Source organism: Nilaparvata lugens, chromosome 2 (assembly GCF_014356525.2).
Source record: "Nilaparvata lugens isolate BPH chromosome 2, ASM1435652v1, whole genome shotgun sequence".
Lineage (NCBI taxonomy): Eukaryota > Metazoa > Arthropoda > Insecta > Hemiptera > Delphacidae > Nilaparvata > Nilaparvata lugens.
Genome location: NC_052505.1, coordinates 10,043,540 through 10,187,718, shown reverse-complemented (window position 1 = coordinate 10,187,718; position 144,179 = coordinate 10,043,540). Strand labels below are relative to the sequence as shown.

Here is a 144,179-nt window from a genome sequence, read left to right as displayed (position 1 = left end):
ATAGACTGGCTTCTCCACACATCTGTGTAATCACTTGTCAGCTGATTTGAAATGCAAAATTTCCAAAAACCTTGTATATACGTCGACGCGCAATTAAAAAAGGATCATACCTGTCAAATTTCATGAAAATCTATTACCATGCTTCGCCGTAAATGCCCAACACATAAACATATAAACATATAAACATGTAAACATGTAAACATGTAAACATGTAAACATATAAACATATAAACATAAACATATAAACATATAAACATATAAACAATAAACATATAAACATATAAACATATAAACATATAAAATATAAACATATAAACATATAACATATAAACATATAAACATATAAACATATAAACATATAAAATATAAACATATAAATATATAAACATTTAGACATTCAAACATTTAAACATTAAGAGAAATGCCAAACCGTCGACTTGAATCTTAGACCTCACTTCGCTCGGTCAATTAATTTCTACATTGTCATATAAACAATCTGGCAAGAGCTGGAAAAAGATAGCTCAATCTGTTATCAAAATAGCCACTGGTGGCTCTAAGCCAGTGTCTAGACCACTAGACCACGGCTCCTCCACAGAAAAAAAACTGTATAAATCGAAGGACCCCCCCCTCTCAGGTCGTTCAGTGGAGGCTTTTCACATTTCTTAGCAGTTCAGACTACCAGGGCCGCAGAACACACTACTTGCTGTGGTGAAGTCCTAGTTAGTAGTAGAGAAAGATAGGAGAAAAGTGTTGCCGATTTTCTGCCATGTCTCTGTCTTCTCTAGAATGTAGCTGATACCTGTACATCTGATGTTACTAGTAGCTGATATTACTAGTAGTTATGTGAACAGTAGACCTCGCGCAGTGAAAAACCACAGCCTCCTCTTATATTGTCCATCAGAGTAAATCCTGTCTGTATGTCATGTCGGCGAGATATCGGTGTGAAAACGGCTAATGGTTGTTGGGGTTGGTGTATCAAAAATGCTAGCATCAAAAGCTAATCTCCCTCAAGACATACTGGCAACAGGACAGCCCGAGTTCAAAGCAGAGAAAGGTCGAGAGACAATACTATGTTATTTTAGTTATAAATTGCACGCAATCAATAGTTCATTCAATAGTGCATAAAAATTGCATTCAATAAGGCATGCAATTAATAGTCCACACAGCAGCTGATTTTCCACCAAGTTACATTGAGATATTGAATTGCATGCGTCATGGCATGCAATTTATAATCCACTCGATAGCTGATTTATGATGAATAATTCTATAGTCTGATTTTTACTTTCCTTGCCCTATTACCATAGGTAAGGAAAGTATTGTTTTCCGAAAAAAATAAGGTACCCCAATTTCCAAATTTCTATACATTTCAAGGTCCCCTGAGTCCAAAAAAAGTGGTTTTTGGGTATTGGTCTGTATGTATGTGTGTGTGTGTGTGTGTGTGTGTGTGTGTGTGTGTGTGTGTTGTGTGTGTGTGTGTGTGTGTGTGTGTGTGTGTGTGTGTGTGTGTGTGTGTGTGTGTGTGTGTGTGTGTATGAGTGTATGTGCGTCTGTGTACACGATATCTCATCTCTCAATAAACGGAATGACTTGAAATTTGGAACTTAAGGCCCTTACACTATAAGGATCCGACACGAACAATTTTGATCTAATGCAATTTAAGATGGCGGATAAAATGGCGAAAATGTTGACAAAAACAGGGTTTTCCGCGATTTTCTCGAAAACGGCTTCAATGATTTTGATCAAATTTATACATAAAATAGTCATTGATAAGCTCTATCAACTGCCACAAGTCCCATATCTGTAATAATTTCAGGAGCTCCGCTCCATCTATGCAAAGTTTGATTTCGGATTCCCAATTATCAGGCTTCAGATACAGAAAATTTCGAGTGGAAAAGATTGAGCATTAGAATCTCTACAATTAATGTTCAGTAACATTTCCACCTAAAATTAAAAATAAGCTCGAAATTCGAGAAAATGTGATTATCCAATTGCAAAGTGTTGGCAACTGTTGATTCTATTAAATGATCCACTATGAAGAGATAACAGACCTCGTGTGTCTCCAGCGTTATTGCCCTGTCACCAGCTGGCTCAAATCTTTGAATAGTAGACTTGAGATGCGCGGAAATACTAGCGTCAGGTGATCAATTTTCATAACGGCAAGGAAAGTTGTGTGATTGCGCCACACCAGATTTTTACTCTAATATTGGCGTATGAAGGAGGCTCTTTTTCCTTTTATATTATCCTTGAAATTCAAAATTTCCAAAAACCTTGTTGTCGACACGCAATTTAAAAAGAAACATACCTGTCAAATTTCATGAAGATCTATTTCTGCGTTTATAAACATTCAAACATAAAAATAGAAATGTAAAACCGTCGACTTGAATCACCGTCTCACTTCGCTCGGTCAATTAACATTTTATTCTTGTTAAAAATGATTAATTATAATGTATCTGTCAAGAAAATGCATTTTTCATTGAATGAGTAATAAGTTTCCATAATTGACATTGAATATTTTGTTGATAAATTAAATTTCAACATTGTCAAATAACAATCTGGCAATGTTGCAGAGCTAGAGAAAAGCTCTCTACCTGCTTCATTGAATGATAGACAAGGATAGCAACATCAATGTTATATAAATTACCTATATTTCATTATTATTAAATGAGAATCCAAATTAAATGCTGTAGTTCACCCCGAAGACTTCTGCTGACCTATCAAGAAAAGTGCGTGTGGTCTACTGTTCACAGAACTACTAGTATAAGATTAATGTATTTCAAATGAATTACTGGAAGAAAGATAGCATACAACTGGAATAGGTTATGATTTAGCTGAAGTAATAGGTTATATTTTTGGCAAACAGTATTCAATTATCATTAATTCAGCATCTGAAATATATGTAGTAACTAGCCGTAAGGCTCGCTTCGCTCGCCATATCCGTCTAGCCAGGGGGCTCCGCCCCCTGGACCCCCGACTGGATCGTCCAAGAATGAGATCAGCAGGCTCGCTTCGCTCGCCTGCATTTTTCATTTGAGCATTTTTATCATATGTTAGGACGATCCAGTCAGGGTCTAGACTAAACGTTTGGCTAAACGGATATGGCGAGCGAAGCGAGCCTGACGGCTAGTAATATAATAAGGTATTCCCAGGAATAGCTCTGATTGAAGTAGCAGTGCCCAATCAATTTTTCCGCGATAAATGCATTTCAATCTTCAACTTGGTGCCAACCTAACAAAGTCAACTCAACTTAATGCCAACCTGACAAAATTATTAATTTAGTTACCAGTTAACAACTGTTTCGAAGAGGTACTCTCTCTAGATTATAGTTCTATATTAACATATGGTATGGACATTTTTCAATTATAATTAAGAGAATAAGGAGAATATACATGCTAAAAGACGAACTTTAAACCCTTAAAAACCACCCTTAGAGTTAAAATATTGCCAAAAGATTTCTTAGTGCGCCTCTAAAGGGCAAACTGAACATACCTACCAAATTTGAACGTTTTTGGTCCGGTAGATTTTTATTTCTGCGAGTGAGTGAGTGAGTCAGTCAGTCAGTCAGTCAGTCAGTGAATGAGTGCCATTTCGCTTTTATATATATAGATACAATAGTTTCTGAAATGAAAATTCATAATAAATCAGCTTTATTCCGGCTCCAAATACAATATTATTGTAGCAGTGACTAGTGCACAACACAAAAAAGTTCATTCTTGATTATTTAAGATTTAAGTGATAACTTACTGGGGTGTCAATTTTTGAAGGATTTAGGTGCTAAATTAGATTTTGAAGATGTTTTCATGATGAAAGATTTTCAAGTCAAGAATGATACTGCTAGAGATATTGGCCTACTAATATTTAATCAGATTTACATGTCTCAGCTATCCTCTATAGAAGGAAGTGGCAAAGCAGAGAATTGGCAACGCTGTTTTCCTATCTTTCTCCACTTTCATCATAAGGAAGGCCACACCACAGGAAAATAGCAATGTCACAAATTTCAGTCAGGAGAGAACTATAATATTATAAGTAGGTCAAAAGTGATGAGAACTACTAACAGTGAACTACCATCAAAAATATCTGATTCTGCTGAGAATCGAACTCGGGGCACTGGTGGCACTAAGCCAGTGTCTAGACCACTACTAGACCACGGCTCCTCCACAGAAAAAACTGTATAAATCGAAGGCTCTCTAGGGGGTAAGTTTATTTTTCATTCAATTGACTGAGTTGATTGGTTTTAAGCACTATTTTTCGTTTAAATCTTAATCTTTCTCATATAATAAATATTAATATTAAAATTCTAATCAAGGAAATAAATAAGAAGAAAAAAAAGGTTTGTTTCCCTCACAGGTCGTTCAGTCATGGCTTTTCAGTTTTCACATTTCTTAGCTGTTCAGACTACCAGGGCCGCAGAACACACTAGTACTTGCCGCTAGCACTAGCACCTCGTTATAATAGTTGTAGAACAGAGTTGCCGATTTTCTGCCTTGTCACAGTCTTCTCTAGAATGTAGCTAATGCCTGTACATCTGATGTATTATCAACTCTTTATTCTTGTTAATGATGATCAATATCATAATGAATATGTCAAGAAAATGTATTTTTCATTGAATGAGTAATGGATTTCCATAATTGAGAGGATAGCTGATACTAGTATTTCCAATGTTATATTAACTGTTCATTCTTGTATATTTATAAACAATTATTATATTTTATTTGTAAAAAAAAATTTGCGGAAAACTATCGAAACATTCATATCTGTTCTTCAAAAGTCAACTTGGAAGATCTGAGAAAATGCTTTAGAAAAGCAGAGAAAAACTGATGAAAAGAAACTCACTTGACTTTCAGCCCTAGCTGAAACTTTCCAGCTGAAACTGAGTATTGATCGAGTTTGAACTTTTTTAATTCAGTCGTTCTTGCAATGAATGAATAACCTTTTTATAGCATTCTTATTATTGTATAGGTACACTTGACAGGAAATTTATATAGCAGTCACTGAATTAGTATTCCATGCTTCCAAAAACAAGAAGCTGTCTGATTGGTCAATGAGTTGATTCGTCGCCATTTTACTTACTCAGCTTACTACCAATAGGAAGCGAGCAGCTTGAGAACATCACATGCGAGTCATTTCCCAATGAGACTGCTTGTTGAATTTGGAGCGTGGCTAACGTACAGATACACGCCGCGAATATGAGCAATTCACTTTTAATTAGCTGATGCCAAGCTTTTTATATCTATATCTTACCGTTTCTGTAAAAATACAGATATAATCAGCTGATTAAAAGTGAATTGCTCATGTTCGTGGCGCGTAAATCTGTACGCACCTTTAGCATCTCCACTGCCATATTTTTAATGTCTTCATTACCTTGTTCAGCTTTTTCCCGCTATAATTATTTTTCTCTAAAACCGTGAACGAACCACTATATTATTTTAAAAAATTCAAATCAATGAAATTATCAATACAAGTTGAATTGTGAAATGTTTTTTAAGTAATGCAAATAATTGGTCGGCAAAAGTTTTAAATTATGATTTTAGGAGGGTAGTTCTAAGTAGAATCGGGGCGGAAAACCCGGTCTTTGGAAACAGAACATCCTGAAGGAATGATACATTCATTTTTCCTATAGTACGGTTGAATTAAGTTGCAAATGTTAAAAGACTCAATGAAGGTTTCGAGATGCAGGCATTTAGTGGGCTACAATAAATAATGTTAGTGGATTTCAAGGAAGAAGTGTGATGTAAGTATTTCATATACGGTAATCTATTTGATCCAACTTGGTGATTCCACATTTTCTTTCAAATACCTTTCTCAATAAATATTCATAGTGGCTCTCCAGCTAGACTGATCGAATCCGATGAAGCCATAAAATTGAAAATATCGTAACAAATCAATTGGGGAAGAAGAAGTTTTAATTATTTTACTTTTGAACTGAATAAGATACTTTACAATAGATAGAGTGCGTATTGTTTCTGAAGCAATTCTTGATGAATGTATTATAAATTCCGAAACAATCAGTTTTCACGTAAACAAAGAATGCAAAACATATTGCTGTTTTTGATTCTTGATATTTCGATTCGAAATTCAACATTTCTATCATCCCAATTGATTATATCTGGTATTTTAATCCAACGAAAACTTGTAGTCGAGTAGAATTCGCGATTAAAAACAATGATTACTTTCACACTTCATTACTTCGAATATAAATAATATGAACGCTCGAAAATTTAATAGAATATCCTGTAAATATTAAAATCCCTATATCAAAACCTGGTCAAAATGAAGTGCATAATAGTTATTCGTTAATTCTATGATATCTGTATGATTTCTTCTGAAAGCTATAGAAATACTGATGAATTCAGAGAGGATAGCAGCCCCATTCAAACGGCGGAAGGAAAAAAAGAACTTCCAATTCCACAGCTAGGTAAACAAATTGAATTATCTCTAGGTTCAGCAAAATACTAATTTCAAAAGTTTGTATTAAATAATATTAACAACTCAGTACTCCAATTCTGCAACTAAAATATTCATGTTATGAGTACAATGCGTATTCTTTCACTAGCTTCATTCCCAATGAATTTCACAACATTGAAGTTGAAAAAATACTCAACATACTGTGTTGAAGAGACTAAACCATAGAGATGGAGTAGAGAGTGAGGGATAGAATCGTTTTTCCTTCAAACCAGCATTGAGATAAACATTCATCTTCAAAGTTGTAAATCAGTGAAGAGATTAATCTCAAAGATGATGGTTTCTTGATCCATTCCGAGCTGCGATGTATTAACATTAACAAACTTTTTTCTATGTATTTCACACGACATGCAATCAAATATTTAAGTAAATAGTCAAATTCTTTTACTTACTGACTGTACTTTCGACTGTTGAAAGTAGGTTACTACAGTCAGTAAGTAGAAGAATTTGATTATTTACTTAAATATTTGACTGCATGTCGTGTGAAATACATAGAAAAAAGTGTGAGAATAATATTCTTACCTGCTAATTGTTTGAATGATGAAACAAGTTGATAATTGGAAAATTGGCCAATTAAATCGTACGAAATTTCAATATTTCAATGACTGAATACATTCAATTTGACAAAACATTCAATGCGGGGTTGTCAATTTGAATTTATCTAGTCATATCATAGGCTTGCATGAAAAGCTTGAAATTTCAACACTGATATTATGTCTCAAGATTTCTTGTTTCATTCAGATTACAGATATGAAACACATTTCTGTGTATTGGAGGATACGATTGAACAGAGAAAACAGAAATTTGTATTGAACTAATTGTGATTTATTGATTCAATAAACCATAAAACAGAACAAACAGGAAATGGTAGCTGGTAGGGGGTTGTTGTGGAGATGTCCACTTCAGAAGGTAATGAGAGATATTGTCAGTCGATTGTTGATGTGATCCGAAGTGAGATGCTTATCTGTAGTAGTAGGGGTAGGCAGAGTAGGGGTAGGCTCCATAGGGGTAAGCTCCATAGGCTGATGCGTAGGGGTATGCAGAGTAGGCGTAGGGGTATGCTCCGTAAGCGGCGGCGGCGTAGGGGTAAGCTCCGTAGTAGGCTGTGGATTCGCCCTTCAGTGTCTCCTTCTGTTCAGCGGCCTGAGCAATGGCGAACAGGGCCACTACAAGGAGGACAAAAGCTGCCTGTCAACAAACAAACACAAAACTATCATTTACTTTTCTTTTTAGGGCTACTGATATTATTGAACCACACAATAAAAAATATTATCAAGTACAGTACCCTTTATTTTATTTCAACACAACTAGTTTCAACTCTTGAAGAGCCATTTTCAAGTGTAAAATCATTTTTATATGGAAAGAAACTGGTTGTGTTTCAGTTGAAATGTGTGTGAGAGAGTTGTGTTTCAACTCTTCAAGCGTAAAATCATTTGAAAATGACTCTTAAAGAGTTGAAACTGGTTGTTTCAGTTGAGATGTGTGTGAAAGAGTTATGTTTCAACTAGTTTCAACTCTTCAAAAGTCATTTTTAAGAGTAAAATGATTTAAAAATGACTCTGGTTGAAACTGATTGTGTTTGAGTTGAAATGTGTGTGGAAGAGTTGTGTTTCAACTTTAGTTTCAACTCTTCATGAGTCATTTTTAAGTATAAAATCATTTGAAAATGGCTCTTAAAGAGTTGAAACTGATTATGTTTCAGTTGAAATGTGTGTGGAAGAGTTGTGTTTCAACTAGTTTCAACTCTTCAAGAGTCATTTTTGAGTGTAAAACCATTTAAAAATGGCTCTTGAAGAGAGCTAGATACTACCTAATTGTGTGAAATAAATTACATATAAGGGGACTTGATAATAATTCTATTGTGTTACAAAACTATTAATTCAATGCAAGAGCACACTGAATTTTGGGAATACCACTATCAAAATAGTGTCAGTTGTAAACGAATGAGTTTTATTTCAAAATAGTGTAAATCAATGTACCTAGAATACCTAGAATGTATTCTAGGTACCTTGAGTGTAAATATCCAATACTTCTATTGAAATCAAATAGCATAAAATCAAATTAACAAAATTACCAATTAAATTATTCTTCAAACACCACTAAGTAACTCTATATTGGTTTAGCAGGATATCAAATTGTTTCTGAAAGTTATCAATATGATTGTACTGATTCTTTCAACATCAGCAGAATTAAGGTGGTTTCCCACATAATACATTGGGGAAAATTTGGCATCAAAAGGGGTGTTCACTTTTTAATATACATGTTATCAGAGTCGGTGACTAGTACAGTGAAAATAATATAATAATTCCTATAAGCTGTAATAGGATTAGGTTCCAACTCAGCCTGACAAAGCAAGCATGAATAGTCTCATCACAACTATATGAATCACTGTATCTGATAAGTTCAATGATACTGATATCTGGAAATCCGCCTTTAAATTTCGCACTTTCGAATAGCAAGCAAGTAGCCTGGTATTCGAACTTTTGTGTCTATGAAATCATGCAATCTACAAGCATTTATATAATAGAAAACTGTTATCAAATTTTGCCCTTTTTAATCAATAGTAAGTGAATACTGTCAATCATAACATTATCATTCCACAATGCATATGAAAGTGATTCTCGATACTCGAGTTAGAGGAGTGATCCAGAAAATTATGCACAACATTAAAAATTATGATCTGGAGTCGCATTTTGATAGATTCAAATATATAAATAAATAACTTAATTATAGTAAGATATACTCTACAGAATCGAAAATCAGGATGACCGAATTTAACAAATTGAATCACTGTAAATCATGAAAACTCTAATTCACAGAGGGAGAATAATTGAGAGTGAGTATTGCAGAGAGAGTGAGCATTGGAAGTTGCGTTGGGTGATTATTCAAGTTTATGGGATGAAAACTTGAGGAATCATTATTTGAATAAGCATCTTCCACTCTAAGACTAATAATGAGAGCATCTCTTATAATAATGGTCTAGTAAAGAAAAAAAATGAAAACAGTTATTATAATAGGGTAATAACCTACTTGACCAATATGCACTGTTTTAGATTTCAATCGTTTTGTAATCTGATGGGAGAGTGAATTATCATAAATAGGCATTCATGATAATCTTACTAAATTGTGTAATGGAGTTTCAAACTAAGGGTAAATTATTAAAGTAATTCATAATAATAACTATATATTGTTTACTTTTTTGTATTTTATATTATTATATTTTTGTGTAATGGAGCTTCAAGCTAAGGGTAGATTATTAGAATAATTCATATTTGTATAATCAATAATTCATTAATGATATTTCAGATTAATGAAGTATAGTCCTTGCAAGTAAGAATTTTGTACAAGTGGATTTTCGTCAATTTGTACTAGTGCTTTTTGATAATGTAAAAATGATAATGATGATTATATGGATGGAGTTAGTTTGAAGTGCGTGTACTTACGACGGCCTTCATGGTGCTGGTTGGTTTGTTGGTTGTGTGCTGGTCGAGAAGCAATAAACGACTTATGCCTCTCGTCGAGGGATGAGCCATTTTATAGCCGAATCAGGCCGCTGGCCATCATGTGTTCAATGAAGCAAAAAAGAAGTCGTCGAAGAAGAAGTAAAAAGAGTGTCCTTGGCATCTGAAGAGTAGGAAGCGGTGGAGGAGGCCAGGACTACGCCCTGGACCACGGACCTGCATCAATGATTCGGCCAGCGCAGTGACCGAAACAAAAACCAACAACCTGTTTTGTTTGCCGCTAATCGTCAATCGTCGTTCCTTCTTTACCAATGAATCAACTTAATCGAGTACTGAATCTCTACTTTTGTTCTCTTAACACGTCTGCTTGAACTGAAACAATAAATTTTCATTCAGGTCTCTCCTCTTTTGTTAACCACAATGTACAATGCCAACAAAAAAGTGATTTTATTTGAAATGGATATCTACTACAATATCATACATACAAAGAACAGTAAAAAGTATTGGAGGCACACAAAAGTGAATGACGTATGAGTATAGTTCCAGTGGAGCTTGAACGACTAAAAGTTAGTATGAGTTAAGCTTTCCACCTACAGTGTTTCTAGATGAAATTATTCAATAATTTATAGAAGTTAGTCTATTCTATTTTCTTATAGTTAGCAAATGGTTATCTTTGCAAATCCATTGTCTATGAAGCCAGGTTAGCCGAGACGACCAAGGCTTTGCCGTTGTACCCGTCAGTCTGCTAGCGCTACCTGCTCGTGGGTTCGAATCCCGGCAATAGGCATGGATGTTTGATCATCTCATCACATTATCTAAAGTGAAAGCTTATGTTGACATCATGGGCAACAACAAAAAAATTGACAAGAAACGAAAATCGTTAATTGACCGAGCGAAGTGAGGTGTAAGATTTAAGTCGACGGTTTGGCATTTCTCTTAATGTTTAAATGTTTATATGTTTATATGTTGCGAATTTACGGCGAAACGCGGTAATAGATTTTCATGAAATTTGACAGGTACGTTCCTTTTTTAATTGCGCGTCGACGTATACAAGGTTTTTGGAAATTTTGCATTTCAAGGATAATATAAAAGGAAAAAGGAGCCTCCTTCATATGCCAATATTAAGCTGCGTTTACACCAAAGTTATTAACAAAATGTTAATAACTTAATCCTTATAGATTCTATTACATTGAACGGAGCTTGTCAAACACATATGTTCATCATGTGTATGATAAGTTATGTTCAATCTAATAGAATCTATAAGGATTAAGTTATAAACATTTAGTTAATAACTTTGGTGTAAACACAGCTTTAGAGTAAGAATCAGACTATAGAATTATTCATCATAAATCAGCTGACAAGTGATTACACAGATGTGTGCCAGTCTATTGCTGTATTTCCATAAGGTCTATAGTTTCAATCAGGTACTTGATGATGAAAATACTGCCTGAGGTCTACTGTTCACAGAACTACTAGTAGTGATTTGGAACATTTGAGAGCTTGACACTACTTGTAAAGCGGTAATTATCAACTTTCAACTTCACTGAAATAAGATCTGAAATGAGTCTTATGAAAGAAACAGGTACCTACATTCCGAATTATGGTTGCGAAAATGTTTGTAGTAACTACCGTACTGGTATCTAGTTTTGTGATTTGCTAGATATAATCTGTCTCTTCACAATTAAAAGAATACAAACTTTTAAACTGTAGCAGTCGTTTTGACTAATTTCGCTTCAGTTCCTAAAACATAGTTTTCAAAGTATTCAGATGAACTTTCAGCGTCACTGTTATCACCAATTTAAAGCTTTGTGATCATGAAAGCTTGTTCATTAACGCTTGCCCATTGTTAAAGCAACACATTGCCTATCGTTGCCCATGACATTGAGCGACTCATACCTTACAACCTGAATAAATCGTTCCACTTGAAAGATTGATGCTATATTTTTATGATTAAAAACTCCAAGAAAAGTCTAAGTAACTTCAAGTCCAACTCCAAGAAAATGTTTGCTGAAGGATTAATTCGATTAGAATTATCACGGTCAATGCAATAGTTATAACTTCATCAAAAATATCATTCAGGCGCTCATCTTTTATAATTGTATCTTGTGATATAACATCGATTACGCTCTCCGCTTAGTCGCTCATTTGTATGGTCGTAACCTGTATTACAATCTTGCGATTCAAGCACTGGAGCATAATTATTACAATGAAAGTTCAAGTCCTGAAATCAAGTCCAAGGTCTTGAGAGCCTCAAGAGACCTCAGTTCAAGAACCTTTGGAATAAATAAATACAATCTCAAAAGGTGGAGAAAGCTTCTTATAACCAAAATGATGAATAAAAGGTGCTCAATTTTTTCACGTTTAGATACTATCACAGAATATGGATAAAACAGCAATTATAGAAGTTTTCTCTGATACTACTTAGGCCTGTTCTAGACTAAGTAAGATTCTAGAGCTTGGCAAGAATCAACTAAATCATGGGCGCTGAAAAAGTAATCATTCATTGTTAATGTTAGTAGGCTATTTCAATTTTGTAACGAAATTTCAATTTCGTTTTGGGTATAAAAAATTGTTTTTATTCAACTCTTACCACAATGACACCTCTCCATACGCCCCCTCAGCAAATGAGATGGTGATTCGATTTCTTCAAGGGATCTTTGAAAAAGGTTTAGAAATGTAGGTGAAATATAAGTTCTGAGTTTCAAGTAAGAATGAATGAAAATTAATGTAATTTAGTCTAAAATTGCATAATTCCTCATACAAGAGCAGCTTCTAATTCACTTTAGTATAACGTTTTTATATTATACTCTGAGAAGTTTAGCTAGTTGAGCTAGTTTAAATATTAGTTGTGTTTGAAAGTCTATCTTCAAAACGTACAAAATTTTCTCGCCTTAGGAATCGATATTTAGAACAGGTTCAATGTTATTTGAGTTCTTTAATCACAATATAAGGTTTTAGGTAATTGGATGAATAAATTAAAAAAAAAATTACTGTGCCTTACACGTTTGTATACACAAATAATAATGCGGTTCTTTTTCTTCTTCTTCTTTTCTGACTTCCACGGTATAGGAATGATTACCTGTTCCGGTCTATAAAATAGCCTGGAAATTAATTTATCAAAATTCAACTTTATTCATGTCTAGTTTTGAGACTGGGTAAATTTTCCTTGGTCTTCCAACGTCTCTTTTACCTGCTGGTAATGCTTGTAGTAATGCGGCTCTTGAAAGCTATATTGTTGAGTCTTTCATCTCAACAAACCTGCCGAAGAAGAGTGATTTTCTTAAAATACTCCCAAGAGTTTTGTAAATTGAGAGGTTTTGCGGCACTGTCCATTTCCATAGCAATAACAGTTTTCGCTGAATGGCAAGTAATAATTTATTACATTCATTTTGATTTGCAGTCTTGACAATAAGGGTGGATGATTTGCTCGGAACTGGTTGAAATGATCTGGTGTTGTCCAAGTGAAGGTCAAGTGCAAGCGAGGAGGTGCGAGAGGTAAAGGCTGCTGTGAATCAGCCACACCCAGGATCTACCTACATTAAGTAATGGCAAGCGTCTCGGATTATGTTTATGTTCTGACATGAGCAAAACTTTTTCTGAAAAAATATCATCCACAAAAACTGGCTATGCCGGACACAGTCAGCGAGCATCCGAGTTTTTCTTGCTATGTCTTGATTCTCAACCCAATCTTCCTCATGAAAGTACCTATAATGAAAAACAGAGTAGTTATATCAGCTATCTTCTAAAGAATTAGGTAGTAACCTTTCACTTGTATGGCTGGAAAATGTAGTGTTCATAAAGGTAGAATATAAGTAGGCCTAATATAAGTAGAAGAGTACTACCTAGTTAGTTCATTAAAAAATATACTATGTAGAATAATAGTTAGAATACAGAAGATAGAAGTCACGTATCATGAAAATACGAATCTTTTATAGACATTTCCAAATAAAAATAATACATAGATTATACCGTATGTGAATGTATTATGAGATTTATATATGTTAACAGAACACAAAGAAATACTGTAACTTACGGTATCATAAAAATACATAAATCTGCTATGGATATTTCCAATTCCAAATAACACCAATTAAGAACAGTATTGGGCAAGGATAAAGCTAAATTCCCACTTATGTTCAGTCTATCAGTGATCCTGTCCCGTACAGTAAAAATATGATTTCCATAACTTATAATAAGACTATTTCCATTTTGCCGGGCCAAATGAGAATGAATGAAAATTAATGTAATTAAGTCTAAAATTGCATAATTCCTCATACAAGAGCAGCTTCTAATTCACTTTAGTATAACGTTTTTATATTATACTCTGAGAAGTTTAGCTAGTTGAGCTAGTTTAAATATTAGTTGTGTTTGAAAGTCTATCTTCAAAACGTACAAAATTTTCTCGCCTTAGGAATCGATATTTAGAACAGGTTCAATGTTATTTGAGTTCTTTAATCACAATATAAGGTTTTAGGTAATTGAATGAATAAATTAAAAAAAAATTACTGTGCCTTACACGTTTGTATACACAAATAATAATGCGGCTCTTTTTCTTCTTCTTCTTTTCTGACTTCCACGGTATAGGCATGATTACCTGTTCCGGTCTATAAAATAGCCTGGAAATTAATTTATCAAAATTCAACTTTATTCATGTCTAGTTTTGAGACTGGGTAAATTTTCCTTGGTCTTCCAACGTCTCTTTTACCTGCTGGTAATGCTTGTAGTAATGCGGCTCTTGAAAGCTATATTGTTGAGTCTTTCATCTCAACAAACCTGCCGAAGAAGAGTGATTTTCTTAAAATACTCCCAAGAGTTTTGTAAATTGAGAGGTTTTGCGGCACTGTCCATTTCCATAGCAATAACAGTTTTCGCTGAATGGCAGTAATAATTTATTACATTCATTTTGATTTGCAGTCTTGACAATAAGGGTGGATGATTTGCTCAGAACTGGTTGAAATGATCTGGTGTTGTCCAAGTGAAGGTCAAGTGCAAGCGAGGAGGTGCGAGAGGTATAGGCTGCTGTGAATCAGCCACACCCAGGATCTACCTACATTAAGTAATGGCAAGCGTCTCGGATTATGTTTATGTTCCGACATGAGCAAAACTTTTTCTGAAAAAATATCATCCACAAAAACAGGCTATGCCGGACACAGTCAGCGAGCATCCGAGTTTTTCTTGCTATGTCTTGATTCTCAACCCAATCTTCCTCATGAAAGTACCTATAATGAAAAACAGAGTAGTTATATCTGCTATCTTCTAAAGAATTAGGTAGTAACCTTTCACTTGTATGGCTGGAAAATGTAGTGTTCATAAAGGTAGAATATAAGTAGGCCTAATATAAGTAGAAGAGTACTACCTAGTTAGTTCATTAAAAAATATACTATGTAGAATAATAATTAGAATACAGAAGATAGAAGTCACGTATCATGAAAATACGAATCTTTTATAGACATTTCCAAATAAAAATAATACATAGATTATACCGTATGTGAATGTATTATGAGATTTATATATGTTAACAGAACACAAAGAAATACTGTAACGTACGGTATCATAAAAATACATAAATCTGCTATGGATATTTCCAATTCCAAATAACACCAATTAAGAACAGTATTGGGCAAGGATAAAGCTAAATTCCCACTTATGTTCAGTCTATCAGTGATCCTGTCCCGTACAGTAAAAATATGATTTCCATAACTTATAATAAGACTATTTCCATTTTGCCGGGCCAAATGAGAATGAATATTATTATTATTAGATGTTATGGAAATTATATTTTCACTGTACGGGGCACGTTCACTGATACTGATATATTGGGAATCCAGCTTTATTATTAGGCCTATTATTGGTATCTTATCGTGGAGATTATCGGAAGTGAATGAATACTTGAATAGAAAAGATTTTTTTGCATTGAACATTAATAATGAGAAAGGATTTTAATAACTCTCTCTTTAAAGAAAATGAATTGATTGAATCTATTGATCAACTGATCTGAATTTAAACCAGCATGTCAATTTGTCTTCTAGATGCTTTCTAGGGCAGAAGCGTCTAAGAAACATTTTAAACATTTTCTCAGGAGTCACAAGAATTCAAAGTTTTTCTAGTTTCTATTGTGCTCCAATGGAGTTTTCCAGAGAGTGGGTAGTAAAATTGAGTATTGCTACTAAGCTCTTGTAAAACGTATAATATTTGAAATTGAATAATGGCATAGCCATAGGTGATACTTGAGATCAATAATTTGGCATATTCCTGCGAATAGAGCTAACAACTGGATACTGTATTCAGATATATTGTAGAGTTCAGTTGAAAGCTTCAAAATCACTTCACGGTGAATAAATTGAGACGACTCTCGAAGAATATCTCATTTTAGTGAAATAATAACGAAGACAGGCCAAAAAGTGTTAAGTCAACCTCATTCATCATGGTTTTATTAATCAAGTCCGAGAGAAATTAATACGCAGTAACTTTGAAGAAAAAGCATGATTCATTTTTTCACAAGTTGCAAGCCAAAAAGATCAATGAAGTGGAAAACATTGTAAAAAAAATAACTAGGAAATTCAATGATTAAAACTAGAAGCTCGAAGACAAGAGTATGATCTTGAACTTTTCAAAGAGCCGATAACACACGGCGGAAGAAACATGACTGGTCCGAAACTTTGAGCCCGATATAGGCTTAACTCTCTGAATAATAAATGAATCACTAGTTACAATACCAAATCTTTAGCAGTCCATTAAAATTAGATTTGTTTTTCTTAGTCGTGATGAGCAACCAGGAAGAGTGTCCAAATATCACTATTGTAGACGTTTCGTAGATTTATGTTAATCAACAACCAGCATAGACGTAGGCCTATCTGTTATATGCTGACGTGATTGTCGGATAATCTCGAAACCATTCACATGCAACAGCTTGAAGATTTATTATTCTATCGAACCTATTGAAGAATAATTGAAAGTAGGTACCGCAATTAAAGATTAACCATAATACCGTAATACAGACTCCAATATTATAACCTGGAGCTTGTTGCCTAGATTTCCTTCTAGATGGCAAACTCCACAATGTTGAGGTATTCTGTGAGGTATTTTTGATGAAATCATCTCAGAAAATATCATTTTCCTGATATCAAAGGATCACATACCTCCCGCAATCATGTCAACAAATATGCTCGTATATACTCAAGATAGGTAGGAGAATTAATCCTCTAGAGTTTTTTTATTATTAATATTTTTGTGATTACCAACGAAGAATACAGTAGCATTCCGATCTTCCTGGGTTCAGAGTCAGCCTATCAATAATATTCTCGAGATTAATATTCTCTCGAAAAATGTCAACCCTGGCAGAGGATAAGAAAAATTAACTAGTTCGATTCTACGGTGAGTTTTTGAACAAAATATAGGCTGCAACTCCTGGCATATTTCGCTACCCAGAAAAGTACCTTAGATTAAAAATATTTGACCTTTCAATTATGACCAGCCTATTAGTCCATTCCAGAATGATGATAAATATTCGCCAAATGAGTCTCAACATACATAATAGATGGATACATTATTTTTGAAAATATCAGTTTAAAACTCAATACCATTTATCTTGAAGCTCAGGAACGCGATAATAAATGGCAGCATGAAATCATTCTAGATTAGAAAATCTGTCATTCTATAGCATTTTCCATCCTAATGGAATTCAGTCTCCTACTGGACAAAATCCAGTTTTTGACAACATTATTAGTCATATAGTTCTCCTTTAGCAATCTCTCACTACTTGACAATCAAATAGTTCTAAAGCTCAATTTTTTCAAGCTAACCTTCAAAATATCAACCACCTTGCCGACATACCGTCATCATAAGTATAAAAATACACACAGCATAACGTATTGCAATCCTCCATTTAAATATATTTTCAATAATATGAGCAATCATGGGATCAGGAATGTTATTAATTTTTGCTACAAATATAAAAATTTATTACGCTTCTTCTACAAGCCTCTCTCATGCGGCTAGAAACGACCTTCAAACAAATTACATCCTCTTCAATGTATAATACTGTTTTTATAATTTGTATTCTTTGCGGTTTGCAAATTGGCTTCAGTGGTTTCATAGTTAACTAGAATAATAGAGTCCCGAGCCAGAGTCAGTGATAATACGCCATAGATATGCTCAGCCGAATCTTTGAACGAGATCTAATAATATGAACAGGATCTTTGGGTCCATTGATCTGCTCCTTTTTCGTATTGTTTGTGAGTACCATATTCGTTTTCCTTTGAAGGTCAGATGGAGAAGAAAAGATTGTAATGTGTTGTGTGCCCATATGGGCGTTCCCGCCGCAGGGATGGGTGTTTGAGTGTACCACCATAAATAAAAAAGTAGGAAAAATATATAGAGCTTTGAAATAACCGCTGAAGGTTTAAAACGAGCTAAATATGTGCGAGAAATGCTCTCACTTCTCTTCGCTTATATATTCAACTTTTGCATATACTGTTTTTCATGATAGAATTTTTCAATCTCCTTTGAAAGGTCTTTGATTGCTCCAATAGAATATTAATCCCCACATGCATTAAAAATTACACTCAAGGGTCAAACATTCAATCCAAATATTACGCATGCCATCTTGAAATCATGCGTTTGAAATTAAAATTGACACTGGATACTCATAAATGAATACGTGATTCTCACGTAATACTTGACTTATATTGGAAAATATAACAATTATAATTCATCGATTTACTACTCTATTCATCTACATATTACTCTATTTATACTCATAAATAGATATGTGATTCTCACTTAATACTTGACTTATGAAAAATATAACAATAATTTATCGATTTACTACTCTATTCAAACCCAACTCTTGTTTGAATGCTCATCATCCAACCATCAAGGAGTCCAAGACAATGTATTGTGCTATACCTGTTATTAATCCATTACGGATATTATTAATATTATTTACATCTCTTTTTCTGACAACAATGCTGAGTAGAATGTGAGTAGGCCTAATCCTATAAAAATAGAAAAGGTTGATTGGTGTTAAAGAATGAACTTAGATAATTCTATTCATTATGAGTTTATTGTACAATCAAAATTTATTCAGATTGGATTTTTGAGACTGGAGAAATTCATTATATGTTCAATTTTTTTTTCTTGAGATAATATTCATATAACAGTACCTACTGTAGACTTATTAGAATGAAGATAGTTCTATGCATTGTTATGAATATTGGAGTAAGTTCCTAGACCACATAACTGACGGTTCATCTTTCAAGTTTCAAGTTTCAAGTTTATATTGGGCCAGTTGAACATAGAAGTTATATATAGCCATGTCACAATTCACATTGAAGAAACATAGAATAAATAGCACAGGTACAACAAATACAATAGACAATAATAAATAAAATAGATAAGTTACATTGGAATCAAAGCAAATTTACAATTAGATCAGATAATTTAGTGGTATCCTGTACTTGGGTATTATTTAAAATATACAAATAATCACATTAAATTGACTAAGGTGTTGTGATCAGCAGTAATGAATTCCTCCACTGAATAAAATGGATTCACAATCAACCAGGATCTAAGTACTTGTAGAAAACGTTTATTTGGCAATGATCTAACTTGAGTTGGTAGCAAGTTATGGAATTTGTAGTCTACCACAGGGTAGCTCGACTTAGACCTTTCAAGTCTGCATCTTGGAATATTTATATACTCTCACGGTTTCTTGTGAAGTGACTATAAATGCCAATATTTTTTGGTAGCTTATCTTATTTGATGTATATATTTCAAACAATGGTAGATGAATTCATTAAAAACTGAGAGAATGCCATTTTTAGAAAGAAGTGGCATCTTATCCGCTGTAGTAATAAGGGTAGTACCGGTAAGGATGCAGATAGTAGGGGTAGCGATAATAGTGAGAGTAGGGTGTGTAATACGAGTGATATGATTCGGCTCCTTTCAACAGCTCCTTGGGTGCAGCCGCAGGGCCAGAAGAGGCAGGAGCTGCCAGAGTAACTGCCAACATCGTTTACACAAAAACGAGCAAAGCGATCTGAAATCACAATAATGATTGCACTTAGGAGCGATGCACACTGGAGAAATGCATATTTTATCATGAAACATGAAATTCTTTTTCAGTGAAACCGACGAAACTTGAGGTTAACCAAGTAGAGCATACACACTATGAGTCAATATAATAAAACTATAAATCTGAGTACCCTTTATAGTGTCTTTTTTCTTTAGGGCTAGTTTTTAATATAAATTTGTGTACCATTTTTTAATTATGTCGTCACGACATTCGGCTACTATCAAGTGATTCGGCTCATTATCAAGTGATAATCACTTGATATGTGAATCACTTGATAAATTATCACTTGATATGTGAATCACTTGATAATGGCATTAGTAGCCGAAACATGTTCCCACATAGCACACAAAGTATCGGATACATATCAAATACGTATCAATTAAACCTTTATAGTATGTATTACAAAATATGTTCCTCAAACGTATCTGATACATATTATTTGAGACAGAATTGATACGTATCTCCTATGTGTATCAGATATGAATCAGATACATACCCGCTAAATATTCCCACATTATTTCGTCACAATTGTGACGAAATAATTTTAAAGGGTACGCAGATTTATATTTTTATTTGTATTCAAAAGTAGCCCTAAAGAAAAAAAGACTATGAGTCACCTTGAAAGTTGGGTTTCGCTGGAACATGAAGTTTCATGGATCGCTCTTCTTGACAGCATCCCTTCAGATGTGATTATCACGTAATAATTGCTGTAATTATTGTTTGACAAATTAATCAAGTATTTTGAGTATTACTTGCAGCAGATGTCATTAGCATCATCCAAAATTCTATTTAAAACTGATCAAACTGTTTACAATTGAAGAATTGTACAGCAAATGAAGAATTGCTGTATTAATTTTTCATATAAAATGGTAATGATTTCTTATTCACATTCAGTGCTAACTGTCATTCATTTCAATATCGTTAAACTTTCAACTTAACCTTTCAATAATGTTAACTTTTCAATTTCAATGTCGATTTGGCAATTTTGTTTTTCATTTTTCTGATAAACAATGCTATGCTTCTTCAATGTTGTTTTCCATCACGAACTGCTTATTATTAAATCACTTTTTGCTATTAGAAAAAAAAACGACTAGCAGTCAGATATTTTACAATAAATGAATTAATCACTCACTGTGACAACGAGATCTTTCGGCAGGTTCACCATCTTCTTGGTTGTGGTATGCTATTCTATGCTATTGTACCGTGATTGGATAAGGTAACTAAGTTGGTCTAAATTGTACAATTCCATATAACTCCAAAGGTACGTACAGACATACGCGCCGCGAACATGAGCAATTCACTTTTAATCAGCTGATGCCAAGCTTTTTATATCTGTATCTTACCGTTTCTGTAAAAATACAGATATAGTCAGCTGATTAAAAGTGAATTGCTCATGTTCGCGGCGCGTATGTCTGTACGCACCTTTAGTTTCTCTATACACTCAAAGATAGCCTGTAGCTCGTGCACGTTTTTGTTACTAGTGGAACAACTAATTCCAAAATAGAATCAATAAGTGGCATCAAGATTCAGTAAAAGTTATAGTCTGATGAACTGTGCTATTGTAGGCCTACCGTGATTAGATTAGTGACTTTGCTTGTCTTAATTGTACGATTCCATATAACTCCTATACACTCAAAGCTATCCCTAAGTTTTTTTAGCTCGTGTACGTTTTTGTTACTTGTGGAACAACCTATTTCAACTAAGAATCAATAAATAGTGGCTTCAAGACTCTATAAAAATTCTCAAATTTATCGTGTCACCTGATGCTACAGACAAGGCTTGTATCTGTGCTTATATGAATACAGAATTGTGCTGCCGATCCCTGATCAAGGGATGAATTCAGTACTGTTCTTTCGTTTCTCACTCTTCTTTTTAACCGCCCCAACAAAATCACATTAAACAAAATTAGATGTGTTTCTTCGGTGTGCATGTCTAGGTTTCCATGAAACATTCCAGAAGAATTTCTCAACCTTATCTAACAACAATCAACTGTATTGCTTCCAATATGAATCAAATTCCCTCAAAAGTTTAACTCAATTTTAAAAAATTGTTTTAACAAATTCATACTCACAGTCAACTTCTTCATGTTGAGAGAAGAAAAAAACGAGGGTAACGTGCAGTGACACAAGTGCATCTAGTTTTCTCTTAGTCCTCCATTGGGCTATATATAGTTTAATTGAAGGTAATGTTTGCCAATTCCAGTCACCGCAGTGATGATAGGTGTGTGTGGAATTACCCTTCTGTACTTGTCTTTTTGCACAACATAAATTGTAAAAATAAAAATGTAACTGTGCTGATCCTTCGTTCGAAGTTATCATGTATGATCATATATAATTTTATCGTATAAAACAGCCTTCCACCTCTCCCATCCCTGTACAAAGCAATAAAATGTCTGTTATGCAGCGTATCGATTATTAATTAAAAGATCTATATTATTAATAATCAACTCAATTTTTTTCTAGTGGGATAGCTACTTAATGAGAGTGAAACTAGTTTAGAATAAGACCAGTACCTATTCCCCATAATAAACTAGTATGTCTATAGTTTATTCATCTATACGGTTCTCAACTAATAAAGTACCCGTATGGTAAAACTCTGCCAATAAATAGACTAGGTAGCCTACCTCTTATTTCTTTTCAATTTGCGTGACGGCATGACTCTCTCTCTCTCTCTCTCTCTCTCCATCTATCTATCGTCTCATGATCTCTTTGTTCTATTGTATTTTTGTTTGTAAAGGGTTGTGTAGCAGACATTTTTTTTGTAAAGGGTTGTGTGGCAGAGAGGACCTGGAGTCCTAATTCCGCCGTAATAAAGGCAAATAATCAATCAATCTCTTTCTCTTCCAATAGAGCTTAGTTACAACTACAATGTAAATGATCAAAACTAGAAGACAGACAGTAGCAAAGCATTATCCTAATAATTATGGTATTTTAGGAAGCCTACACATCAAAAGTGAAAAAAGTTTTTTTAGTTTGATCAAATTAGCTACCGTACCGGTATATGTATAGGCTATAGCCATAGATTAGAGTATGGCATGTATTAGAGGTGGCTATGCTATAGCTTATATAACAATATACTGTGTAGCCTACTATATTATATTATATACGGTATACTGTATATATATAAATCATGCGAATTTATCAATTTAGCATTCATTGTTCATGAAAATCCTTTGTTTAATCATGTGACTCTTATTATAACAAGCTAGAGAAATATAACATATTTACTAAGCTTTATCACGAAGCATAGTAGGCCTAAATACTATAGATAGTTTCTCAACTTATCCACCAAGTAAAGAGAAGAGCTAATACAGTAAAGCAAACTTGACAAGCTGTTGTGAGATCTTTTTCATGTTTCTCATATATGATACACTACCGGTAATTCCTTTGGTTTGATTCGATTTGGTTATGAATCTTATTGCTGGACAAAGAAGAATCAGCAATGACCTTCAACAGAAAGATACGGAAAAATTAAGTAAGCATTGCATGCCTCCTACATGAATTAGAGTAGAATGCGAGGACTACCTACCATCAGAGCTACCTCGAGTAAGAGAAGCCTGTGCTACCATACAATAAAAGAAATAATAAAGGAACACATCTATTCGAAACTTGCTTCTAATATATTCCTTTGTTATACTACAAGATTTCAAGCCGAATAACTCAACATTATCGTTTAATGGTCACCAGTGAGCAGTGATTGAAGTTTACACCTTCTCCTCAACAATATTATTATTATTATCACTAATAGACAACTTAAAAAAGCTGTATTTTTCTATATCTCAATTCAAATTGAAATGAAATCCAATTCAAATATGGTATGATAACAAGGAAGAGTAGTATTAATCAGTAAGAGAAATGATGATTCACTCATTTCTGCTCACTCTGTTCTTTGTTTTTACAGTCAAAAATGAGTATTTATGTAAGGTATTATACCGTCAGAATCTTGCATTTTGTGAAACAATTACTGCTCAAAATTGAGAATTTATGCTTCACTTCTTTTTTGCACGCTTCTGGGAATGTGAATGAATTGTTATTTTGATGAGTGATAGTAGCTTAACCTGAATTTTGATTTGGACTGTAGTATAAATTTGAAAAGGGACAGTTTTGGGCATAAGCCTGTTGTTCCTCCTCATATAACTACAAAAATAATTGTATCACTGAGAAAAATGATAAATAAAAATATAAACTATAAATTCAATCCTTTGTTACAAGTTTTCTACTCCAAAGCAAAGCTCAGTCCCCCGATATCATAGTATGATAATCATCATGATTCATCATAGTAGATGAGAGGAGTATAAATCAGAAAGAGACCCACTCACTCACTTTCAACACATGGTTCATTCACTTTTCTCTATTCCATTCCCAATTTCACTTCTAAGCTGATTGAAATGGAAATTAGAGTTAGAAGTACGGTACTTTTAATCAATTCATACATTCCCAGAAGTGAGCAGAAAAGAAGTGGAGCATAGTGTCAATTTTCAGCAGTAATTTCTCTACAAAATGGAAGATACTGTATACCTTAAATAACTAGGTACTCATTTATTGCTGTAAAACAAAATTTGAGTGCAAGATAAAATGGAAAATTATATAAATACTGTTCTCTCTTCTTTTCAGGGCTACTGATAATTGAAACACAATAAAAAAATATCCAAAGTATCATTTACTTATTTATACACTACTAGTTTCAACCCCTCAAGAGACATTTTGAAGAAAACTTGAAGCATTTTGGACACTTTGAAGGAAATGACTGTTGAAGAGTTGAAGAGTGTTGAATTAAAATAAAGGGTACTGTTGATAATTTTTTACATAGATGGTTGTATCATAGAGAAATAATAGCTTTAGCTTAATAATAGCTAATATTAGCTTACGCTATTGTTTCTCTATGGTTGTATGCAGCCAGACTTTTCTATCAACTGTAAATAGTATACAAGAATTCAATTGAATTCTAATGTGAAATTTCCAGATATAATCTTTCCTCAATTCAGATAATTGCTGGAATCATTACGTTCATATCATTTTTGGTGAAGCTAAGAGACCTTGAACACATGGGGTGTGGCCATTGAAAAACTGGTCCGCCACCAACCATGATAATATCATCCTTATAACCAGTTCCTGATAATCTAAATCTCTATAATTTTCAAACTTTGGTTCCAATCTGTCTTATTTCCTTTCAAATATAAGCTGAGTAAGTTAAATAGTTGAAGGATAATGTCGAGAAAGTTAACTAAATCTGAAATTCGAATAATTGGAAAAGGGTAGAACCATATAGTGGAGCGGGAAGGTGGAGTTTAGCAGAGATCAGAGAAGGTAGCTGAGTGTTTAAATAATGCATCCCGTTTCCGTACACCTTCTATACTAACTACGCCATAATAATTATGTTCTGACACATTTGAAGACATGCATTACTTTTCAAAACCATCTGCTATATTTTATGATACGCTGAACGCTCTAGCTTTGATAATTCATTGTGAGCTAAGAATGAATTAAACTAGTTTTTCCTACAGTTACCTTGAAAAGTGACCATTCAAGCACTGATTACAGAACGCTAAGAATCACTTTTCCGCACTAGTGCGCAAAGTATTACAAGTGCTGACAGATGGAAGTGGGAATAGTTATTTGTGCAACTAGTGCGCAAAGTGTCAGTTTGCTGCACCGAAAGAAACGTTTACGCCCGAGCCGTAGGCGAGGGCGGAATGGTTTCTTGAGTGCAGCAGAGGAACTTTGCGCACGTATTTCACATTAAGTTTTTCCTACAGTTACCATTGAATATGAAAAGTGGGTAATTATGGGTAAAATTGCCTGAAATCCATCAAATGTTTTTCTGTGTAATTTTATTATTGATAAAAACCTTAATCCTAAAATCCTAAGGTCCTCGTTGTCCTTGGTTATAATATATAATGAATAATAATTAGCGCGTTGTGCTTGGTTGCACCTCTGCTCACTATAGCAGCCACAGCAGTCACTGTTACCAACTTCATTTTGATTTTGCTGCACTGTTGCTCCATATAACCTACTAAGTATTTTGCGTTGCCATGTTGCAAATCTGGAGTGCAGAAAAGTTTTTCCCGCACTAGAGCGGAAAAGTGATTCTTTGCGTTCTGTAATCAGTGCAGCAATGGCCACTTTTCAACGTAACTGTAGGAAAAAATAATAATCACCTATCGCCCAAACAGATTGTCAAATGATTTGAACTTTTCTCGAACATTTTTTAGAGAGGCGGAGAGCTCTAGTTTCTCATGTTTTTCGTATGACTCGACTTTGATTTTTATCGATTATGAATTTGCAATTGGATTATCAATTTTAAAATAAATTCAAGTTGTTATTAATAACAAAATTACACAGACAAACATTTGATGGATTTCAGCCATCTTTTTACTCATAATCACTCACTTTTCATATTCAATGGTAACTGTAGGAAAATTTAATGTGAAATACGTGCACAAAGTTCCTCTGCTGCACTCAAAAAACCATTCCGCACTCGCCTTCGGCTCGTGCGTAAACGTTTCTTTCGGTGCAGAAAACTGTCACTTTGCGCACTAGTTGCACAAATAACTATTTCGCTTTTGTGACATGTTTTGTTCCTCTGACATTTTTTTTCTAATGGAACTCCAATCTTTCATTAGAGTTTCATAGAAGCCATGAATAAGAATCATTTCAATAAACCTATTTCAGATGTAATGATTATGGAATATATGGGGATAACCCAGTAGAAGTAAATCACTGCAGAATAAATTAAAAATCGATATTTATTAAAAATAGTAATCAACATATAATCTGTAAACAATACAACATAACGTTTGACCTAGAGGCCTTACAATAGCTAACAGAATAAACTAAAAACAAACAATCTATTTCATTAAAATCCAACAGTCTTCCATTGATAGTTCAAATCAAGGTACCTAGAATACATGTATTCTAGGTACATTGGTTCAAATTATTTTTTCCACACCATCATTATCAAAACTTCAAGAAATCATTAAGTTATACAATTTAACTTGTAACATCTGAATCATATCCTACGAGAGTTCATGACATACATGCTAATATATTGAAAAGTTACAATTTGTACGTTTACTCTTCACAAGTTTTTTATAAGCATAAATTGTAAATTTGTATTTTAGGCACTCTCAGATTATTGTTAAGTGCACTTCAATGAGCCAGTAAACAATGAATTCATGTACCATAGTTGAGAAGTAATTTACATCAGAAGACACTTTGATAAATCTTTATTATATTAAAGCTGCAAATGACAAAAAAATCATAGCCAATACGGCTTACCTATTAGAATTAGTAATAGGTTTGCTGAGATAATTTATAAGCCAATGCCCCTCTACTGTTATTCATTTAAAAAGTAATATAAAAGTTGTGAACAGGATTAGATCGAATTAATTTTCCAATTTATCAATTGCTGAGGTAATATTTATAAGCTAATGCCTCTCTACTTTTATTGATATAAAAATGTTTATGAAAGTTTTAAACAGCAGTAGATATTTTATTAAAAAATAGTAGAATAGAATGCATTTCATAGTATTGAATTGTGACTACTTCGATAGAATAAGAAAAACTGTAGGGTAAATAATAAATACAATAATTAGGGCTAGAAAATTAGATTTGCATACGGTAATATGCACAATTCTACTGAGAAATACAATACCATTAAAAAATTAGACCATAGATTAACTAAAACAAAATAGGGAATACAGTTTCATATTTCATAAGGAATAAAGCAGAAGATTTCATATTAAAACAATAGATACATTGTGAATGTGTGTCAAAAAGAGGTATGACATACATTGGAATAGAAGATATTTAAAATCTTAACAAGGAGCATGTAAATATTGTAATAACTCTAAATTCTTAATCTTGACTAGTGATCTGGAATAACAGCTATTAGTCTACAAAAATTCATGAAAAAAAAACAAGAATTGAGGGACAGGTTATCAAGTATTCAGTATGTTTCAATAAAATTGTATATGTATGGTGACTAGAAGAAAAATTGCATTACAAATTGTGAAGGAAAAGAGAGCAAGTCTAGAGAATAAACTAATACAGTAAAAAAAATTCAGTTACACTATTGAAGGCATATTGTTACAGTTTTGTATTGTCAAAAGGTATGCAAATCTACAAAATATTAAATTTACTTCTTAATGTACACAATAACGAATTTGAACGGTTTGTTCAATGTACTAAACAATTTCTCTCTTGCTATTAGGTAATATATTTCTCTCTATTTTCTAGGCAATATACCAATACCCAAGAATACTAAATATGTTGTATTCATCAATCTACCAAGTCTAAGTCTATTAAAAAGATGTAAAGTTCTTGCTACAATGTAGAAATAGTACCTGAGTTTCTGTTACAACAATATCACTTATTATCAAAGTTAATTAATTTAGGAACAGAAGTTATGGATTAGTGCCTGTTTTTGTTCCATTCCATTATTGTAGTTTTTTTGAGATTCAATAAATGAATAAACATAGCAATTAATGCGCTGATTATTACGAATCATCAAGAGCAATAAATTGAATCGACAACAAGGAGAGAAAAAAGTATATTTACTCTACTACTGGACTACTGAAATACTGTTGAAGGTTGAAGCTCAATTACAATTTTCAATAAAGGGAATATCTTAGATACGGTACGTGAAATCAGTTACGTGATAGCAGATCAACTGATACAAGTTGTATCTTGAACAGTAGTATCTTTACTCTATGGTGATAGGTACAGTACTTCAAAAACATAATCATTCACAATCTCAAGTAATGACATTAACTTATAAGAAGTATCTGATTTTCAAATGCATAGACAAAAGTTAGCATCATCTATAGAAATTTGCGGAATGTATAATAGGAATGTATCATTTCTTAGAATAAGCAATTTGGTTTCTTTGTGGTTGCGATTTATCAATAAATTATAATTAACAGATAAGATCAATAGTTGTTTTTATGAATAACAAAAATTAACGTCTAAGGAATACCTTGAGTACTGAACATGATATTCATAAAAAACGTTTCTTTTTATCACGTTTACAGCACTGGGATATCGATAGAAACTTCATCAAATACATAAGAGGTAAACTTCACTCTAAATCAATTTTAAATGAGGCGATTTTCTATTTTAATTTGTATAACAAAATGATAAAAGTCCAGTTGACCGTTTACCTAGATTAATTGCATTTCAGGAAACTGCCATAACCAAATTATTTTTGCATCACAATGAATCATTCTCCACTAAATATTTTCATCAATCATGGTATCTTAATGTTTCAATTACCAATAGGTTTTCATAAAATAATCTTATGAACGTGAAAGATGTATATTTTATCATACATGTTGAAATTAACATGCATATATTATCAAAAATAGAATAACTTGAATGATAACCTTTGTTAATAGTTGCAATATTAATCTAATATTGTCAAAAACTATTACATAATATTACAGCTCATTCAATAATAAATTGTTAAAAATACACATCTTACATGAATTGAACATTACATAAATCCTATTGAAATGCATTTCACACATTTTGTATACTGTAATACATAATAGTTACAGTAGTATAGTGGCTTCTGGCTTTAGAACAATACTAATTTGCATTAGTACTAGAATAAATTGTAGAATAACAGATAAACGTTTCTAGCTTTACTACACAATTTTGCAAAAACGTCAATACTATGCAAATTATGAAAGAATGCATAAATCTTAATTCATATACAATTTAGAGTTAGTCAATCACTGAACGTTGCATTCCGTAATTTAATTTTGAAAGTTAATGGTCTTTCGAAGGAACAAGTCTATAGTATAAGAAATTGAATTTCTTCAGCACCTAGAGAATTAAGTTCCACCTACAAGTTGTGAAATTAGGTGAAAAGTAAACTTTGCGACTAATAAACACAGAATAAAATGTATGTAATGCTATGGGTCACCGGTTCAAGTACAACATTCCAAAGTGACCTTTGTGAAGAGTTCATAGATACGGACCGAAAATTCATTTAGTTCTGATACAATGGAACAGTTTCCATCAAAAATTAATATCTCAATAACAATATCATTGAAAAAGTTTCATCTGATTTTCTTATGACTTTACAGTATACGAGATTGAAAAATCAAGTTACAATACCCCCTAGCCTCCTAGCCTCTATTCAAAGAATCATTATAAAATATTGAGATAATCCAACACCGTTCTATTATATCGACAGGTGTCAAAATACAGTTTCTGCTAAATATACATTAAACATCAATACATCTAGGAACATGTAATAATTAATAAACATCTAGACATCTATAACATAATATAAAATAAACTTAATTCATATAACAGTCACAATAAACTATAAGGAAATATAAAGGCTTATAACAACAATATTTTAACTGCAATTAGAGAAAATAATATCATTGAAAAGTGATATCTACCATACACAAATAACACTGGACAGAAGACAATACGAATCACAGACGTACAATACTAAAACACTTATATCGTAGCAGACAATAAGGCTAATCTAATTCTACTAAATGTATCTTCTTTAATTCTGCAAAGATTTTCAAGGTACGATGAGCCTGAAAATGATAAAAACAGATAAATTACTAAAAAATGAAATGAAAATTACCTGCAACTCGCAAAAATTGATGATTAAGAATAATAACTATTTTAAAAATGCAGTAGCAACTATTGATCAAGATGAACAATATTGTTTAAAATTTAATAACAGAAATCCAAAAGATGATTCATGTAGCAGAGAACTTTCAGTTTTCAGCTAAATTTTCAATAATGAAAAATTGAAAAGTTATGAGTTGTGCTGCAGCAAAACAATTCAAATGCAACGGAATAGAATAGTGTTAAAATCTCACCTATCTATCGTTTGATTCCCAATTTGAGATAATCTTCAAGAATAGAAGGCATTGTACATGAGAGACACTCCTCGTCACCATCAACCTGTAATAAAACAAATACATATTATATTAATACAAACAATATGGATTCTCTTCATTGAGAATTAATATGCGAATATTTCCTATTTTAGTGATAATGATGTGAAATATTTCTTTTATGCATCTAAATTTGAAAATCTACTTCGTGAAAATAATTAAGAATTGAAAATTTTGTGAAGTGAACAACAACAACAACAACACTTAACCTATTTCAGACTATGTGTAACCTAATCTAAATTTGGGAGAGGAATAGCACAAGGTTACCTTATTTTTTCTCACCCTATCATTTTAATGATGTACTTATTGTATGATTCAATAAAGAATGATTAATGATTTATTTGTAAATTTCAGTTTGTACTCACATCTTGTATTGCATTATTTTTTTCTGTGTGGGAATACATTTGAATTTGATTTGATATTAGAAAATCTCAAGTTTGAATTTTAACTATCATGAAATGAGTGAAATTTATCTTTATGGTAGTAAAAAATCATCACATAAAACAAAAATTTCATTTATCAGATTTAGATCAAAACAGAAAGGACTTGAAAGATCTAGATACAGTTGACACAGGGGACGGGCTCAACTAAATTCAACAAAGTATATTTTATGTGATTCAATTAACAATACATGTGAAATGCTAAGATAAATTACTACCTTTAGAGCTACCTATACTACTTATACTACCTGTAATTACAACTGGATTTTCAAGTCGAGCAACTTTATTAGTTCAAAGTAAAATGCATACACTAACGATGGAGAAAATAGATAATATGCTCAACAGAATGTAACAACTCATAAAAAAGTCGACTATAACCTGTAAAGTGCACCCTTTCTCATTTGATTAACTTTGAAAAACTTGTCTCAATAATTTTAAGCAGCTTCATAGTTTGTGCGCACGAGTGAAAAATATCCGTTGCTGAGAATCGACGGTATTGCAAAGTACATAAAATTGGTACCTAATGCATAATACAGGAAATTGAATTGGTAATGCATAGTACAAGAAATTAGTAATGCTTGATACAAGAAATTTATTATTTAGAGAAAAGTGAAGATTAATCCAGCAAACATTCTACTGAAGAGAACTCATTATCCAATCACTTTGCCAGTTGCACTTACCACCAATCAATCATTCATAAAACTCCTGTAAACGATAACAACTCATATATTTCACAGCAAACTCCTTAAAATTATATTTATTTTCTTGGTTCATATTTGGAATAATAATCGAAGTGTTCTTCAAAACATAACACGTTATACAACTATTATCAGAAGCTATTTTGATGAAAAAATCATTTTAATGCACACCAGCTTTCAATAATCTATTTGTTTTGAAAGTGTTGATAAAGAGTTGAGTTTAAATTTGTTAATAAATGACCAAAAATAAGCTATGTATTGAATAGTTTATTAAATTGTCCCAGGGAAATAATATTTGATTTGGAAAGTTTAAGCATAATCTGAAACAAAAATCCTAATATGCAATCAGGAAGATCCATTCAAGCATGCTGACGAGAAAGATAGTGGAACTATAGTGGAGATTCAGGAGCATCTGGAAAGTCAACTAGAACCTAGTTGAGTAATATTTAGAATATTTCTCGAATATTCTTAAATTTTACTTTCCAACTATATCATAGAGTAGTGTTAGAGAGTTTGTTTATCAGTTGTGAATGTCCTTTCAACTCAAGTTAGCATATCAGTCTCAAAAAAAAGCTTGTATAATAAAATATCATTTGGAATAATTCTTGAAGAATGAGAATTATTCTTAAATTTCACTTTCCAACAACAGCATAGAATGTTGTAGTGTCAGTTGTGAATGTCCTTTCAACACAAGTAAGTGTCAACAAAAGCAAGTAGAAGTTAGATAACAACACAAGTCAATCTCAAAAAGCAAGTAGCAAAGCAAAGTAGAAAGTCTCAAATCTAAAAACAAAGTTGCAAGTCTCAAAAAACGATTGTATAATTTATGGCCAAACATTGCCGCTTTCCAAACGACCGAATTGGATCAATTGAATTCTGAATATACAATTCCTATCAATGATAACGAGAGATGATAAATGATGATTACCTGCAGAAAAGAGTGCTGAATGAGGTCCATGGTGGTTGCCCTCTCTTTGGGATCGTGACGCAGACAGAGCGAGGCGAAGTGCGCCCCTTCGTCGCTGAGGGTTGATGGGATTTCGGGAGTCTCGCCCATGCCCACTTTGAACATTATCTGATAATTGGAGTCAAACTCGGCCCATGGTCTCTGAAAAATGCAATTAGCGCACATTAATATCAATCTATTACGAAATATTATGCAATTTGTTTGGAAGTTATTCCCAATTTTTCCTCTATCAATATAATTCCAAACTTTCTAAAACAACACAATTATAGTTGTAATTTCAATTATCGTTTCATTTTCAATTTAAGTAAAATACACTTGTTCTTAGTCCAGGGGATATCCAATATAAGTTGTTCCCTGTTTTTCCTATATCAATATAATTCCAAACTTTCTAAAACAACACAATTATCGTTGTAATTTCAATTATCGTTTCATTTTCAATTCAAGTAAAATACACTAGTTCTTCTTAGAATAAATCAAGGAGATATCCTACCTGATAATGATAAGTGATTTTGTACAAATGGATAAATAAATAAAATAAATGGATGAATAAACATTTTGTTGTATATGTGTTGAATGTTGTGTTCAATGTATGCGTGGTTTACTTGGATGCGAGGTTTCATATTTAACCAACGAGAAAATTTAACCCGAAAAAGGCACTAGTAGATCTATAGAGAAGAACGGCAACCAAAAGGAAGTAATTGGTTTAAGGAATTCCTAAAATGGACATTAAAACAAAAGAGGACTAATAACATTACAGATGTAGCATAACATTCACTATTTTCAGAAATATGGTGAACACATAATGAAATTTAAAATTGAGAACGCCCGAATAACATGATAAAAATATAATCTATTATAGTCTATGCAAACCTTAGATTGCAACATTGCTCTTCTTAAGGTGCGTACAGATAAACGCGCCGCGAACATGAGCAATTCACTTTTAATCAGCTGACTATATCTGTATTTTTACAGAAACGGTAAGATACTGATATAAAAAGCTTGGCATCAGCTGATGAAAAGTGAATTGCTCATGTTCGCGGCGCGTAAATCTGTACGCACCTTTATGGAGTACAGAGCTGCCAAATTTCACAGAATAGTAATGGATTATGAATAATGAATTCTATTTCCACTACAAAAAACAAAGAAAATTCACAAACACTTTTCGGGAATTAACTCACCATTACATCAAGTAAGCGTGGCCAGTGTGTCCAGACAGCCTGTGAGCTAATTGTGTGAGAGAAAGAGCGGAGACGAGAGCGTAGGCCTTTTTTATAGAATCAGGATAAAGAAGGCAAAGGTGTGCTTCTATTGTAATATTTAAATAACATTGAACATAAAGCCCCGAGCTGCAAACTAAGGTTTGTACGGACTATAGGAATATAAAGAATAGTTCAGAGACAATGTTTGAGCAAACTAGTAAAGTTTGACTGAAAAAAGAATCAATAATAATTCATGATCATTAGATAATATACCTTTCCAGAAGCCATTTCCACAAGGACACAGCCAAGAGACCAGATATCCACAGCCCTTCCATGTCCTTCAGTATTAGTTTTCATGAATACTTCTGGAGCCATGTAAGCTGTAAATCAAAAATTGAAAATCAAAGAGCTGATACCAAAATTCAAGTATCTAGTAGCTAATAAAATATCTTTAAAAATATGTGATAAAGGTGCTTGGATAATTTATTATAAGTAAATATTACAATGAATATACTGTAATAAGGATGGGACTAAATAGGAAAAAGAGTTGAAAATTGAATTGAGATCGATTCATCTGTTGTTAATTAGACGCTTTTAATATTGAAAAGAACCCGTATAATCAGTTCTACATAAACTAATAAGTTGTAACTCGTATAATCAACATCAATTGATCCAGGAGTGTCAAATTATTAAAATAAGGAATTTTAAATTTACTCCACAAAGTAGAAGTAATTCTACTACTTTGATCAACATATACAGAGAATGAACTCTTTCATTCTCTGTTATTTACTCTTAATTCTTAATTATTATCTAATATTCTACGACAATAAATTGTTCAACAATCATTAAGGATACAGACGTTGTATTTATTGATTCTTAATATCAAAGTTCAAATTTTTAAGAAAACCAATTCAGAGGAATTCACTTTGGAAATAAATACATTTCTTTGAACTTCACGAAAATAAGGATACAGTAAGAATAATATTGAACTAGAAACCTGGTAGCCTAATAAGTAAATCATGAGCACATACCTTGTGTTCCAACAAAGCCTTGCACTTCTCCTGGTACTGTTGTATGAGATTTTATTTTAACAGCTGAACCAAAATCTCCAACTTTCAAGCAATTTCCTTCAGCTGTCAAAAATATATTTGCACCTAGAAAACATGAACCAATTATTAGAATGAACAAAGATATTGATTACATGAAGTATGAAGGACGTATTTTAGAAATGAGGTGTCACAAAAAATGATTTATTAATTCTAAATTTTAACAAATAACAGTCGACAAGATAATCATGGTTAACCTTCTCTATTAATTCTATGAATCGGTGTTCACACCAGAGTTGTCAACTGTTTTTTCAACAAATAGCGGCAATTTGTTGCCAATTTCTCAAAAATCACAGCAAAATTTTGTTGTCGACTTGTGGAAATCCTTGTTTTCAACAAAAGTTTTGTTTCCTACTTAGTGTGGGAAACACTGATAAGTTGCCAACAAAATTTTCCTCTTCTACAAGTCAACGCCGACTACGCTCTCTGAGCTTGATGCAGCTGAATTAGACAGTAGTGAAAACAGAGAATGTTTTCAACATTTAGTTGACAACTTTCTTTCATTTTTATTGACACTTAGTGGGAAACAAAACTTTTGTTAAAGATTAGGTTTTCCACAAGTTGACAACTGTTGCTGTGCTTTTCAATAGATTGACAATAAATTGCTGCAATTAGTTGAAAAAGCAACAAATCTGGTGTCAACGCGACTTCATAGAGCTTTCTTCAAGACAACTATTTGTGAACATTTTGTTGTCTGTATTATCATAGAAAAAATATATAATAGCATGAGAAAATATAACATGGAATAGGTCGTTTATTTTTCAAATTTTAATGTTATGTTAACTCAACCCAATTACTGTCAGCTAATGTCGATTATTACGGTTTTGGCCGTGTGAAAGTGTAAGAACTGCATAATATGTAAGACTACCAGTGCCACATAGCTCCACCAACAAAAACTACTTAGACTATGGGCTACAGTCAACGGTCACATTTAAAACATAAACGCCCTATACCATTGATATCTATCTATCTTCTCATGTTATCTTTTCTCTATGGTATTATTCACTTATTCTGCTTTTTCTGTGGGGTTGCATGTTTTCTTCTTGTATTTATTACTTTTTCTGTAGGGTTACTAGCGTTTGTCTCATTTTTTGACAATGAAGTGAATTGAGTTTGAATTCGACTCACTCTTGATATCGCGATGAACGATGGCGTGCTGATGGAGCACGCTGATGGCCCTGACCAGCTGATTGGTGTATCTGCGAATCAGCGCCTCGGGCAGCGCTGACTCAGTGGCTGCCACCAGACTCTCCAGGGTCCCTTCTGTGCACAACTCCATGAAAAGCAACATCTCATCCTACAAACAACACAACAATACACACGTACTGAATGAATACTAAATTGATATCACAGATACTGTGGAACGATTTCAATCTAATAACGCAAGAATTCCATTTTTTGGTAGGATCATAGAGAGAAGACAGCTCACGAATATATCCCATGGTATAGGGCGTTTATGTTCCAATGCTCAATGTTAACTCAAGACGATAATTCAAGTAAATCTTTTTCGTGAAGCTATGTGACACTGGTAGTGTATCATACTGTGCTGTTCTAACACAATGACCCGGCCAAAACAATAATAATATACAGTAGTCAACAGTAATCGGTTAGACTTAACCGAAAATCGGCTTGAATTTTGGAACATAAACGACCTAAACCATATCTTCTTCTGCTTTTTTCTCTACGGTAGGAAAAACAAATAATGAAGTAATGAACTTGGAATTAAATTCAGGATAATTTGAATGAATATGAAATTCATATCAGAGATACAGAAGAACAGACTTCATTCCCATGATGCAATAATGCACTTTTTTAGTAGGATATATAAGTAATGAAGTAATAAACTTAAAATTTAATTGAAGTAGGATGAATTCCAATATTGTTGTCTGTGTTTGATAGTGAATTTTATACTTGAGTGTATAATCTGAGTCAAGATAATCTGGGTAAGGTAATCTGAGTCAAGTCTGGACTCTGGACACAGAAAGTGGTGAGTTTAAAAGTCACTAACGATCATTTATTGCAATTCCAACAATTAACTTAAGGTGTAAATTATCTACAAGTGTCAATATTGTAAGGCACATGATACAGAATAATGTCAATAAAAATTATTAAATGGCAACAATTCTAAAATAAACATTTTGTACCAACCATTTCGGTACGTAACTTGAAGGGAATACGAATTCCCTGACGAATATTGAAAAAATATTAATTATGAAGCATTCGTTGAGCCGTAGAATAATTGTATAGCATAATAAAAACAAACTCACCCGATGAATTTCTACACCATAATAACGAACTAGATTCTCATGTTTAATTCCTTCGAAAATCTTTATTTCTTGTGCGACATTTTTTATTGTGCATCTATCGTTTGGCTGCAGGGCGATCTCTTTCATGGCCATCAACTCTCCAGTTTCATTGTTGACTGCTGTATAAACCTTGCCGAACCTTCCTTGACCTGTAAAAACGAGTAATTTTTTATTAAACTTCAATGAAAAAAGTGTCCAAATCTGAGCAAAGATCATTATATGCAATGAATTCTTCAGCTGACTAAATCACAACACATTTTTTCCTTATCCACTTTCAAAGTTATTTTTATATCCTGAGAAAGGACGGAGGAGTGAGTAAATTTTGTTGACCAACGAACTTGGACGGTTTCCGAGCTCGGGATTCAGCTAAGTTCTAAACTTTAAACAGCTGGAGTCAGAAAATTGGTTTTCCAAAACGGGGCGTAGTCGTGGTTTTCTAACTCCACCTGTTCATAGTCTAGAACTTAGCTAAATCCCGAGCTCGGAAACCGGCACTACGTGTTCAAAATTTGAAGCTGATTGATCAATTCTTTCTAAATTATTGTAGAACATACAGACAGACGGACGACTTTGGCCTTCAGTAAGTCAAAAGTAAGAACCCGCTAACGCTCGGCTCGTTCAATAATGGAATCTCATAATCTCAGATCTCACATATCAAATCATTGCAAGAGAAAGAATAATTTATTAAGCTAATAAATTTTACAATTGACGATTTCTCAAGAAAACCTTAAAAAGGTAAATAAATTGAACTAACCAATTTTGATTCCTCTCTGCCATTTGAAGTTGACTGGTCTGGGATAGTTGAAGTTTCTCACTCTAGTTGGCTCGGTTGCGACCACATTTCCTATCAGATTATTTGTGCGCAGATTGGTTTCCAGCATTTCATCAAGATTGTGCACAGATTGCTGAACTCTTTCTGTCCTCGAGATTCCTGTTTACATATAATCAAAATATTTTCACACATCTGAGCTGAAACAAGGACTATCAATCAACTCTACTAAAAGGATTAGTTTGTTTAGTAAGCACAAATCTGAAATTGATTAAAACATTGAGTTCAATATTTATAATAAAGTATTGAAATAATAAATTGAAGAATAAATATTAAACAGAAGAAACATTACGGATCTTCAAAACATTGGATACTATCCATAATATAAAACATAATTCATAATGTAATATACATATAATAAGTCAATAATTATTATTGTAGTGATGAAGATAATCTAAATATTGAAGTGGAATCGACTGAAATTTCTCAGCCTCAATTTATTAGAATATACATGCACAATCAACAAATTTGTGATTGCCTGTTTCTTCTATAAATTGCCTTCTAATGTATTTAAAGAGACAAGCATTAGACAGAAGGATTTATCATTCAATAAATAGACAGATTACTACTTCATTAAATAGAAAATTTGATGTTAATCTAGTTTTCAAAATGATTCTATTGAAAGAATATTCTAGATTGAGATTAAAAACAGCCAGAATATGATTTTGAATCAAGCTTCATATTTCTAAGTACTTATTGACTTATAATTAGAGAGATACATACAATGACCTCCAAAACAATGATATTAAGATTAATTATTATAAAATCTCCAGCACAATGAAATTGGGACGAAAATAATTTACAGAAGCAATTAAGGTGTAATGAAAATGTATCCACTTACTTCGAGATCTATGTGTGGTGCTAGGAAACCAGTTTGGTTCCTTATTGGGATCACCAAGTCTGTCGGGGCTGCAAAATAACAAAATGAGTTATAGATACGTTATGTCATTTATTAGTAGTATCAACCATTATACTAACCATTATATTAGTAGTATTTGTAGAATATTGGTGAATCAAATTGATAGTATTTAAAGGAAATCTGAACAAAATTCAAATACAATAGCGTGCCAAAAGAAATAGCTGGATGCAACCTGATATCTGATCTGGTATGATAAATGATATTGAATTGAATAAGTAACAAAATATTCAAAATCCATTTGCATTTTGCAGCCTATTTGTTCGTTAACTACAGCTGTAAAAAATCAACTTCTTTTCAAGTATTGTTTGTAATGACTCCAACTTCAAACACGGACTTGCATTGTTCCATATTAGAAGAGAAATTTTTCAGGGGAATGTATAGTAATGTATACTTATTGAAAATCACATTAATTTTAATTAAAAAATCATGTACGTTAGAATATTAAATAAAAAAATAAAAATACTAAGAAATAGTCAAAACCCACAGATTTATTGATACTTAGAAAGACTGGTTTCTTTAGTATTTTTATTTAATATGAATAATTACCACAATATCAACTTCTCAACTACACAAAAAGTACGTTAGAATAATTTAATAATATAATTTTATTAATAATTCATTTTTATTTATGAAGATGTAAGTAATTATGTATGTAGTTTGATAGTGTACCATTTATCACCAGCCTCTACACTCGACTGGGAGTTGATGGATCGCCGATGACCGCCCCTTGGAGAGGTGGCAGAAGGACAAGGAGACGGACCCCTCGACCTGGATGCCACATAACATGGCGGCGTTGTGTTGATCGGCGGTGTGGCCGTTCCAATTACATGTGAGATGCAGTCATCCATACTCGTCTTCAAATCCTGGTGAATATGAAAACGTCAAATAATATGTTGAGAAGTTGAGCATCATATTTTCATAGTTAGACGTTAAGAAATAGATCTAACTAAAGGAAAAATCTGATAAATAAATGTAATTTCATTAGTTTTACACATTTATTGGTGGGGATGACAATATTTCAAAATGTATCATATCCTTGTCCCATCCATAACAGGATGTGAACGCCAAATGTGAGCGCATCTTTCTGATGCCATTTCTAAAAGAAAAGAGGAACTTTTGGGACCTTTGACTGTAGGAACATAACTGGCGGAATGGATACATGCTACTTAAATTACAATAGCTGAAGTACACTGGCCACGCTTACTTCATGTAGTGGTCAGTTAATTTCCAAAAAGTGTTTGTGAAATTTCTTTGTTTTTTATGGTGGAAATGAAATTCATTATGCATTATTCCATTAGTAATCTACTTACTCTTATCATTTTTCTGTGTAAAAGACATCTATTACTGTATTAATTAAAATTTTATCGTTTGCCGCCTGCGTCAACCTGTAAATCCTGTAAATCTATATCCAAGATATGCTATCTCAGAGGATTACAGATCGCTCTCTGTATGGCCAGCTCCTATAGCTTGTGTTTTTATTTCAAGTTTATAACATTCTCCAATCATCATCCAATTGTTTGTGATTTCATAAGCGGCGAGTGAAGTGGAAAAGATCGCAATCGCCAGAGGTCAGAATCGCTTGAAATTTATTCGACCCTAATTGTACACGTATATGAATAAGAATAACATTTATTCAATTGTTTATGATTACACAATTTAATTGGTAATAGAATAGAATCGCTGCCTTTATTTTTTACCTAGGAGGGCGGAGTTAGGGCGCAGCCGGCCGTCTCTTACACTCAACCCTCAACATAGAGATACCCTCTAATACATAGAGATACGGAATTTCGTGAGAAAAGTTCCTGGGTAGAGTCTGACTTTTGACGACTTCCTATACTCGTCAATAACCACCAGGTAGAACAAACAAATTTATTTATTTGAATAAATAAACTAACCTCAAATTCTTCATCGGTGAGGTGACTGGTGAGCCTCGGATCGCAGATCATCATGAGGAACTCGAGACCCTGGTGTGCCCACCTGGGCCGCAGACCCCTCCCCCGCTCGCACCGCTCCTTCACGAACTGCATCCAGTGGTGAGCAAACAGGATACTCGCTCGACACAGCTGCGACTTGGAGTTGCCTGTCACCAGGCGACACACTTCTTTCAAGTACTGCAAAACACGATAAATATCATGTTCATAATTGCCATGCTACATTTTCATTCACAAAATTGTAAGAAAGCCATGTTCATTTGCCATGCTACATTGTCATTCACAAAATTGTAAGAACCCAAAATTCTAAATCCAGCAGTATAGTGGCAAGCAGAAAACGCGCTGCTTGCACTCTGTTCGCGAGCACCGTACATTTCTGTACCCACCGCATTTCTCTGTCCACTTCAATTGAAAGTTTATGTTTCAGGTTCAATTTTTTAGGTCTTCACCGCAGTCAATAGACCGGGGAATTGTCAAAATGTAATTGTCAAATATTAATAATCTGACTCCGCAAATGTTGAAAAGTATGTTCCTCTGTGTATTCAGAGACTGTATAGCACGGACTTACAATCAAATATTTTTTGGCCATCATTCGAGACAATGTGACCATCATTCTATACACTATAACAAAATTCACTCCAAATAGCATATCACATATTTTCAAGCAAATTTCATCTATGTAACGTGTTTCATATATGATTCGTTTTCGAAGACTCACCTCAAATCCGAATTTGAAGAACTGGTGCAAAACTTCTCTGAATCTTACTTGGAGAGAATTCTTTTCACTTTCATCTAGATCCTGAGGTACTTGTAATGATCCTTCAATCCTTTTTATGACAACTGTCAAATCTCCGCAAAAACTAACCACATCTCGCTGAAAATTAAAAGATACACTTAGATAAAACTATTTGCAATATAAATATAACGTCAAACAAAATTCACAAAATAATACAGAATAAGAAAAGATCAACACACAGATGTGATTTGGACAGGAGACATGAGGAGGATTAGGGTAACCGTCTACTGGAAACGTATTCAACCGATCCGTTCGGCCGTTGGAACGGACGAATCTGCCGGCCGTTAATTCGGCCGAATATGGTTGTCCATTGGAACCGTTTACGTCAGTCTAGTTGCCAATTATTGAATAACTACTATCATAGCCACCAAAATTTTTCTTAAACAATGATTATATTGAGATTTTGAAAATTGAATAAACGTATACACTAAATTAGTTATTCATAGACTGTGAAACAACTTTGTTGTCTCAGCTCGATTATTTAGTTCGGCCGGATAGAGCCGGAAAATCTAATTCAATTCGGATCGAAGAATTGTTCGGCCGGAGACGGCCGTATGAGCCTGTTGCAATGAACGAGCATCTATTCCTTTCTTTGTTGGGGGATCGTTCGGACTAGTGGACGGCCCCACCTTATGTGGGACGGAGGGTGCAGGATTTGGATCTGGGTGGCAGGAGAGGGCGAGGAAGGCCAAGGATGAGGTGGAGAGACAGAGTGGAGGCTGATCTGTAGGAGAGGGGTTGGAGACACGTGGAGGAGATGGACAGGATTTTGTGGAGGAGATGGCTGAAGGAGGGAAATGCCGTCCCCAAATGATTGGGATAAGGCTTATCCAAAGAAGAAGATAAGATCAACACATGGTCTATGTATTGATTAAAAGGTTCAACATTGGATGGCAAATTGAACACAGACTACAATCATAACTGATTGATTACCTTGAGCTGTGAGAGAGAATCAGCAATGATGTTGCAATGAAGCGACTTGGGCTTGCTGTCCTGGTCATTCTCCAAGTCTTTCCGCAGCGTTTTCGATAGAGCAACAACGTGTAATGCCTTCTCTCTTGTTTCTATGCATATTTGCTGCAGTCCACGACCTATTTCTAATAAAGCAAATCTGGAAGAAACACAATAATAGAAATTTAAGCATTTTCATGAAAAAATGGAAATTTATAAATATTTCATCAACCATCCTCGTCGCATACACAACAATCAAATTCATTTTAAATCAGACACTTTTTGCAACACTATCGCCTTTATTCATGAAAACTTTTCCATCAAAAAAGTTCTCCTCTCCTCTTCCCGCTTTGGAGCATCAGGATCCTATGAGAACAAATACGTTTACATAAAGCTGCCATACCTCTAGACCAAATAGTACTTTTTCTCTAATAGCTGCATTCTCTGAAGGTGACATCTTTCAAGTGTAGAGCCCGGTTGCTAATAGTACTTCTTCCATAGATGCATTCTCTGCAGAGGAGATATTTCAAGTGTAGAGCCCGGTTGCAAAAAGCCGGTTAAATTGTAATCGATTAATTTCACGAGATCCAATCGGAGAAGGCTTTTTCGAAAAGAAGGCTTCTCTGATTGGTTCTCGTGACATTAATCACGATTAAAATTTAATAGGTTTTTGTGTAACCGGCACTAATGTGTGTAGATTTTGAGATCTATCTCCACTACCTAGTCCCATAATATCTCAATATTCACAATTTAATTATATCATACTACCAGTTGCATTTTGGCTATTAAATGTAACCTCATAAACGGAACTGATAAATGCATCAAACAGTGAGTAGAGCTCATTTAGTCGCTGTTGAATTTAATGCACGTAAGTACTAACGGGCAATAGTGGTTCAAGTATAGTTGATCATGTACGGTTTATTAAAACTATAACTTAAAACTACGGTTATTGGGTGTACACTGTACATGAATGTGATGAATGTGAAGGGGTTTACATAATCCATTCTCTTTTTACAGTGGTTTTTGAGCGTGGTTCAATAAAGTTACAGTAATAATGTGCTTCTCTTGAAAAAAATACATTTGCCGCTTTAAGATTGTATTGCTTGTATATGTTCTTCTATTGTTATTTTCCTTTGTAAAATTGGTGGTGTACCGTTGGAAGTTGAATAAATAAATGAAAGAGAAGCTGAATCATCACTTTTCAAACGCACAGTTGGAAAATTATTCAACATTTTAAAATGGTTTGTCCCCTGAGTTCCTCAAAAATATATTTGTTTAACTTAAATTAAGAGATCCTGAACACTAAATTAAAAGTGGACCTCAATGTAGATTGGCGTGATGGACTCGGAAAATGGTAATTGAAACGTATAAAAACATTTTGTCTTACTTGTTGTATTCACACTCAATATTGATGATCTGAATCTGATCCTGACTCTTCGATTGCATTGTGTGGCTGATGCATTTCATCATTGAACTCGCCATTCGGCTAAAAAAAATAAAAGATCAAGACATGACTTAAAAGGGTACCGTTATATTATTATACCACAGTTAAACATTTGAGTTGCAGTTAGTTATCTATTGTATAATCTATACGTGTTTTTATTTATAATAATAATCTATAATGTGTAACCTTTTCTAAATTTGGGAGAGGAATAGCACAAAATTACCTTATTTTTTCTCTCCCTATCATTTTGATGATGTACTTATTGTATGAATGAATAAAGAACAAATAAAAAAAATTGAATTCTGAGACTATACATAGATATAATAGAGATTAGTTGATAATTGTTTATTAAAACTCACCAAAAAACAGTGGAGTTTAATTTTTAAAATGCGAAGACTTGATGAAAACACATAATGTAGATTAATAGATGATTGATTAAATTGATTTATTAGAGCTCACCAAAAACTACTCCCAACAAGAGCATGGCCTCCAGGTATGTGGTTGCAGCTTTGCATGGCGAAGCCCCATTCTTCTTCCAAAATATTTTTTTGCACTCGTTCTTCTTGTACAAACTGTACCCATTGTTGCAGGTAATCCAGATAAAGCTGTTCAAAGAGCGAAGACATGCAAGTTATTGAGTAGATACAGCCATATACAGTAGCTATTAACACCATAAATTATTGCACCTACAATCTACAATATACTGTATTTTTCTGAATTCAATGAAGACCATCGCTGATAGGACTAGACGTACACAGTACGCAAAATCCTATAATTTGAAAAATATATAGAATTTGCGCCATAGCTATAATTTTTGTATTATTTTCAAAACCCTCGACCTAAATGTTATTTACACAAAGTAGATACTCATCTCCGGTACTCATTTTTTATCAATCAATACAATAATATAGAGTTATAGAGGAAGAAGAAAATAGCCATGAACATCTTCATTTCGTACATTATTATGCATTTTCTAAAGTAAGGTTATGAATAACCTACAGATGTTAACCGATCACATGTTAACCGATCACATCATAAATTATCACTAGCTAGAACATAACTAAATAAATTTTCCCCACATGAGCTCTAGATTTCATTATAAAATGACTTACAAATTTACAGGAATTTAATCAATTTTGTAGGAATTTGCAGTCAAAACAATTTTTTAAAAACCACTCGAATTTTATTCCTTGTGTCGATTGAACTTTGAAAATGGAAATTATATTCAAAAAATGTTTCTGCTATTCAAGAGATTCTTGTACAAATGACTGAAATGAGCCGCAAATGAATATAATTTCCCAACAATTCCTGAAAACTGTAAAGAATTATAGGAATGAGTTCCGCAGAATGTACAATTTTTTGATAATCTTATTCAATACATATTGCACTCATAAAATTGTGAGTAATGTGTACATACCTCTAATACATTCTGCACAGTGGCATCAAAACTATCGATGTGCTCCTTCATATAATCTTCGGCCATATCACTGGGCTCCGAGAGAGCAGCGTAAATATGGTATTGATATCTCTGTCTATGAAGAACGGCAAGACGTAGGCCCTCTTTCAATTCTTTTATAAGCTGTAAAATAAATATATACACTTTTTCATTAGGTAATATTTTTCCATTAAAATTTGGAAAACTATCGCCGAAACGCATTCTAAAGTACCAGAGAACTCCAACTGATATCATCACCAGACTGTTAGGCAGGAATATAAAATTAAATTCATCACTTCTATAAATTGAATTATTTTAACGTTCTGTGTTTTTGGCGAAGCTGTAGTCGATATCCAGACTCAATGAAAACGATATGAGATTGTCAAAGCCACTGATCTATTAAAACAATTTTGAGATACTAGTTCCTGTTGTTACATAAATATTAATCTCTAGTAAACTGAAAACTCAAATATAGAGAAGCAGAATATGTAGTGTGGGTGAAGCCCTACGATTAGCCGTTAGCTGTTGACCAATGAAGATTGAGCTGGACTGTCATTGGCCGAGACTAGACACTACTTGAGCGTGTCTAGTCTCGGCCAATGACAGTCCAGCTCAACCACCATTTTTCATTTTGGGAGAAGCCCTACGGATGTCAGTTAACAGTTGACCAATCAAGGTCGAGTTCTGTCATTGGCCAAATTTTCAACTTTTTCATAATTGAATATCATTCTTTATGTATCAATTGCACTTTGAGAATATGAATTATTGAAATAATGTTTCTCCTTCTGGTGAGCAATCATTTTTAATATTATTAATATTTTATTGATTACCTTGGTGAATATCAAGATTTCATTTGGTATAAGATGGTTTCTATGTTGAAATAATAGGAATCTGATCTACTTCTAACCTAAGAAACTAAATATTTTAATTTATATTTCCAGGAATACTTGATAGATCTATTAAATGGGATCACTACTGCCCTTCTATTTTCTTTGATGGGCTCGGATAATAGCGCGATTGCCGAAACCAATCGTGTCATCAAAGAGGGTACTAGTGATTCTATATAATATGAATATATTATTGAATTCAAAGATGAATGAATGATTTATGAAATGAAAAATAGATATTTGAGTATGCGTACCTGCCGAATTGACATAGGCGACGGCTTTTCAGGTTTTGTTTCCAATCTCAACGAGAGAAACTCATGAATGACATCTAATGGGACCCGTGATACAAACAGGAAGGCTGACCGATAGGAGGGGAGATTCAGAGCCAACGCCTCCTCACTCCAACATCCAAACTGTTTCAACTCTCTCACTTCCTCTTCATCCATGTCTACCAAATCTGCGTCTCCAGAAAATATCTGTTCAATCAGTAATTTCTATTATTGATATTGATTTTCTTCAGAAACATATCTTTAGCACTATCCAAAACCCTAAAAACAATACTAATCGCATTTCATGATTTATCAGTAACAAGGTCAAGAACAAATCAATCATACCAATTATTTATATTGAAAAAATCATTTCTCATTTATTTCCATCTGTAGACTAGCTGGCCGCTATGGCTTCGTATAAAATTAGCGCTGATTTATATTGAGAAAATCATTTCTCATTTATTTCCATCTGTAGACTAGCTGGCCACTATGTTTTCGTATAAAATTAGCGCTGATATCCAGAAATTGTCAGTTTGGTGTAAGGGTGAGCATACCTGACTAGCAATTAGGAGGTACCGGGTTCGATTCCCGGGCTGGCAAATAATTTTTGGATAGTAACTCTTATCGAATTTTCATCTAGCTATTAACTAGCTATTATTGTCAATATTTGCAGTAGCAGAAGTCTACGGGGAGATTTACAGCATTGAATTTGGATTTTCGTTTAATAATAATTATAAATTTACACTTTATATTTAATTAAGTGGAGCATTACATGTTTCAACTCATGAGAGCAATTTCAGATGAAAATAAAATAAACTATTGAGGGAAGATGAATCATACATTTTTCAATATGGCTGAAATTGAAACACATGGAAAAGTAGTACTTTTTTACTCACTTCTTCATCGGCTGGTTTCTGGAGAGTAAATTTTGCTTTCCGCAGCACAGATAGATGAAGTTTCTCAAGAAAGTGCAACGCTTTACGTAATCCACGAACTTTCAATACGTCTTCTATATATTTCCTAAAAAAACAACAAACAAATAATTGATTCAAATGAGAAATTTCTAACTATGTCTAAGTTATTCTCAAGCTTACCTCAGAGAGCTAAGCTTTGAACTTTACTTATTTCTTTGTTGGGAAATTCTTCCAAAATAGTAAACAATATAAGTATATGAATTTATGATAGTTTACTCAGAATTACTATGATATAGACCCTGTATTAGACTAGGTAACGGGCTGCGTCACCGCTAGCGTAATCCGACTAGTTGCTAGGCACTAGTTCTTATAACGCTTATTACATTACATTACAGTAACCGGCTGCGAGCCCCCTGTGGGTTGGGGGAGCTTTGAGTCGATCATCGTACTCAAGAATGTGTTGAAAACCAGAATTCACCCACAGTATCCATGCTTGTCGTAGGAGGCGACTAAAATGGACCTCAAGGCAACTCAAGAAGCTGCCTTGCCTTCAAACCCACGGGATCTGCCCCATCAGGGCAGTTTCGGAGGTGAAAAAAGAAAAACCCAAGAGACCAGAGATGGGTGAAACTCCAGGCACAAATATAGGTCAAGAGACTAAGTCGTGGGTGGTCAGATGCCCTAGAGGCAATTTGGCGACCCCTCCTTCAGCGGAAGGACCTAAAAAGAAGCCAGGAGTGGAACTCACGTTGGTCACGAGTTTGTGGGTGGAGAGACCAAAACTCTCTACTTCTCAGAGAAGGGCGGCCATTCAGGCAAAACTTCTTGGGAGAGGTGAGGCTTCTGACCCTGCAGAGTTTCGGTGGTGCAAAAAGAAAGACCCAAGAGTCCAGAGATGGGTGAAACTCCAGGCACAAATGTGGGTCAAGAGGCTGAGTCGAGGGTGGCCGGGCACCGGGCGCCCTAGAGGCAGTTTGGCGTCCCCTCTCTCAGCGGAAGGACCTAAAAAAAGACCAGGAGTGGAACTCACGTAGGTCACGAGGACTAATTAGTCTGAAGAGACTGCCAAGCATATCACATTGGATTGCAACAACAACCGGGTGATGAATGGGATGTTAGTATTGGGAAAACTCCTGGTTCTTGTAAAGAACACAGGTATTGGTTTGCCTAACTAACATACTACTTGGGAACACAATAAGCTTCGGTTGAAGTGTGGGGTTCTTTGAACCTTGGATCCTTTGGTTCCTTGAATCCGTCCCTTCAAAAACAATAAACAAACCGGCTGCGTATCCAGCGTTTGTTGACTGACTGGCTACTCTGCCCCGTAACCAGACGAATCACCGCTGGGTGACCAAGATTATTGCTGGGTATTGAATCGAATGGCACCTATTACACACAGTCACAACTTTTGCGTCATCACGACTGTATTTTTGTGTTCTGCGAGTTCACATTGTTTGATACTAGTGTAGTAAGCGGTTGTAATGTCTGAAAATGAAAAAATACGCTGCTTCTTTTGTCAAAGAAAAGCAAGAGACGGGCAAGGAAAATGCACGTGAATTCGATATCATCCCTAAAGGTGCGTACAGATTTACGCGCCGCGAACATGAGCAATTCACTTTTAATCAGCTGATGCCAAGCTTTTTATATCTGTATCTTACCGTTTCTGTAAAAATACAGATATAGTCGGCTGATGAAAAGTGAATTGCTCATGTTCGCGGCGCGTATATCTGTACGCACCTTTAGAGAAACAAAAGGACTGTTTATACACTTTTTGACAAACTTTGTAATGATGTAAACAAGTTTTTCAATTACATACATGAGAATGTCAAAATCCTCCTTTTGTGAACTGCTTTCACTAATAAAGATAGACATAACTGGAACAAACACCAGAATGAGGAAATGTATTTCGCCAGAAGAGAAACTTGACATTACTTAAGGTAAGTAAAAAAATTACTTCAAGTAAGTAAAGCAGTAGGTTTACTGGTGATAACTCACTCATGGCGACGTGGCTGGCTGCCTGTACAGTAACCGGTGACGCCTTCTGGTTGCCTAGTCTAATACGAGCCATAGACCTTGAAGTATAATCATGTCGTTTCAGAAGTAACGTAGATTCTTCACTCTATTCAGTATTTATCATAATCTCACATATCCAATAAACAGACGTCTAAATTTTCGATGAACGATCATTTCAATACCAACTTGACTATGAAAATGGTTTAACAAGCAAGGCCCAATGTAACCATTTTTTTCATTCAAAGTGGAAAAAATTGAAAATTTATAAAATATTGAAAATACAATTGATAGTTTAGGAAAATTCAAATACCTGATGTAAACTCGAGAGAAATTGCCATCGATCTGCTGCGCATAACGACAAAATTTTCCGACCGGTTCAATGTTGTAAAGATTGGTATCCAGCCACGACTTCCATTCATCCACGTCATCGTTATCATAGTTGATGAATTTGAAATCGTTTTCTTCAAGTTGACTGTAAACAAAAAAGGAAAGAAGCAATATTAAATCTGATATTTTGATAGAAACTGAGTTAATCATTCATCATCAGTTCCAGTAAGATTACTTAACGACGGTTTAGTAAACAAAAGGTTTAAGAAGCATTATTAAAACTGATATAATGATAGAAAGGTTTATTATAGAAGGTAAAGGAGGTTTAGTGAAAAAAATGAGAGAAGTATTAAAACTGATATAATGATAGAAACTGAGTTGATCATTCATCATCAGTTTCAGTATATTTCTAAACGAAGGTTTCACATCATTTACTCAAGTTGAATCTATAGAGTAAAATTATTATAATCGAAAATTCATTAAGAATTACAACGAATCATGTAGTACCGGTATGTTATGATGTTAATATGTTTATATCTTGATTCAAATTGATTGAATCAACTCATAGACTGAGAATTATCAACAGTAGATTTTCAAAGAGAACAGAAGCCTCACATAATAGAGAACACAGCTCAGGTGCCTTTAAAAATGCATAGATTCACGAACCTGCGAGGGTACAAGGGAGGTTCATAAAATCAGACAACACGTCCAAGTAGCCAAAACTGAAAAAAATGAGAAAAAAATTCCTTCGGCTGTGAGAGCCTAGTACACTTTACAAACCTGCCTCGTATTAGACTATTGTTTAATTCACAAACGACTTGACAGCCAATGATGTCATAATATTGTATAAATTTCAACCTTGATAAATCGACAGTCAGAGTTACTTTGATACTATAGTGAGGTCCTCAATTATACATTGTTAAAAGACGATCTGGCAACAGAGCAAAGCGAGAAAGAGATAGCGCTATTCGCTTTGTTGAATGATAGACAAGGATAGCAATACCATTGCTAATCAAACACTGCCATTATAACGTGGACCTCACTATATACATGAAATCAGAGCAGCAAAGCTAAGTTTGCTTGAGATACCAGCTTTGATACCGCTATTCCAGATATGGTTTGAGCATTCAGCTTGGGTAATGTTACCACTTTCTTCCTCCTATCAACAATGAAACTATCATGAGATAAACTGAAAACTGATTCGAGTAAGTTTTAATACAGAATATTCTATCTTCGTCTGATGAATATACTCACCCTTCTTCTGAAGGAGTTTTTGAATCTGCCCTGAAATTCTTCCTGGCCGCATGACTGAGTAAATGTCGTACTAGAATAAGAAGTTTCAAGCGATGATGTTTAGTCATGTTGTACCATAAGCACATAGCCTATAACAAAAATGGAAAATAATGGAATCAAAGAGTCATTTCTACTGGTAAATAATAGCATTTTACAGAACTTTATATTTAAAAGTCTGGATTGAATAATCTACCAACTATTTGAATCGTGCCTCTCAGCGTCGAGGTAGCGTCAGACCACCGCCTCCAGTTGTCCCGATCCACGACAAGCCTGCGCATTTTCCCTACAGTCTTCCCTCTCTCCTCTCCTCTTCTTATGTGCTCATCATTTGAGTACCTGGAACTTCCTTCTACCACGCACAACCATATTTGCATACTGCTTGACTTTTCTTTCATCATCCATCCTCTGTAGATTACCCCACCATCCTAATTGTTTGTAATCTATAACTTCTTTTATATCTGTTTTTTGCTGTGATATGAAATAGTTTTTTCTTGTCACCAACTTGATTTTGTATTGTGTTAATGTTAGTTTTTTTTTTGAATCGGAATTTTTGCGACGACGACTCCCACCAGTGGTCAAAGACTTTTCTTTTGCTGGTGGTGCCTGAAACAATATTTTTTAGTTTTTTAGTTCTTGATAGTTAATTTTATTTCATTTTCTTGTGATAAGTGTTTGATTTATTAACATTTGAATTGTTACGTTGTTAAATTTTGGCAATAAATAATTGAATTGAATCTTTCATTCCAATTTCCTCCCTGATCCGGTCGCTTCTTATCCTTCTGTCAATGTTCTTCCAGCCGTCCTTCTAGGGCACTTCATTGCAACTACCCCTACTCCACTCATATGTTGTGATTTCAAGGGCCAACATTCCACTCCATACAAGACTCTATTTTATTTCTTATTTCATTATCCATATAAAATTTCGAGATGTTTAAATAAGTTATTGATATTAGTATAGAATGAACGATAATGTTTCTTCAAACAGAACAAATGTCTGTTTTTATTGACGACTTGATAGTTGAGGATTTTACACAGACACTTGAATTCATTTGAACACTTGATAATGGGATGAATACCCGAGACCAGTCGTGCCATCGAATACAATAAGATGGTTTTAGTGAATCTATATAACTTAATAAGTTCAGCTTATTTATAGTGAGGAGTCTAGTGATTCTATATGAGTTAAGTCAGTGTTAAGTCAAGTACCTCCACTCTTGCAGTGAATTTGTCACTCAGGTAGAGAGGATGCAGAGTGGTGAACGATTTACTAGTAGGATAGAGCGCCTCATCACAGAGAATAAAAGGTTCTAGTGATTCTATAATGAGTTTAGTAATTGTTGAATACCTTCACTCTTGCAGTGAATTTGTCACTCAAGTAGAGAGGATGCTGAGTGGCGAACGATTTGCTGGAAGGATAAAGCGCCTCAGCCGCTTCGAGGCGCGTGAGCATCGCCTCGACGTCTCGCAGGGCGCAGTTCTGGTCTTCGAAGCACGTGGGACATGACATGCTCAGACACAGGCCGGTGCATGGGTTGCCACCATTCGGCAGCACCGCATCTGCAACAAACCATCCAGCTCCTCAATTCATACAAAACCTGAGTTCGATTTACGTCAATTTGTTGAATGGATTTAACCAAACTAGCCAATGGATTTCAATGGATGGTCACGCAGATTTCAATTTGACAGTCACCATGAATAATGGTTGAATACAGAGTAATTTTATGAAATGTCTTGCTATGAATACGATATTTCTTGCATATTTTGACGATATGGTTTGAGTTAAATCATTCTATTGACGATACCTCATTCTATAATATTGATAAATTATTATTCAAATTGAACCTGTTAGAAATAGTATATTTAAATTGAAGCAGCTCCTCCATGCGTACAGGGAAGCTTCCCTTGCATGCAAGTATTTATTGTCATAGAAATAAAAGGTATATAATATTCATGAGTATTATTAATTATTATTATTAGTTTATACTCTAGATTATTAATTATTCTTTTGTATGAGTATATTGTTTTTTGGTAATAACAAGTTTATTATTGTAAGTTATATCTGATAGAATGATTTGTTGATGTAGTGTATTTTGATCTATTATGCTAATATAAACAATAAAGCTTGATTTGATTTGATTATTGTGTGGGCCAGAAAATATAACAACCGACACCAATATTTTTGCTAAGACTGTACCCCAGTCAGTCAGTCTTGAGTCAGTAGAAAGTGAGTCTAATTTTAGATGCATGCATTACTGATAGTCTAGGCATTTAGAAAAATATTAATAATACTGTTAATAATGATAGATTCAAGTCGTTTTAAGTATGTTTAATTTTAGATGAATTACTGAAAGCCAATATATTTGGTAATACGAATATCTTGCTGATAGCTGCTAATGATAAATACAATCACAGGTATGCCGCATTTACATGTTGGCCCAATGAAGGCCAATGTCGACCAGCGCCAGTGTGTGTATTATGTGGTTTGCCAGCGCTGGCCTAGATGTGAACTAGGCATTACCTATATCTAACATTGGAACATATTCATGTGTTTTATCCAATTACAGATTATCGTCAAAGAGGAAATTTTTTGCACATAAATCGGAATCAGGAGGGGGAATAAATTTCAAAAACATTTAGGGCGGTTTCCGAGCTCGGGATTTAGCTAAGTTCTAGACTTTCACTGGCTTTAAACTCTGGAGTCAGAAAATTGGCTTTCCGAGTCAGAGCGTTAACGTAGTTGAGGACTTGAATAGACTCTGGAGTTAAGAGATCACATTAGACCCTGGAGTTTATAATTTCGCTTCTGAGTGGAGGGCTTATAAGTCCAGGACTTGAATTAGATTCTCGCCTCTTTCCGAGTCGAGGATTTACCAAAAATCGTTAAGTCCAGAACTTAAAACGTAATTTTAAACCCTCGACTGTGGTAGGGTTTAAATTTAAGTTCTAGAGTTAACTGAGCAAACACAATTCAGTTATTGTTTTGGAGTAGATGGAAAGCCAAATAGATGTCATGGAATACCTAAATTATTTGGATTAGCCCATCTAAATTCATAATTTATAGTTTGCAAGTTTATTTTGCAATAAAATGGTATCAGGATTATGCGTAAAAAACTAACCTTATTTTACGAATGTGACATAAACTAAAAATGTTCAAGAAAAATAATACAAGGATTGCCTTGGAATTTATATTTCAATCTGAATGTTAGTAATCAATAATAATAAATTATTATTCCAGTTTCAAAAAAAAAAAAAAAAAAACGTTTTCAAACTCAATAGCCTAATGACATTCTTATTCCAAAATCACTGGTTAGGATCAATGATCAATAATAGCATTAAGTAGAATGAAATGTTTATTCATTCATCTTTCAAAGGTTTTGCTTTGAATAGGCCTACAAAGAAATCGAAACGTATTTTTACAAAATAGTTTGGAGCATGCACATATGAAATATACCGCTGCAATCAGCTGTTTTCATTTTGCTATAATGCCAACAATACAACAGCAAAATATTGTGAATTTCCCTCATGTTTACTGCGTTGAAGTCCTGGACTCAAATAAGTCGAGAACTCAATAGACCCGGAGTTTAGAAGATAAAATCGTGACTCAGAAAGTCAATTTAGACCCGAGAGCTTATTATTTAGTCCTGGACTCTGTAAATCCAGAACTTATAGATCCCGAGCTCGGAAACCGGCCCTTAGAGTTTAGTAGCATATAGCTAGCACCTCGAGAAAATATGGATATTTGATACTGTTTTCCAATTTATTTTCAAAATACTCACCTTCTTAAAAATTAATATAATATAAGCAAATGATAAGCATTAATTAATATGAGTCAAGTTCAACATGAATCATTTTGAACTCAATATTGAAGAAACTTAAATTCATAAAAATATAACAATGATTATTATAATAATTGTTGACAATGAAAGAGCACATTACGCTTATTAGGTATTTACCGCAATTTCTTCTTGTACAGTATCAATAAGAAGTGGAATTGTTTATTTGCCATTAAACAAAATCAATAATTGCAATAGGGTTCGTCAACAATTAAATTTGAAAATGTAATGAATTATTAACGTTTATCTTCGTGAACTAAAATTTAGGAACAAAAATCAAGTAAGAAGAGGTATCTGCGAATAGCTCACCAGAAATATCCTGTTCGTCATTGGGAAAATGAATTCCACTATCTGCACTGCTTGCTGACAATTGATCCGCTCGTTTCTTGAACCTTGCAGAAAAAATTTCAACACATAAGTTTCGCTGTTATTAATCCAAAGAGTTGACAATCAACATCTCCCAAAAGTCAATTCAAAACTTGATAAAATTCTAATCAAAATCTCAAACTAGTAAATTCAAAACCAGAGGAAAGTAATGACAATCAAAGTCAGAAACGTATACTACTTTATTAATGTCAGTTATTTACAAAACACAACTCTTCCACGTTATGAGACTTAGGCCCAGTTGCACAAAATCCTGTTAAATTTTAATCATGAACAAATGCCACGAGAACCAATCAGAGAAGGCTTTGATCGAGTAGCCCTATAAAAATGAATCACTTTTTATTACATTTTTAATTTCATTTTAGTATCTAATAGAAGTTAGTATCTAATATCTAAATATACTATCTGATAGAAGTTAGTATCTAATTTCTAGATATACTATCTAATATAAGTTAGTATGTAATTTCTAAATATACTATCTGACAGAAGTTAGTATCTAATTTGTAGACATTAGCATAGAGAAAATATAGCATGAGAAGATATCCTATGGTATAGGTCGTTTATGTTCCAAATTTCAAGCTGATTTGAATGAAAAAGACTACACCATAATAAAATATTACACCATAGTCAATCTCTGATAAACTGGTTATCAGAGATTGACAATGGTGTAAAACCGAAATCGGTCATTCTAAGTATCAATAAATCTGTGGTTTTTGACAATTTCTTAGTCTTTTTCATTCAATATGAATAATTACCACAATATCAACTTCTCAACTACACAAAAAGTCAAGCTGATTTTTTGTCTACTCAAGCCGATTACTGTCGACTACAGTCTATTATTTATTGTTTTGACCTGGTGAGAGTGTAAGAACGGCACAGCAGTATGAGAGAGTATCAGCTTCACTTAGCTTCACGAAAGATAACTATGAGGACAATCGGCTTCAGTTAACAGTGAACTTTGCAACATAAACGCCCTATACCATCTTCTAATGTTATCTTTTCTTTGTGATATTAAGAAAGGAGATGATGAACTCACTTATAGCTCATGATTTCATGTAGCAGATTCTGAATGTCCTCTCTGGCCTGACAGAGAAAGTGATCTTGTTCCTGCAGAGAGCGGTCCGCGTGCCAGGCCTGCAGCTCAAGCCAAATCAGATCATTCAACTCGTTCTGCCAAATGTGATCTTCCTGGCTAATCGCAGCTATCTATTTATTTCCACCATCAAACAGAAAATTCATTCAAAAACATTTCAACGATATTCAACAAAGTAGAATATGAAAAGTTATTCCATGGAAAATCTATTACAACGTTTCAACGAAATTTGAAAAAATAAAATATTATTCTATAAAAGAACTATTACATAACCCTTTAAGAACAGATCAATCTATTATATTTTATTATCTAAATGATTTATTATCATAGTTCACATATTTGAACAACAACCATCTGAAATAGGTGTACTATTTCAAGTATTGTGATGAATTTTTGAGTCTAAATTATTGATAAGTTATACCATAAAAATTTACTGAATTCAGAACATCCAACTCGAGAATACATTCGTTTTTTTTCAAAAGTGGGCAAAAGAAATGATATGAAACTCGTTTGATTCACATCTCAATAAATTCTAAAAGAATTATCGTTAACAATAATTGAGTTATTTGGAGTTATAAACAAAAAATATTGCTTCGACTGCTGAGATTGATAGATAGTTTACAATTTTTCATAACATTAATTGGTTATTTATTATAGCATTAAACGCTTGTAATGAGAAAATGAAACTGGAATTTTTAATGGGCAAGGCCATTACTCATAATTAATTAATCAAACGGATTTTTCCAATACCTTATTTTCTCAATAGTTTCATTCAAGTAATTTAGATTATATTCTAGAATGAATGAATCGCATCGATTGATGTATAAAATGTATTCCCGATTACAAATACAAAATAGTGTTTGTCGAATAGTAATAGTCATAGAGTCAAATCTAATTAATTATTATCTAAAAATATTAATTTAATTAATAATAACTTAATTGAATCAAGTATTTCAATCATTTTATTAGTATGTATTGTTAACCACAACACAAATATTTATAGCTTTATCAGAGACTACAGGATTTTTTGAAATGATTCTCTCCTTATGTGAATAACTAATCATGAGTTAGTCATTGAGAGATGCATTTCATTTCTCGATAATTGCAAGTTCAATGCCGTGATAATTTGAAGAATTGAGCTCACCTGTCGCTTGATAGTGTCACAATTTCCCATCTGTATCAACTTGGAAAAAGTCTCATAGAACTCGACTCGATTCTGAACGCATTCTTCCTGAGGAAGCAGCGACCGGCCGTCCGCTATGCCCAAGTTTCTAGACACAACCAGTTTTGACGTTAAACTCAAGAACCTGTTGCACGTTTCAACCTGCAATCAAAAAACAACACGTGAGATTTCTAATATGTGATTCACCGGATCAATCAAAATTAATTCAGATTTAGAAAACTGAACAAACACTAATAGTTTGAACAAATTAAAATAAAATATTATAAAAAAGCAGGCTATTGTAATTATTATTATTTTTGTATGGTACTTGATAAACACCTGGAAAACCACACTGTTACTGATTATACACTAACATTTACTACATTTCAAAGCACCAAACATCATCATGATTTTAAATATTCGTCGACCGAATAGTAACCATTCTGTTTTAAAATCAAACTAACTGCATTTTTAAATCTATTAACAGGCAGGGTTTTAACATTTACTGGCAACTTATTAAACAAAGCGAATTGTAAAAACATGTGACTTTTCAAACTCTTGGTCAGTCTTATTTTAGGGGTAACAATGTTTTCTTTATTCCTTGTATTATAGGTATGGTAATCACTGTGTCTGGGAAAGTTCTGTAATCTTTTTTTCACATGCATAACATTATATAGAATATATAAAGATGGCAAGGTCAGAATACCATGTTTAATGAAGTGTGGCTTACATGATTCTCTCTGGGGAAGGTCTAGGATAGCCCTAATAGCTTTTTTTTGCCATATGAAGACTCTCTTGTGTGTTGTCGAGTTCCCCCACATTCTAACACCATAAGCCAAATGAGAGTGAAAAAGACCATAATATGTCATCATTACTGTATCAGAGCTTACAGAATTTTTCAGTCGCCTCAGAAGATATACTACTCTGGCTAAGCGTTTACATAGACCATCAACATGCTCCTCCCAATTGAGTTTAGCATCCAAGATTATACCCAAAAGTTTCACTGGTTTCAAAACTTCTTTGTCAAGACCTGCTGAGTGTCCCAATTGAAATATTATTTTCTCCGTTTTCTCTTCATTTATCTTAAGCTTATTGGTTGAATACCATGTTTTAGCTTGTACCAAAGATCCATCAAGCTTCTTATTGATATTTTCTATGCTCACATCTGACTGAATTAAGGTGGTGTCATCAGCATACATCACGGAAAGACCCGATACATTGAAGCTAAAATCGTTTACAAATACCAAAAAGAGAAACGGTCCAAGTACCGATCCTTGTGGAACACCAGCATATATATTCAAGAAATTGGAACATTTACCATCTATGATAACCCTTTGCTTCCTACCCTGAAGATAACTTCTTAGGAGACTTAGCTCCTTGCCTACAATACCATAATATTCAAGTTTTTTACATAATATCTCATGCGAAACCAAATCAAAGGCCTTGCTCAGGTCTATTAGACTGGATCCTACCATACATTTCTCCTCAAAGCATTGCAAGATTAGGTCCACAATTTTTTCAACCGCATCAATTGTGGAGTGATTAGGTCGGAAACCATACTGGTAGGGATACAATAAGCTGTTATTCATGAAATATTCATATAATTGTATAAGCAGGCAAAATTCTATAATTTTACTGATAATAGGTATGAGAGAAATCGGTCTGTAGTTCGAAGGGTCATTATGATCTCCTTTCTTTAGAACAGGTGTGACTTTGGACAACTTCAGACAATCAGGGAAGCATCCCATGACAATAATCAGGTTTATAATAAACGTGAGGGGAAGCAGAATAACGTCAGTTATCTCTTTAATTAAATAATTAGAAACTCCATAGAAATCTTCACTACGGGAGTTACTCATTCTATTCACAATTGCTTTAACAGAAATCATATCCACTGTCTTCAATTTAAAGTTATATTTCGATTTAGGAGCTTTGATCAAAAATTCTAAAAATGATGCTTCACTTTGTTCCTGAACCTCATTTTGCATTGTATTCGATATATTAGAAAAATGCTCATTCAAAACGTCAGGAGGGATTGTAATTGGCTTCTTGAAGGTTTCAGTATAAGTTTCTTTTTTTACAATCGACCATGCAGCTTTACATTTATTGTTTGCTTTTTCGATAAATTTACTATTATTTATTATTTTGGCTTCTATCAACTTTTTTCGGTAAAGCTTTCTTACATTCTTATAAATTTTTCTATCATCTTCATTTAAAGTATTTTTAAATTTACTGTAGGATGTCAACAGTAAAATGTGTAATTTTCCAAGTTCAGGTGTGTACCAGTTTGTCACAGATTTTTTCTTGCTTCTACTTTCGAATGACAATCTAGGACAGCTGCTATTCAAACACTCCACTACAATACTTAAAAGAGCTTCAGCTGCCTCATTTACATTATTATTGGATTTGTAAACTTTTTTCCAACAAACATTCACAAGAGACTGTTTCAAATTATCCAACTTTTTCTCCGAAAATAACCTGATAGAAATTGTTTTTCCAGGGCTTTCATCAATTTCATTGCACTTATTTGGAGATGATAGCTTATTTTCTAGATTAAAAGATACACAAACACCCGCATGGTCCGATATCAAACCCTGTTCTAATTGAGAGACTTGAACGTATGCAGCAGAAACATTACTAATTACATTATCCAGACATGATTTGAACCTAGTTGGAGAAGAGTTTGCACAATATAAATCGAATGATCTCAACAAATTCAAGAAATGTTGAGTACTAGGTTCTAGGGTTTTTATTATATCAACATTGAAATCGCCTGCCAGTATTAGGTATTTGAAGCCTTTAATCCTATTGGTAACAAATGTTAATAGCCGCTCTAAATTAGTGATAAACTCTTCAAAATTAGAGCTTGGAGTACGATAAAGACTTATTACTAGGGCATTCCATTTGTTAAGCCTAATAGCTGACGCCTCACAACTAGTCTCACAACAATAAGATGATATGTCAATGTGTTTAAAATCTAGCCCTTCTCTAACTAAGATCGAAGAACCCCCATAAGGAGAACGTCGACAATAGAAGCTAGCCAAAACAAAATTTTGAGGAACATAGAAGCAAATTTCCTCCTCTCTTAGCCAGTGCTCACTCAGGCAGATTACCTCAACTTCCCTTTTATTTATAATAGCCTCCAGTTCAAAAAGCTTCATTCTTAAGGATTGAATATTCAGTGACCATACTATTAAATTTCTCTGAAGGTCCTGTTTTTTGCATTTAGAAATTGGTAGATCGCGAAAGATTTCAACAGGACCAACAATTAGTTTTCCGAGTAGCATTCTCCATACCCTAGTTCAATTACTCTTCTATTATCAACTGAACACTTCATTAATTTGTCAATCTTATCAGCCAGTGCCATCTTCCCTTTCCTATTTAGGTGAAGGCCATGCCTGGTAAACATATCTCTTTGCAGGTCTGAGATATCAATAACCCTCACATTACTAAATTTCCCACACAATTTTTTTATTTTACCATTTATTTTTCTAATTTCAACATTAACACAAGACCAGTCAGGCAGGTCATGTCTGACTGGAATTGTAGATACTAAAACATTAGTGAATACCAACAACTGCAGAACAGTGAGCAGACCTCTCAAAAATTTGGCAGACTGGTTGCAATATACATCATTGGCCCCTCCCATTAGCACAACATGGTCATCACTGGTCATATCAGCACTATCACTTTCAACATTACGGGCAATCGGGCTTAATTTTGCACCCGGCATAATAACCCACTGACTGAATTAGATTTGCCTGAATCCACACTGTTGAGATAGTGAACCAGGTCACGACCGTGACTGTCACTGAAAATTTTAATCTTATTTTTGTTCCGCTTACCAAGATCAGTATTTGTTAATTTCTTCTCAACAGAACTATTTTTAGTTTTAGAAGTTCTTACCTGTCTAGAAACTGAGAAATTATTATGAATGTCATTACAAATTTGTGCCGTACCCTGAACAGTATTTTCTGAATTTCTACATTCTAGTAATCCTAACGACTTGCTAGACATTGTTTTTGGTTTCAGTATCTGACATAAATTACAAAGAATCCTCCATCTATAATTGGCCGCATTAAAATTAGAATCAAAAGAGAGACCCTCTGTTAAATTAGTTATACTGTTTTTTTCACGAAACTTGAACACTTCCTCAAGGAAAAACAGGGCGAATACTCCACAATCATAGTTGTTGTTCTGGCGAGGACAAGGTATATAAGCCAACCTATCTGAATCAAAAATCGAACTTACTCTCCCTATCAGAGCCTCCGCATATTTATCATTGAGTTCACCCATTGAGTCCAGCTTAAAAAACACCTTACCAATTTTATCAAACAGCACAATGCTCCAATGTGAACCACACCAACCATCCCTAGTACTGGAAGGCTGATTATCATTCACCACAAAAGCAATTATATCATTTTTATAGACAATTTCCTTAAGGAAGGATAAATCTGCGTTTTTATCATTAATTATCATGCTAGTTATCGCTGGTAGAACAACATAATTTTTACCTGAAAAAGAATCAATCAAATAGTTACAAAAACAGTCCATATCCGTATCAGTCAGAAGTTCATTTTTAAGAAAATGACTAATCCGATCCATAAGTGTAGCCTCACGAGAAGACGTCTCCTCACTCTCAACTCCCGCAGCCCGCACTCGCGATTCACTCGCCGACACCTCCATCAGTCGAAAGTCGAGCTCCATCGAACGATTGATCGCCGCACTCCATTGCTCCTCGAGAACTTTTATCCTATCTCTCAACTGTAGATTCTCAAGCTCCAAGGCAGATTCATGGGTTGTTTGAGACTTATCACAAATATTAGAATCATTGAAATTGATCTCTTTGCCAACATTAGACGGAGATAATAGCAGCGACTCCTCGTCGGTTTCAATAGATGATATAGCCAGACTATCATGTGTATGCGACCCATTAATTTCTCGAATAATAGATGCACTGCTATTTGTCTTTATCGATACAGAACAGTTTTTGACAAGGCAACGCCAGGTAATATCACCTTTACTTGTGCAAGATCCTTTTCTAAATTTAACATTATTATATAAAATAGCAGGGTTGCCCTTTGACGTTTTGCTCTTTTCTATTGTCGATTTCATATTAATCTTACTCGATTTCACATTCATTGACTGTTTATTTGTTTCAATCGTATAGAGCTAATTCGCATACAAGGAAAAACAATAGAATTTTGATTATGCTTATCAAAAGAGTCAAAGGAAGAGTGAGTCAAAGGAGATTAACAGCGCCAAGAGGGCCTTCAAGGCAGGAAACAATTTGGAAGCCCGTGGAAGGAAAGAGTTGGAAAAGACCAAGGATAGTAGCAGACAATCACACGCAAAGATAAGCAAAATTGAAATTCTTTTCCGATTAAGTAAATTAATACGAAGAGAAAGTGACCCGGTGCGTATATTTAAGTATTGGCGCGGCCGGTTTACCGTAGTTATCGTTGGCGTAGGTCAGTTCAGATCAGCTGTTTCGGAATCAAAAGTTACTAACATTCCGTTGTCAAAATAACCAAAAACTCCGGCTACCAAGTATACAATTTACGCCAGTCTATATCTATAGATAGAAACAGAAAGGCCGCTCATCAAATTACCAGCCAGATAAGAGCAAAAGCCTAGTCTCTAGCAAAAACAAGCAGTATTCTCAGTCGCTTGTCAATCAATCTATCACTCTCTCTATTCAATTTATTTTCAACAATAATACTCCACCTACCCCCTCTAACATTAGTAGATATTCATCGGGAAGAAACAATATGAACGGTCAATAATTGTTCCCAACAATCACTGAATTAAGTTTTTGACGGCTATTTTGGTTACTTTAAATGATAAATAATTGTTCCTCACATGTTTCTTGACTAGTTTTAGACAGCTATTTTTGTTTTTATCATATACCAATATTCTAGCATCTCTTCATACCATTTTACAAGATAGAAAAAATAAATAGGCAGCTACCTTCTTTGCTATACCTAGCCTAACCTATACCTAACCTAAACCTAACCTAACCCACCTTCTTTGCTACCTTTTTCGTTTTATACTAAACCAATATTCTAGCATCTCTTCATCCAATTTCACAAGTTTAAAAAAAGTAACTAGGCAGCTACCTTCTTAGCTATTTGTGGCAGGCTTTCAACGCGTTCATCCCTGGGTAGATGCGAAACAGAGGAGGGGAGACGTGACCTGGCCTCACTCAAATCCAACTTCAGATCTCTCTCTGAGCAACGCAGCATTTTGATGCTTCGTTTACTGGTGTACGAGCTTCGTTTCGATTCACACTGATTACTTTCTTCTGAAACAAGAGTAAAGAAAAACTTCATGAACTTTGCGTTAGAAATCATTCAATTAGAACTAAGTTTTAGACGAACTTCTATCAAAATTCGGAAAGGGAACAGTTTTGGGCTGAGCCTGTTGGTCCTTTTTTGATCATGTATTTGATTTGTGTATTATGAAATGTCAATAGATTAAAAATGAATAAACTAGTATGAAAATTATACTTTCAATTACTGCATCTATATAGTTCGATAATTTGTGTTAACTTATAAAGTCATTAGAAATGATAGAGACTCAATGTTGCCACTATTCCTCTTCCACCACCTTCTATAGAATATAGTTATGGTTCAAGTTACCCAAGTATATTTGATCTTGAATTGATTTAATATAGAATATAGTTGTGATTCAAGTTATACCCGTTTAATATCTATTTGTATTGTATACTATTGTTAAAAATGTATTGTTCATCAACAATGTATTAATTAGTTAATAATGTAAAAATGTATTATTTATTGTACAAATATGTATTTGTAATTTTTGACAATAAATTCAATTCAATATCTGTTCTTAAATTGGTTGTTCATCTTGTTAATAATGATATCTCAAATATATTATATTCACCAAGAAAATATTTCATTCCTGTTATAAATTATGTTAAGTTGCCACAACTGTGTAGTTGGCGGCAGAGGTAGAAAGATGGAGGAGGCTTGACTAGGTTTTTTAATGAGACTGAGAATGTGTTTTAGAGTCTATATTTGAAGATGTGTATTTTATCTTTATAACAAATAATAAACATTGCATTATGTGTGAATCAAATCAATTATTTTTATTTAGAACGAACAATTCCATGATTTAATAATTAATTTTCATGATTGATGTTAAAAATTCTGGTAATTAATTGTATTATTTATTTGTAGTCTATGTATTTTATCTTCATAACAAGTAATAAACATTATATTATTATGTGTGTGCATCAATCAATGAGTTTTATTTAGACCGAACAATTCCACGATTTAATCAAGAATTTTCATAATTGATATTGAATATTCTGGTAATTAATTATATTTCTTTGTAGTCTCTGAACCAATTGGCAATGATGCGAAGGTAGGGAATGAAAGAGCTACCTGCTTTGACCAATGACAGACAAGGACCTATACAATGTTACCCCTGTTAATCAAGTGCTGACTTTATAAAGTGAATCTCACTTTGGAGTAATAAGATTGTAAATAGTTTGAAAATTACCTACAAAATTACCATCAAGTACAGAATTACCTGCAGTTGGAAAGTATCGTCATTTTCTACAAAAATAAGAAGACTTAGCACTAATGTACATACAGAGTGGGAGTTGAAGAACAGAGATTCAGCAGAAGTGAAGCCTTCTGCGACCACAATGAAGAGTAGAATGACCCAGGGCATTCATTTGGGGAGAATGAATGGAATTTCATCGATATTTGACTACCCGAAATAGAAATAGATTTTCAAAGTGTGGGAAGAACAATTAGCATAGGAGACCATTGCTTGATTGCAAGGGCTGAATGAATAATTGATCAGAAGTTTTAATTTCCATAATTCCAGCTATTCGTGATACAAGAGAACTGTAAATTACATACCAGAGAGGATATTTTGAGCATATTCAATACTCTTATTGTAATGATGAATGAATCTATTAATAAACACTAGATTAAACTCAACACCTATACCTACTGTATTACATTATAATTAGCTCATTATCCAAAAATACAATTCAGAAAGGTAGGACTTGGCAGAAAATACTTTTTACAAGATATTTTTTCTGATGTGAAAATACGATTAGCTTAGAAGAGGAGACCGAGTTCAAATTTGATCATCTTTTTGGAGTATTCAAATTCAAAATAATTACTGTCCTAATATATTATTAACTAATTTATATCAATTAAGTGAAAATCAAATAAAAGATAATCAATATCTTTAAAAAGAGTTGAGAACAATAAAAATCTAATGGAAAGTAGTCTTCAGCAAAGATATAATTCAAAATAAGAAGAATGGGAAAACATTTCCAACCGACATATAAATAAACGTAGCGGTAAATAAAAAATTAAAAATATTTGATGTCTTATAACCGTATAAACATATCATATCCATCAATTTAGCATGTTATTATTTCTGTATCAACGAGATTTCAACAAACGGCGAGTCCATTATCACCTTGAAAATATACCACTAGTTTCATCTTTAGAAATAAAATACTGCGATTTTTAACAATGGTGGAAGCAAGGAAAATCTTTTAGGACCTACAAAAATTAGAGGTGATGTCACACCAAGCCAGACACGAACGGACATAATGACCGCTCCGACCGAGTTGAAGGCTTTAGCAGTAGATGAGAGTAGTGGTATCTTTAGATAGTATCTTAGCAGTATCTTAGTATCTCATGTAGTATCTTTAGAATAGATGAGACCATGTCACATCAGACGCTTCCCCACATTTTGTTTATGCTAAGTAGATTTTTTGGTTCAATTGTGTCCTGCAGATTTCTGCCTGTTGTGACATCACCCTAAATCATTCAACACAATCCAATTCATCACTAATGCAATAGCCTTACTGGACAATATTGACAATCAAGTCAAAACAAGTCAAATCAACTTTACTCCATTAAATAAACTGCATTTTTTCAATACTATGTATTGATATATTCTAAATAATATGTACACATATTCACAATGATAACATGAAAATATGTGGAATCAGCGAACATAGACACTGATGTAAAGTAGGCCTACATAACACTAATTAATATGATCCATAGTTCAACTTTGAAAATATGATTGTGATAAGAATATTGAATTATAATGAATGCATTATGGAATCTTAGATAGATCGAATATCATTACAAAACTTTCATGAATTAACTCGTGTAGCCTATACTCCAGGTTATACATCTAAAAGTATTCTACTAGAAGAAAATTGAAATTATTTTCACAAGTGTAATATTTATTGGTGGTGAAGGTAAATCAAAAAAGTAGAATGATATTCGTCAGGACTATTGTTCAAATTTATCATTATTGAGATATTTATTGAAGAAAAGGCACTCACCCTCATCAGATTCACAAATTGCGTCTATGCAATCATCAGTAAATGTTGGCTGTCTGACAGAGGAAGAGCGTTGCGCTGATTTACCTCTGCAAAATGACATGAAAATAAAAATTATAGTAGTATAAGGTATCAACATTATTAAACTGATACAGTCATAAGGTCATAACTAGTTAATCAACATATCCAACTAATGACGTTATAATCAACATTATTCAACTAGTAACGTTATTGCTAGTTTCATTAGCATTATCCAGATAGTAACGTTAACTAGTTGAATCAACATTATCCAACTAAGTAGTAGAGCTACAAAGATCAACTAGTATAACTCATAGTACAATACTATGATCATTACGAGTAGTAAAATAAAATTCATTACAAAGAACTATTACAGAATAGAAAATTATCCTCGCATTTATTAGTCAAAATTAGTATGACATTCTCACCACTAGACTAATCAATGTGTATAATAGACTAATGTGTATAGAATGTTAAGTCAAAGAAACTATTTTTTCAGACTAATTAATCAACAAGATACGGCTTAGTAATCATAAGTGATCGGCTTGTAATTGAACATCTAAAATTACATAAATTCAAAACGTCCAAGAAATCTTCATCATATAATTTCCAATTATTTATTGGATAACAAACAAATAGGAATAAGAGATCATCTAAATCATAACGAGATTTACTTGATCAAAAATGAGAGATGAATTCCAAAATTTGTGAATAGAATAGTTTTGGGCTAAGCCTGTTGTTCTGACCCAATCATATTCATATGATCAGTAATTATTGTATTCACAAATGAATAAGAATAATTATTACATTGCTTGAATTCTTTAGTTTTCAACGCTTGGTGAGTTTTACTATTTTGAGATTTTCATCGAGAGTTTACCTATTTTGAGATGTACATTTTCATCGACAATCAGACCGATTATTCATTCATTAACTGGAAGATTTATTATAGAACAAAAATATAACTTCACTAGACTCCTCAAAAGGCATTTCATCTATTTATAACATGTTAGCTGTCACATGAAGATGTAAAATACGACTGTTGTACCGAACTCAGCAAGAGTTTCACAGTACGGTTAATTATGGGCATATTGTTTTGGTATCATGTAATACAGAAGAACTAAAAATAATCCATAATCCGTATCCTACAGAACCAGGAACATGTTAGATAAGGAAAAACGACAGATTATCGGAATCGGAAGTACTCTTTCAATAACATAGAGAATAGAAACATACTAAGACTGTGTAATCACCTAAATTTGGAATAAAATTGCACAAGGATTAGCTTATTATTTTATCTACCAATGTTATTACATGAGTGTAATTTGTATCGTATCGTAATAAATACTAGAATTGCATTTCAAACACAAATATATTATCCAGTATTGTAAAAGTTTGATAACCTGCTGCTTACTATAGGAACCATAGTAGTGCCTGAATAATTATTGAAATAGTTGAACAATCACTGAATTCGATATGAGGTCGGAGCAAGTGATAAGGTAGCCTTGCCGGAGACCAGGTTTAGAGGAATTCACTATACGACAATATTCACTATACGATTTTTGACTAACCAGCCGGAGCGTGGGCCATTACGTTGGATCTTTCACCACTCACGCACCGGCTGGTTAGTCAAAAATCCCCTCTCACGTTTCAAATCCAACCTGACTAGGCGGCTGACCTTGCGAGGTCGGACAAGTCAGGTGAAGCGGGCCATTCACTATTAGATATTTTGTCCAACTTGAGGTCCATTAATTCGACGTCGGACCGTGAATGGGGTTGTTGGGGGCGGGGCGAATGCTGCCAAACGAGTCTGGAGAATTTAAATTTATTTATTTACAATGCAAATGACACTAATGTAATAACATTGGTTGATAAAATAATAAGGTAGTCCTTGTGCTATTTTCCTCCAAATTTATAGATAACAAAGTCCAAGATAAGGTTAGAATTTCCCGTCTACAATTTTTATAAAATTTTAGTCCAAATTAAACATGAAAACTATAAATTTTGAATTTAGATGGCTTGAATTAATAAATTTATTAGAAATATTCCACTCAATTACCAATTGTAATGAATAATATTGAGTTATTCAAGAAAGTTTGGAACCATTGAAGAAACACAAACCTACCATTCTTCACCTGACTTGTTCGACCTCAATGTAAACATCCTAGTCAGGTTCAATTTGGAACGTGAGTGGAGATTTTGGACTGACCAGCCGGAGCGTGAGTGGTGAAAGATCCAACGTGGTGGCCCAACGTAGTTGAACCAAATTGTCGGGTGGTTCACTAGACTTGTCCGGCAGCATTAGCCCAGCCTAGAATAACCCCATTCATGGTCCGACGTCGAATTGATTGACCTCGAGTCGGACAAAATATTGGGTAGTGAATGACCCGCTCAATTTTGAGCGCATACTAGTACGACTAGACCAAGACCAGTACTGCCCTGACATAGCACAACTATATAATGTTAGTGCACGGTTACTCTACGCGAGTTGTGTCGGATTAGCGAGGTTCTACTGTAATCTACATTAAAAATAATAAAAACCAAGTTTTCCTTACATGAGAAGTTGTTCTTTCTCTCTCCTACTTCGGTTTCTCCTGGTCATCCGTGTTCGTGGAGGTGTGCTTCCATATTTATGATCATAGTCCCAGACAGAGTCCAAATACTCTTGTTCTTCCGCATAAGTGGGACTATTTTCTCCATTTTGGTTTCTGTAAACAAAAATCTTCTTGTCAATAACTCTGAAAAACTTTGCTGGAAAATATGATTATTCATAGAAAGAGCCTACGAATTTCAACAAGAGTGACTGCAGTGTTTTCTAGAAGTCATGTATATGAATATGGACCGCGGAATACAGCATAATTTATTTATTCATAAGGCTTTTATCGGCAGAGAGATCCTCTTGGATGTTTACTTTGCCATATTACCCAATGAGGCATACCATGGCCTCTTCCTCAGCCATATAATTATGATATTGAGCTTTGGGGTCATGCAGGCGGCTGCAGAAAAATCCTGCTCCTACAAAAGAAGGTTCTCCAGACCGTCACCTCGTCTCATCGGCTGGAACACTGTATGCCAATCTTTAGGAGACTGAAAATTATAACGGTCTACAGTCAGTACCGCTGAGTGTTTCAGCTGTTCAGTTCGCTGTTACTGTTGAGGAGCCAACATACCTTTCAACAGAGAGGACATGTACACAGCCACAACACATGGAGGGGGAAATGATATTTGCCTCATGCCAGACTGACTCGATCACATAATAGCTTCCCTGTCCGAGCTCTCAAGATCTTCAATATGATGCCCGTGTATTACCGTGAGCAGGAGGAGAAGGTCTTTGAGAATTTTGATGACTATTTACTGGTTAGTTCATTCAGTCGAATCACCCATATACATGGAGGAGTAGCAATCTTTGTATCCAAGGATGTACTTGGCCAAAATAAAGCAAGAAATGTAGATTTGAATATCTATCACCATTGTAAGGAGCTTGATTTTGAGTTTGCTTGTATTACATTGTTGGAGCCCAAGATAATAATTGTAAATGTGTACCGTTCACCCAATGGTGACCCAAATTATTTCATAGAACATCTGGAACAGGTTATTCTCCAACTAGTGAAGAAAATGCCAAATCATCATATTGTTATAGGTGGTGACTTTAATTTCAATTTTCTTGATGTTGCATCCACAAATACTGCACTTTTGTTAATCTGATGAGGTCCCTGAATTTGTACTGCACTGTGAGACAACCCACAAGAAAGGAAGCCTGTCTAGATAATGTGGTAACGAACTTGCCACAGTGTTTGTACAGAGTGGCAGTGATGAGTTATGCTTTGAGTGACCATGAATCTATCTGTTTCTCTGTGGATGAAAGGAGCTCTGATCTTTTTGTGAATGATCCTCCTGAGGAAATTATGGTGCGCCCAATAGCTAAGAGTCAGTTGAACCACTTCTCACACCTCCTGTCACTGGTGAACTGGAATGAAATAGTAACACCTGGCCCTGCAGAGGAAAATTTCAACAAATTCTTCAGTCGATTTAAGTATCTCTTCGACAACGTTTTCCCTGTCAAAATACAAAAACGAGATCAAAAACCCAACCATAGAAATAAGCCCTGCTGGATGAACCAAGAATTGGTTGTACTCAAGAACTGGGTCATTGTGGCCTATGATCGGTACAGAAATCTCAAGACAAATGATGCCAAGCAAATGTACTTAATGCTCAAGAAAGATTACAAAGAAGAACTTCTAAGAGCTAAACAAAATGCAAATGCACAGCATATAAACTCTTCACAAAATAAGTGCTCAGCTGCATGGAGAGTCATAAGAAGAGAAATAGGGACTCCAGGAAGAACCACGAGGATCAAGCCAGACGTTTTCAACTCCTACTTTGTGGACTCAGTTAAGGCAGTTCGTGATTCTATAGGCACTCCAGAAGTATCAGCCCTGCAGTTTCTGAATGCTGTGCCCAAGCCTGAGGCAGCTTTCTCACTTCGACCAGTTTCATGTGAGGAGGTGTTGGAAATTGTAGGTGAATTGAAGAGTTCAAATAGTAGAGACTTTTTTGGCATGTCAGTTAATCTGATCAAGAGTGTCATTATGCAAATCCTTATACCCCTGACCTCCTGCCTGAATGCATGCATCACAGAGGGTGTCTTCCCTACTGTTCTGAAGATCGCTAAGACCATTCCAGTGCATAAGAAGGGATCATTCGATATGCCTGGTAATTTTAGGCCTATCTCTATCCTGCCAGTCTTCTCAAAAATTCTAGAATCCATCATTAAGAAGCAGTTATGCTGGTACTTCGAGAGCACTGGTTTGTTTGTAGATGCTCAGTTTGGTTTTAGAGTTGGCAGAACTACAGCCCAGGCAGTTGGAAGGCTGATAAGCACCATTCTAGAGGGTTTTGAGAGCCATGTTTTCACCGGATTGACATTGTGTGATCTGAGCCGTGCTTTCGACACTGTCGACCACCAAACTCTTCTGTTCAAGCTGGATTATTATGGAGTCACAGAGGGGACATTGAAGCTCATCAAGTCTTATCTGTCGGATCGTAGCCAGGCAGTTCAGGTGAATGGAAGGTTATCTGGATTGGAAGCGATTCTTCATGGGGTTCCCCAAGGATCCATATTGGGCCCCCTACTTTTCATTATCATGATGAATGATCTTCCATCAGTGTTGGGTAACAGGTTGGTTGCATATGCAGATGACACCACATTGTATGATGTCAATAAATCAGTGGACAATCTGAACGTAGAGATGGGTCAGTCTCTGAGTGCCGTCTCAGCTTGGTTTGAGTCCAACTATCTCAAACTAAATGAGGAAAAGACTCAACGGATAATATTTGGCTTGAGAAATGTCACAGATCAGGCAAGGAGTGTTGGACTTCTGGGTTTTCATCTGGATTCAAAGTTGACATGGAACCCTCATATTGACTACATGTGTACAAAGCTCTCCAGAGTAATCTACCTACTTAGGCAGCTGATGCTGTGTGTACCTAAAAGCTATGTGAGGACTCATATATCTCATTCTTCCAAGGAATAGTGATGTATGGATTGGAACACTGGGGTGCAGCCAGCGGCATTGATAGAGTTCTCCTACTGCAGAAGAGGGCCATCAGGATCATCACAGGCTCTGGCATAATTGATCATTGTCGCCCACTTTTTTGTGCAGAATCGGTCATGACTGTCATCTGCCTTTACATCTTCATATCCCTTAAACAAATCAAGGGCACCCTGGAATGTTTGAGTCTGAGGAGTGACTTTTATGACCACAACACAAGAGGCAGAAGCCAACTCAACCTGCCTTTCACAAGGCTGAGTAGGATACAAAATAGCCCAGGTAGCCTCAGCATGAGGCTTTTCAACCGGCTGCCAGCATCAGCGAGGACTCTTACAACACGGCAGTTTAACAAATGCACCCATGCATTCCTCGTGAAAACCCCTCTGTATTCAATAAGAGAGTTTTTCAATATTCCGGATGTTACCATCAAAGAATTTTATACATGAACTTTATGGGATACTGTTTTTCTTCATGTGAAATTGTGTTTTTTGCACCTAAGACTTAATTTGCTCATTAATTTAATAAGCTTTATCAATTTCTCCTGTTGTTGATATATATGTTTTGTGTGCTTGTTTTTCTGACGAACCAATTGCTACTTATAGCTTACAAGGTAATAAAGATCATTTATTCATTTATTCATGGATGAAGATTACTGAATTACTGAGTGTCATTTCCTATTTACACTCAAGTTTATAGGTTATATATTGGGTTATATTTAAGTTTTATCAATAAAAGTTAACATTTTCACTTTCTGCGTTTTTATTTTATATAATTTCAAATTAAGAAAACTTATTAGGCCTAGGACAAGACGAGTTTAACCATGTATGACATTGTAGTCAATTTTTAAGTATTCATCTTGAACTCCTCTATCGATATAATTATGTAGGTCTCAATGCAGCCCACATACTAAAGTGCAGGCAAAGTGCCGATTACTAACTTTAACAAAACATTTAATAGGCTTGATTTAGGTTGTTCAGTTTTTTAACACTAGACTAAGTTCTTTTTGTTGGAAATTATCATTTTGGATTCAAATTAAAAATTAAATATTATAAGTTTGAATCAATATTTTTTTCCAAGCAGTTTGGTATCAGTACTGTAGAAGAAAATTGGCCTTCATACAATCACAGAGTAAGCATACCGGTTTAATCTAGATTATTTTTGTCCCTGGTACAATCTACTCAAGTTACAAACCTAACCTTACAATGGATTACACTGCTATCTAAGCCAATGTAACAGGTGGTTAAACAAATAAACTATAAATAGTGACATTGATACTTGATTGATTAATATTGGCTAATTAGAGCAGAATATAGTCATAGCAAATAAATTGAATGAGGAATAAAACTAGCAACCAGTCTATATAGACTACTGGTTTCCATATAATTTTAAATGAAGAAACTATTTAAAACGACAATAATGTTCTTAGGTTAATTGAATTTATTTGTATAACAAAGGTACTACTATACCTTTTTTATTTTCTTTACAAGAATTTTAAGTTACAATACAAATCGAATTTATTTAATATTGTTTTTGACCAACAATAATTTATTAGTCTAGTTAAACAAAAATATTAGGCTGGTTATATATTCATACAATACAATATCAATTTTACAATGGCAAATATGCCCAAATTGTTAAAATCATATCAAAGAAAACAATGAATTGTTTAACAAGTAGTGTAACTTTAATAGGTTGTATGATACTGAATTTTCCTGTTTTCAATACGGTAGGTAAGTTTGTTACATCATTGTATCTGGTGCGAGCTTTTCAAAAAAAATTCTCACATCTATGTAAGTTAGATAGCATAATCTGAGTAAATGCCGGCTTCAAACATAGCAATAGACAAAAACAAACTACTGTAACTTACCTTTCATCATCATCGGAGCTGTAATTAATCTCAATTCCCAACCTTTTTTTCCAGTCAGACATAATTAGTTTGTTAAAACTCAAGAAGGTTTCAAGCAAAGACTCATTACAAGATCAACTATTATAATAAGAGCTGTCAGGCAGAAACACTGATATCAATTTTAGTTTATTCTGCACTAACATCACATTTATTATCAAGAATCAAGATCTCCAATTCCCTTTCTCTTAAATAAATTTATCAAATCTAGGAATAGGAGATACATGCATGAGTGACGGAAGACGGGATGACGATATCAAAAGCAAACACATACCAGACGACAAAACGACTTGACTATCGATTTTATCACTGTTGATTCACTTCCATCGACAGTAGAGAAGATGGTGAGAATGGGACGATGACAATGTGGAATACTTTTCAAAAAGTCGAAATTGCTTGGATAGAGAATTGCCAAACATCCTTTATTTGAAAATAGTAATTCGTGAATATAAAATCTATTTTTTTAATGAATAAAAATGAAAATTCTATTTGCTATCAACTACCCCGAGAGCTACGAAAAAAATATTGAGATTTGGAGAATAGCTAGAAGGAACTTCGATCAGAGCTATAGTGAGATTCATGTTGTAAAATCGGTGGAAATGATAGGATATACAACTAAAAAAAAATAATTCGCTCCATACATGGGCCCGGTTGCACAAGAGTCGGTTACATTTAACCGTGATCAAATTAAATGCTACAAGAGCCGATCAGTGAGAACTTCTTTTCAAAAAAGCCTTCTCTGATTGGTTCTCGTGACATTTAATCATGATTAAAATTTACCAGCCTTTTGTACAGCCGGGCCTATGTATAGAGCAAATTATTTTTTAATAAAATGGTATAAAAATACAATATTGAAATATTCTTGTTAATAATGATCAGTTTGTTATACCTCAAATCCAGGTCCACGTTATAGTCTGGACTAAGGCTAGGCGCACACCAGTTAGTCAAGACAAAACATGATCAGACATGTTTAGTCACAATACTTTACATTGTTGTTTATGACGCAACTCACACTGATTAGTCATTGCAATTAGACATGTCTTCATAAGCAACTATGTGAAGTATTGTGACTAAACGTGTCTGATCATGCACGCCGTGGGATGTTTTGTAAACCATTGCTATAGAATTATTCATAATCAATCAGCTGACAAGTGGATTATCATTATACAGATGTCTAGAGAAGTCTAGCACTGGTTAACAAAACATCCCACAGCGTGGGTTGCTTTTCGTGGATTATCGGGTCTACTTTGCGGCGGGCCTAAATGATAGCACTATCCTTTTCTATTATAGCTCCGCTATGTTGCCAGATTTTGTTTTTCTTTTTTTGGATAATGTAGAAATATAATAATTGCCAAAATATTTAACCTCAATTATGAAAATGTATTATTAGATCATTGGAAAGTATACGGTAATATTATTTTCTTGATAATTGAAATATGATTGGTTATTACTAACAAGAATGATAAGATAATTACATCTTATATACTGGAGTAAGCAATCTACTATAGAAAGGAGTAGCGCAGATAATTGGCAACGCTGATGTCCTATCTTTTCCAGATATAACGTTGACCTCAGTTAGAAAAAAAATGATATCCTTTCTATTGTGGAATATAATTATCCAAGTACCTACCGTATGGTTTTCAATCTGGACCTCCTATATAAACCGGACCGGAGCCCACAATAGTATATTTCGCACCTAGGGTCGAAAATGAGACTTTTCCGGCTCGAAATCGGTTTTCAAGTCCGAGGCCGTAGGCCGAGGACTAGAAAAGATTGAGAGCCGGAAAAACATTTTTGCCCATGGTGAGAACGTTATTTTTCGCCACACAGAAAAATCTACAATATAAATATGAGAATAATTTGTTTTGTAGTTTCTAGTTGTCATTAAACTTGTCCTAATACCATTGTTCATTTGTTAAATCTAAGATTGTTATGGATGATAACACGAATATTTTTGGAGTATTGAAGTATCAAAATGATAATAATTGAGGTTAAGAGGAGACATTTTAAAACATAAATCATTTCAAATGTAGTGAAAATGGTATTAACGAGACTTCAATTCATGTTTAAGTACTTTCAATTCTATTCAAATTAAAAAAGGACATAGATTAAGAATACAACATATAATAAAATATATAATAGATATTAAATAAAATATTTCACCAATTTTCAATGCGTTTAAAAGCAATGCCACTAATGTATATGCATACTGAATTCTGCAAAAAAATATAAGAATATTCTCTCAACTGTAAAGTGCTTTTTACATAGGTATAGGATACAGGCTGGAGTAAAAAACTACATTTCAAATTTAGCAATGTTACAAATAGTATAATGTACATTTTCGATTAAGGAACTTTTAAGGCATTCGTGGATAGTGATTGAGAAATAAAAAGTTATTGCTGCAGAATTTTGAAAAGAATAATCATATACCTCCCTATCAACCTTCCTAATAAAATCAATTCATTATATGCCAAATACACAATTGGTTGTTCATAATAATTTACATTGGAAAGTTTTCTCTTAGGATGTTAACGCTTGGAGATTTATTAAGAGATGCAGTAACTATTCTAAGTCCATTCTCTACTTTACAAAGGCTACTCTACAAGTTTTTCCCAGTCTTGTAAGGGGAATTTTCATAACTTACTGTTGAAGGCCACATTTTTCTTTCAATTGAGATATGTTTAAAGCTATACTGTCAATAATACAGCAAGCAAACGGAACCAAGTAGAAGTACTCAGAACTGAAATGAAATGAATCATGATTAATCCTAATTTATATATAAATATAATAGATTACTCTTAAAGTAAAGTGATCAGCACTGTTTGAGCCATACAAAGTAACAATAAACGTGACTCAACAGCTGGAAGCTCCGTTGGGGCGTAACGAACAACTTGCCCCTCCCCCCCTCTACATACATCCCACCCACCCAACCAACAACTAAACACAACCATCGCGTCTCCCAGGAATGTAGAAACCACACTCAATCATGATGGTTTCGAGAACAAAAATGGAGAAATTATTTTAAAATAGTGAATGAGACAGAGACAACAACTATTGAAATAATACATCTAATGATGTTCCATCTAAATGCAAAATATGAATACTGATTCATAAAATTTATTCATATGAAACCAAACACTCTCAAATAACATAAGACTGAGAATTTTAAACATATAAATATACCGTGTATATTAAAATAAAATAAATTTGTAACTATTATTCCCCTCTACACATGGCAGTCTCAATATATTCAACTGAGGCCAATAAGTCTGTTGGAGAAAACATAAATATTTAAATGCCCCCTTATTATCATTTTTTCAAGCCTGATTTGTCAAGCACAGTGTTTTAATAATAATAATTGATTATATTATATTTCTATGAGATAACATTTCACATGACGAAAATGTTTTTCTCCACCAGACTTGGAAGCATAAGGGCACCACTTCTACATTCCATCACAACATACCATACTTTGCAAAGTTAATTTCACAAATAAGTATGCCAGAAACATTGGAATAATATTGCTAGTTGTTTTATTGTTGAAAAACAATGCATTTGAAACAATCCCATAGAATGCGAATACGAAAAAGATTTTCATTTTGGAGGCACTGGGTAAACCTTTCGATCGAAATCATATATTTAGGCTATTGCACTGAGGCTTGCACTTAAAACTATGAAAGTATCATGATTGCTTATCCAACACAAATGTGTATCTAAATTCAACTAGTCAAAGTTTCTGCCTTTACCAACAGTTTAGCCTACTTGTGAAAGGCAGTGGCACAATATGGGATTGTACAAGAAGAACTTCACGTGAATTGCATGTTTACATATTTTCGAACTGATCAACTCGTCGCTTGGTGTTGCCTTTGCGAATTTCCCGTAGAGTTTTGTATTTGTCACGGCCTTGACGCACGTTCTCTCTGTGGATCTTATCCATGGCTGTTTCCTTGGTTTCATCACGCGATTGGGCCAAGTCTTGCTTCAGCATCTGCAAACAAAATTAATAGCTGTTATTGAAGAGTTGTAGGCTGTTGAATTGATATTAGTATATAATTTAATATTCATAATTAATGCTCAGTAATTTATAAGGAAATAATGTTTAATAAATGCCCGGGCTGACAAATAATTTTCGCTCATCTAGCTGAATTTCCATCTAGCTGTTTACCCTGTTGTCAATATTTGCAGTCGCAGAAGTCTTCGGGGTGATTTGCAGCATTTAATTGGGATTTTCGTTTGATAATAATAATATATCATTGTTTAATAATTTAACCAATAATTTGTACAACCAGTTGACATAAGAATGATGGGGAGTATTATTAGAGATTGTCTGAGTTTTATAAACAAGCTTCTAGTCTAGAAGACGTACAGAAAACATTCTGTCAATCCCAACAACTGATCAAGAACCCATTTGTGAGACTAAAAATCTTAGGCCTCACCAAAGCCCTCAAAACCTGGATCTGCCACTGAATATAAACCGGCAATGCTATTTCTATTATTCAAAGAATACGCGCTAACAGGAATGCTACGGTTCATACAGTAGATTATCCAGATTAAGAATTCAGTTGTGAAATAATTATTCAATGGAAATCGAATATCACTTGCACTGACACATTGATACTTATGTGAAACAACTTATGGATTGAAATCAGCAAACAGAACAGCCGTCAAAGCGATCAGCCAATACAGAGTGAGTCAAAAATCACTTGGAGGCAAGACTCGAGTCAATACAAGATTGATTAAGACAAGATTCGAGACAAGTCAAGAAAAGATTGGTCACACTGTCTTTTCTACTCACTGTAAAACGGACGAGCCTATGCTGTCAATCCGAAACATGAAATAGACCCAAGAAAGATATTTTAATGAGACGTAGGACCAGGAACCTGAGACCACTGGTTGATAAAACCAGCGAAATCCCACTCGATATCGAACTACATTACCCATTCTCAACTCGAGTAATAAGTATACGGAGGTTTCTTCAAACACACAGCTTTTATTTTAAGCTAGTCACCTTCAATATTGATTGATTGAACTAGTGATAAACCCACTCAATCGAAGTAGAGGCGACGAGATATAACATGAGTCTCAACCCCTCAAACGGCGGTGAAAGATTGGCTGGCGTGGTAGCCTCTTTCTGAGGGGGTGGGAATGTCTCTCACACATCTTCCTCTCTCACTCTGCATTCATAAGGCCAGTGTGGAGAATGATCGAAGTGAGGTTACCGGCTACTGAGAACAAACTCACCAAAACTCTTACCCCCACCCAAAAAATAACAGTTGATTCTCATGTGGTGGGAGTCGAAGGTTCATGTTATAACTAGTCGCCTATACGTTACCCTTTTCTAATTCCAATAACAACAAATGGAGGTTTTGGAATACACAGCTTTTAATTATAACATCATTTGTTGTCACCTTGAGTTGATCGTGCAGACGCTCGTTCTTCTCGGCGAGAGTGCGTCTCTCCTCGACCGGGTCGACAATGTGTTCGTCGGTGATGAGGTCACGTGACACGTCTCCGTTGACCAGCTCGTCGTTCTCATCATGCTCGTTCTCCTCGACGTGGTGGTGCTGGGGGGTGATCTGCGTCTGCAGGAGGGCGTTCGCCTCCGCCTGCTTCTGTCTCGCTGCTTCCACTTCCTCCTGTAACCACAATAATTCAAAAGTCAAAAAGGTTTCATTTATTAAGCACAAGAGATAGAAGGGGTATTAACGTGTCTTAACTAGCTAAACTTTTATTTGCTAACTTGGTATCGTAAGCTCCTCAGCTTAAATTATGCTGAATACAACACGTTTTCATGAATACCACTATTGAAATTTCATGGAAAGTAAAACAGGGACAAGCTTACGCGCAAATACGTTCCAAATCTGTGGTCCATTCATGGAAAGGAGAAACAGCAAAAATTAGAGTTGACTCTTGTGTACATATTAAGCTGTGTACAGTCTTACGCGCCACAAACACGCGGATTTCACTTTTCATCAGCTGATGCTATGCTTATATTTGTATCTCAACGTCTTTACGCACTTAGCTACGCTACGCTGATGTGAACGGGACAGATTCGTATCTTGGATTTAACATTGGGAGATAGGACGGATAGAGTTGAGCTGACCAAGAACTGAACTATGAATCACTAATAACACCAAAACACCAAAACCGTACAAGTTTTTAACTTTCAAATAGCTGACATTTACAAAAGAAGAAAGACCCGAATTAAGATTTCTCAAAAACATTTCAATTCACAGTGTACAATATCGAATGGAACATCGAGAAACCCAATTTTTTTTAAATTAAGATAAGTGTCGGTATAAGTAAATAAATATATTAATTCATTAAGGTTTAATTCATCATTTATAACAAGAGGTTATCAATGAATGATTATTAAATTTTAAACTTGAGAATATAATACTTCTTTCAATATTATTATTATATTCGTAATATTCAATGAGTAGAAGAATGGTAGCAATGAATTCCAGATGAAACTAACTAATCTAAGTTACAAAAAAAGAATGAAGGTTACAGAAAAGTGTGAAGTCTAGGATCAATTTTTCTCTAACCTGTATAAGAATAGCGAGTTGGTTTTCATTTTCATGCTTCGTGGCCTAAATTGGCCAAAATACTGAGAAAAATGACTGAAAGTACTTCAAAATTAGTTCCAATATCCAATAAGTGTCCATTCTCCAGGGCTCAGCAATCTTTGGAAGTTGGTATATTTCAATATCAGAGGGATGTATAATGTATAATACGAGAGAGAGAGAACATTTGAATTTTGTAATTCAATAAATTGAAAAGGAAGATATTTCTTCAAAAGTAATAAATCATCAGTTTAGGATACATAATTTGATAGAACTAACTTATTATGGCATGAGCCGATAGAAATCATTGTTCAAACACCGAAAACATTTCTTCAATATGATAATTAACTCGAGAAAAGTGACATTGAACACAAGAAACTGATTGATCGAGATCTTCTACAGTTCTATTCAAGTGCATATTCGAATAATTTCTACAAAAGTGAAGATTTGAGAGACAGACGACAATAGGGTAGCAATATTTTAAATCAGTAATCAAATCGTAAATCATATGCTCGAGTCTTTCTGTATTGTTGTGGTAGATTAAAATGTAGGTAGGGATATTAAATTAAAATAATTACAATATAATATTATGGCCATATGTTAATATTACGTTTAACGCTGAACCACGTTTATTTGTAGATACGGTTGCATTTATCATAATGTATTTCATACGGGGTTCAAACGAACAGCTGAAATTTTTCCGTTTAGACCGAGTATCTGCGTACGGATCAAATTCATTCAACTAAGTAGCTGCGAATATACTATTTCAAATTTTCAATGCAAATATAAATAGATTCAGATGTTGATGCAGCAAATCTTACGATTTTCTTTTTGAGTAATGTTCTAACTCAGCTCAAAATCATCAGGATAACTGATTGGCCAAAGAAACTGTGCTATTTTATACGAAGGTCATTCAATACGTAACGAGACAAATTACCAATTTCCAAGAACGGCTAAATTGATCCATATGAAACTTTCAGGACATGTAATTGGCAACTTCATGACCTGAAAGTTTCATATGGATCAATTTAGACGTTTTTGAAAATTAGTAATTTGTCTCGTTACTTATTGAATGAGCCTCATAAAACCATAAACTACGAACCTGAAGTCGTCTTGTTTCCTCATCTTTCATGTCGACCTCGGACTGGATGCGCTGAACCTCGTCTTGCTTCTGTTTGATTTCATCTTCTAGCTTCTGCCTCTCAGCGGCTTCCAGATTCTTGGACTCTTCGAGCCTCTCCATCATGGCCTGCAGCTCGTTCTGCCTGGCCTCCAGTTCTTCCTTGGCAGCCTGTAGCTGTCTCAGTTGCTCTTCTAAACGTCTGATCATATCCTGAAACAAATAAAATAGACCCAATTGTAACAATTGAAATACAACGATCAAATTAATCAATTATTATAATAGCGGAGTCATCACTCAGGCCACGGAATTGGAATTTTGGACGGGTGAGCTGAGAGTGTGATTACCGTGTAGAGTTTCAATTAAGGGAAAGAACGTTTTGAGGTGCGCTAGAGGAAGGTTGTGTGAGAGAATTGGTATTAGAAATGTGATTTAAGTATGATCAGGAGAGAGAGAGTAGTTGTGACTGTAATGAGATTAATTAACAGTGTTCGAATTCGCAAAGTTTGTGTTCTATTTCTTAAATAATCTTATACAAAGTAAGCAGGGCCCTGGACCCTAAAAATCTGGTGGTGGCAGCGCTACTGGAGAGCATTGTCATGCTCGACACGCACGCCCCAAAATGAAATTACGATTTTTTGTCTAGTACTGTGTTTTATTGTCCACGTTCCACGTGTCTTCAATTGATAAAGCAAATGCTCAGGCTCTTCTTGACACTAGAGCTACAGGAAATTTTATGATTTTACAAAAAATTATGCAAGAAAACTGAATTTGAAGAAATCAACTAGTAAAGGAAGTGTTGAATGCAGTGTCAAATACAGTCCAAGTCATATGAAATATTTAAGTCATATGCACGAGTAGTAGGCCTATTATAGTAGCATGTAACAAAGTTATGACAGTAGTATTTAGTGGATATAGTGTGACAGAGTGTATTAGATATAATAGTAAGACTTTGATTATCTCATCAGTCAACTAATGTAGTCGAAAGTGTTCTAGTCAAAGTTGAAGTGATGAGTTCGTGGTTTTATTCCAGGTTATGTTTGAGTTGTTAAGGTTCAGTTGTGTTATATCCATATATAACCTGACTTTTTGTGGGATTCCATTCAACAGATAGTAAAGCTGGTTTGTAGAAGACGTACCTGTGCTTCAGCAAGATCCTGTTGACGTTTCTCCATCTCGTCTTGCATAGCTTTCAATCTATCCTCGTACTCCTGCTGTTTTCGTTCAGCCTTTTCTCTTGCAGCGATTTCCAGTTGCAATTTCTCTCTGCCACAAAAATGCAAAATGAAATTATTGAAATGTTAGCGGTCAATACAGAAAGAACTCACAAAAAAAATCAAATTTAGATGTGTGAGGAGAAATATAAGAGACTTCCAACCAAATTCACCTCTAAACCGGCTTTCAAAAACTTCTCAAATGCTTCAAAAATGCTAAGTAAATAAATGTTAAAACTATTTCAAGGTGGATAATCTGTTAAATGCTCAGTAAGAAGATATTTTGAGCTGGATAAACTGTTTCAAAGAAGTGATAAAATTCTTTCTATATAATTACTCATTAATTTATTGCTGACGAGCAGGTCTATCTATCCCGTGCTTCGCAACCCCCCGCGGAACACAAATATATAGCATGATCAGCAATGCTTTCAAGTTACAAAATGCAAATTATTTAGGATAAGGGGACCTAAAATAAATTAGTGAGTTACTGGAAATTAACACTGTTATTGTATCAATTTAATTAAAAATCAACAAAAATGGTCTATTAAACAATTTTTTATTCATATTTTTTTTAAATCGCATAGCTTTCATTAAATTTTAAATTCTCAAATTTAGCGAATTAAACATACAACCTAAGTCTAGCGCTGAGTCTAGCCTGAGTTCCACAGTCAAGCGCGATACCACTACGCCACTATGTCAAGCAGTTGATGGGAGGATTCTATTTCATTTATTCATGTAATAATAATAATTGATACTGATGCGAAAAATTTGTAGATAAAATACTAACGCAATCCTTGAGTTATTTTTTCTTCCAAATGTAGGTGATGACACATCCTACAGGTAGGTTAGACTATGTTTCCTCCACTTGTTCATTTTCATTCAATTTTATATTCTATTGACTAATTCGAAATGGACTTATATTGTTTGAGCATCATTAAAATAAGCAAATAACCTTCCTCGGTAACAGCAGAATCCTTGTGCGATACTTCAAGTTAATCAGTTTGATAGTTGTGGCGTGAAGATGCGTCAAACAGATCACCCGAAGCTCAAGCTGATTACTGTCGACTACTGTATATTATTACTGTTTTGGCCGGGTGAGGATGTAAGACGGCACAATAGGTATGAGAGACTACCATCGTCACAAAGCTTCACGAAAAGAACTACTAGGACTATCGGCTTGAGTAAAGTGAAATTTGGAACATAAAAGGCCCCCTATACCATGGGATATCTTCTTCTGCTATATTTTTTCTATGGTGAAACTTGTCAAAATTTGGAGAGGGATAGCACCAGGTTACCTTATTTTTATTCTCCCCATTATTTCAATAGAATAGAATTTTATTAGGTAGTCATTCAATATTTACAAAAAATACATCGACTTCGTCAAAATACATCTTTTTTAAATCACTATTATTTATTAGTCAGTATTAAAAATACAAAAATAAAATTAACAAGTCATGTAAAACATAGATCACAAGTTACTCATTATATCATAAGTGAAATGGTACCCAGTTTATAGAAAAGAAATCATTTACTGTGTACAAACATTCATTAACTAATACATATTTAATTTTATTTTTAAATTGAGTGAATGTTTGTAACTTTAATTTGTCTGGTGTGGAGTTATATAATTTTATTGACATGACGTGCCAGTTTCTCTGAGATTTGTAATGGCTATATTGTGGAATTTTAAGTCTATGTCTATTACGTGTAAGTATTTAAATTATGGTGTTGGTTTGTATAATATTTATCCATTTTTTTTGTACATAACATAAAATATTTAAAACATACAGTGATGGCAATGTTAGCAATCCAAGTTCTATGAAATGTGGTCTACAATGAGCATTGAAAGGCAAATTACACATGATTCTAATAGCTTTCTTCTGAAGGACAAAGATTGAATTTGCTTTAACACTATTAGCCCAAAGCATAATTCCATATGATAGACTCTGAATGTTTGCGTAATAGATATTCATTAGCACAGGCCTATCAACTGTTACACATAGTCTGCTATAGCCAATGATGTACTTATTGTAAGAATAATACTAATTCGGACTATGTGTAACCTTATCTAAATTTGGGAGAGAAATAGCATAAGGTTACCTTATTTTTCCTCTCCCTATCATTTTGATGAATACTTAAAATAAAGATAGAAGATATGACTGACCTCTGTTGTTGTTTGGCGAGTTTCTCCTCCCTGGCTTGCGCCTTCATCTGCTGCACATCAATGGTGTCCGGCTTGCGTCTGCGCATGTACAGTTCGTGGTTTCCCATGCAGAGTGCCAGAATTCGCTTATTAATCCTCACTCTGGGCGCAAAGAACACAAAGTCGGGCGCCTTCTTATCGATTGGTTTTATAATAAATTTACGGTCGTTGAAGGAAATATTCCTAATTTCCGACCAGGGGAACCCGATTTTCGGAGTGAGCCTGCAAAAGAAATTCAGTGATTAGTGAAAAAAGTCGACTGGAGAATAGTGTAATGGAAAATAGAGCAGAATCAAAATTAATTTTATTCAAATGACTCAGTTTATAGTAACTAAGTTTATATTAATGAGAAATAGAACAGAATCAACATTAATTTTATTCTATAGTAACTAAGTTTTGTCGATAGGGGATTCTCAGCTTCAAGTTTTCTTAAAGTCAATTCCAAAAATTTGGAAAGAAATAAATTGATACTTGTATGTTTTCAAACTAATACGAGATTGAGAGTGGTTCGTGAGCTATGTTAATACTGAAATAATTCTGAAGCTTATACAGAACAGACCATTTGCTTAAACAATATAAAATCTATCATGATGATAATATTGGTTTGGCTTTAAACCTAAACCCACAAAACTAGAACCAGTGGCGTTGTATTTTGGTTTCATTTCCGAGTTTTAGTAGCAAAATGTTGAAGATTTCAGTTTTAAGAAAGTTGCACATTCAGTGAAGAGCTTTAATATTGAGTTTTTAATTCTAAGTTACCATTTGTGAATTATCGTTACATACTTCTGATACTATAGTGAGGTTATAATGACATTGGAGAAAGATAAGAGAAAACGTTGCCGATCCTCTGTCTTGTCAATGCCTTCTATAGAAGGGTAGCTGATACAGGTTTATTGATCTAATATTAGCTGTTCATTCTTTTAAATAAACAATTATATTTTATTAAGCAAGAAATTATATTTTTTAATAATTTCGTAGTGAATTTTAATAATAAAGATGAAATATTTCCTTGATTAATTATTAATTCTACATTGTTAAAAGACAATTTGGCAACAGAGCAACGCGAGAAAGAGATAGTGCTATCCGCTTTGTTGAATAATTGATTGATGATTGATTGATTAGCCTTTATTAAAAACCTAGGAGGGCGAAGTTAGGGCGCAGCCGGCCCTCTCTTACACTTAACCCTCCAACATGACAATAGACATGGATAGCTATACCATTGCCAATCAAACACTGCCATTATTAACGTGGACCTCACTATAGCAAAACATCAAAGTCTTTCTCCTCAGAACCTAGCTGAAGAGAAAATTTGAATTTAGAAATACATAATTTTAAAAGTACAACGTTGGAATATAATACTTACTTATCATCTTTTTCATAGATATTCAATCCTAGAGCATCAACTCCTAGCCACAGTTCGGTGCCTTTCTTGTTTCTGATTTCGAAGTAGTTGACACCGTACATTTCAAGATCTTGGGCGATTTTCAGATATTCCATCATGGCGTCTTCCCTGAGCATTCCTCTGTGCTCGTTCCACCACGTGGTGATGCTCTGCTCCCACTCGTCACGTGACATTTTGTGTTGGTCCATCACTCTGCCAAGTATCAACAAACATTAGATTTCCAACAATCAAACATAACAAAAGCGATTGTACACAGCAATTGAGTAAATGTAATTTATTAATTTATCCCATTCAAGTTGCACAAGCACAAAATCAAAGCAATGACTGAAAGAGAAACAGCTGAATTAATCTAAAAGTGTTTCTTGATTATATGATTCTCGCATTATAATATGCTCCCGAATTCATACAGTAAATAAGCCAGTCTCAATGAGATTGAAATAGGAAGAAATATGTAATAGCTCATTTAATATTCTCACTACTTCCATTTGAAGTATAACTGCTTGCTCCACTAACTGTCAGCTTCAAAATCACTTACCGGTAGTTTCAAAACCAGCTAAATCTTTAGGTCCATCTCATCACTTCTCATTATTTCCCACCTGTTGGTTCATCTCATCATTTCCAACACCCCCCCCCCCCACACAAAAAGCACCCTCTCAGAAGAAAACCATCATCCATCCTAGCTTACAAAATGATTGTTCCGAGAGTATCCATGAATACAGTTGAAATAAGTATAAAGTAACTAACAACATGTTATTTGAAACACTATGACAGCTTTAGAATTAACAAACCAGAAGATAACATTTATTGTTTAGCCCACAACATTTTTCCTCAACTAATAAGGAAGCTACCGTATTAGGTATAGCATTACCTAATTATGTCTTCCTCCACCTATTTAAAAATACTATCGTGAAACAATTATTGATGTGATATTTGCCAGCGAATGATCAAGAATGACGTGTTGAGAGGGACAATAGCAGTCTGTTAAGCTTTGAAGCAACCCCATCATTAATAACTCTTTTTAATGTATTTCTCATTCATTTTTGTAGGGCTACTTAATGATTTACTATACAGAATCACCAGTATAGTACCCTTTTATTTTAATATAATTCATTTTATGCTTGCATTAAGAACATTAAGTTAGGACAAAAGATTTGTTTTAACGTGAAATTACACAAAAATTAATTTTATTCGAAACTGCATGTAGTTAGTTAAAAAAGTAAGTGACTGATACGTTCCGTAATCTTTGCTCTATGAGGTATGACGAAATTGATGTTCCAAGGCCACAAGCTTGTAATTGAAATGAAGGTTACAATGCTAGTCAATAATTACACAATTTTTTACTTCCTTCTAATAAGTATAGTGGAGTTTATCTAACATGGTTTTTTAGATAGAATATTGATGGTTGCAAGAACTGAGCAAAGTTATCAAAGCAGTCTAATGACTTTCAATGCTCAAGTTACTCATTGATTTAAATTGCAATATTCGGCTGAGTTGGTCAAAATTTGTGGCAAAAAACCATTATTTGTTTTAAAATTAAGTTTATTAAAGTTTGCAGGTGACTTGCAAAGTGAAAAAGAAAAGAGATTTGAAAGTTTGTCACTGTCCGTATGTCAGTATGTCCGTATGTCACAGTCTATGCATATTCTCATTGAGTATACTTCGTCGTATGGGCTTGCATTAAGAGATCGCCAAATCGGAAAATTTGGCAACGAGGATATTTTTTCTAAAATGTTTAATAATTCTGAATATGTTAATTAACAATGTATGAGAGGCGTCAACTTCAAATTGAAGTTTATTTTCTCACATTTTTATTAAAATAACTGGGATTTTATTGATCCTTATAGCCTGGTTTTCATTAGTAGAGTTAGTGGTAAGTATTAACTATCTTGTAAACTCTCCCAATGAAAACGTTCATGGAAGAGTAGGGTCATGGTAGAGTACTAGTTTTCAGTAGAGTAGAGTGGGATAGCACCGTGGGATAATACTCAACCACTTGCCTTCCTCCACCACCGCTACTCTACCACTACTATGCTGAAGAAAACAGTCTCGAGCTAATTGAGTAGAGTTGTGCCGTAGGCTATCAAGTTTCAGAACATATCAATATGTTTAAAACATATTGAACTATCAGTTTAAGCTTTTGTAAAGTATATCAATGCTTTTTGTAAAACTTTTATGGCTGAACGGCGATAATGAATGTTCCTTATTGACATTTTAAGGTTAGTTCTGTTCACTAGACAACACACTTTACCTACTATTCTCAATTGTAGTGAAAACAGTTACTCGACCAAGTAAGTAGAGTAGAGTTAGTATGCCAGTTACTCGACCACCAACTCTACTAGTGAAAAGCAGGCTTATGTCACAAATAGATATCAGTAATTACTTATAGCCTCAAGTTCTCTTGGATATATTGGTAGGTACTTCTACAATGAATATGTTCAGTTTATTTTACCCCAATTTGAGAAATGGTGACATTTCTAACAATTGCTGGGTAACGAGTAATATTATTGATCCCAATGTCACAAATAGATATCAATATCAGTAATTTATTATAGCCTCAAGTTATCATGGAGATATTGGTAGGTACTTCTACAATAAATATTTAAAATTTATTCACCACCCAATTTGAGAAATGTTGAATTTGCTATCAATTACTGGGCATGAGTAATGAGTAATGTTAATGAATTACATAGACCTCAACGTATGTAAGTAAATAGCAATACAGTATTCTGTATTTAATATATTAGTATTATGTACTAACTATGATGTACTATTAATCCTTACCGTTGAGGTAGCAGTCTATCGTTTGTGAGGAATCCACTGTTGTGGATGGATTTCATGAAGTCGCCATGTCTCGCCTGCACAGCATAGGACGCTAGTAATACAGATGTTTCCGGGGGACAGTATATTTCATCGGTGAGTATTGCGTTCTTCACCTGTCAACATCAACAATTCAAATTATCAAAACGTTTCAATTTATAAAAACAAAATTAAATGAACTAACAATAGACTTTAGTTTATTGTTTAGATGAAATGGTGAACAAAACTTGAGATAAGAGGAGTTAGAGCCAAGCCACATGAAGCGTTTTTTTTCAGGCTTTTTTGCACTGGCGGCGAACGAATAGGCAAGGCAGTAAGTTCGGAAATCAGCTGTTAATCAGCCAATCAGAGAAATTCCTTCACTGCCGACTCGTCCACCGTGCAGTGCAAAAAAGCCTGAAAAAACGCTTCATGTAGCTTGGCCCTTGGTCTCCTTGAAAATTGTATAGGATCTATGGAGAATAATTTACTCTCCATTCCGTGAAAGAAACCCTAAAACCAAAAACTATATAAACATTTTGTACTAAATTGATCTTTCTATTTCTTGAACCACCATATAAAGGCTACACTTCACTGGAATCTTTCAATTTTTTTTTACTTCTGATTTCGCGTAAATATGTAATTCGAAGATAAAAAATAAATATGACACACACATTAGTGGAGATAGTAGCGAGAAGTGATCTGTGAAGCTGTATTCCCACATATCAGTGAAAGTGACCGGCAAAGTGAAGAAATAATCGCCATGAGTTCTAATAAACTATTCCCACTCAGCCCGGTCGAGAGAGTATGAATTGTCCCATTTGAACTTATGGGAACAATATTCCAACTGTACTGGGAAAGTTCACTGCACTGCCACATATATTACTGTATATCTGTCAGTGAATCTGTCTAGCTTCGTAGAATCCAACTTTATATGAGAGAGTGAAATATTGCCCAGTCAAGCGTGGAGCAAAAATGGATATCACTTTCATATCTACAGTACTCATATTGAAAGAATCCCTTGAGTTACTTCCAGTACTGTCTTTCATTTTTTGTACTTGTTGATATTTTTCATCAAATTGGCCGTTAAATTCATACTCCAGCTACTAGTACTACTACAGACTAAGGCTAATTACACACACACACACACACACATCGATTTCTAGACGTACTTATGAATTTCATTAGATTAAACAGATGATGTCAAAAAGATAGATGATGTTTGCCAAGTTTCGTTTAATCTGATAGGATTTATAAGGACGGCAGAAAATCAGACGTTCAAAAATCGATGTGTGTGTAACTGGCTTGGGGGAAATTTTTGAAAAATTGATTCGCATCTCAAATCACATCAGCATATTAAAATATCTTAATTCAGATCCGATGTAATTATAAATAAAAATTAGAAATCCAAGTAAAATTGTTCAATCTCTATTGATTGTTGTGATTGAACAATTTTAGAAGGGTACTTAGATTTCTAATTTTTATTTATATTTGAGAGTAGCCCTACAGAAAAAAAAACGATGTAATTATTATGTGATTGATGTGCTTTTCGCAAACTGTACTGCAATTAGTTACACAGTCGTTTAGTGGATGTTAGAGTGACAATAAAAGTATGCAGAACGATACTCAGGGAAACTTGGAAAATTGAATAATACACGAGGTACTCACTTGAAGGTAGAACAGCCTTAACGTAATGTCTTGGATGAGTTCATCAGCGACATCTTCGGGGTAGAATTTGGCGCGAAACTTGAATTGCAGTGGATTCTCTTTCTTGACATCTTGTGTCATCACCTGCAACAAAACAATGAGAATCAGTGAAAAACTTGGTAACAGTAGAATCACTTTACCGACACATTCATATAATTTAATCAAAATCCAAACAGAATCGTTATCATGAGGATTTTACGACTACTATTTACCGTATCGTTCAAATGTCAAGAAAGTTTCAAAAAGGTCCAATGAAGTATCTCCATACTACTGAATTTTAATGAAAAGGATAACTTTCAGTTCTTCATCATTGATTGACAACCACCAACCAGAAACAATATATAGAGAACAGGATATTTTTACTGGAAGAATGATACATTTCTATAATTACTAGTTGAACGGTCCAAGCATAACTGCCTATAAAAGCACTGACATGCTAATATTCTAGTTGGAAATAAATTTATGATTCATTCATTTTTTATATACTATTGCTATCTAGTCATGAGACTAATGAGCAAATTTCATCGAACCTAAGCCTACTAAATAAAAATAAAATACAATGAAACTCTCAATAGAATCTCTTACTGCTAATAATAATATTATGTACTTAAATTAAATAACAGTACGCTACTATTCATTTATTTAAATGATTTTAGGTTGAGTATAAAAATGCACACAAATTAATTGAAATTTCTAACTACAGCGACATTATAAAAAATAATTACTCGGTGTTCTAATGAATTTGCTATACTACAATCAAATTAGAAATAAATAAAAATACAGAATACCGGTAAAATGTCATTCAAGAGACTAAAAAATAGGTAGAGTGATAATAAATAAGTGTATTGTAGTGTATTGTCAGTCTCTCTCAAGATACATGAAATTTGTGTTTTATGAATCTCCTTAGTGCATGATTATCTAAAAGCTAGCACCAACTTCACATGTCTACAAAAATAATATTACCGTTTGATAATTTCTTCAACTAGTATATATTGTACTTTCGATCGGATGAATAACTGAATATTAAAACATATGAATATTATAAATTATCAATTAAAAACCAATTGAATAGCCTAAAACTATTGGAACGGTACACAAGAAATTAATATAATTATACATTAATAGGGAGCAGCTATACACTTTATCACACTCTCATAAAAACTTACAAAGAGAAGATGAATAAGAGTTGAGAAGAGAGGTAGAGATGCGTCATATTGACATTGATGGTGAATTGGAAATTGAAATTATGTTATGAATAATAGCAACAGACAGGATAGAAATTTATTACAGAACTATATGGTTCTAGTTTCATTTTGTAGCTACAGTAATTAGATCTGAAATCTCTTAATGTAGTTCCTACAGTTCTATATTATAAATACTTTTTGAAGCTAGAACAAATAATAGACTTGTAAAACAACAAACATTTTTGCTATTTGGAGAAAAAATGAATTTTTATTCAATGATTCACGGTTACAGATAGAGTATGAAAGGTTAAGAAATTTAATAGAGTTCTGAATGTGAGAATTGATAAATTGTATTTAGGAAGAATAACATAATTTTTGGATAGTAGCTCTCATCGAATTCTATCTAGCTGCTAACACCCTGCTGTCAATATTTGCAGTAGCAGAAGTCTTCGGGGTGATTTACAGCATTTAATTAGGATTTTCGTTTAATAATAAGAATAACATATTTAGACTGGATTAATCTAATCCAATAGAAAATATACTTGAAAATTATTGTAAAATTATTTGAGAATATAGAATTACTTTTGAAATAATAACAATAATTATCAAAATGTTGATGGAATAAAATTATTTGAAACAAGTTTTATAATGGAACTCATGGTTTGTATTCTGCAAAATTAATATACTTCATGAATCATAAAGCAATTGACATATTATTTGTTCACAATAAAAATGGTATTTTTGCTAATCGCAAACGTTTTGAATCTGAATATTGTTCTTATATTTATTATTGAAACACTTTTTTAGACAGTATAATATTATCAAGACAATACGGTTAATACGAATTGCCAAATTTGTTTCAGAGCTAGGACTGAAATATATTTGATGTTCAACATGGTTTTATAAAAGTTTGTGTTCTGCCAGCAATCCGTCCTTAATGACACGATTCATAGGAACCATCAACTGGCACCTACAGAACATCTCTATAAATTAAATTCTGAAAATAGTAGTTACTAGAACACAAAATGCTTGAATACATTCTTCACAAATATATTGTAGACTTCAGTAATAAAAATGAGCCACGATGAACTGGACACGGTATCACGATTGCATTTGGATCATTGAATCTTATGTGATAGAGTATTATTAAAAGTGACTTATTCGGATATCGTAGTTTTCATACCAACACTGAGTAACTATAGTAACAAACTACTCTATGCAGAAGCATGCAATCACAAAATATTTTTGTAGTAATATGATAAATTGCCAATACAACTTGAATTTAGCCCGAGCTACAAAAATTACCACACTTTAAAATTCACTGATCTACAATAATTATAATCTCCAATTCGATCCATACATATAAGAAAACTGGACTGAAAGAGTTATTAATAAATACTAACTATTATGGTTTAGTCAAGTAGAGAAAATTGGATGCTCTACAGGCAACTGCATCTATTTATTGAAATCAAGTGATAAGTTCTTGAAGAATGAAGAAATCTGGACCATCCCACCCATTTAATGATGTTTCGGGACACTTTGACAGCTAAAGGCTAGCTGTCCAGTTTCTAGGACACTTATTAAATCTAATGAACAATTCTTTGGGTTTAATGGTCCATTAGATTCACCATTTTTAATGGGACACTCAAAAGGTGTTCAATAAGTCAATCTAATGACCATTTAGGTCCATAGATTGACCCATTCACTATAGGTTCAATTGTTCATTAGATTTGGATAAGCGTTCTAGGAGCTTGAACATAAGGTGCAAAGTACATAAGATACTGTATTCTGAAACTTGTCGTCTCTCATAGTTATTTGTATGGTGTACATCAATCACGACGATAAAACTGAGGAATCCCATAAACTACAATATAAATGCAAACAACGAACAACAACGTATTTAAAACAAGGATACTGTATAAGATAATTGAAGAATACATCAATCATTAAAAAATAAAACTCTTGTAAATCACCCAATACTAACTAAAAAGGAAAATTATAAACTCAAATAACAGAATGCAACGAACGGGCAAGATTATAATAATGTGTCCCTCTCCTTACCCACACATCATCAACTTCGTCTGAGGGAGACTTCTTCAGTGTTTTCACCATCCTTTTCACTACATTGTCCGGCTACATGCAGCGTGTGTACAAAGAAAAACTGTCAAAAGTCACAGCTTAGATCAACTATCATTCCTCTTATCTCACATATCAAATCTATCAACAATAATTGAACTAACAAAAGTACGGCTTGAAAATCCACAACAGACTAACGTTTTCAAAGTAATTTTTCAACACATATCTTTCAAAATTATCCACACTAATTGAACTAACGAGAGAGAGAGAGTAAGCTTTGAAAATCTACAAAAAACTAACGATTTAAAAATCATTATTCAATTAATATCTATCAAAATGTGGGAGAAACAGTTTTGGGCTCATCCTGTTGTCCTCTACCAATCATATTGTATTTTTTTAATTTTTTCTGTTAATGAATAAATAGAAATATCCATTGTTAACTAGCTTGCCCGGCGAACTTCGTACCGCCAAATAGTTAATGCATCTCATGACCAACTTTTGCTGGATGCACACCTGAGGAGGCGCGATGCGGCATTTTGCATCCAGGTGCTCCTTGCTTATTGGTTTGAATGGTAGAACTCACACACACTGAATCGGGCATGGCGTGGAACGGTGTGATAAGTCAATCTCCATAAGATTAACACTTTGAATCACCAAGCCGCGCCTCCTCAGGTGTGCTTAGTCTTAGCTTAATCTGATGCACTATATTTTTATTAAAATTATCCAACAATCAGTACAATAATTGTTTTCAATAGTATCAATTTACATTTATATCTCAATATGGACTTTCTATGTGCTTAGTTAGTTGTGCAGCAGTTTGTATTTTTAGTTACAGTTGAATGCAGCTAGCTGAGAATTGAATGGTATATCTCCTTGCTGCTGATTTTCCCGTGCATATTCTAAAAACATTTTCAAAGTGTAGTAGTTACTAGAACACAAAATGCTTGAATACATTCTTCACAAAGGATTTATTTCAAAGCATTTCGAGCTCTACGACCCAAGTTTGGACTTCATTCGCACCACGGCATTATTAAGAATTAAAATTTTGTGAATCAGTAGAAAGAAAATTGAAAAAGAGATCTACCGACGGAATCATTATAACAGCTGATTTTTATTTCTGTGTGTGGCCAGCTCACAAATCTTTTCCCATAAGGATTACATGTAAACTTTGGAGGACCGTAGGAAAGAGTCCTGAAGTCGGATTATAAATTTGATAGGCCATAAACCTGGTCCTCAACATAATGAACACAACTAAAAAAATATCATCAAATTCGGTACACATATAAAAAAGTTATTGAATGTCAAAATTTGAGGCTCGATTTTTATTTATATAGATGTGAGGAGCTTAATTTGTCTCACTGATGGTTAAAATATTTTTCAAACTGAATTATTTCAGGATGTTTGAAGAAAAAATGTGTCCTTGGTGGTTGTTCTGTCTTAATCAGCAATTCAACAATTGACAATTTTCTCAGACAGAGGAAGATAGAACAATGGGATAATAAAAAATCATATGAGGAAGTCCACTTGGGAACTTCACTACCAAGGACTGTGAGAAGGAAATGTGGAATACGTCAGAACTATTACAACATACAACACTAGTTATTTATAATATGTGATGCATCAATTGCTGGAAAATGTATTTATTAATACACATTTTACAATAAAGTTGAATAGGATGGAAAATTAAAATTGAATGATCATGAGCACAGACTAAAAGATTTACTTAATCCTGTAAATAATACTTAAAATATGAACTCATTTTCTCTCAGTAAATTACAGGGAAATCTTGAAAGGATTATACAACCACGAAGCCTTCTTAAAAGTTGAATGAGTTATTTCCTTGAGCGCCTAGACTTTCAAAAATGGTGTTGTAAAAATAACAAGGAATTCTCTGTCTGTCTGGAAAAGCTATCAATATTGTTTCCTCATAACCAATAGATTCTGAAGAGGTATTTCTTTTTAGCTTGAATGTTATTATTGTGAGATTCAAATTCAACATTTAAAATGTTATTGCTTTGAACTTCATATCAATTCAACACAGCTCGTATGTAAACTTGAATAAATATCAACAAGTAATTTCGTACAAGCTACAAGCACTGCTCAGTGATTTCAAATTCAATTTTTATCTATGCAATTCAAATCACTATGATCGATAAAACAGGTGGAAATAACCAAAGTCGAATGGAGGAAACGATGTGGTGAGGTGTTTAGGTTAACCAGTCAGTTACCGGTTATTTGCCAATGCCTACCAGCCACAGCCACCAGTGTGACGATGACGAAAGAATTTAATCGGAAAGAGGAAAGAGTCGACGACCAGGATCCAGGTGTAGCCTACGTACGTCAGCTCCTCAGCCACCAGTGGCCCTCCACCAGTGTGGATGACCTTGAACAGCATTACGATGCATCTGGCCGACCCATAGAAAGGGATACATCATCTGCTGAATCACACAATCGCATTTCTCAAGCCTCTCATTACACAGCCAACAATAAAACAACTCAAGACCAATTTTACAAGATATTCATCTTTACGTAATCAATCTGAATGCATTCTGCAGTTTTGTTTCCTCCATTTTCCACACAATTCCATGATTGAGATCTCAAATTGGAGAAGCCTGTTAGCTGATGTAGTTAGATGAACTCAAAAGAAGATTGAATGATTGAAGTACTGAATTTCTGACTCCTCAGTTCATCACATTCATGTTCATCAGACTCTAGCTCACTCCATGCCATTTTTATTCGCTTTCCTATTTCTTGCATTTGAATTTTCGAGATTCAATATGAAACATCATGATGTTACACCTTACTCAAATGTAAGATGTATTCAAGTACATATCAAAAAGCATCTTCCTATTCTTCCTTCACTTCATTGCATAATACAAATTTGTATTAGATTCATATGCACCATCTACTTTTAATGCTAATTTACGATTGCATGAAGGTATCGTCGCATTTATTGAGTTTTATTCCAGATTTAAACGAACCGCTGATCTATCTCCGTTTAAAGCGATACTGTGCATACGGGCCTTACTAAGGTATCTTTGTGACTATCCAGAAAATTTAAAAATATGATTTGCACCAAAGACTATTAGATTTCAATCATGATTGATTGCCAAGAGAACCAATCAGAGAAGGCTTGATTTTCAGAAGATTGGTCCTCGAGGCATTTAATCACGATTCAAATTCAACAGGCCTTTGCGCAACCGAGGACAGTTGTTTTAAAAATAATCATAGCTTATTGCTGGAAGACAAATAATGTACAATTTGGTATCCAACCAGGAATTCTACCATCAGTGGCGACAATCCGAAATTCGACCGTTTTCAATTAATCCCACAGTTGCAGTTTGATTATTTTCCAACATTGTGTTGATACAGACAAGTCGACAAGTGAATTAGCTATCATGAAGCACGTGGTTTTCAAAGTCAATCACTGGCAACAAGCTTCCGCAAGGAAGGTCGATCTGTAGTGCCAGTCTGCCAGTATCTGATTGAATAGTACTTGACAAACTGAAAACTTGACGAACTGATCTGCTGAATGGAGGCCGGCCACCTGCTCGTCAGTGCTGGCTCACTGCCTCTTGTACAACAATACACAGAAGCACACAAGGTCGCCACACTTAATCTATTGAATCAATTTCTTACTGCTTCTACTATTAATAGCATCCCAACCGACACAAAAAGTAACGGATGTTCCCAACGTCTGGACACCAACAATTCTACAAAGAATCAACGACTCCCATAGTGAGGTCCACGTTGTACAGGCAGAACAGAAGATAGGAGAACAGTGTTGCCGATTCTCTACCTCGCCAATGCCTTCTATAGAATATATATGCTGTAATATTATCTTGCCTCAAGAAAAAAAAGTCAATGATTTAATAAATAATACATTCTTATAACTGAGATTGGATATTTTGTTAATTAATTATATTTCTACATCATTGAAAACAGATCTGGCAACGTTGCGGGGGTAGAAGAGAATAGCGCTATCTGCTTTGTCGAATAATAGACAAGAATAGCAACACAAAAGTTAATCAAATACTTCCACTATAACGTGGACCTCACTGTATCAGTTTTGTTCAGCAGCTTAGAAATATTGTACAGTTTCCACAGGAAAGTTCTGGCAATTCCTTGGTCTTCTCTTGCTAACTCATTCTAACACAGTTGAGAATGAGTCATAATTATAAAATTAACATTCACAAAATAGGAAAAAGAGCATCCTAGTTGATGACTTAAAACACAAAATAAGCAGAGATTACGTGAATCGATGATTGAGAAAACTCCACAAATTTGAACAAGCATAAAAGTTATTGATTGGATTGGAATAAGGAGAACAATATCCGGACAACTTCCATAGTATTAATTGAGACCAAAAGTTACCTCGTCTTTGATTTTCATTTTCATCTTCAATTTTCGTCTTTCATTTTCTTCAACACACACCTTCGAAATTTTATTGTCAAAGTTCAAAGTTATAGAACGTTGCAAGTCTTTGAAATAAATAATATTTTCTTCAACACAAACACCTTCGAAATCTTCTTGTCAAAGTTATAGAACGAGTCCTCTAAATAAATCAGATTATTTTCTTCAACACAAACACCTCCAAAATCTTCTAGTAATATAATAGAACAACGGTCCCTCTTTTTCTATTCTTTGAAATAAATCAGATTATTCACTTCAACACAAACACCATAAAAATATTCTTGTAAACGTTATAGAAAGTTTCTATTTCTAATTTAATGGAATCCAATAAATGCACCAATTCAATTTTCAGGATTGTAGTGATGTGTACTTACTTTCTTGTAGAGTTTGATCCAGGTGAGGTCGCCCTTGGAGTCGGTGTACTGCAGGCCGAAGAACCACACCTCTCGCAGTCCGATGGTTTTGACAACCTGGTCGAACAGCTGTTTGCCGGTCGTGCTCTGCTGGATCGCGAACTCCAGTTCCGCGTCCATCGTCGTCACACGCACATTCATCTGAAACAAATCATAAATAAATATATTCCATTTCTCCACAATTCAAGATGAAAGCAATACACAATAATGCTCAACAACTGAAAAGAAAACAAGATTGTACAATAAAGTTAGGCAATTTATTTAGGATTTGTGAGTATATTTGAATAAATATGGCGGGAAATAAGGGGAATCATAATATTAAAATAAGCAATTTATGTCACCTAAATAACTGATTCAAGTGGAGCTTGACAAATTTCTATTATAATTGGCCTTAAATTTATTCATGGAAGGTTCAACATTTGAGAGGAATAAGGAGAATGAAGTTGAATTGATTTATTGTCTTTATTGAGGGTGAAGTTAAGACTCTAGGATTCTCTGCCATACAACCATTTACATTCAATACAAGAAAAAAGTATATGTTACAAAATAGAGAAAGAGAAAAAGAAAAAGGACGGGTACAAGAAGAAAACTGCCAGAAGGCGACCGGAGAAGAAGAAAGAGATAAATATGAAGAAAGAAGGAGGAGATGATAGGAGGAGGAGGTGGAGAAGAAGACATATTGAAGTATGGGCTTCAAGAAAAAACATTTTAAACAGGACATGATTGAGGAAGAAGAGAAGGGGATGGAACATAAGAAAAAGAAAAAGTGAAAAACTTCAAAAGTCAAACTCAGCGATAGTTGAAAGAGTAAGCTTTTATCAAATGAAAATATTTATCTACAAGAAAAAACATACAACTCTCAACTGTTCAAATGTTTGTTTACCCTTAAAAATATTATTGTGAAATATCTTTTGATTGCTTTAAATTATGCAACTGTGGAAGGAGCTATAGCTGATCATAAGCAAAAAACGTCAATGACTTATTAATCACAATGAAAATAGAGCAGGCGACAGAATAATTTCAAATATTTGTATGAAATCACGAAAATAGTTGGATTTTTGAGCAATGTTAATATTAATGAAAGTTATAATATCAACAATAATCAATTATGTAAGAATTGTGCACTAGTAAAACATATTAAGCCTATCAAACGATTGTCAATCAAGGAATCAAATATCTATCTATAAGCATTGTGACTTGAAAAGTTAATCAAGGAAAAATGTGGAGGTTTCGGATTAGAAATGATAAGATTACTAACTACTTCAAGATTGAGGGGTTTAAATTTAGTATCGAAAGAGGTGAGAATTTCTTATTTTTCCGTAAATGTCTAGAACTTCATAAAATAGTGTTCATTAACATGATAATTTCAAAACTATTGATTTGATTTCGCATTTCCAGGTAAAAATATAGAGAACCAGAGAATATCGATACTCTCGATTGGTTCCAGACTCTAGCTCTATCCTGAAAATTTCTCAAATAGTGTTCATTAAAATAGTCATTTCAAAAACTGAAAGCTGATGATTAACTCGCCTGGCAAACCATATAGAGCCATACTTCATACCTTGAAGTATAGACTTACTTCAAGAAGCAATGGTAGGCTAGCCACAGAAGGTCAAGCAAAAATCGATGCGTGTAAACATTTGCATATGGCGAGCCTTGGCTTAGATAAGACAAGGTAAACTGAACGGAATTTTTTGACAAAAGAAACAGCAATAAACTAGCCAAGTGAGGCCGTCACTATGATTCTCAATTTATTGTTTCCTACAAGTGAGCAAGTACTGACTATGCAGCACCATTAGCAGCTACTTCAGGAATAGACCCTGTACCAGATCTGTTAACCTATAGCATTGCCTCATACAGACATCATAAATTGTAAGCAACTTCTATAGATCAAAAAGACAAATGAGGTGCTAACAGTTCTATCGGAGGTGGGAAAGAAACTTATTACATTTTCAATGCTATTCAAGTCATAAAACGCCTCTAGTTGTAGATGACGAAGGATTTAATCATGCTGCACATTTGGAGTACTGCTATGACAATACTGTGATGAATAATTACAGATAGTGGCAGGGCACTGCTATCTATCCTCAAGAATAATGCTCTCTTGATGGAGAAGATAGAATATTTGTTGTTTGTTCTTAAAGAATAACATCAAGAATAATTTTTCATCAAATTTTCAATTTCATAAGTATAATTTTTATAACATAAAAAGGAAGTACTTTGTGAAGATTGCTGTTTTGTCACCTTTATCCTTTGTCTCCTAAATCCTGATTTGTAAAGTTTGTGTGCGTTTTAGACGAAAAATTTTGAACATTTTTGAAGATTTGAATTCTCTACAGTATTACTTAATTCAAAATACAGTTCAACAATAAATTATCCTACTTCTATCCATTTGAAGTAGAAAAATTTAGTTTTAATCATATTTTGTCCATTATCTCAATGATCATCAAACTTCAGACCTCTGGTTCATAGAATTTCTCAGCTAATTTTACATACTAATTGATCTCTAATATTCCATCATAAGGCCTCCACAAAAATATAAAAAGAAAATTTGAAGAATAATGTGGGATCATAAGGCCTCCAAAAAAAATATAAAAAGAAAATTTGAAGAATAATGTGAAATCTTCGCCATTATTAACTCGGTAACAAAGCATTTTAAAACCCATGCTTACATGTGATTTTTTCTTTATTTTTAATGTAAGGAAACACCACACGAAGTTTGTCTATCTATTTCAGAAACACCACGTATACTTGAAAACAAATATTTATTTATTTATTCAATGATACACGAAACGGAAATAATTAAAATGATTGGGGAAGGACCAACAGGCACAGCCCAAAACTGTTCATTTCCCGAATTTTCATTCATATTAATCATAATTCACAATAATCATCCATTGTTTCGTTTAATAGTACTATTGCGCATGCTACTCCCGTTGGAAGGGTGACCGCTTAAGCCAACTCCTCTGAATATGATTCATGAGTTGTAAAATCGCTTCCCGGTGATTCGGAACCCACCTAAAACTGTAGGTCCATTTATCTCTCATAATATCCGCCTCATTACCACTTACAAACCTCTAGAGCTCATGTGGGCATCACCCTCAGAAAAAAATTACTGAATATAATAATTATCGGGAAAATGTTTCAAGTACGGTACGAACAATAAGTGTAAACATGAAGTGTCAACATAATCTATTTTTGGACAATTTCCATCTAAATTTGGGAAAGGATCAGTTTTGGGCTTCAAGCCTGTTCTTCCTTCCCTAATCATTCATAGTTGAGAATGATATTGCATGTATTAATGTATAAATAAATAGATAATAAATAAATGTTTCCTAAGAATGTTGAAAGTAGAAATCGAGTCTGTATGAGTATTGAGGAAAATGGTAGGTGAGATGTAAAGCAGTTGGTCAATGAATGAAGTTACCTAATTGATTATTCACGCAAGCTTCAGTCATGTGTTGAGTTGCTGTACAATTTATCGGTTCCTGCAATTCAATAGTCATACCTTCACAAAACATGTCATGGCTATTTCTGTTGTCTTATCTCATACGTCACTCAAACAAATTGCACCCACTCATTCGAGCATTAGCCGATGCATATGCATCCATGGCTTTTGGCCAGATAATTGAAACTAGTGTCCACAAAACCAATCAGGCTCGCTTGTTGTAATTCACTAAAGCTAAGCCTGTACAACTACAAGAACACTAAAAAATATGTCTGCTACTGAAAGCACACTGCAAAAAAGTGTAGTGTCTTTGATCTTTTAAAAGATTAAAATTTCGAAAAATCTCCATCAACTATTTGCTATTTCAAACTATTTCATTCGAAAAAATATTGTCATCGCTTTACTGAGCACACTGGAAAAAAGTGTCTTTGATCTTTTAAAATATTAAAATTTCAGAAAATCTCCATCAACTATTTGCTATTTCAAACTATTTAATTCTCAAAAATGTTATCATCGCTTTAAACCCAAAAAATAAATGTTATATTCACTTTACAATACAATTTTCCTCATTCCATCATGAAAAGGTTATACAATGAAATCCAATATTCCATCATTTATATAAAAGATCACTGAAATCAAATTTCAACTGGATAATCAGGATCTTGAACATTATGTTGAAAGAAACATTGAGGGATGATTAATATTATTGTAGGATATCATAGAATTAGGAGGTATACACACCAGAACATAGAACATCAAATTAATATTCTGATGTAAGAACCATCATGACAAATTAGTTGTGAATGTGAGGCTACATTTGAAACTACAACATACAGTATTAGTCATCCAAAATTGGAAATTACGTGGATATGTCTCAAATAATAAGTATAACTTGTTATGGGAATGATAAAAAAGAGAAATAAATCATCAAGGCAGGTAAAACTACAAAAACTATCCCACCTTTCAAATACAATAGTCCCTAATTTCACAGAGCAAACCTAATAACCTTTAATAAGAAATTATCAAAAACAACAGATTTTAATGATAGTTATAAATACCGGTTTCGGTTGTTACACCATTGTCAATCTCTGATAAACGGTAAAAATTGTTTATCAGAGATTGGCAATGGTGTAACAACCAAAACCGGTCTTTCTAACTATCAATAAATCTGTGGTTTTGACAATTTCTTGAATATGAATAATTACCACAATATCAACTTCTCAACTACACAAAAAAACCTAATAACATGAGAAAACTCAACCAACACGCACAACTAAAAGCTACAGTATTGAAAACCACATAAATTATGTTAATACCATAGAGGCTGCTAATCATACCTTCACAGTTGTTTAGATCAAACATAAATAATCCATGAAAACAAATAATAGCAGGACTGTACAAGTTCTGTTTTATATCCGGGGAAAGGGAAAGGGCTCATCACTATTGTCAGATGTACTTTGATAATAATTACAGAAAACCACACAAAAATCATGCGGGATAAAAAACATATTTTCACAAACAACACGAAACTAACTTGGCCAGAATCAGGATCGAGACCCATCCACGACAAAAGCTGAAATTAATATCAACATTATTTTGTTAATAGATAAATATTATTCAGTCGGTCATCATCTGAAAATAATAATTATTTAATTGATTCCAATTATAAGATGTTTAGATTATTAGATGTGGATTTGTCAAATACGTAGAATAAATATCTAGAGCTGCGTTTCCACTATAGTTGTCAACAAAATTTCTCCTATGAACAGTAGGTCTTTATTGAAAACTCAGTTGTAAATGCGGCTTTAGAAATCTTGATGATATTATACAATAATACTTGAATTGTTTTTATAGCAAAAATAAAAAGACAAAAATATAGTATTTGCTCCAAGATTGCAACACTGAAAGTCGCTAATTAGGAACAGAAATTTATTTTTCCTTTTTGGAAAACTATAAAAAGGAGAACACACTGATATTTTTCAAAAGTGGAGTTAAAATAGTGATGACCAGGAAACAAATTCATGTTTTTTCAGATTGATTTCTACGATTGTTGTAGATTTTCACCAATTTTGTAGATATTTCACTATAAATATGCAACGAATACATTATTAGTGTTAAAATGCTTTTGGTGGAAGGGAATGATTACTAACTTTTGATAGTTGGCAGTAATTAATTATATTTAATAATAATCGATAGAATAATTACATCACCATAAATTAATTGAATCAATGGTTAAAGTTCTAACTGGGACCCCTATCACATTCGTTTCTATCCATCAATAATAATAGAATAGAAGTTTAGCATTTCTCAGTAGCAGCTTAGTCAATCAATACATTTAGTCGGGACAAAACGAATAGCTAACCATGTCGATAATGAGAACATTCCAATAGGCCTGGAGGGAGAATGAGGCTGGTGGAATAATACAGGACGAGAGGGGTGGGAAGCCACCAATAAATGTGGGAGCTGTAGTATTTGGGTCGAACCAACCACTAAACGTAAAGAAAGAAAGAAAGAAACTCCTCGCATGTTTTCTTCTACTCTACTATTTTAATCTCAAATAGGGTAGTGGAATAGGGGAGAGTCTCAGTTTGTCAAGTTATCAGTTCATAAAGAGCATATTTTGACTATTTCTTGAGAAACTGAAACAAATGGGAAGTTGAGCCATTCGTTCGTCAACTTCTCTGTTCATCAAGAACAAATTTTGACAATTTAGTGAGATAATGGAACAAATCGCAAGTTGAGCCAAGCAGTTCGTCAAGCACTCACCACAGACAGCTACACCATTGCACACTATTCAGGGATTAGTGATAATGGGTTGGGGAGAAGTTGATTAAGGTCAGCTTAGTGGTTAGATTTTCGCTTTTAAATGACACTATTCTGGTATTATTCAGTTTTTTAATTTAAGAATTAAATAAAAACACTTCACTCACATGGAGTTTCTAAGAATTAAATATATGATACTGTATCCACTGGACTTTCTGAAAACAACAGGAACTTGTCGAACTGAAAACTTGACGTACTGATGTTGTCTACCAGGGCTGATTCTTGATCAACTGAGATCTTGTGAATATCACCCCGGAATAGACTGGGCGAAGGATTTAGCAAATGGCACTATGTAGAGAAGTAATCTTGAACTGGTTTGCTAGTAGAAAATACCTCTATGAAAGGTTGAGGGTCAATTTTATATAATGAATTGATAAACAATAAATTATCCTTCGATGGAACAACGAACCGCATTTTCAAACAAAATTTAAATGGATATATTTCTGTTCTTCCCCATCACATCAAATTCTCTAACTGAACGATGTACATTCAAGAAATCAGTAGATAATCAATACAGTATTGAGTATTTATTTAAAAACTATAAACATTTTCATGAAAAAATAGAAAAATCGCCACATGATTTATTTGAGTGACCCGTAAGTGATATGTATACTGAAAGCATTCTAATCCTACCAGCATCCTGTTCAGTTTTGAAAGTGAATTAATAATATTGAACCTTTCACTCAGTTGGAAAGTTATTGACTATCTACTCCTTAGCTGAAATAAAATTAGTTTCGTATAAATTGCACTATAAACCTAGAATGTTAAAAGTGAATGGGGAAAATATCCCTCAATTTTCTTTTTCTTTACAGAAAAAATACTGTGATCATGATCAATTTTTTTTTAATACCATTTACTCAAATAAATTCATCACTATTAACAAATTATTAATTACAATGCTTTCAATCTTTCAACTCATATAAAAATTCTGTCAATAGATTGGAGCAGTTATTAAATTTTTAATATTAAAATCCAGATATTTTGACAAAGCCTGCCATGTCTGAAAACCTTAAAACTACAAAAATAGTATTGCATCGATCAAATTTTAAACAGCGTGAATATAATATATTTCTTGTTAACTTTGTTTTTAATTTCAACCTGGAGATTCTAAATTAAGTATAGGAATCGTTGAATTAGGAAATAGTCTACAGAAAAACGTGCAGAAGAATGGATAATAAACCTTCAGCTTAGTGGATATAATCTATCATGACGCACTTTGCAAGGCAATTCATTGAGCCTTTTAAACAATAAAAGTAACTAAATACTACAGGTAAGAGTAGAGTTGTACATTGAAATAGCACCAATATAGTTTATACCACCATGATATCTTGGCGGATTTTTTTAAATAAACTGTAAATTCATCAATTCTAACCAACTTCTTTACTGAGACTGGAATTTGTACTATTCAGCCAATTAGCGAGCAAAGTGCTACGTTTAATAAATAGGACAATGGTTGCACATTGGTATGATGAGCATGTTGCACTGCACCCATTATAGTGGGTGCTTTCTCCACGAGGCGTAGACGTGGGACAAGGCCGCATCAAGGACGAGCTCCTGAACCCCTCCCTGCCCCCTGTCACCCAAACGGGGAGAACTCCTGCCCCCCTGCCTTCCCACCCCACCCACAGTGCAGCTGCTTCCCACTTTCTCTCAACGACAATGACTCAGTGACGATTGATCATTTTTAATAGTGAACTGAGAAAATCATGGAGTATTATAAGAAACTGACGTTTATCATCAATGGAAGAGAGAAAAACAGTTGATAGCGCACATCAGAATCTCTATGGATTTTAAGTACAAACAATAATATAGGGCAATGAGTAATGCCGTTAAGAAATGAACAAATGGCATTTTTATGTTTTTGAGTGAGTAAAGAAATAAAAGTACATAATATGCATGATGTCATACAGGAAATGATAACTGTACTTGGAAACGCAATCAGTAGAAAATTTCACTTTCAAAGATGTTTGCAAACAGGAAATAACTTGGGAAGGGGGTGGAGCTTCCTACGTTCGCCTACTAAGTGGGTTTTGACAAATCAACATTGTGATCTTTGGCTAAATATTGGCACAAAATTTGGATAAAATTATTGGATGACAATTATTATTGGGTACAGTTTCATGAATTGGTGCATGAAACTGTACCCAATAATAATGGAAGCTTATATTTAGCTTATTTTCAACTATTAGCTATTTTTTTAATATTGCTGTTACTGTTCATTTTTCACTTGTACTGTACATTTCTATGCAGAAATAAAGTCAAATTTATTATGGTATTGATAGTTGAGCAATGTTGAGCAAATATGTTAAGCAATATATAAATAATAATTAATAGATACAATATAAAAATCTTGAAGTACCCTTTATTTTTTAAAAACTTGAAAAAAATACAAAATAAAAGAGTACTTCAAATTTTTTATATTATTTTGTTAACAAGTACATAGCCCATGTGAGTGAAGTGTATTTATTAATAATTATATATATCAATAACAAAAGCAAATAAGCTTGCATTATAAGATTATTATTTGAATTGATTATACAGTATTCGAAAACACATTTCGATAATAGAAAAACAAAAACTTAAATTTCGTCAGTGGCGATGCTCTCAAAATGTTATTAGAGTTACCTATCAGATAAAGTATAAATGTAGGTCGAACATAAGCCGCTGACGCCAAGACAATTTGAAGCTACACCTGAAAGATACGAGACTTGTTGATCATTAAGAGACCGCCAACAAGTTCAATCAGAAACAAAAATTTCTGGTGCTTTAAAAGCACTTGAAATGAATCATATTTAAAAATTATCAGAACTTACAGCCTACCCATTAGCATTTCAATAAATGCAAGATCTCATTGCTTTACATTTATAACTTCTTTACATTTGGTGTACACTCAATATAAAATAGTGATTCAAGTAAATTGAAAAGCTGCAATTCATATTTTTTGTTGAAGGTCAAATCAGTTACAATAAATTAGCTCATTATTTGAAACTACAATGAATCATCATCACGTTTATCATAGGAGTAATTCATGCTAATTATAATTAATTTGATGTGTCAAACTAATTTATATTGCTAAGCTGTCAAAAGAGAGCAATAATAAGATGGACTCAATTTATATTCAAGATTCAAGCTGATAAGAGAAGTACATTTTTACGAGCACAATTAAACAATCAACGAAGGGTTAGGTTATGGTTTTTATTTATGAATTCACAACTTCAACTGACATTTTCATGGTGACAATTTTAGAGTTTTGGTGAGAAATTTATTACAAGAATGTCATTAAGTTTTTGATAATGTGCACAATATGCTAAACTGGATACATTTTGTTCCCAGTTTATGCAAGCCTGTTGATGTATAGAAATGGATCGGTTTTATCCTACTTGGTACAAACCAAATACTAGGATGTCCTCTTCCAACCACTCCTAATCGAATGCATTCTTATGCCTTTTGTGCAAGTTGGTTTATCCTGAACAGTAATATTACCATTGAAGAATTTCAATTGATTGATTATGTCACAACTAAGAAATGATGTATTCCATTCAGGAAAATAGATTTCTAAACAAGTTTGAAGATGAACATGAAAAAATTCGATGATACTTTGCAATTACAGTACACGTATGTGTATGATAATAAGCTTGATAATGCAATTTGTCCTGAGAAACAAGGTCACTAACTAATTGAATACAGAAAGCCCAACTGAAGGTCACAAGAGGTCCGACAATTACTTCAAATAATTCAGAGCCTTCAACTAAGAAATAATTATAAATCAAAGCCAAGTAGAGAACCTGGACTAGAATCAACTGTGAGAAAAACGCACAATAGGTTAAAAAGTAAAACTTGGCCTCTCATCAATTTGTACAGAGTCGAACTGTCAGTGCATAAATTATTATTCGCATTTGCCCTGTATGAATATTAAGCAGATTCGGCGGCGTAACTGCAGCCAATAGGTGGAAATCACAAGTTTCACTTCACCAGCTGAGCGGAAACACGCCGATTCCATATCCAAATATCGTGACTAGTTCCTGTTCAACTGAACTTGTTTCGAAACTCGCATTAGAAGTTGACATAACTGCCTGACTAGTAGGCCTAGCTCAGTTGAGAAAATTCACCTGTAGCAAAATTAAATATCCATGACAGCATTCTGTCCCACTTTCCATCACATTTCTAAACGTTTACAACCAAACATTCTTAATTACAAATTAATAACCCATGATTTACAAGGGAACTATTTGCCATGAACGGAATCTACCAGCACATCAATCTTCTGAAGTAGTTTTATAGAAAGAAGAACCGCCACAACATTAATCCAAAGAATTGAGATGTCGCTGCTTAATAGCAATTGTAATCCATCAGAAGAAAGACCTGGGATATCTAAAGAGTCTCTACAGATTCTAAAATTTCATTTTATTTACAAAATTTGTTAAATATAGCTTCCGTTCATGTCAAAGCATGAATATAACGAATGAAATCAGCCCTGCAATCATCAGACTTGAACCTAATTGACAGTGATGTGTGGAGTTACGTAAAATCCAAATTCTACATAATGAAGATTACACTCAAATATTCAAGGAAGTGCATCTCAACTGTGTGTCATTCAATTACACCTGTCTTGGGACAAAATATAGTTTTTAATATTTCATGGCTCAAACGAAATCCATATTGAACAAATTTTGTGAAATATATTGGTAATAAAGTGACTGATGAAATAAAAGTGTAAAATCCCTTTGGTGCAAGACACTGTATTTCAACTAAATTTTTCATCTCAACTAGTCACAGAGCATATTAGATTTCGAATTGGACACTATTACTTGTCTTGAATAGTATAATGATATTTGAGTATAGGAATATTGACAACAAATTTGATCAAGTACCCTATTTCTCAAGCAACATGAGCTGCAGCGAGATAATCGAATTTATGGCCAAGACAAAATATTGGCTAAAATTAAAGAATGAAAACGGTATGTGTGACTGTGTGACTGGGGAGCAGTTTTGGACTGTGCCTGTTCGTTCTCCCCCTATTATTTTATGAATAAATTATTATGTATTATTGAATCAATAAATCAAGAACTGAATAACACATTTACTAAAAATTCCGAGATAAGGTTGTGTTGTCGTTCTGCTAAGGTTGTGCTAAGGAAAAAGCTGTCGTTCAAGTTGCAAGTAAAGTAATTTCCCAATATAAAACCATTCGATAATAAAATATCAACCTTTTAATGTGAATTCAGAACCGTTGGATTCTAGAATAGAATCCTAACCTCAACTTAGAAATAAAAAACAATAAAGTTACTTCTTCAATCAAAAAGTGTGTTAAAGGAACTACTAATAAACCTCATTTGGAGGATGAATTACAAATAAAACGGTTTGTTGAGAAACTGAGGGGAAGATCAAGTACATAAGTACAAACCAATTGAATTGTTAGAGAACTCAAACCAGAGAAATTATCCAAAACACTACGCATATCAACTAACAACAACTCCATAAAATAATCGACATTTGTTTTTTCTTCACTTTCAGCAGCTACTGATAATACTCAATTTGATATGAGTGTTCGAATTAAGTTTGAAAATTACAACACAATTGAACACTTTGAAAAGTCGTTAATAACGGTCAGTTTGAAAGTGTTTGAATCAAGACGGGAAAATTAAAAGAAAAACAAAATCCATACCGATTTTCCCGACACCATGGTGAATGTCTAGGAGAAACAGTCCCAAAGAAAGTGAAACTTCAGTAATCAACAGCACAGAACCACACAATCAAACAAAAATGCATCCAAACGCGGCTACTCCAACTGAACAAACTGAACTGAGCGAGCTCCGAGCTGTGAGACCCGAGAAGACGATCATCACGAGTAGACCGGTCACCTTGAAGTTGAGTCGACTGGAGGGAACCCGACGACCAATGGCAACATTCGTTGCAACCAGGCAAGCCAATGGCAAGCGCTGTCACAAAACGGTTGGGCTGGTGAAGGGGCAGTCAGGGGATGCGGGGGGGGGGGGGAGCCAGACCGGCAGCAAACGGAAGACACACATCACAAAGAACCTTCTTCCCATGACTCCTTCTCCTCTTCTCCTTCTACATCTTTCATTCAAAATTCAAAGGAGCGGAACACCGGAACTCACTTCACTCAATGAAATTAAAACGATAGAATGTGTCTCTCGTTTTAAATGACAGCTCTCAATGATGCTGGTTATTATTAAGATGTTCGTGATGAGAATAGTTTCGATTAATCTCAACACTATTAGCTCAAAAAATTCCCTTGATTCCCTATTCATCTATCAATGTGGTGAGACCCATAACATATTATTATTTATAGGATGACACCTGTGTGCCGGTACGTTTTCTTACTGATCGATTTAGTCGAAAGACTACAGCTCCCCTTATAACGTACAGCATCAACTTTAGATTTTATTTTCGACGACTGAACCTTGCTCTGTCGTAGAATTAGGGCCAAGCCACACGAGGCGTTTTCCTAGTCGTAACGACAGGACAGGCAGCTCTCCGATTGGCTGGACAGGTTGGCGCACTCGATACGCCAACCCAATCAGATGATCTTCAGATGAACTTCCAGACATGTCGTGCCGACTGAAAAAAACGCCTCTTATGACTGGGACCTTACTGTAAAAAGGGATGAGCAGACAGCACTGAAAACAAAATTTGTTCAAGTCTAGAAGATAAACAGTTATGAAGTGTTTAGTGTCCGAAGATTTTTTACTTTTCTTTCCACCACATTTTGTATAATGAATACAACGTAAACTAGTGAATTAATGCGAATGGACTTGGGGAAATTATTTAGTTATTAATATTCAATTAATATAGTCCATAAAGTTACTCCCGTGGTTAGTTCAATTCCTTCGCAACTGAACCCCCTGAAGATGTGATTCTACAGAAAAGAATATCATTAGAATGAACGGGAGAAAAAATAAAGATACAGAAGTAAACATGTTATTGCAGAGGAGTCTACCCGGTAGTTCATTGCCCTTCTAATATATTATAGTACTACATTACAGTACAATACTTTTAATTGTTTACTAATTTTAGATTGTAGCAGGAGACAAAATTGTACTTTATTCACGAAAAGACATCGAATTTGATTATATGGCAATTACAAGTGATACATTTCAGAATTTTCAAGTGATAAAAGAAGAGTCGAATGCACAAAAGTGTAATGGACGCAGATAAAGCACGACAACTGTAATGCAATAGTCATATGCTCTTGAATTAATTGAAATAGAAGATGGCTGAGAGAAAAGACAATAGGTGTAGTTAGTTTTCACAGTTTAATAGTCATATGACCAATTTTACTAGTCTATTAGGAAAACCGGTAGCATTATGACAAATAATTTCTGTTGATTAACTTCAAGGTGACTCTGAAGTAGATAGTTTAATAAAGCTGACAATGATAATAATTTCTTCATCCTTGATGAGAATAATAAGCTGATAGTCGCCGAGTTTTCCATTTTCAAAGTTTCTTATATAAAACTAAAAAAACAAAATAATTCAACTTAATTCACATGTCCTGATCAATACCGTACTATTTGTAGATAATACTGTATTTGCTGCTTCACTACCTACTTGAATTTAACAGGAATGATATTGAATACATTGTGATTCAAAGTTGCTGAATTGAATTAATTTTAGTTGTTGATAAATTAACTCATGAAAAATACATTTAAGGTGATGGTTTCTTGATCCATTCTGAGCTGCGATGTATCAACACACTTTTTTCTATGTATTTCACACGAGACGCAGTCAATTTATTTGACTGTATGTCGTGTGAAATAGGCTACTTAGAAAAATGTGTGTTAAAAATAAATTGTGATTTAATATATGGTGTACTAGCACCATATTCTATTAATATGTATAATATACCATTAATCTATGGTGTATTATTAATACAATGTGATTGAATTTTTAGAAAAGATAAGAGATGGAAAATACAAATATTGTGTCTATACGATAGAAAAAGCTGCATTGATTCTATATTGAAAGTACCTAAAAAGTTTGGAACTGCACTTCAATAATATTGATAATTATTATCTTCACTTTGATAATTATTATCAAATCGAAAAAAAATCAGACACTAATCATACCCATTACACTGCTGTTGTGGCTGGGGGTTCTCAGTTACTTACCTGTAAGAAAAGAACAGAAATATCATCATTCAAGTGGAATTGAGCAAAACATTCACACATAAAATATAGCATACACTTTTTGACAGAGTTGTAATTTTTTTTAATTAAAACAGGTTCAACTGAGAATAATAAGAGCTGTCCCAAGAATTAAAACATTATTTTTACAGGTTTTGTAGTTATTATACAGCTGTAACATGAACATTTTTTAGGTGACTGAAAAACATGAGAATATTAGTTTTGATGACAAGCATGAGCTTTTTAATATTGCTGCATCCCGATCAAACACTAAATCCATAAAATTAAAATCCTTTGCCAAGTTATCATTAAATTATCATTCACCTAAATTTTGTCGTTACATTTGATACAAGTATCAAGACTACTAAAATATTTAAAGGTAGAGTTGACTTTTATTCTCTACTCTTATGTTGTCTGCACGATACAATAATTTTCATTGATATGCTAATTAAAGGTTTGCAGATGACATGTTTATTTTTCGAGTTTTCAAGTTTCAACTTTGAGGTTTTAGAAACATTCATTTTGCAAGAAGCAAGAAAAGAAAATCAACTCTTCTTAAAACTAATAATTTTATGGAGGACTTTGAGAAACCACAAAGTTTTTCTATAACAATGAAAGAAGTTTGGCAACGTATGCTTCAACTGGCAGTGGTTTCTTCTCGTTCCAAATGCATTATTGTCTGGGAACACTTTCGTTCTGCGTGGGGAAGTTTATAGCACGATGCGATCTCGCTGAAATAGGCGGGAAACAGATAAAAAGACAACATTAACCGCCAGACCCCCGACTCAACGGCAGGTCGACAAGGCCGCAGACACTTTTTCATTTTGGCACACACACAGACAGTGTGTTCTCCCATCCACCCTCGCAAAGGCACAATCAGTATAAACATAATGACGCGATCTTATGCATGAACCAAGAAAAATATCTATATGTATGTATACAGCACATCATTGGATACCTGAATATACAAGTTCAGAAAATTGAGCAATACCCTGAGAAAAAAAACAAAAAAAAAACAACAAGAGTAAGACTATGACTGGACTTTGGTTTCTACCTGAAGTACTCTACTTTCAAAAGGTTTCAGGGACTGGAATAATGTTATTATAAGCCAATGTTATTTCAAGTGGTTTCAGAGACTAGAATCAATGTATAAGCCATCGTAGTTGGCTAGATCCATAAAATGAAACAATTTTATTATAATATAAGTTTTCTCTTCTAGAGCTAACAACTCTGGTCACTAGAAAATGGGGTGTCCGGTGTCACAATGTTTCAAATTATGTTATTATAATCACATCAGTGATCATCACTGACTATCAATCAGTGGTTTTATAAAATTACTGACATGGATGTTTCATAAATCCATCCATCACTAAAATTAAACATATTTCAAATGTCGTATTTATCGTAGCAAATGTCACCAAGCAGACTCACAGATCTATGAAGAGATCATTAAGAAATTTCACAACAATAGCTTGAAAAACCAAAGGTAGGAGTTCAATTAGAATGAGATTATTATTTTATTATATTATATATAATTATTATATATATTATATTATATTATATTATTATATAACTCTTTGGACAACATTAACTTTTTATCAAAATTTTTGGAGAGAAATAGTGCAGGCTCAGCCTATTTTTTCCTTCAATGTCATAATTATATCATTTAAATGAATAAAGTTTTTGTTATCATTCCTCTCTACTGGAAAAATTTTAGACTAGTGACTGGTTTTCAACGATGACTATGACGCCCTTCTTAAGACTACTGGAGGGAGCATGAATCTAAGGAGCTGTAATCAACTAAATACACCTCTAAAGAATGTAAGATAGTTGAGTAAAAATTGATGATGAAGATGGTGAAAATAGATGATAAGAATAGCACATAAATATTAATTTGTCATAAGGGCTACGCCCCATACAAAGAGTTTCACACGAACATCACTTATCACTAATATCATAGAACAATATCAAAAAATAGATGATAAGATGGTAGAGTAATAGTAAATTCGTATGGCTTTTGTTGGTGGGGAGTCCCTTGCGGGAAGGTCCCACCGCCTGAATATATAATTTAAGCCGTCAATGGGCCTTACGACTGTCATACTTCAGCCGGGACCGACAGTTTAACGTGCCCATCCGATAACACGGGAGTGATCTGGTTAAAAAACTTTTGGTTATGAGAGGGATTGAACCCGGGATCTCTGTGCTGCTACGCAAGCACTCTATCCACTAGACCACGGATCACTCCAGGTAGAGTAATAGGAAGGAACGATCTCGACTTTTTGTAAGTATATTTTTTAATTATACTCATTTGATCTCCATTATTGAATTATTTCTAAGGAATTAATAGAATGATTTTATACTATATCAACTATGAATTGTAACATGTATTAATTTTGACTATTATTATTAAAATACACACTGTAGATGTGCAATGAAGTGAAAACACAGAGGATTGAGTCATAAAAGGCGAAGCATAATCTAATTCAGCGATCACCTCGCTGCTATTGAAGCTAATCATCAGATCAAATGAGAGGCGACAGTTTTAATAACTCAGAACGTCTGCAGAGAGTGGTGTGACCTGTCACCAGTGCCAACTATCACTTCAAACTGTCAGCACAAATTGGTCGAGAAGCATTGGTCTAATTCATTGGGAGTAATGCCAGTTTGAAGTGAATCTCAGTACACCAACCAACTGTCAGCATTGATTAAATGGGAGTCGATGAAAAGATCAACAGAGTTGAATGGATAAACAGCATTGAGAATGTTGTTTTATTTGGGATGCTGACAGTTAAAGTGAATCTGAGTACAGCAACCGACGACCACACCTGTCTCAAGTAGAGAGGCTTTCACTTTCTCTCCATCCGCACTGCAACTCGCCGATCAATCACTTTCCAAACGACAATCAATGAAATACCAGCCAACTTGTCTAGGCTGCTTCTCATTTTTCAAGGTAGCTTGCTTGTTTCCATATATCCCCAAACCAATATTCTTTTGAGACTACAACGGATTGCAGCCAGAGAGTATAGAATCCTCAAGTATAAAATACTGTATATAATACTGTATATCGAGTATAAAAGTATAGAGTGTAGAATTCCACACTCTAATTCTACTACTAAATCTAATTCTACATACTAAACTCTGTGATTGCAGCAAGATGGAATTCATCAAAGCTTAAAGCTAACTGCTAACATCACAGAAATGTGATGATATCGTACAAAGAAACTGAATATTGGAAACATTCAATCAATTTTACTACTAATTCTACTACTAAATCTAATTCTACATACTAAACTCTCTGATTGCAGCAAGATGGAATTCATCAAAGCTTAAAGCTAACTGTTAACATCACAGAAATGTGATGATATCGTACAAAGAAACTGAATATTGGAAACATTCAATCATCTATTATTTCTGGAACCACCCTATATAAGGGTTGAAGAATAGTGGAGCGACGAAGGTAGCTTCAAGCTTGTGAGTGTTGAATGTAATGCATGTAATAGATGGTGGCGCACATCGTGATCCAATGTTCGTCACCAGAGTGCGCCACCATTGGATTTAATGCAACCAGAGATCAACTATTATTCTATTGAACTATTCTAGTTCTATTCTATTACTAGTTCGAAAATATTCAATTATTCCTATTATTACACTATTAGTATTCCTAGTATATTACTATTATTAGTATTCTTCTACCTATGACACAACACTCTCAATAAGATTCACCCTTCGCCGCTCCACAATACTTCCACCCTAAGGAATTCGATACTGTAGTTTGTAGTACAAATAACAGGATCAGATCTCGATTTGGGAGTTTTCTCATCACAACTTAGATGCTGCCAAATCTTCAAACTTCATATTATAATATTTCATCTTCAAATAAATCTTATGGCCAAATTCTTACAACATTAAAATTAAAAAATGTCTTCAATACTAAACTTTTTTCTATTATTTTTAAATAATCTAAAGGTGGGTCAAATCTTCATCTTTCATCTTCAAATAAATCTTATGGCCAAATTCTTACAACATTAAAATTCAAAAATGTATTCAATACTGAACTTTTTTCTATTGTTCTTAAATAATCTAGAGGTGGGTCAAATGTTGCAACTCTAGAGATGGAGAGCTATTACAGTACAATTCCAAAAATACCTATGCTTAATAATTTCCAACATTTTCCTTCAATTGTTTTTGATTAATCAAGATCTCGAGGTGGGTCTAGTCTGGCATCTAGAGTTGCATGACAGTGGAGAGCTCTTTGAAATGCATCGAATAGATAGGCCAATCTTGATGAAACCTGAACTCAGCTACATTTTCATGGCAAATTTCTAGCACTGACCTAATTCTGAGGACTTCAAATTACAGAAAATTGTAATTTCATAAGTAATTTTAATTCTCATATACGTATTCAAAATTACTGAAAAATGTAATTTGAACTCAACTTTTACCTTTAAATAAGTCAAGTTCGAACTCAAAATAATCAACCTCGAATGTACAATAAACCTAACTCAAAAAAAATCTGGTGTGGCGTACTCACACAACTTCCCTTGCCGTTATGAACATTGATCACCTGACGGCTGACGCTAGTGTTCACGCGCATCTCAAGTCTACTATTCAAAGATCTGATCCAGCTGGTGACAGGACAATAACACTGGAGACACTCTGCTATCTCTTCATAGTGAATGATTTAATAGAATCGAAGTTGCCAATAGTTTGCAATTGGATAATCACATTTTCTCGAATTTCGAGCTTATTTTCAATTTTAGGTGAAAATGTTACTTACCATTTATTGTAGAGTATTATTAACATTCATGCTCAATCTTTTCCACTAAATTTTTTTGTTTGAATTGTATCTGAAGCCTGGTAATTGAGAATCTAAAATCAAACTTTGCATAGATAGGGCGGAGCTCCTGAAATTTTTACAGATATGGGACTTGTGGTAGCTTATTGAGAATCTAAAATCAAACTTTGCATAGATAGGGCGGAGCTCCTGAAATTTTTACAGATATGGGACTTGTGGTAGCTTATAGAGCTTATCAATGACTATTTTGAGTATAAATTTGATCAAAATCGGTGGAGCCGTTTTCGAGAAAATCGCAAAAAAAACCTGTTTTTGACAACATTTTCGCCATTTCATCCGCCATCTTGAATTGCATTAGATCGAAATTGTTCGTGTGCATGTCTAACACACACACACACACACACACACAAACAGATCAATACCCAAAAACCACTTTTTTGAACTCAGGGGACCTTGAAACGTATAGAAATTTATAAATTGGGGTACCTTAATTTTTTCGGAAAGCATTACTTTCCTTACCTATGGTAATAGGGCAAGGAAAGTAATAATAAATTTCGACCTAACTCGAACTCAGCTGATCAACTTCTGTAATCCTAGGTAATTTCAAGTTTCAGGGAAATCCTACCAACGATTACAGAATTGAATCCCTAACTAAAACATTCAACTCAAACTCAACTAATCAACTTTTGTAATCCCAAGTATTTATTATTAAATACTTAAATATTAAATATTATTTAATACAGCATTTCTGTAATCCCAAGTAATTATTTCAAGTATTAGGAAAATCCCACCAAGGGTTACAGAATTGAATCCCAAACCAAAACATCCAACTGTACTTGAAATGCTGCTTTCTCTAGAATACAAATAATTATGGACAAGTGCGATGCATCGCTTGAAGTGATAGTAGTTCTCAGTGCTGTCCCATCCATCCAAGAAGCGGCAACATAGCAGTCAATTCCTGTTCACCTTCCACGTTCACATCCACATCCACATCCTCCGAAGGTTGTGTATCCGTCGTTCATTACCTGATTTCTATAACCGGAATGTAAATAAAACTGCCGCGTGTAGTTACGTCAGCAGTTCTACACGTTGCAATAGCCTCTACATTGTGATAGCACACGCACACACACACAAATACACATCAACTAGCAATTTAGCATCGTGTACAATATTAAAACGTCGACTCTAACCTATATTTCAAACTCACTATTCAAGTGGAGGTGATCAGTCTGGTTTTCGGCGGCCTTAATCTGAACATTATTGATGAACGAATTTCGATGGAACTGTGAACATTCGATGAAACATTCACGATAATCGACAAAAAAAATCAATGAAATAAAGGCAGTTTCATTGCAAGTGATTTAATAACTTATGTTATTAATCATCTACTCATCAAGACAAATCAAATAAAATCAAACAATTTAATGAACCAATCTGTTGTCAATATTTTCAGTAGCAGAAGTCGTCGGGGTGATTTACAGCATTTTATTAGAATTTTCGTATAATAAGAATTATTAATGAATCAATATAATATCATCACCTCGCGAATGAATAGATGCCAGTTAACATATAATTTAGTAAGCATAAATAGAAAATAGAAATCTATGTACCCTTTAAAAACTTTAAAGTGGCCCTAAAGAAAAAATACAATTTAGTAAACGTTTACTGAAAAATGTATAGAAATTCATAGTTCTAATTACAGTATATCGAGGGATTCTCTAAACATTCATATATTGATTGAACTCTGAAGATTAAAGTAGTTTGCGATTAATTAGAATCATCATAATCATATCTAATATTAAGTATTGTTTAGTATTATTTTTTAATATCTATAATTAACCCACATACCAAATTTTCAGTGTTGAATATAAAAAGGATATACATGAATATAAAAAGGATAATAATCTTTAATTCAAAAGTGGAATTCTTTTGCTTAACTGATATAAATCAATATTATAAAGTTAAGGTGAGAGGTTAAAAATTTAGGTAAAGTTTAGGTGATGATTGCTAAGTTTTAACATGCTGACACAAATATAAAAGGATAGTCTAATAATCTCTAATTGAAAAGTGGAATTCGTTTGCATAACTGATAACATCCACTTAGTAGCATCGTTGAAAAAGCCGAGCAACGTGAAACAAGTGTTCCCATTCAGTATAACGATACCTCCTAAACCGTAAAGGTTATTTGATAGTGGATATGATTTATTGACACCAATGTTCTATACAACAGCAGGATATTGATAGTAGATCGATGCGATTGTATCAACTGCTTTTGATTGATTTCAGTATCAACATCAGTCTAGAAGACAATGACTCAAGTATCTCTCGACCGGAACTCTCATTCATGCAAAATTAAACACAATCTTTCAACTAATATATTTAACAATTTTTACAACGGTATTCCATAAAGGTTAGTACAAAGGGAATATAAATCATAGGAATACTTCTTAAAACTTTATTCTCTGTAACAAATTTGGTTATGATACTTCTATGAAGAGTTGAGTGTTTTTTGAAGACAAATGTGTATATGAAGATCAATAAGATACTAATATTCTATATACGAATGCACCTGGTAGTTAATTTTTAAAATGTGAACATTCTATAATTAAATACGTGTAAGTTAGTATTGAGAAAATTATTGCTTCTTCAACAATAAAATGCCAATAGGTACCCTATATATTGCCGAATGCACCTGGAAGTTTATTTTAAAAATTATGAACATTCTATATTTAAATACGTGTAAGTAGGATTGAGAAAATAATTGCTTTTACAACACTAATTAAAGAGACGAAAACTTGGCAAGTGATGACGATGATAATGAGGATGATATCAGGTTCAATGAGCTAAATATGTGTTACGCCTCATCACAAACAGTGAATCAGGTATCATGACTAAAAAATAAAAGAGAACACCAGCATAATGAGAACTCTGAATGGAATTTCTGCATTACAAAAGCAACTATCGAAGAATGACGCAACAGCCCGTCACTGCAGATGGAATTTATGCAATCAGCAACAACAAATCAAAAAAGTAACGTTTCAAAACTAGTATACCACGTAAAAGCTGGCAGATCATACAAGTATAAGCTGATTTATGTCATACTTCTAACAAAAAAACCCTCCCATCATACGAAGCCTACACAAATAGCAATTGGAAACTAGATTACATGAGTCTGTACATACAGTCATCTTCAAAAACTATTTTTTTTATTAGAGACTAACAGGTAACCCGTGCTCCGCAAGGGACTAATTGAAACCTTGCCAAACTGAAAACTTGTCCTACTAAAATATTGAACAATTTAAAGATGGCCTATAACCATCCTCAGCAAATTAAGAATCTAAATACAAAAATTCAAGTTAATCAGTCCAGTAGTTCAGACCTGATGATGCGTCATTCGTGAATTTCCTATATCCTACGTGTATAAGTCATTTCTCTTCTTTATTATATTATAGATTGCTATAAGAAGGCTGGATAATTAATGTCAAATATTAATCGAATGCATTGTTATAGGGCCACTAAGCATTTTTATGTAATTGTTTTATTACACTGTTTTATTACACGGTACCAGAATCACTGGTACCTTTTCATTTTATTTGATGACACGATCGGTTTCGATTAGAGAATATTAGGGTTTCTATGTTTTTTGGAATAAATAAATAAATTTATGGGGTTACCCCATAAAAACTTGTCAAATGTAGCCTAATGTCAACTGTCATTAAAATTTTAGGAAAACCAATTTAAAAAGATTATTAAATTTCAAATATCTGGTTAATGATTATAGAAAGTAAATTTTAAGCAGTTTCAACAGTCGTTGAAAGTGTTATAAATCGAATTTGGAGATGTAAAGAGGGGCGTCTGCGTTTCATCATTGAACTGAACTCTAATCCTATATTATTAAACGAGCAACTTCTTTTTATATGTTTAGATGTTTATATGTTTGTATTTCACCGAATCTCGAAAACGGCTCTAACGATTCTAACGAAATTCAGAACATAGTAGGTTTATAATATAAAGATTCGATTACACTAGGTCTCATCCCTGGGAAAACTCGCTGAAGGACATAAAAAGGATAATTATTATTCATCCTTGGAAAAACAGCTGATAATAATTATTTCGGCGTCTGTTGGTGATGGAAGTGAGTGAGCGAGCGAGTTCATGTGTGTGGGACTGTGTCAAAATTATGACTCAGCTGTTGAACTTTTGTAATCATTCAATCAGGTGCCGGTTGCAGAAAAGCCGGGTTATTTTTAATTCTGATTAACACCAGTACTAAAGAACCATATTTTTGAAATGATCTTCTATAATTTGGTTCACTTGAAATTAATCAGGATTAAAATTTAACTTTGTTAAACTTTTGCAATCATTCAATCAGGTACTTAGTGCCGGTTGCAAAAAAGCCGTGTTACTTTCAATCCTGATTAATTCCAGTAGATCCATCTTTTTGAAATGGTCTTCTCTGATTTGGTTCACGTGAAGTTAATCAGGACCAAAATTTAACCGGCCTTTGTGAGGGAAATTTTTGCATTCCTCTGGGAATTAATCTCAATTTACTGTGATTAGATAGAACATTTCTGCATGAATGTTATTATAATTTCTTCTTTCTCAATAAATTTTATACGCTTTTGTACTCCAGAGCGAAGCTCGGTCCTCGATATTATAACCTAATGTACTAATAATACTACTTGCAAAAGTAGCAGCACCTTTTGTTGTTACAATAATTTTCCAAAAAAACTGAAGAGAATGTAGAAGTTGACTAATTTACACAAAAATGTCAAGCCAAACTTGAACAAAATGATCGAGTGGTACCCTTACTCCTTTTAAACAAAACGATAAACGTATAGTTCAACGATGACAAGGACTATTTCGTTGACAATCGCGTTAGTAACAAGAAAAAGTACACGTTATTAAAGCTAATGAAACAGCATTTTGCTCAATGGCCTTGAATGATTCACTATAAATGATAACCGGCCTCCTGTGATATGAAGCCACTGCTGAAACATGATGGCAACATGGCAGTTTTCTCACTTTCCATATAGTTTAGATATTTGCCGATTGATAATAATTCTACTTCTGTAATGAGAAATTAGATTCTAAAGGGAGAGATTAGTTTCTAAAGGGATATAAAGAAATAAATTTTGAGAAAATAGCTTGAAGAAATTATAATGATAAAATAACAGAGAATAGGTTGATGCAGGAAGAATAAAAAAAAATTACTAGAATCTTTGAAAAAAAATCTACACTGAATACTCACGAATAAACAAAGGTGAAAAAATATAATAAAGCTTGAAAAATTATTATAATGAATAACAGCAAATGATTGTAAATATTGAATCAAATCTATATGTTTTATAAGGAATAGATTGAGTATATATTTTAAAATACCTGATGCGTCCATTCTGGACAAGGACCAAATTTCTCGAATTAGTGAATTATTTTTCAATCTTTTTTCTTTGACGTATAAATTAATTTTATTTTATTCACCAACCTTCCAAATTCAAAATATTCAAATTACTTTTCCTGGATCGAAAATTATGTCTTTATACAGTGATGTGATTCATAACCTCATTTGGACAATATGAACTTTTAATCGATATTTTTGGGAGAGAAATAGTACAGGCTCACCCTAGTTTTTTCTCCCTGATCATAATATTATTATGATGACAGTATATTGTACAATGAATGATTTAATATATAAACAATAAAAAATAATCAGGCTTAATAAAAGGAATAAAATCTAGTAAAATGAACTGATATTGTCTCTGAAAAAAGAAATTTACACTGAAACAAATTAGGCTACCCCCCGCATAAGCAAAAAGCTTATGTGAGCGTCATCCGTCATTAAAAACATAATTATTGTGGTAATTTGAAGAGATAGATCAGGATTGTAGCTAGTTAATGAGATTTGGTGGAACAAGCACACAATATGAGGACAGTATTTTCCACATAATATTAGTTTGCCGCCAAGTATTTTAAGGCACGGTTTACAATACGTCAGCAACTCGACTGAACTATTCAAAGAGAATAATGAATTAATTAGAATGTATGGAGAGGAAAAGAAGCATACAGGTGATGGTAGAGCTATTCAACATCACTTAAAAAATTTGAAAAGTTGGTGAGTAACAGAGAAACATCATGAAAAGCGTTCACTGATAAGTTTTATCTATCAAAAGCGGCTACCGCGCTTCCCGTGTGTTAGCAGCCATGTGACTGTCTCATGCCTGTAATTGATTATATTACAACACATTCAACTTCTCAGAGATAAAAAAGCCGCCCATACAATGTATTTCCTACAAGTGTTTAAGAATCAGATCAAAATTTAGACTAATCCATCCGTTGTAGTAAGTCACAAGATTATATAAACATCACGGTTAAAAATTAGTAGGTGAAAGCGATTTAGAACCCATCTTTGCGAAATAATATTCACAACAACTTCCCTGAACCTTGAATAAATCATTCTAAACATTAAAAAAATTATCCCACTCTTCAATCAATCCTAATCCTATTCGAACTCTTGTTCAGTTACAAACAACATTTTTTTTTTGATCAGCGGCTTTCCGTGTGTATTAGCAGTCATCTATCTCATACAGTACCTGTAGTTGATTATTATTACAACACATTCAACTTCTGAAAGATGAATAACCACCCATGATGCCATAAAATCTGCTAACATTAATGCTGTACCATTTTATACCAGTTCTATTCTCCTGACATAACTACCCATGTGTGGATACAAAATGTATAATAATTAAGTTCTTTTAAAAAGAGGTATAATTTGTATTTTTAATCTATTATTTTATTAATTTCAAAAAACGGTACTATAATTCTATTTTATAAATTATACAAGTTACAAAATTCTCAAGACATGCTACGTCAAATAAACAGGCAACATTCTAGTTTCTGATTCTTTTATAACTTTTATAATTTATAAAATATAATTATAGTACCCTTTTTTGAAATTAATAAAATAATAGATTGAAATACAAATTTTAACTTTAAAAAAAAAACTTCTACTATAACTTTACCAACTTCAACTTTATAACTGTCTCTTCCAGAGACTTTTAGCAATAAATTTCCCATTCAAGACAAAAAGTCACATAATGTACATCCCCTCACATAGCAAGCCGATAAGAAATTATTTGCAATTTCTACTTTTATATATTGAATACAATTGGCAGTTTTGGGCATAATAAGTCACCCCTAATCTACTCAAGTTATGTCATTAACATACGTTAGGCCATTTCAGAGACCCTGAAAGTTTTATTTATTTATGTATTAGGTACATAATTTTCACATGAAATTACTTGATAGAGCAGAGCTCTAGTGATGTATGAAACGTCAACTTAATATAAATGGAAACAATGAAGGATGAATGAATGATAATACATAATACATTATGTATTATACATTATTTCTTTTTTTCTCTCTTCTAGAGTCCTATTTTCCTCTATTCTCTATTAACTCTATTTTATTATTATTTCATTCTTCTTCATTTTCTATTATCATTAGTTGTTTTTTTCATTTCGCCTCATTTCACCTCTTCTTAGAATCATATTAGTATTCAAAAATTGTGTTTACTATTTTATTTTATTTTTTCATTCTTATTTTGCATCAAATATATGTGACTAAGCTAGTTGATGTCAATAAGGCTCTGCATGGATTTATTCTGTGAGCTTTTGCATGTAAATAAATAAATAAATACATATTAGGATATGTATAGCATTAAGCTTCAGTGGAGATTTTTCAGAAAATTCCTCAATTTTATACGGGTAAATATTCAAAAGACTGTATTTAAGGCTTTCTTTGAAACGATAATGGGTAATAATTGATAAGGTTTGGCCTGAAAACTCTGACACCAGACCTGAGCCAGCCAGGTCACTCAATATTATTATTATTTATCAATTCAAATTGAATAATATGGCTTCTATTGTCACAAGCTAATTATATCTTTCGATAAGGACCGATTTGGGCTATTAAAAGAGGTAAAGAGGAAATTGTTGAAAGAAGAGCAAGCATCAGGTGCGCTAAGATAATCCCACTTCAAACTGTCAGCATTGATTGAATGGGAATCATTGATTATTTATTTATGAGGAATAGCGTTTCATGTGAATCTCACTATAGCAACTATATACAACTAATCACTTTATTATAGTTGTCAACTATATCTATATAGTTCACTCGTATACAGTTCGCTACTATATACATATATCGTAGAGGAGCGATGGAGAAGAGGCCATTTGAAGGGTTCAGGGAGGCAGGGGAGCAGGGAGGGGGCCAACCGGCAACTGGTCGTCCTCACTGTCGGCCACTTCCGTCTTTACACACCTCTACCAACACACATTAGATGAGTATGTGTCTACTTACACATATACAAATCTTATAAGTAATCTTATGAACTCAGCCAGGGATGTGAAGAGTATATCACATGAATGATACTTGAGCGCATCCACTATTGGCAACTGGATTTTCTTCTCGTTTGTTATTTACATGCAAATTACATGCGGCTCGTCCCAAAAGTTTAACGGTCAGAAATGTGCAGGTTTTATTTGTACGAGCATTCTAATGGTGTTGCACTGTTGCTAACTTGTAGTTTTTCGACAAGACTAAAGCTGGGTTTTCGTTTTTGAGTAAATGCCGTCGTCGACCACGACAGGGAGAGAATCTCACATTGGGTAGATTTCAATTTGTCTACATAACCTGAAAGATTGTGGTCAATTATGTTTTAATGGGGCAGGTTGAGCTTATACTTGGCAATATGTTGATATTATTAGAAATGTTCAACTCATTAATAATAAAGACACATAATGAAAAGTTATTTGATCAGCTGTTTTAGCACACTTGAAATTTTGACACTATGAATGTCAACAATGCTTGTCGTCGTCGACTGCGGAAGTTTACGCACAAACGAAAATGCACCTTCAGGGTGTAATCACATTGAATGCGTATATGTGCAAGTGCACGACATATAATTCATGAGCCGAAAACCAAAAATTTGTAAAGTGGCATTGAAACACGTTGTGACTTGCAAGTGCAAGCGTTCAGTGTGAGTGTTCCTATTGCTCTTCCCAGATATTGTTTCTCATCTGCACGCTTGGTCATGCATTCAATGTGATCACACCCTAAAACGTTACTCTCAAGGTGCGTACAGATTTACGCGCCGCGAAAATGAGCAATTCACTTTTAATCAGCTGATGCCAAGCTTTTTATATAATCTGTACCTATCTTACCGTTTCTGTAAAAATACAGATATAGTCAGCTGATTAAAAGTGAATTGCTCATGTTCGCGGCGCGTATATCTGTACGCACCTTTAAAGTCTGCAAAGGGTTATAAATTATGGAAATCTAGATTTCCAAGTTCAAAGCCAAAATCATATGAGAGATTTAAACCCAGTGAACCATAGTCTGCAGTTTTATCATTTTGTGTGAATGACTGGAGGTAAAGGTGAGTCTGACAAAGCAATTTCAAAGTTATGTTGGAAGAGAATGGAATATTAATATGAAGGTTCAATGGAAAACTATGAAATTTTACTCGTAAAATGGGGTTCTGATCATCAATGAACTTTCAGAGACTATATAAAAGAGTTAGGATTCCAACAATTTTATTCAAGTGCAGGCTCTTTCGTGAATAATTGAAATTCTTAGAATATTAGAAAGTACATTACAAAGTAAAGTGAATACATTACATTGAAGAGTATTAGAAAGTATATTACAGGCCTAGTAAACCGTGAACAATATTATCAACTACAATAACTAATAGTCAGAAATTTTGATGACTTTCTTATAAAATTGGGTTTGAAGGTACAGTTTACTATAAGAAAACAAAAAGGATAATTCGTCACTCAAATGAGCAATGAAAAGCTGATCATGAAGATAGGTTTAGGAATAAGATGGGTAGATTGTTTGGAATGTATAGATTTCAAAACATTAAACAGTATAGAATTTAAAATACTCTTCTCAAGAAAATATCAATGAATGAACTCCTTGTTTTAAAAGCTACTCAACAATGAGTGGTCGGCTGTCTGAATTGGATTGATACAGTGAAAATTTTAATGAATGACAATGAATCAATCACACTAGACAACAGTGGCTCATTCAACAGCACTGAAAGGAGATGGGCGTGTGCATTGAGTCAACTGAATTATTGATTGAGCAATATTTCCGTTTGACAGTGTCGATAAACATAATAATGCCGATAACTTCAAACGCGTTTTCCTTTTACTTCTGATAGATATTGTCATGTATTAGTGGGATACTATTAGGTTTATACTGTGAAACTTCAGTCCTATAAACGTGTTTGCAAGTAAAAAATATATAATTGGTATTTTCAAAGGTAACAAAACAAAATTTGAAGCGTAAAAAAGTCTTTATTTACAAGTCTATTAGATATCTCACTACTCTCACACTATCTCACAAGTCTCAATCTCACTAATCTATTAGATATTGACAACTGATATATTAATGAACAAGAACCTGTTTACGAACGCTCAATATTAGCTAAATCATGTATGTGGAGCAAGGTTATAAACAGTATCTTGCCTTCAGTTTCCGCAACTCGCAGAAGTAACTAGTTTGCAAAAAAGAGAACCAGGGTGAAGTATCAAATTCTCCACAAAATTGTCACAGGATAAGTTTGTAGCAATTCTCTGGACAAGGAAATTCATCACGATAGTCTCATTTTAATATTGAAGAAAGTATAAACTGTGTTTATCGGATCGGAAACTGGCAGAATTCAGTTACTAAACGAACATCAATTGAGAAAGAAACTGATGATACCGGTCATTGGAGGAACCTCACCTCAACAGTTAACAACATCCGTTCAATAACACCTGTCAGACCTTCACACATTGTTAGCGAAGGCGAAAACTCAACAGACAGCACTATTTCAAATTTGAGAATTTCCATCCACGTGCATAAAAGCTAACAAACGATTAATTAGGACTTATGTGCTGTAAAACGATTTGACATTTACATTAAGATCAGTAATTGGTTGAATTCACAACTTAAATGTATGTAATTCAAGAGACAAAATAAGGACTAATACCTGTCAATCGTGAAATCATTATCCTAGTACATTACCTACTAATCTTGTCATACTAATCTCCGACGATAAAGTTAAGAAAAATGAGCTTGAAAGGATTTTAAATTTGAAAATTTTATTGGAAAAAATTTAGGAACAGAAGAAGTTTTGAGCTAGCGCCTGTTTTTTAATTCCAATTTTCGAATTTTGTGATTTTTTATCCAATGAATGAATAAATAAATGCATTATGGTTGAAGCAAAAAAGAATTTCAACATTAAAAACCAATAAATTCAATTTTATTTAAATTTGCCATAAAACACCCCAAGGACCAATATTGTAGATAAGATGGAATATCTAGCTATTTTGTATAAACTATGAAAACTAATAAAGTATTAAGCATACTAAATTCATGACCAATAAATTAAAATGTTATATCTGCGTCAACAGCTTGTAAATCTTCAAAACTTTGTAAGTTATTTCCTGTACAATCATATTTGTATCTAGAGGTTGGGTGGTAGAGAGGACTTGAACTCCTAACTCCGCCTAATAGTTTTTTCTTCTCATTTCATTTACAATAAATTGAATGAAATTCATGATTAAATAATTGCTACCTGGGTTATGATCATTCCACAAATTTATATACCTCCAATCCATGTTCACAACTTGTAGAGTTAGTAAAGACTCTTTCTCAATAATCTATCATTTCACAAGAATATGAAATTACATTGTAGAAAATTATTACACATACTATCAATACATTGTTGGGAAACATGTAAGAGAATTTGGGAGTGAACTAGAAACAAAAATTTAATAGATATGGATAATCTCATTATATTTGTTCAAAAACTGAGATTGCTTGCTGGGAAAGGTGGGCAGAAACTTTGCTCTTCAAGTAAAGCACATGACATTTATTGCTTCTGATAAAATGTGAGACAAGAATAGAAGTACATAGCTCATGAATAAGCGGAGACATGCAGTCATAATTTCTTAGACAAGGACATCTCGAGAAAGCTTAATGAGTTTCATTATTGATAGTCTGGCACTGGGGAAATGAAATGAGGTTATTTAATAATCTTTTCTGAGTGCATAATAATTATTCGGGCACAAGTCAACTGTATTAGAGCCACTCAGACAGCAACTTAGCCAAGTACAGTTCGACTGATATGACTAACAAACCTTCAAAGTACAGCAAAGTTATTGGTTTTGGGCATTGGATCGATTTAAATCGTTGAATAATTTCGTTATTCCTTCAAAATAATTATTGGAATATTCTAGATGAAACATATGAACAAATAATATTTTTGAAATTATTATTAGAACATTACCATTCATGAAACAACTAATAGATATGTCAAATTTTCTCAATATTAGAATAATGAAGGTCGACCGCTCTGATACGTTATCAGTAACCGGACAATTGCACAGCCAACTTGAACTTATAGTAGCAGTTTATCCGCCTCATCATACTGAATTCCTTTTACAGTAGTTTGAAGATGGGTTTGAAAAATATCGTACTAACAATTTCCCTTCAACAAAGCACAGAATTAGTTTGAATTTTCAAAAAGAAATAAATCAAAATAGTTGAACGACTAATAATTTAGTAATAATTGGGTAATATTGTGTAAAATATTTCCTCCTTCTTTCCTTCCTTAACCCCTTTTAGTTCTTTAACTCCTTATTTCTTTTTATTCGAATTATTATGTTTCTTATTTCTCATTATGATTGTAATCCTTTTATTTCATTTATTGTATATTACTCTTGATTCACGACAAATCAGCTATTACTTTTTTTTACTTAATTTTAATTTAACGTTGTGAATAATTTTGTTTTGATCTGGCACCTGCTGAAAAACCCACGGGTTTAGCAGGACCTAACAATGTAAACATGTTTTTCTAATAAAATTGATTGAGTTCAAATTTTCATAAATTACAATGACAAAATACATTCTCAATATTATTTAAGTTCAATGATTGATTCGACAATTATACAAATTATTGAGTGAAAACTTTTCAAATTAGTGGCTGGCTAAAGAAACATGTTCAAAAACTGTATATTTGAGATAAAACTAATAAGAGATTTTTGTGTATTCTGAAATTATGTTTCGTGGAATCGAATCTTTAGTTCAACTAACCTAAATGTTTTCAAGCGAAATCGCACAGTCTACAACATAGCTTACTTCACTTGAAACTTGAACTTTACTAATTGACTCACCACTGCAATGGGTGGACGATAAGGTCTACAAGAGCCCTCCTTTTTATACTTCAGAAAATTGTGTGACCCACATAATAAAAATTACTGTTATTACAGATAGTCTCTTCAGATCTAACAGAAAATTTTACATCCCCTGCAAACAGGAACAGTAGTTTCAGCCAGTAATGGTGTCCACAAGAGGTGGCCACTGTTCACATGGTGACAGTACCTCATCACATGAGGCCAGTGAACACTAACTGGCCCCCAAAATTGACCATGTCTACTGAACCCGTAAACAGAGTCATTTAGACCTTATGCAGCTACTAAAAATAATAAAACAGGTTAATTTTATATTCTTTGAAATGAACACAAAGTTCATATTCATATAAAAATCACAGCTATGAAATACTGATCATACAGGAGAGTTGACCATATACGGGAGGTGTAAATTCCAAAAGTAGAATATTAAAGAAGATTATTCTCGTAAGACCATTGAATGATAATAATTAGATGAATGACTTCTCAAAAAATAACAAGTGAGAACTATACATCCAGAGAAAAATAGTTCGATTTCCATTCATTCAAATGATAATTGATGTAGTACGAATAATTATAGATTTAGACAGTTTGTTCTGAGCGTCATTCAAGAAAATAAGCTTGTTTCGAATATAATCCCGTATCGCTTACAACAGAATGTTTCTAACATCTGGTTTAACCTGTTATCGATTGAAGTTGCTCAACAGTAAATATTGACAAAATTCGTTTTAAACTCAAAATGAATGAATACGTATTCAAAAATATAAACTATTACGAAGTTGTTGGTAACGTTTTGGCTCCATTGTACTTACCGATTTAGGCATTTTGGAGGATTGTTAAATAGACAAAGATGAGTCGAACACCACCTAGAAGAAAAAAAATTAGTTCATTAACTTTTTAGTTTATTAAACACTGTCTCATCTAGATAGTGACAAAAAATGTGAGGTGATTGAATCATTCCTGCAATATTTGATAAATCCCTAAAAATAATTCAGCCATTTAATAGGAGTTCATTTGAAGAGCTATATTTTTCCTTATTATTAAATCCTTATGAAATTTACAGCATAAGTTAATAAACACCAGTGCAGTGAATGATCGGATGCAATATTTTCAGTATTTTCCCATGTTGTAAAATTTGTATTGCTTTTATTAGGGTATTTCTAAGATGTTGTAATTTTCATTTCTGCCAATAAAACAAACATATTCAAACAGCACAATAATGTAAGCAAAAATAATGAAACTGCAATAGTATCAGTATGTTAAATACATATCAGAAGCAGAAATGATACATGTCTTAATAATTGTATCCTTGTATCTCTTGAAAAATTTTATCTCTATAGTAGTAGTTTTGCGGAGGATGGTGCAATACAAGTCTTAAAATTGATAAGAGAGTGATGATGAGGTTGAATTGAAACACCAGCTAGTAATTTTCGATTAATATTGCTGACGATTAGTGCTACTGGTAAGTAGACGGTCACCCTTCCAACGGAAATACTAAGTGCTCGTCGCTTATTAAAACAAATGTACAAAATGAGCAACTGGATAAAATACTATATTTTTCAGCAAGCTATAGATAAGCTAGATAATAGCATCCAAATCAAGAAAAATATACATTGACCGAAATTATGACAAACTATTTTATTAGATAACGTTGTAAAAACACCTCTCGATTTATGGGTCGTTGGGGAAAACGACCACGCAACTAAAACAGCTCACAACCCACATCTGCTCTTGGCAAAATACAGATTTACATTCAGTCATACATTCATGAGCTTCTGAACCATTCTTCATATCACTGTTCTTGGGAATGTTCACTCGTAATTCCTAACACATTGATTGCCTAATATGAATACAGACGCTCTTTCAAATTACAAATAAAGTCGATTAATTACAATTTAAAGTAGTATTAAATTGAATTTCAAATTAAATAGGTACTAAATCAACTCTATTAAATGACAAATCAATCGAGAATGTCATCGAGAAACCAATAATTGATTGCACAGATCTACAAACTTAATTTATGAGTAGATTAGTGAGACCCTAGCAGCTGAGCAATGCTAATGACACAAAAAATAAAAAAATCTACAACTCATTTATTTTGATTGTATGAATCAAAATTGTGAAATAATTGAGAATAACATCATGATAATTTCATTAATGCCAGAAATAACTTCTCCAGGAACAGACTTTCCACTCAGGTAAAATATTTCAGTCTCTTCTTCACAAACATTACCCTGTGATTATGGATTTCTAAAATGCTCAATGGAGAGTAAGAGTCATGACTATTGAATCACTTTGAATAAATGTCATGATTATTGAATCACTACGACTATATCCACTATCCTACTAAATTACTTTTTCCTACAGTTACGTTGAAAAGTGGCCATTGCTGCACTGATTACAGAACGCAAAGAATCACTTTTCCGCTCTAGTGCGGGAAAAATTTTTCTGCACTCCAGATTTGCAACATGGCAACGCAAAATACTTAGTAGGTTATATGGAGCAACAGTGCAGCAAAATCAAAATGAAGTTGGTAACAGTGACTGCTGTGGCTGCTATAGTGAGCAGAGGTGCAACGAAGCACAACGCGCTAATTATTACTATTATATATTATATCGAGGACAGCAACAGCACAGTGCCACCACAGCACACACCACACAGCCGCCTCGCCATTCAAACACTACTAAGTTATTTGATGGATTTCAGGCAATTTTACCCATAATTACCCACTTTTCATATTCAATGGTAACTGTAGGAAAAACTTAATGTGAAATACGTGCGCAAAGTTCCTCTGCTGCACTCAAGAAACCATTCCGCCCTCGCCTACGGCTCGGGCGTAATAGTATATTTCGCACCTAGGGTCGAAAATGTACGTTTTCCGGCTCGAGATCGCGGTTTTCAAGTTCGAGACGAAGTCGAGTGAAGCGTTCAAGAGCCGGAAAAACATTTTTGCCCGTGTTGCGAACGCTATTTTTCGCAACACCCAAAAAAAACTTTCCAATATATAAGAAATTGGAAAATAAATAAAATTCAAACAGCGTATTTTGATAGTTTGAATCTTGGTTATGACAACTTTCACTGTCAATTAATTTCAATATTACTAATTAATAATTTACAATAGTGACAATATTTTTATACTATTAATATTTCGAATAATTGTTTGAATTTTTATAGCTCGCGCTTTGCGCCTGGTGCAATATCTCATGGATAGATGGATGAATAGAATTTTCATTACTATTTTGAAATAATGTGATTAAAAATTAATATAATTGCATATTTCACAGTTTTGTCTCAAAATATATCTAAAAATTTATTGAAATTTAAATTACGGCAACTAATATAAAAAATAGCTAATAAAAGTCGAAATTCTTCGACAAAAAAAATGACCGAGGTTCGAACCTAGATCATATTAATTCACTGAGCTTTGAGTTCTGATGTATCACGCCTTTGCGCTCTCGGCCATTGGGTATTGTTGATTGTAGAGGCCTGTAAGTCAGGTAACGTATGTAGGCTACTATAATATAGTGTAAGTTATAGCAGCAAACTTGAAGCCGGTTTGCCGGCATTTTCACAACAAAATATTGCTCTGAAAATAGTTAAATAATAGAGAAAACATTCGAAGATTCAATCTTGAGTGGGCCTAATGTTTTCTCTATATGGTTTGATATTAAAGAAAAATTATCTAAAAGTTTTAATAATGAATTACGGAAAAATTACTAGGTATTTTTCAGTCAAGGCTGAGTTTCACCAGTAGGCTTACCTTAAACTTTAGATCTCTGCTGTATTTTCCTATTATTATTGTTGATTGTATTGCATTAAGAAGTGGAATTCGATAATAAAAAAGAAACAATTATTACTCTACCTCACTTTTAAATATTGATACAATTATTGTACTTTGATTTCAAATTCGATTCTTCACTTTCAAATACTTGCGATACGTACCTTTCTGACAATGGACAATGCAGCCAACATTATATTGTTGAGGCTATGGAGATATCATCGTATTCATTGTTTGATATCAAAAACACAATAATAAATATTAAATTATGAAACAGTAATTTATAAAATATATTATAGACATGATACCGCGATTCACGATACATAATTATATAGATTATTACAGTCGTTATGAGATTATCTCTATGATATTTGTGAGATCGGACACGATCAGCTGTTATTCAAGGTCATTTTACAGCCCTAGGGCCGTAAAGTTTTACCGGCCTGGTCGGAAAACAATCACTTTCGGCCTCCATATGACGCACGTAAACCAGCTCATTACATCCAAGTGTGGCGAAAACGTTTCTTTCGGTGCAGCAAACTGTCACTTTGCGCACTAGTTGCACAAATAACTATTCTAATTTCGAGTTCATCAATGAAGAATTCTCAATCATCTTTTTAATAATGTCATGCTTATTGAATCACAACACAGAGAACGGTAGAAGAATAGAAGGATATCCTTTTTTCTCTGTGTTCACTATGAGTATATTCACTATCTTACCCAATTACTTTTCTGATTCCGAGTTAAAAAATGGAAATTTCGCTTTTTATATAAGTGTTACCCCAATTTTTATAACAATGATCTGTCTAGTAATTAAAATACCATTTCAATTGTCATCAGGAGTCTTCTTCTAATGAGTCGAAAGCAGCGGAATAATCTGCAATAGATTACTAAGCTACAAAGAATATTGTAACATTCCTATTACTGACACAATCAAAACAATCAACTAAGAAGGTAACTCCAGTTTTGATTGCAATACTGGTTCTACTTTCTCAGAGCATTATTATTTCATTACGGTATTTGACAATGACAAGAATCGAGTTTTTAGCCTCGAAAGGAAGAGATAAATTACAATTTTGTTCCTGGTTTATGAATCAAATGGTTTGTGAATATAATTCAAATAAATTAATTTCTGAAAATTATGAGTGAAGTATTAAAATTTACAACAAAAATTAAATAAAAATGAAGAATATTATTAGTTAATTATTCATAGTGCAATACCGGAGGTCTAATACTAAATATTATTCTGCAAGTAGTTACTAGACGTGATTTGAAAACATTGAGGTATTTTTCACCTATAGAAGAAATTTAGAAGAACTATTCAATCAGAACAATGTTATCTCTAGCTCAAGAATATTATTGTCCGGGAAGCTCCTAATGTCACTATCACTATAAGACAATATTCTAATGATAAATATTAGCAAACAAAATTGATTTAGATTGAATCAATGGTTCAATAGATTATATGTGCGATACAATAATAATTAGTATGCCTTATTGGATGCTATTCACTTAACAAAAGGCGCACCTACATTATTGAAACTTTCTCATACGACTTTCAAGCACTGTGATGTTTACATTACAATTTGATTCATTAATAACTCATTATCTATTTTCAACACAATTAACTGATAAAAGAACTGGATTTTTAACCAAAATTGAAAATCATGTAATTATTCATATAGAGTTTATGATGAAGATTTTTTGATTTATCAATAAATAATACTATTAATGCTGCAATATTTTAAAAAGATAACACGTTTTCCAAGAATAATAATTATTATGAGCCATGGCAATCATTTCACAATGTTTATTTCTGGAAATTGAGTATGCATTACTAATTTAGGTTATTAAATCATCACAATTGCAAATCGACTGTATTTAAAAAATGAAGAACTCCTATCACATTAAAACTTTTTGCAATTTCACTAATACTCCAACCATAAAGTCCATAGTTCTGATTTGATGAATTATCATAAAGGTGGAGTAGATTCAAATTAAATGAAATACTTTTTTTGTGCTTGACGAATGTTTTAATCAAACTGCATACTTCCATAATCTATATATATAAAAATGTTATGTTGGTTTGTGTGTAATGCAAAAACTCCAAAAGTACTGGACCGATTGAGTTGAAATTTTAACATGATATAAAATCCGCATCAAGGATGGTTTTTATCTACTTTTTACAATTTTCAGGGGCGCTACGCTCGCCCGAAAATTTTTAACTTTTTTGTTTATGGATTTTTCCGATTTTTGACTTCACATTCGGGGTCAGCTCGCGAAAATAAGTCGATTAAAAAAAAAAAATTGACCGGGCTCGCAGGGTGGCCCGGGGGGAGGGGGTGAAACTTTGGACATTTTTGGCCAGATTTGAGCTGAGCGCTGCTGCAATCAAAGTGCAAAATCTGACCGCTAGATAGCGCGCATGTTTCAAAACGCAGCTTCAACAGGTTCGTGAAATATAGAGTACCGGTAAACTACACTCTTGATTACCGTATGTTTTCCGGTACAATTATTGGATTTCAATTACTTTCGCAATTCAGAACAAAGAAAGCATACCGATGCTTTTTTTTCGATAATAAATTCGTGTTTCAGTGCAAATAATCGTGTTACTTGTGTTAATATTGTAGTAATTTCAATCAGTGAATGGATCGATACCGGTACCGTGCTACAATCAATTGGCGATTCAGTCGATAGTGTGAGTATAATCTTATCGATGTAAATCAATCTTGTAATGAATAATAATTATTGAGGCTTTTATTCTTGCATTTTTGTATTCATAATTTCTCAATTGTCAATGTTTCATAATCCTCCAAACCTTAGTTCATAAGCTGATCGGCTTATCTTATAGTTTCAATATCTTATTTCTATTTCAAATTCATGCTATGTTTCCTTCTATCATAAAACAACGAGAAATAAAAAAAAAATTCTTATCTCTTTTCTACTAACATACCGGCATTTGACAACGGTGTTGTTGATAATACGATCTGGGCTGTGTTGCATGCTAAAATACAAAGTAGGCTAATATTTTAGTAGTCAGCTGGTTATTTGATCATATAAACAAAATGAAGGGATTACATATTTTAAGAGACTATTCTCAAATATTTTTTTCTTTTAGAATCTAATTTTTTTCCATCAATAATTTTCTATTTTATATATAGGTATTCATTTACTCATTTTAATTTCTTTTTTCTAAAAATTTTGCTTTTTTTCATTTTATTTCTCACATAAACATTATTTTTCCTTTTAGTTTTGTAATTGCACAATAAACCAGATTTAACAGCTCACATAACACAGATGTTCATAATTTATTTAACAAGCATAATATTTGTGGTTTCCCAACACATATTTTATATATAGTGGGGGCCACAGAGAAAAAAAATAAACATTCAATCACAATGTGCCACTGCGAAGCGTGGCAGGGTACAGCTAGTAATTATATAATTTCAAAAACTACATAACTGGGAAACTTTTAATCATTTTTTTTATTTAGACAAACTAAAGACAAGTTGAAAACAAAACTGTAGTTTGCAAAGTAAACAAAATTTGATATTTGAACAATCTAGTAGATAAATAAATTTTCTTCGTAAGTAAATAATTTTCTTCGTAAATCGTCACAGCCATTTCTAGAATGATAGCCGGGCTTCAGGGAATGGAATTAGATAATTCAACTTTCTAATTTCTTGTTTAGAGCCCGACCACATACTTCAGAGAGCGAACTGCGATCCCAACTTATATGTTCAAACTTATATCTATATCCCAGAGCCATCTCTATAAGATATCATTTTGTAAAATATATCCATATCTTAGGAAGCGATCCAAGATACAGATAAAGGCTCGTAGACTGCTTTCTGTGTGGCCTGATCCTTAGGTCCCAACTATACGGGCGTCTCAGAAATTCTTTTATTAACTATATGAGCAAAATAGATGTTCCCCATAAGAGGTCATGTAATTTCTGAAGACGCGCAAAATTAATTCAGCGCGAGAATCACCTGTAAAACCTGTATCACCTGTCTCAGGGTGTATGCACACTGAGAGTGGACAGATCGGTGTTAGCGGGATGAAAATTTTATCCATATTATTATAAATCTATACTATTCCGAGACCATTAGAAATTGGAACGACTGAATCTTAGTGCACACGCCCATAGAATTTAATTATAGTTTTTGATAGGTGAGTGTTTTACAATAAGTTATTTGTTGTGAATCTATTTGTACAAAAGCATTAAGGCTCAACTCACACTTTCACGACTCAGGTCGAGAAGAGACTCGACTCTAGTCGAGAGCATGTGTTTCCAAATGGTGACACGCAGACCAGTCGATTCTAGTCTCCGCGACAGTCACCATTTGAAAACAAATGCTCTAGACTGGAGTCGAGTTACTTCTCGACCTGAGTCGCGTAAGTGTGAGTTAAGGCTAAGAGTTGAATTTGAATGATTTTTGCGGCCCAAAAATATTTCTGCCAAGAGGGTCAACCAATGAGCTCAACAAAAAAATAAGAACTTGGGTGTTTCAAAACTTCATTTTTATCTGTAAACAAACTTAAAATGTTAATAATTTGTTTGAATTGTTTAATTCTGCTTTCAACTCTTAATTCATAAGAATTAGGTAGTAAGTAACAATTAAAGTTTATTAAAGTTTACAGTGAATACTGTTGAAAGAAAAATTATTGAAATGTTTGTGGTTTAGCCCCTCTAGCCTGAAAGGTAGGCTACTTAATATTTGCCAGTGCTACTCAAAACGTTCAATAAATTGTAAAAATAAATTATTAAAATCTATCTATTTAAATTTAATGACATTTATTTCTTTATTGAATTGTCAATTTCAGACTACGGTACCTAAAATTTTTACTTTATTAAAGTATTCGTCATCTCTCATCATCATCCCTCTTACTCATTACTCATGCACAAGTCTAAGAGCTTATGTGTGCATCACTCTAAGTATTATTATTATTATTATTATTATTGTCTGGACTACAGTAAATAACCTATTTGTAAAACAAAAAATCATCAAATTTTCATGGCTCAACAAATTGCCAGTTACAAAACTTTTAATGAATTGTAAAATATCATAAAAACAAAGATTATTATCAACTTTCAACTTGATAAGATTAGATAGGAAGGGCTCGTCCTTAAAATTAGGTACCTTGAAGAATTTGAATATCGCGACGAGTCAGGTAATTCTGAGTGGCGATGTGTCATAAATAGGTTAGCCCAGTGGAAAAACCAGTCTTGGCATGTACATTCCTAACCTTCAATACAGAACTGTTTTTTACTAAAATTTGTGAAAACTACTGAAGAATAAATAAAAAACTGTTATGTATTATCACATATTAAATATTAGTTAATAAAAATATTGATTTTAATAAAAGAGAATGGATTTATCTTCCTTTGAAAAGGTTTACGAAAAGATGTTATTAAAGATAATTTAAAATGGATTATTCAGTGAAAAGTACTTCATATTAAATATATTCAGCAATGGGATTGTAATACAATCTTAGAAAAAAAAATATTTGGCATTTAGAATTGAAAACTTTCTCTTGCTCATCAATGGCAAAACTTGGGACATGAATGATTCCAGTGACATGGAGTTAATTGGCTAACTTATTCAATGTTACAGAACTCAATTATGGTGGAGGTAGTTCTAATTGAATGATAATTTTTTTATAAAAACAATTGAAAGAACTTAGATTGATCTGATGCAGATTAGAATTTTAAATGTTCCAAATAATTTGGATCATTGAAAAATAAAGAGACCAACCGGTGGTTTAGCCTAAAACTTTGAGTACAATGGATGAAGGCTCTTAGAAAATCTTGTGAGAAATAGGAGGAGAATTATTTTGGTGTTAAATAGATTTACTTACTTATTAAATTGATTGAGGAAAAAAAACTCAAATGGAAAAACACATGAGTAAAAACACTACTTCACGCTGCTGGCTGACTGACAACTCACACGGCACAATATGGCCGCCATAGAAAGTGGGGTGGGTCGACTGTGATTGCGCATGACTGCGATTACAGCGCTGCTACGTTTTCTTCTCCAGGAGCTTGTCACTTCAAATTTTAGCGGGAAATTGGATAGAATTTGATTTTTTCAAATAGGCCTATGGGGGATAATGTATTTTATATTACGGTGGTAGACGCAATTAACAATATTATGTACTATCCTAAGAATAGATTTACTGGAGCACTGCAAATCACTATAATGCGTCTCAATAACGCGTTTTCTACGGCTCATTCAATATTTTGTTTCTCATCTGTGCGCTTGGTCATGCATGATCTTCCTATAGTGTGGTCCACGTTATAATGACAGTGGATAAAGATAGAAGAATAGCGATGTCAATTCTCTGCATTAATTAATTATATTTCTACACCGTCAAAAACATAATTGTCATCGTTGTGGACCTAGAAAAGGATAGTACCACCGGCTTTGTCGAATGATAGACGAAGATAACAAAACTGAAGTTGATCAAATACTGTCATTATAACATGGACCTCACTATATACTTGCACATACGTGCATCCAATGTAATCATACCCTTAGGCTAACCCAGTCATCTAGGACACCAGTGAGTCGAAAAAAGTTATTATCCGAGCGAGTAGTGGGGCAATAGTTCTAATGCCGCATCTATTGGCCCAATGAAGGCCAATGTCGACCACCTTTCTGGAAGGACTCAGCTTGACTCTTTCAATGGCAATGGTGCAGGCTCCCGGACACTTCCAGTGTTCCTCAGGGATCAGTGCTGGGGCCTACACTGTTCCTAGTCATGATAAATGACCTCAATGACCAAGGTTCCTCTCTTGAATACTTGAAGTCGTTGCCGAATCGAATAAAATACCCAAAAAAAATCAGTGATGAGGATAATCTACTTGTTTCATCTAAATAACTTTATTGAACGTTACAGTTTGAGCTCTTGGTGCAGTACTGTTTCCAAAGACACACTTGAATACTTGAAGTCGTTGCCAATGACTGGGGTCTCCAGATAGGCAGTGTCAAAAAAAAAACTTCCGTCACATACGGTGCATTACAGTAATGGAAACTACATGGCTATTCATGTTGTGAATGGAGGAGCTGGATCTGTAAAAAAGGAACTCCTCCTTCAATTTCCCCACCAAGTAGAGTGGTCTATGAATAAGTTTGCTCTTCACAATGGCATAAGCAGCAGAGAAGATCTTGCAACAGGCCAAAGTCAAAAATATGGTTTACCCCTGAACTATCTAGACTCAAAGAACTGGTACTGACTCTTAAAGACAACTATGCATTGTCAAACTGCCCTCAAGTGGAGGATAAGATTTATCAAGCCTATTCCAGGGCAAAGTCAGATTATAAATGCAAGATTGACAAAGCCAAGAAATTGGCCAATACCGGTATGCAAGAAATTGAGAATGCACCCAATCCATGCAAAGCAGCTTGGAATCTTGTAAATAGGAATAGAGGTCAGCTAAAGTCACTTGCTCTGCTAGTCCTGACGAGTTTAATAGTGTGCTCTTGCAAAACATTGACCATAGTGTTGCATCTATACCAACCACTAATATGAACCCAATGGAGAACTTGGACAGAAGTGAGGCCAGATTATTACAGTGGTATGACGTTTCCCCTAGTCACATTGTTAAATGGTCAATGGTTTCCGAAATTCTCAAAGCCAGGATATTTATGGCATGACAATCATAGTGTTGAAGTCCATCATTGATGTCATTGCAGCCCCATTATCTTGTGCAATCAATGAATGTCTTCATGCTGGAGTTTTTCCTCAGTTGTTGAAGATGGCTCGCAAGGTCCATGCAAGTTTTGAGAAGGGAGGCCTTGCTGGGCTCACACTGTGACCTTAGCAGGCATTTGACACCCTGGACCATGCTACTCTTTTGGCCAAGCTCGCTTCCTATGGAATTGGTGACAGCCCTCGGATGCTTC

General features: G+C 33.7%; 3 protein-coding genes and 1 long non-coding RNA gene across 6 annotated transcripts; all 4 read right to left on the bottom strand.

Annotated features, from left to right (window-relative positions):
- Positions 1-7,262: 7,262 nt before the first annotated feature.
- LOC111052697 lies at positions 7,263-10,372 on the bottom strand. The gene is made up of 2 exons (XM_022339447.2): positions 9,903-10,372; positions 7,263-7,647 (listed from the first exon to the last, which is right to left on the bottom strand). Exons 1-2 carry the CDS (start codon positions 9,990-9,992, stop codon positions 7,420-7,422), a joined length of 318 nt encoding a protein of 105 aa, XP_022195139.2. The 5' UTR covers positions 9,993-10,372; the 3' UTR covers positions 7,263-7,419.
- An 8,593-nt stretch (positions 10,373-18,965) lies between these two features.
- On the bottom strand, positions 18,966-22,408 carry LOC120349787. Its single transcript, XR_005570414.1, has 2 exons — positions 22,067-22,408; positions 18,966-19,959 (listed from the first exon to the last, which is right to left on the bottom strand). It is a non-coding gene; the product is annotated as an uncharacterized LOC120349787 (long non-coding RNA).
- A 6,237-nt stretch (positions 22,409-28,645) lies between these two features.
- On the bottom strand, positions 28,646-75,205 carry LOC111052698 (mitogen-activated protein kinase kinase kinase 4). Its single transcript, XM_039420513.1, has 28 exons — positions 74,908-75,205; positions 70,044-70,196; positions 67,477-67,562; positions 64,241-64,425; positions 58,104-58,283; positions 56,903-57,072; positions 55,792-55,874; positions 52,995-53,206; positions 51,611-51,738; positions 50,340-50,501; positions 47,999-48,122; positions 47,088-47,309; positions 45,929-46,090; positions 44,971-45,116; positions 44,455-44,553; positions 43,050-43,227; positions 42,039-42,194; positions 41,285-41,500; positions 40,059-40,252; positions 39,312-39,379; positions 38,396-38,572; positions 37,603-37,790; positions 36,464-36,632; positions 35,261-35,383; positions 34,503-34,609; positions 32,992-33,171; positions 30,848-30,932; positions 28,646-30,556 (listed from the first exon to the last, which is right to left on the bottom strand). The coding sequence occupies exons 1-27, from the start codon at positions 74,967-74,969 to the stop codon at positions 30,852-30,854; spliced, it is 4,011 nt and encodes a 1,336-aa protein (XP_039276447.1). The 5' UTR covers positions 74,970-75,205; the 3' UTR covers positions 28,646-30,556; positions 30,848-30,851.
- Positions 75,206-77,578: 2,373 nt separating this feature from the next.
- LOC111052700 (moesin/ezrin/radixin homolog 1) lies at positions 77,579-142,265 on the bottom strand. Of its 3 annotated transcripts, XM_022339449.2 has the most exons (12): positions 142,132-142,265; positions 133,304-133,357; positions 105,020-105,058; positions 99,999-100,178; positions 91,913-92,035; positions 90,230-90,381; positions 87,410-87,640; positions 86,008-86,268; positions 83,769-83,895; positions 82,612-82,842; positions 80,352-80,579; positions 77,579-78,931 (listed from the first exon to the last, which is right to left on the bottom strand). In XM_022339449.2, the coding sequence occupies exons 2-12, from the start codon at positions 133,313-133,315 to the stop codon at positions 78,767-78,769; spliced, it is 1,749 nt and encodes a 582-aa protein (XP_022195141.1). In that variant the 5' UTR covers positions 133,316-133,357; positions 142,132-142,265; the 3' UTR covers positions 77,579-78,766. The 3 variants fall into 3 exon arrangements, with proteins under 3 accessions (XP_022195141.1, XP_022195143.1, XP_022195142.1); XM_022339451.2 differs by lacking the exon at positions 105,020-105,058; XM_022339450.2 differs by lacking the exons at positions 105,020-105,058; positions 133,304-133,357; positions 142,132-142,265 and adding an exon at positions 111,974-112,121.
- Positions 142,266-144,179: the final 1,914 nt, after the last annotated feature.

Bases quoted from the DNA above. Each gene is read 5' to 3' on its own strand.
- LOC111052697 (XM_022339447.2), bottom strand. From the start codon at position 9,992: ATGGCTCATCCCTCGACGAGAGGCATAAGTCGTTTATTGCTTCTCGAC. The intron at 7,648-9,902 runs GTAAGTACACGC...GTTTGTTGACAG, and splicing joins CCAGCACCATGAAGGCCGTC to GCAGCTTTTGTCCTCCTTGT.
- LOC111052698 (XM_039420513.1), bottom strand. From the start codon at position 74,969: ATGTCTGACTGGAAAAAAAGGTTGGGAATTGAGATTAATTACAGCTCC. The intron at 51,739-52,994 runs GTATTCAACAAT...TTTTTGTTATAG, and splicing joins AATTCACTGCAAGAGTGAAG to GCTATGTGCTTATGGTACAA. The intron at 30,933-32,991 runs GTAATCATCATT...GTTTTATTACAG, and splicing joins TTCAGCACTCTTTTCTGCAG to GTTGATGGTGACGAGGAGTG.
- LOC111052700 (XM_022339449.2), bottom strand. The intron at 90,382-91,912 runs GTGAGTACCTCG...TGATGTTGACAG, and splicing joins TAAGGCTGTTCTACCTTCAA to GTGAAGAACGCAATACTCAC. The intron at 80,580-82,611 runs GTTCGTAGTTTA...TTGTGGTTACAG, and splicing joins AGGAAACAAGACGACTTCAG to GAGGAAGTGGAAGCAGCGAG.